Genomic DNA, 121,114 nt, shown 5'->3' on the forward strand with positions numbered 1-121,114 from the left:
ACTTTCTATGGGCCAGTGTTCCCTTTGTCCATCACCTCCCACACTCAGAATGCCCCTGTCCTAGAGGAAGACTTCACCTCTGGTTTGACATGTGACGGCGATGTTTGTTGTAGGCACACAGACTGGAAATGTTAGGGGTTAGTTAGAAGCCTTAACAACCTGTGGGGTTGAAGTGTATTTCGGATGAACCAGAAAGAATCCAATTGTGCTTCCATAAAAAATGAGGGGAACCCATGCCCGTTTTAAATCTCAGGTCGCTTACAAGGGCAGAGTTGACACTTCCTCACTGCCGACTCCAGTGATTTCATGTTTCCCGGGAAGCTTCACTTAGTTAGGGTTCTGCCCGAGAAGCTCCATGCCAGTGTTGCTGGGCACGTCCAACAGGCACAGGAGAGAGCTCAGTGAGAAGTGATAGTTCCCCTCTAACACAGATACTCTGCCTTTGTGCAAGCACCTCCACTCCTGCATCATTTCCCTGAAAACCTACTTCTGTGGAGGAGTAAAAGAGGACATCCCTGGTCTGCATCCTCCCCAAGGCCAAGTGCTGTAGCCCTTCTTCTTATGGTCCACGCTGTGCGGCAGGACAGATGTGCTGTCACTACATGGGGATGACTTTCAGCTGTGTCCCAACCAGACCAGCACCCTGGCAACTCACCCTCAAGACTGAGTAAATATGTTTCTGCCGTTTGTGAGCTGTGGAACTCACCAACTCACATGCCCGTCACCTACTGCCTGTGACGTCACCTGTGGATATGAATGTGACTGCTTTGTACAGCACACAGACGTGTCCCCCTCCCTGCCCAGCCCCTGGACGACGAAATGCTCAGCAAAGAGGTGAGAAGAAAAACATGGTCAAGGTCAACGTTGTCAGCTGGGATCAAACTTCGGGGGGCTCTGATGACAGGGGCATTATTTTCCAGTATATTTAGAGTCGCTATGAGCAGGAAGAGAGTTTCCAGGTGTACCACAATCCCCGGTGCACAGGGAAGCATAATTCCACCAGAAAGCAACCCAGGGGTCATGCCACTTCTTCTAAGAACAGGGGTTCTAGGGAGAGGCTGCCTGTCCTAGCTTAAGGGCCTCAGAAAGGATCTGGCCTGCTCTGAGCCATACAGATAGCTTAGAGGCCATTTGTGCTATTATGTATCTCCTGTCCGGGTTCTGGCAGCTTGGGGGAGCCTGTGCCTCTGCAGGTAGTGTAAGGGTCATTTAGACAATCAGGTATGTCCGGTCCTGGCTGTGGGAGATGTGGAGGCCCAACAGATAACTCAGAGCACCAGGCTCTTTTAGGACCTCCACTCTCTAGCTTACATGAAACAAGGACAGGTTTTTACATCTTTTCCATTGAAAAGACATCCCTGCTTGCTTAATATCCCCAATTTCCCTGGAGATCTGTGGGTGAACTACCTTGGTGCTGCCAGCAGAGTGGGACACTGTCATAGGAGTTGTGACATTGTTACAGGAATTGCGGTGTACCCGGGGGGACAGACACACATCTACACATTTAGATGCTGTACAGTGGAATAGTAAGGGTCACAGAATGTGTTCGGTATACATCATCAGTGTGGACACGGAAGAAGAAGGAAGGAGAAAAAGGAGAAGGAAGGAGGAGGAGGAGCACGGGGATGAAAGGGGGGGGAACGACAACAACAGCAGCAGCAGCAGCAGCAGCAGCAGCAGCAGCAGCAGCAGCAGCAGCAGCAAATATATCTGAGCTCAAACGTCTAAGAAAGGAACATGTAGCTAGGGAGACATGGGTCAGCTGGTAAAATGCTTGCTGAACAAGCATGAGTTCACATCCCCAGAAAGCCTTTTCAGACCTCAGAACAGGGGCTTTAGACCTGGGTCAGAGGTTAAGAGCACTTGCTGCTCTTGCAGAAGACCTGAGTTCAAATTCCTGAACCCATCAGGTGGCCCACAACAGCTCTACCTCTAGGGGTCTGTCACCCTCTGTGGCCATCTGAATGCATGAGTAGACAGACAGACAGACAGACAGACAGACACATATAGATCCACATAAATAAAATAACCAAAATAAAAGTTTAAAGAAAAATCTCAGCACAGCAGTGTGTGTGTGTGTCACAGCCGCATTACGGGGCAGAGACAGGTGGATCCCTGGAACCCAATGACCTAACACGGTAGCCCAGTGGCTGAGCTCCACCTTCACAAGGAGACCAAGATTCATAAAATAAACCAGACATCAGAAGTATCTCTGGCCACAACATGCAGAGGCTCATGTGTGCAACACACACAAAAAGGAATAGGTACACACAAACACACACACACACACAGAGAGAGAGGGGGGGGGCATGTATGTGTGTGTGTGTGTGTGTGTGTGTGTGTGTGTGAGAGAGAGAGAGAAAGAGAGAGAGAGGGGGGGCATGTGTGTGTGTGTGTGAGAGAGAGAGAGAGAAAGAGAGAGAGAGAGAGAGAGAGAGAGAGGAATAAAATTCAACACTGGGAAAACACTATGGAGACTATCCACGCCTGGTAAGGATAGGTACAATATCTCAAGTAGGAGACACTCAAAGCTGGAAGTAATAGGACATTATATAATAATATGATTAAAGAAATAATTCTCTGGGCTCACTGGCACTTTGCACAAAGGGGGAAGTTCTTTTTGGATAATGCAAATTTTAGACAGTAAAGTGATCCAGCAGGGAAGCCCTCATTCACTGTGGAGGAATGCAATTCCACTTGTAGAAAATGGGAGAAGCTGAACACTGACTCCTTTCAATGCTTCTACACAACAGGGCACAGTGAGACAAGTGGCCTGGACTACACCTGGCCCCATGCATTAACGCAGGCGACAACACACCACCTCCACAGGGCATGGGGCCCTTTCTGTCTGAGAAGGGGTGAAACTTCAGGAACGTCAGAAAGAGAATGTGACTCAATGATTCATCCCAACGAGTCTGAAACGATTTCATGTTTATTAAATCAAATGTTGCCAAGTAAAGAACTCCCAGGGTATACATACAGGAAGTCACAGGACATGAGATTTAACTGTACAGGAGACCTGATATATCCCTGATGATCAAGTACTCTACATGCGCAATAAATTTCAAAAAAAAAAAAAAACCCAAAACATTGTCAGGTACTACTATCCATACAAGTGAGGAATTTAATAAACCACGGCGAGTCAAGCTCTATTCGAGTTAAGAATCACCTCTTAATGGGACAGAGACACATTTAACTGGAAGACCTCATAAATGTTGTCTTCAAATAACATTTCTACAGATGCACACCACGTTACTCACATCAATCTCGGGAGGTGTGATGAATTCTACTAATTTACTTTTTTTGGGGGGGGGGACCTGAGGACTGAACCCAGGGCCTTGCGCTTGCTAGGCAAGTGCTCTACCACTGAGCTAAAACCCCAACCCTACTAATTTACTTTTTAACAGCACACTACCTTTGGAGGCTTAAGGTCCGTCCCATAGGCTGCATCACTGAACACATTTAAGAGCAGAGTGTAAAAAACAGACTGCATCTTCTTTAATTGTTTATCTGGACAAGACAAGGATGGCCCACTTGTGTGCCTTCTAGTTTGGGAAAATGATGCTCACGTATGATAATGCGCTATATCAATGCCAACGAGTGCCAACCCTTAATTACGATGCTAACAGGGAAGGCCTGTTGTTTCTACCCCGGGGTTGGAGCTTCCTACAGACGTATTTGTACTGCTGCCACACAAATCCTTGGGTACATTTGGGTTTGAACAGAAAGAGGCATCTTCAGGAACAGGGGGAGAACACGGAAGATCTAGTCGCCAAAACTGCAAACACCACAGGTAGCTTTACCCAGCTTATTTCTTCTCCGCTCATATTGACTTTTGTCCTCCAAAGTATTACGAGAATAACATATCCAGGAGAGACTGTGGGGCAGCAGCAGTCTCTTGCTGGCTCTGTTAAGAAAAGAAAATGTTAAATGGGTGTGAAATAAACAGCACTCAGGGTTGGACTTATTTCCATTTTCTATGTGAAAGGCTCGGTACTTACATGCATCATCAGAAGTTTTACTTCCAAGGTGGCTATGAGATGTCTCAGCTCTTCAGCAATGGAATTTGCCCGAGAATCCCTCAGCACCTCAAATTTCTGAAGCAAAAAGACATGTGCGGAAATCAGCCCTGGTCATCTTGCCTTACAAATGCGAACACCACCATTTAAAAGGGAGCAGATGTAATCAAAGACATATGACTCTGACACGGGCATACACCCTGGACAACATGAAGATCGAAACACCCAACAACGTGACACAGACTTTGCCACTCCTCGACCCACTGCTAAATGTTCAAATCCTGAGGGATTAGCTGTAGGGGTGGCCCAGGCCAAAGGTGCCTGCCTGCCTACCGTGCCCGAGAGCCTGGGATGCCTCTCCCTGCACAGCACAAATGAAAGGCAAGGAAGCCAAATGAAGACAGAGAACATGAGGTGTGAGCCTATTCACTGCCACTCGCCCACTTCTGTGCAAGATGGAATACCTTGTCCTGTACTATGAGCACTGTGCACCAGTGCACCAGGAACCTAAAACTCAACCTTTCCACTCCACGTTCCCTTTAGCACTGAGTGAAATAGCACACACTCCACCTAAACGGTTTTGCTAAATCCTGTGGAGGAATAAAACTTTGCAGGACCTCTTCCATAGTATCAAGATACAGTGACCATAGAAAATGGACCAACACAGAGAGCTTAAAGTTGGAATCGGTGAGCAAGTTTCTAGGCCACTGAGTACTTGAAGACTGATATTTCAGCAGGAACAGACACTGGCGCCTCTCCCTCCCTCTCTTCTCTTCTCTCTTCTCTCTTCTCTCTCTCTCTCTCTCTCTCTCTCTCTCTCTCTCTCTCTCTCTCTCCCTCCCTTTGTGTGTTTGTGTGTGTGTGTGAGTGTGTAAGTGCACACATGTGTGTGCCAAGGGTGGGGATTTGTTTTCAGAGAGAATCACAAGAAAGCAAGGAAGAATTCCGTGAACTCGGGTGTTTGGGATCATCTGAATTACTCTGGATGAACAAAATTCTAAATGAAACATGAACAAGACAATTCACATTGAGTCTGAACAAAAGCAGAAGTCCAGTGTTTAACTGTTTTCTAGAAGAGCTGCAAACCTGAAGAGGGCAGAGGTCAATCAACGCGCCTAGGAAGAACTTACAGAGACGATGATGGAGGGTAATCCTCAAATCACAATCTCTCTGACTTCCACTTACTTTCTCACTGAGTGCTACTACACCCGGGAGCTGTCTTATGGGTGTAATTGGCCATCTGAAGCCATGTTTCAGTCCAACAATGAAGGAAAATATAAGAGGATGGAGTAAGTTAAGTAAGTGCAAACATTCTTGTCACTGTTTTGCTTAAAAACGGATCACGAGGGTCTGGGAAGACAGCTTCAGTGTGTAAAAGTGTTTCTCAAGGGGCAAGAATGCAGCAGTAGGCAAGGAGCCTGCTCCACAAGCATAAAAAGCCAACCTTAGCTCTTCAGCACACATGTTAAACGTCAGGCATGGTGACACACCTACTGATGCAGGATAGGCCGAGCCTTAGGACCCTGTGAACAGCCAGCCTAGGCATAGTGGAGAGATCGGGGTCCAGTGAGTCATCCTGTTACCAAAGGAAATGACGGAGTCCGGCACAGTGGTGCACACCTGCCATCCCAGCAGCACTCAGGAGAGAGGCTGGCAGGCAGGCGGATCTCGGTGATTTTGGATCCAGACTGGCCCACCTAGTGAGTTCCAGGACAGCCAGAGCTATACAGTAAGATCCTGTCTCAAAATTAAAAACAAATAAACAAAAACCTAAAGGAAACAAGGTTAGGATGAACAGTATCCATAAGAGTTGACCTCCGACCTTTACGCACCTATGCAGAGACAGGTACACGTGTGTGCATGTGTGCACATACATACACAAGGGAAGAATGCACTGGGAGGCAAGATGGGATGATCGAAGGAGCGTAAATGCCCTGCCTGTACAATATCAACAGCTGCAGATGAAATTACCAAGGCAGCAAGTCCTGCTTCGAATGTTTCTCCTAACCATGAGGGAATCCTAAAATTACAAACTGACTTTGTACTTAGGTTGACACGGAGCACGAGGAAAATGCTGGAAGGTGTTTGCAGGTCACTTTTCTAAGGTGCTATCCGAAGCACAGAGAGAATACCGGAATAGCCAGTGTCCCCTTGTGTGGGTTGATTTGAAGAATGTTCAACAGACCTCCAAGTATTCTTCACACAGTGACTTAAATTCCTCCATTCTGTTCTTCTGCAGAGTGAGAGATTCATGAATAAACTTCTGTTGCTCCATAAACATATTCTACAAACAAAGACAGTACAAGATGTCAGAACAAAAAAGAAAAAAAAAAAAAGAGAAAAAAAATAAAAAAAAGAAGATGTCAGAACAAGTCAGGGGTAGGGGAAACCTTAGAGAAACAACGCAATGGTGTATTATATTTATGCAAAACAGATGGTGTAATACATGCACCATTTTTTCAATTAAAACAGTGACCACATTTACAACACTAACCTAATAGTAGAAAAATAACCTTCATAATGTGAAGCTCATTCATGTATTGGGAAGTTGTCTACTTAACAGTACTCAACACATAGCTATTAGTTCCTGAAGACTCGAAAACCTACCTATAGGAGGCCTCCAAATCTGCGGACTCTCTTGGGTTTTTAGAACCTACCTTGAGTTGTCCCCATCATACGTCACTCCACCAGGTAGGAACCCACTGCATTTGCACACAGTGCCATGCTAACAGGGTTATATTCTAGAAAACTTACTTCAGATGCTGCCCTGGACCAATACATGAATGCACATCTAAAAGAAACTGTTCAAAGAATTCTGTGAGATGGGGACTTTATCCTCTCCTTCCACTCTGAAGAAACCGAGGCCCGAGTGTAAACTGTTCTTCTGAGTTAGCATAACTACCAAGTAACAGGACCGTGACTGCGATCCAATTGGTGGGATTCCAGAGTCCATGCTCCTGACTTGACCTGGACCGGACAGCATCTCCATCTCCCTCAGTACACCAGCCTCCGCTTCCCCACCTCTGGAAGTCAGAATCTCCAGAAGGCAGCTCCATCCTCCAGCAGGAAGAAAGAACCCCAGAGGCACCACAGACTACAGTACCTGTCCCCAAAACCCCATTCTCACCTCCAGGGAAAAGGTGACTCAGTCACCATCACAGGTCCATCACTGCATGGCAACCTTTTCCCTCTTCTCCTCTGGGGACAGGGCTGGGCTGAACTCCAACCACTGACATCCAAGTCTCCATCTGCCCTGCCACAGCCACAGCCACAGCCACAGCCACAGCCACAGCCACAGCCACAGCCACAGCCACAGCCACAGCCACAGCCACATGGGTCCTCTGCATCCCTGATCCCTGTGTCAGAAGGCTACTTGGGGCCCTCCCACTGTTTGGCATCTGCACCTTGGGGATCCTGAAGGCTCCCCGCTCAGGACACAATCCCATACCTTCCCCTGCACTCTGCAGACGCTACCTGCTCATCCCCAGATGTCCCCACCAACCTGGCTCCTCACCCATCATCACCCTCCTTGTCATCTCTCCACAGGGAAAAGAAACGAGTCAGGGAGGAAGGCCCATCTCTCCTCACCACACCCACCACCCTCCTTGTCTCCCTGAGCTCATGTCCTGCGGCAGGAAACCTCTGCTGCTACCTCTGATGCTGACACAATGGACTCCTTCAAAGCTAAGCCTGATACTCACGCAGAGTTTTTCGGCATGCTTCTTGACTTGGTTTGCATCCGTGGTTAGCTTCTTACTCAAATTTGTAACCTGAAGAGAATAGTCCTGATAAAGTTTCTGCCTGTAAAGGACAACAGTGGACACTGTGTTATCCCTTCTCGAAATGAAGACCACGCATTCAAGGCACGGCTGACTTGTCCTCACTCAAGCTACCGATGGAGGACTGGGAAAGAGCATCTAAAACATTCTGATGCGGAAATGGAAAATGAGGAGGATTATTTCATATCACACTAAGAGTGTGTGTTCTGCCTTGGCCAGGATAGAAGTCACTTCACAACACTCATTGTGTAGGAATTCTCAGGAAGAAGAAACATAGTTTTACTAACATTCCACAAGTATTTGCCTCTGAAGTGCACAACTTCTGCTTTACTTGTTCCTTTTATGGAGATTGGTCCAATGAGGATGCACACCTACGAAAATCACAGAGCTCTGTGGACACCTACCCACTCTTCCTCACTGTCCCAGTGAGGGTTCTGGTACACCTGTATGGTGAATGCTGCTCCTGAAACCTCTGCAACATTGGAGGCGAGAGATTGTCATCTCATTTCACAGCGAAGAGATGATATCATGGACTGCAGGATGTATGTTTTGGGGATCTCAAGGTCAATGCACCCAGCACTTTGACACAATGCACACACCTTCCTTACTGGTACACGGATTCAACTGCCCCGTGTGAAAACAGTGTCAAAACATTCTAATTCATTCTCAGGAAACACAGTTGCTTTCAGTCGCCACAAGAAGCTATCCGGCAAAAAACCAAGATGGTTCTACACCAAACCCAAGGCAAATACACTTGCCGACAAAATTTCTACCTTGTGGGGCCACTGGCTATTCCCCCTTCATCGTGCCCACAAACCAACTGTCAACAGCTCTGGGATCAAAGTGCCAAGACCTTACCTCTGTTCACACTGGGTTTTTAGAATGTCCTTAACTTTGACCTCCATGGCAAGGAAAGATGATGCCATGATCCTCAAGAATCTTTCTCTGTTTTCCTGGAGAACTTTCTGAATCGGCTCTGTAAAAGGAACATGATCTTGTAGGCATTACTGCAAAAGACCCTCACCGGTATTGGAAAGACACTTGTTATCAATAGACGGAAAAGATCTGTCCATGCAGAGGTTATCTGCCTCCTCTCTTTCAGCCAAGAATTTCAGTGGCTCCGATCTTAACGGGAAACTGGGTAGTTGGATTTCAGTGTCCAGATATTACATACAAAACATAACGCAGAGAACTTGACAAAACTTACAAAAAAGGGTATCAAGTCACGGTGTAATTTCTTTACTAGACGGCATTCATAAAGGATGGATTTTATCAATGTACTAAGTGTGCTCCAGTTGGAGGACACATTAGGAGGGGCTGTTGGGCTACTTGGTGCAAAGCACAGATATGGCCCCTGCGCAAAAATCTCTCAAGGCCCAGAGATCAGCGCACAGTGAGATGAAAAATACGGTAAAGATTGTGGGCATTGATGCTTTTGGACCAGTTTGATGAGGTAGACATCCTGAATCATTTAAAGGGAAAACTGACTCATGGAAAAGTCTGTGGTATTGGGGTTGGAACCCAGAGGCTTCAACATACGAGGCAAGTGTCCTCCACCCCACTACATCCCTATCCTGAGTCCTGGAGAGTTTCTACATGTAACTCTCCATCGGAAAATCCCACAGACCTCCCAGCTGGTTCTCAGTTTGTAGTTTTTGTCCAACAGTTCACGAGACTAACCTCTGACAGCGATTTAAAGAAGGATTAGCCCGATCATGCTATAGCCACAGGCTAACAGTACTGACTTCAGTTTTCCACTTCATGTGCTGTCTTTTTGCACGATAAATCGTGGGCAGCTATTTAACGAGGATTGGCCCTCTGCTAGCAACCCCACTCTCCCCAGCAAATAAAAAAGACCTAGACGAGAATACAAACGAGTGAAGTGAAATGTGGTATTAAAAGCAGATGCATCACTTGTGTGATTCAAAAACACATAATTTCTTCCCACTTTTAAATATCTCACAGAGAGTAGGTAAGAATAGTCACACGGCAGGTGCCATGATCTTCATATGGACAATTACCATGAAGTAGAGACTCGACGAACTAATAAATACTATTTTGACACTGAGTGTTTGAGAGCAAGGCAGTAAACACGCTCCTCCTCTCTGCCAGGTGACAACTCCCTCGCCTTGTACTTCTTCGGCTCAATTTTATCAAATTCCGAATGCCTCCTAGAACATACCTTCTAATTCTTGGAACAAATCCTGTTTTTTCTTCCTGAAAAGAAATCACATTAACTCTTTACTTCAACGTATACAAAAGGCCACCTTTGCAGAGTGAGCAGAGGAAGTGGAGTGTGCCACACAGCCTATATAAGGTTCTCGGTTCAAGAGCGGACGTTGACTCTTGTAGATTTCTAGAGAGGTGCAAGTGTACGCGTGTGCCGCCATCAGAGGTAGAAGTGTGTTTGTGTGGGTGGGTGGGTGGGGTGTCCTCCTCTAACCATCTCCACCTTACTCCTGTCAGAAACGTTCTGTGACAGGACTTGTAGTTTGCTGGCGGCATGCGATTTTGATTCTGTAACACACTGAACATCTGATGGACTGCAGGATGAATGCGTTGGGGCCTTTAAGCTCAATGCACCCAGCGCATTCCTGTGACTCACACACCTAACCCTCTCCTGCATTTGTTTCTTTGTTTCTTTGTTTGTTTATCTCTCAATTTATTTTTGTTAGGTTGGCATCAAGAAAGAACTTCTCTGCCACACCTCAGCCCTCAGTTCTGGGGTTCAAAGGTGTTAAGTGGGGTCATGTGTAGCTTTTTCTGTGGGGGGTTGAGGATGTAACCTCAGATTCCTGTGTTTGTACATTGAGCACTCTTTCACTGAACCATCTTTCCAGCCTGACTTTTCTAAATGCATTTTATGAGTGGATGAAAAAATGAAATGTGGTCACCTGTCCTGTTGCCTTTCTGTTCCAGAGGCAATAGTTTCCTCCCTACCGGCAACAGGGACTTCTTTGTTGGCTGTATTAAAGACAAAGAGGAAAACTATTTTCAAAGAGGAAAACTATTTTGAGACAAAGTGTGCTGCTCCCATCACCTACCATGGAAAACAGACTCACTGTGGGGTTTCTAGGACCCATAGCCACCAATGATATCTTACCCTTTTGAAAGAAGCCATGCAGAGGCCCAAACAAACCACATATATACACATACAAGCACAGAGTAAGTGAGTGTGGGAGCGGTGGCACACAGAAGTATGCCTACAAACAAACATACATTGTGTATGTGTGTGTGTGTGTGTGTGTGTGTGCACGCGTGTGTATGTGTGTGTGTATGTGTGTGTGTGTGAGAGAGAGAGAGAGAGACAGAGACAGAGACAGAGAGAGACAGGGAGACAAAGAGACAGGGAGACTGAGGAGAGAGAGAGAGAGAGGGAGGAAAGAGAGCTTGAGGGAGGGAGGGAAGAAGGAAGGGAAGGAGGGAGAATGTGTTAGAGGGGTAGACAGAGGCACACGCACATAAACAGACACACATGAAATTTATTAGGCTTGAGTCTAGATCAGCTGGTGCCGGCACCTGCTGCACACGCCTTCGACATGTGACACATGTGTTCCCAGAGAGGCATACTGCATATTGCCTGGAAAGAACTGTCTTATGAGCCTTGCAGGTTTCATGTGAGGTCGGAATTTCAGGTGGGGGAAGCTTAAGCCACAAGAAGCTTGGGCAACAGTTCATAGCATCTGAAACCTCCCACTATTGCAAGAAAGCAATCTCCATGCACCACACCCACTCGGTGTCCCACCTGCCAAGGGATTTTTAGGATGTCTCCTGGGGGTAGACACATCCCTCGAGCAGCCCCTCTGGTTTGCTTGTGTTTTGTCATGATGTGGTTTTGTTCTGTTTCTTTTTACCTGCAGCGATTGCACCTGGTGGGTTCTGGCTGTCATCTGAAGAGAGATTTGGGACCACACTTGGGTGCCTGCCGACACTGGCAGTGGCCTTCCTTTCACTGCTTGACATGGCTAGAAGCTTCTTGGGTTAGACAGCACTCCTGGAAGTAGAGATGCTGGGCAGAATTGCAAGATGGCAAGGGGAGAAAGGACCAGGACTCCACGGGGTGTGGCTGGGTGCCCTGGCACTTGTGCTGGAGCAAAATGAGGGCAAGAGCATGTCACCAATGTCCTGACCTGCCCCGTTCCTCTATCTGGACCTGGAGCTCCCCAACCCACTTCCTCTCAAGATCAGTACCCTTTCCTGCTTTTGCAACCCCTGTAAAACAGTGCACCTACTGCTGGCATCTGGTTGGGAACTCCAACTCACTGAGGTCCTACTCAGTCCCCGAGGCTATGTCTTACAGCTCACACGTTGTCCCATTTAGCCCTCACAATCCATGCCACCCCATGACTGCCGACGACTGCTCCCTCGCCTTGCCCTCTGTGGCCTTGTGCGGTATCATTTGGAAAGTGAAGCTCCTGGTATGACTCTACCAGTTTGCCTTGGACCTGCCTCTTTGTGATCCCACTGCCCTAGCACATGAGCTAAGGCTCCTCTCTGAACCCTGTCCTAACTGGACTGCCTCTACACCGAGTTCCCCAATAGCAAATCATCCACCCAGGGTACTCTTCTGGCCTTGGAGCCTCCTTAGTCTCAGAGCGTGGCTGGGCATACCTAAGTAGGCACCACCTCCCAGTGCACGTCTCTCAGACTGGTTGGGAAGGCATGTACACCCAGGGTCAAGTGGCTTCAACTAGTACTTGTGGGACTTGGATAGAGATGTTGCCTTTGTTGAAGGGGACCAGACCTGGCCAGTCCCTTCAGACAGGCATTTATGTTGAAGGAGGCAAGGCTCACGGCCGCATATAAGCAGGAACCAGAGGTCCACTGAGGACCCCAAACAGATTCACAGAGCTCATGTGGAAGGTCACTACTTCTGTTTCTCTACTTCGCTGTCACAGCCAACTCTCTTCAAACTTGCCACCCACCTGGACCCCCTTTCATCCACTGCCCTCACTGGTCTATTTTACTTCCAGGTGGGAAATCTTCCAAACTTCTCATCACAGATAGACCTAGTGCCTTCTGCCTCAAGATCACACTATGTTCCACAATGGCCCGAGGCCCCAGGCTGACTGTGTTTTCTCACCATCAGAGACTCAAGACTGACTCTGCTAACACCCTATCACTCATCCAGGTGACCACAATTCAATACATTCCTCTGAGACGCTCCTTCTGCCCACCCCTCAGTTAGAGGCCCCACATTCCAGAATGGGTCTCTGATTACCAGGGACACTACTATGCCTGAGGCTGCCTACAGGTACTCCCAAAGGTGTGAGGCCTGTCCATCAGCCACCCATTCCCAGCTTGGGCCCTGTTGTTGCACATGTGTTTGTGCAGAGTGCCCAGGGTTCCCCATCCACTTCAGACTAACTCTCCTGGACAGATATTGCTCATGGAAGCAGCACAGGAGGATCCAGGTGTGGACCAGTCAGGATCCAAACAAAACAAAACAACCAAAAAGAAACAACAACAAAGGAAACCGAAGAATATGGAAAAAAAAAAAACCCAAACCTGTCAGAAATGTGTAAAGGTGCCTACTCCCTCTCCCGGCGCCATCCCCCTCTCTATGGTCCTGTTGCCCTCATCACACCCCTTCTCATTCTCAGCCTTAGGCCCTCTTGCAGTCCCCAGGAAAGTGAAATAAAGCTTCTGATGTCACCTCACAGGTTTTCCAGGACCCTCACGTTCCGTGATCACACTGTCCCAGGATGATAAGTGCTTCAGTCCGTCCTGGTAACTCTAACCCACTCCTGGAGGCCCACCACGAAATGTCCTCCCAAAACCTATTCCACAGAATGTCACCACCACCACCACCCCCCAAAAAAATAAAAAAAAAAAAACTCATGCCACAATGACAAGGACTTCAATCTGTCCTGGTGCCTCTAACCCACCCCTGGAGGCCCCACATGCAACGTGCCCCTAAAACCCATCCCATGACAACACGGCCTTCACTTTGTCCTGGCGCCTCTAATCCACCACTGGAGCCCCACCATGGAACGTTCCCCCCAAACCCATCCAACGGAACATTCCCCCAAATCCCGTCCCACGACAACAAGGCCTTCAGTCTGTCCTGGTGCCTCTAACCCAGCCCTGGAGGCCCACCACCGAACGTCCCCTGCAAAACCGTCACCCACCTAGGCTCCTCGAGTCCGCAACACAGCCTTCTTCCACTCACACAGGTCGATCTGCCTTCATCTGGACCTCGTCCAGATATAACGACCTCTGATTGGTTGATATGCCACAGGCACATGCGCACTGGCTACCACCACTCTGCGCATGCCTCAAGGGGGTCCAGCTTGCCTCAGCCGCTCTCATTTGCTTTCCTGTTGAGGGATGGCCCGTCGCTTCAGTTCATTGGGACACAGCCGCAGCCTGTTTTGCCTTTGTCCTTATGTTTTATCTCAGATTGGCTGCAACAGAAAGAAGCCTGAATGTGTGTCACAGAGAGGTCCGTTTGAGCTGGAAAGGTGATGGGATATGCATGCCCAAGGGGTGAGGCGATCCTATACGTATGTACGAACAGCATTCTGGAGATGCTCTAGGGCTAGGAAAACCTATCATTCACACAAGTACACTTGGGTGCCGCAGTTGCACATGGCATGACTGGAGGGTTCAGTGTACTTTCCTCTTTAGTTGGCACTGGTGTTGCGGTATGCCCTTGGCTGTATCTCAGAGGCCTCGGGTGTTCAGTCTGGCCCTAAACAGTACACAGTAGTCAGATCTCGGATCCCATGAGCCCCTACCTAAACTGCAGTGTCTGGCTCAGACATCCCAAGCCCTCTTTTTCTCGAACCTCTTCTCTGACCCTCCGGGGTGGGGTGGGGTGGGGGTCCTAGTCCAGTCTCAGACTAAAGGCAGACTCAGGCTTATTACAACACAGGCCCTCTTGGGCAAGTCTCCTTGGGATCCCCACCATCCTCTCCGAAGGGCTGTGGTCCAAGCATTACTCTCTTCTTAACTCAGCTGAGCTGAGGATGCCCTTTCACCCAGTTGTTCACCTAGGTTACCCAAACTTACTACAACACCTCTGAGCCACTGTGCGCATCCCTCCCTTCACAGAGCAGTCACAGCAACTTGGTCCCAGCCTTTCCAAAGACGTGCATCCTTTCCTAGGGTGTGACTGACTCATAGCAGTGGGGTGATGAGAGCAAGACAGTATTGGGAGATTTCTACAGCCAGGGAGGGCATCGTAACATCTACAAAACAGTGGATCCAGGAAAACTCCGAGTCAGTGGGACACATCTCATACAAAGAAAGCATCACACAGGTGAAGCAGTAGAGGAAATTCCACAAAGGTCCCTTAAATCTCTACCTGAACCCTGGTGGCCTGCCTAGGCACTGGCAAAAACCTGCTATCCATTTCTCCTGAAAAATTAAAAACCGGCTAACACAGCAACCAGCAAACACACACCTATGATGGTGTTAGGTCCGAGTTGAACCTCTTCCAGGAGACTTGAATGAGACTCATGGACTCGCGATCGATATAAAAGCAAGAGGAGTTTAATTCCAACATGTTGGGATCCTCCCACTTCAGGGGGGAAGACTAAGACAGCAGACTGTAACAGAGAGTTATAAACCTTGAAAACAATTGGTGCAGAATTCAAACAATGGTAACTAGGCAGGGTACTGTGTGCATTTGGTGGAGTGAAACAACTTTCAGATCTGGATCAGTATACTGTTCAAGACACTCCCGGCCGGCAAGGGGGTGCAGGTAGGGGGCTCAGATCAAAGGCACAGGTAGCTTTGTGTGACAGTTTGGCTTGTACCTGTTCCAGGAACTAAACCAGCTTTTTTTCTTCCTGGAAGAGAGGGGTCCTTGTGCTCAGAGGTTTGTGGTGGGAATTTTCCTACTGCCCCAGATAGGCCCCAACTCTGGCTCTTTCAAATGGCTGACTGAACTCTTTTTTTTTTCTTTTTTCTTTTCTTTCTTTCTTTCTTTCTTTCTTTTTTTTTTTTTTTTCCGGAGCTGGGGACCGAACCCAGGGCCTTGCGCTTGCTAGGCAAGCGCTCTACCACTGAGCCAAATCCCCTACCCCGGCTGACTGAACTCTTAAACCTGCACTCATGCTGCCTCTAGTACGTTGCAGGAGCCTGTGACAGGTAGGACGATGCAGGAATGTTCTTCAGTGGACCAGCGCTTTACTTTTCTACCATGGGAAATATCTGATCACAGAGGACAAAAGCCCTCAGCTTATGAAAATATGGGTCCTCTTTAAATCTCTTATAATGAAACTCACCAAGGAGGGCCTCAGCCCCATCTGCTTCCCCAGCCCAGGCCCCAGCAGCACAACAGCTCTACACTAATCTGTTACAAGGGTAGACAACGCAAGCGACATGCCAGCTCATGGCCTCCCATGCCTCTTCATGCCACTCCCTGCCCCCAGGAGTCCTGAGCTCTCCAGCACCCCAGAAAAAAATGCAGAAGGGAATAATGCATTTTAACCCCTTGGCTCCCTCGTTCCCAGTCCAAGTGGAGAAGACACCCATTAATCTCAGGGCTAACTCGGCCAATCCTTCTAACTCATGACTCAGCCAAGGGGCCATGAATTCCATGCACTTCCTATCGATGTCCACCCCACCGGGGTTGGAGTGCCCCAAAGTCAGATCACTATTTTAACCATTTTTTCTTGTTTTCCCACAGTTCAGGCAGCAGGATGTTTCAGTGGGACATACCTCCAGTTGCCACAGGCTACAGGCCTGAGACAGAGTCTCACTGTTCTTTGGCTCACAAGACTCTACACAGGGCCCTGGTGGCACACTTCCACCACCCTACACGTGTCATGCTCTCTTGGTCTACTTTCCTGAGTGGGGAGGAGAAGAGGTTGGGGCAGCTCCAACAGGAGAGGCTGGTAAGTCTCTTTCTGTCAACCAGGCAGTGCAAGAAAACTGCAAAAAGGTGTGGGCAGGGAGGAGAAGGGTCCTGTCCAGCAAGCTCAAGGGCATGGTGGTGTGCCCACCAGGGCCATGCCTTGCATCTCAGGAAAAAGTTGACTTGTCCTGTGGCAGGGGTACCAAAGTTGACAGCGGAAGTGAATGGCTGGAAACCACAGGGTGGGCCCCTCCCCCAGGCCGGGCATGGATGGCAGCAAGTCACCAAGATAAAGCTCCTGGGTAGATATGAGCAGAGTGTGCCTACTTGCTGCTTAGCTGATTTCCAGCTAAGGGCCACACAACTTCAAAACCTGAATCACAAGAATATTGGCCAGAGTTTTGCTGCTGAAGTTGCAGCTTGAGATTACGTAGCTCAAAAAAACAAAAAACAAAAAACAAAAAACCAAAATACAAACAAAAAAAAAACAACAGAACAAAACACCCCCCCCTAAAAAACACCCCCCCCCAGCTGGCTGAAAACTCAAGAGTTTTCTTGGTTCTTTGTTTGGATCTTCTTTAAATGATTTTTCCCCCTTTGGTCTATCCCTAGGAGCAGAAACAATTGTCAATGGTCCCTCTACGGCACATACTGACTGACGGGCTGCAGCCCATCTCAGATGAAAAACTATACAACCATGTAATTTATCTCAAACCTTACTGGGGATTCATATTGACATCTTCCCATTATCACCTGAGCCTAAAAGAGAATTGGCTGTGGAGGAAACACATTACAGGGGACACTGATGGGTCACCTTGATCCAGAAGTTAATTGTGTTTGGATTGCTTTGCCTTCTAAAAATTATGGTTCTGGGGTTGGGGATTTAGCTCAGTGGTAGAGCGCTTGCCTGGGAAGCGCAAGGCCCTGGGTTCGGTCCCCAGCTCCGAAAAAAAGAACCAAAAAAAAAAAAATATGGTTCTGCTCTGCCTTTACTCTTAAAGGGAACTTTACTTTAATGTTACAACACACATTTGGGAGATTTTAAACTTCTTTCAAATTTTTTAAAAGGTTTACATCATTAGAAAGGTTAAAAAATCAATGGCTTATAATATTAAAACATGAGTATACCTCCCTGTGGAGTAAGAAAGCATGACATCTCAATATTTTGCTTTGAATGGATTTTTATGATACAAATCCACAATTATTTACTACAACAGACTAAAGTTCAGAGTCCTTACATAGATCAGTGGAGTTCTGATGATATCTTATTCACAAGCTCCCTTGGTTGCCTTTATGTACAGACTGACAGATCCTTCTCTCTATGCCTAATTTATATACATCCAGCCTTCTAGATAGAGGAAAGAAGCCCTTCTTTTATGGATCGCAGTCTAGAGAACTAAAAAAATGTTCCTGCTTTCAACCCAAAACTGTTTCCCCAGCTGCTACTACGAAACAAACGTTTCAGTCTATTGCCTTCTCTAAGATGTGGGTTCCAATAAACTTAAAACATTCTTGTAAGCTTCGGAACATCATCTGGGATCCGTATCTCACAGGGGCAAATGACCTACAGATGATCTACTTGTAGAAATTCTATACATCAGCAAGTATAGATTTAGGTCTCTTTTTAAGAAAGGACTCTACAGCACTAACGTTAATTAGACCAGTGCACCTTGGTTAATATGAAACTGACATTTTGCCATCTGGAACTCAACTTACTAAGGCCCATGTAAAATTAACCACCTATCCCATACATGTACCTTTCTTCAAGTGTAATGTATAATATCTGAATTAACAAAAACACAGAATTATGATTCATAAAGTGTGCCAAGATTCTATTCTACTCTATATTGCTCTTGAGAAAACCCCTGGAAGGATGACGTTGTAAATAGCTTTGCTTCTGGTAAAAGTCAACCTAATTAAAGGTCTCTGTTCTTAAACAGTGCCATTTAATGGAGGGAAAATGTAAACTATGTATAGTGGGACATTTTCCAGTAAACACATTGAAAGCTAACAAAAGGGGTGAAAGACATTTTACTACATTTCTTCTTTATTTACCAATCGATATACCTAATGTGTCATTTCAATATGAAATCGGTATAGAAATGAGTAGAGAGATGTAGGCATAAAATTTTTGCAACCTACTTTTAAGAAGGGTTCAACCTCTCCTCTAGCCCACCACCCAGTGAAAGATCCAGAGTTGGGGTCAATCTGAAGCCAATGGGAAAATTCCACCACAAGCCTCCAAGCACAAGGACCTCTCCCTTCCAGGAAAGGTAGAACTAGTTTAGTTCCTGGAACAACTACACGCCAACTATCAGACAAAGCCACCTGTGACTCCCAACCGAACCCCTTGGAAAGCCTGGAAGGGTCCACTGATCACGACGAGTCAGTCTGAAGGCTGCTTTGCCCCACCAATAGTCACTACTATTTAAATTCTGCCCATACTGATTGAAATCTGCCCTTATCAAAGGTATATAACTCCCTGTTAGAGTCTGCTCAGGGTCATTTCCCTCTTGAAGGGGGGAGGGTGGGGAGGGTCACGGGGGAGCGGATGGGTGGGTAGGGCACCCCGACATGCTGGAACAATAAAACTCCTCTGGCCTTGGCACCAGTCACCACCTCCGTGAGTCTCATTCAAGGGGCCCCACTAGAGGTGCAACTCGAACCTCACGCCAGCAGCAGTAGTGGAAGAGAAGAGTCATTGGGATATAGGGGAAGTGGACCTGTTCAGCAATAGTTCTTTGCGGGTGAGCTCCATCATATTTGACAGCTGTTCAGTTCCATAGCAAACACCAAATACTACTCAGTAGCTGCAGACCAGTCCTCGAGGCAGGCAGACAGCAGGCATGAATGGGCAGCTACAGTCCAGGTCTTTGGGCAGGCAGACACCAGGCAGTTGTGCCAACTGCACTGAGGCAAGGCCACAGAAACAGAAAGGTGCTGCAGGAACCTCACAAGCAAGTTTCTCTCTGGCCTCACCACGAGTGGGGAATCAACAACTCTATGTAAGTCGAACTGGTACATGTTTGTTGTTAGTGGAGAATAGCGAGGCTGAGCAAACCAAACCAAGGCTCAGTGATCATCTCCCACTGTCTGCGGGGGTCATATTTGTACTCCAATTTTCATCAAGCGTCCTTTCACATGTTTGCCATATGAATTTATGCTCTCACCTGTGTCTGCTTTAGGACAACATCTTTGCCGTGTTTGCTTTAGCAAGACGTCCTTTCACCTGTGTGCCCCAGCAAAACATCATTTCACATAACTAACTGACCAAAGAATGGAGACAGTTCACACTTCAGGAAGATATATTTTGCCCTCTTTTATTTGGCTTTTATATTTAGTCTTCAATTAATGTAAAAAAAAAAAGGGAAGACCCCAAGTTTGAGACATATTATTTTACACAGACAATATTCCAAAAATATTCTATTCTGGCATCAAGTCACCTCTTGTATGAAAAACCGTCTAAAACCTAAAACTGCCTATGAGTCTTCCTAGTAGTTAGCAATCTCTGAACTAATGTATCTCCTTGATGGATGTGAAGTAATTCCAGGGACTTAGTTCCTAAAGTCTCCGAGTTTTATGCAGTCAATTTGAAAAGGTCACCAAAACCCACCCCCACTCTGGGAAAATGTAGCCTCTTAACTAGGCCTCTCCGAGATCCTATAAACAGGTCACCTAAGTTAGCATGGTGCTTCCTTCCTCGGCCACGGTAAGCCGGTGGAAGAGTTGACGCTTTATTGACTTCAAATGTACTTAACTGTCAATGAGACAGGTAACATGACTGCTGAAAATCACTGGATTTTAGAAAGGAGTTCGGAAGTAAATCGGCTATCATACCTTAAGGATGTGTTAACCTCAGAATAAAGTCAAGAAATGTGTTGCTTTGGGGAAGAGGTCATTTCTCTAGTTTTGATGGGAAGCAAAAGCCAGCAGATCCCTGCAAAGCTAATAAAAAGTAGATTTGACCACGAGGGACCTCCTGAAAATCTGCACTGTAGACATGTAGGAAGAGATCCAGGAAAACAAACAAACAAACAAACAAACAAACAAAGAAAACAGGTGATGTAAATAATCTTCCATCTACATGGGAACCCGGCTGAGACACGAATGCCCCTACATAGTCAACAAATCCCTTTGGCTACCTTTCCTCATGACTTTTCATACAAGCCGTCTTTTCAAATATGGCACGCATATTACAGTCTGGTTATGCAGTCCTCTGGACTTATGGAGTTTGACACCTTTCACTTGTTCAAACATAGAGCAGAGAATCATCATGAGTAGAATTGTGCACACGCGTTAATGCAGAAATGTACCTACGATGTTACCTTTAGAGCTTGTGTTTCCGAGCAAATGGACCAGACACAACACCTGGCTGGCTTGACAGCTTCCGGGACAAGCTTAACCAGGCCCTGGTTTCCACCACACACATTCCTGAGTCCCTACGGAGACAGAACACCTTCCTGGAGGGGGTTATCCTACAAAATCAGAACAGTCTGTACCTACTGACTGCTGAGGGACTGGCATTTTTTGGGAGGGGGGAGGAATGATGATATTTCTATGCCAGTGAACCTGGGCTGGTGGAATAATTCATACCAATGCCCATAGACCTTTGGCGAGATCTCCGGGGTGCACTATGCGACCAACACCCCTACCTCATGGTACTAAAACCCTCCGGTGCATTGGTTTCTCCCCTCCTTGGCTCATAACTGGCTACTGGAGCCTTAGGTGTCCAGGCATCCCTCCTCGTCCAATTTCTAAAGTGGCAGAGAAGTAGCATTGGAAAAGATCACTGCCAAGCAGTTTCAGGTTCAATAGCAAACCGTTCCCAACATAGAGGCTGAAGACTATGATGATACCTCCCCCCTCTACAAAACAAAGGGGGAGATGTGGGGCTGCAGAGACTTGGGGCTTGGGGAGCCAGTCCAGAGCAAGGGTGAGGTCGAGGGAGGCACGTCTCAACCCCGAATGCCTGATCCTGGGACCAGGAGGAGCAGGACTGTCTTCCTCCTTACTCTAGGACCCGTGTTTCCCAGGGGATGTAGCCTGTGCGACCTACCCCCACCTCCGTCACCCTTGAGGCAGTCACACAGCCAAGTGGCCAAGTTGCAGGTTTAACTCCCTCTCTGCCTATATAAGCACGAGTCCGGCACGCACCTTGAATTACTCTCAGTGCCAATGAAGCATCCCCACACCTCAGCCAATGATGTACACTCAGCCAGCATACCCCTACCCACTCCCCAAGGTTTATATAGAGAGCCCTTCTTAGCCCCCGTAAAGGAGAACTGTTTCACTGAAAACCATCTCAGAGAACGCTCTTTGTCCCCGGCATTCGCAGCTGCCGACCAAGTTCCTGCTGAAGCCACCTGGCCCAGTTAGGTAGGCTTCATTCCTCCCAGTGCTGCCCAGTGCATAACACCTGAACACCCCGAGGGCAGAAGCAATCCAGGACGGCAACAGACTGGTCATTTGTGTAGGTGCGTGATGGGCCCTGAAGGCACAAGTCCAAGCTAGTCTGCTCCACCAGGCCTGCATTAAGTGGTGTGAGGGCTTCAGTCATTTCTACTCCAACAAACAGCTTTAAGGCTGTGTGTCTGCTTCCTCCTGCTCCCTTCTTTCCACAGAGTTCCTTTTGTTATTCCTTTTGTATAAGCATACTTGCAGGTAAGCTTTCTGGGACTGGTGAAATGCTTGCACACCCAATCAATCCTAATTCTGCATTCTCCCATGTTTCTCCATTTCTGTTTCACATTTCCACTTAAGACTGAAAACATGACCCTCAGCTAATAAGGAACAGCCAACCACCTCCTGTGCACGAAGAGAAGCCTCTAGGCCGGCCACGTTTTCTGCTACTTCTCCCTCACACACACACCCCTCAAAAGGCCCACCACCACCTCCTCTCTGCCTGCTCTGAGTCCTTGGCTTTCCGTTGCTCTCCGTTCCGTTCCGTTCCGTTCCTTTCCTTTCCTTTTTTTTTTTTTTTTTTTGTGGTTCTTTTTTTCAGAGCTGGGGACCGAACCCAGGGCCTTGTGCTTCCTAGGCAAGCGCTCTACCACTGAGCTAAGTCCCCAGCCCCTCCTTTCCTTTTTTAATGAAAAGAAATTGCTTGCCAAGGTGCATTCAGTTTACTCCTTTGTTCCTGTATGAGATACAAGGATCATTCTACTACAAACAGTGGGCCCCTGTTGCTGTGACTGTGTGGTTCTCTGTCCCACCTGGGCCTGCAAGGTACCTGTGACAATGAGCGTGCAGTCCTTCTTGCATTAGGTAGATCGCTCCAGACACAACCCCTGTTAATGGACAATTTTTCTGAGGCTATGTCCTCAGCTTACTGAGGTCTGGGCAGGTACTTGGCCACAGCCCTTTCACGATTCCTCAGCTGGGCAGGTAACTCTGGGATCAGGAGAATGTGACTGGCCCTGGACCCCGTAGCTGGTACGAGACTTGAGGTGAACAGCAGGGGAAAGCGACCCCGTCCTGTGTCTTACCCACTCCCATTCTGGTCCCTGGCTCTTCTACAGTCCCGTCTTCTTGACCTGCCCCAACAAGCTTCGGATCCTGGCTGACTGGCCACCAGTCCTCTAGTAGCCTAGGCCAGGGCCACCTACCTCCAGTTACCCATCCAGGTGACCGAACATAGCCATACTCCCCTGCAAGCCTCCTTCCCTCCCTTGGGGTGAGCAGCCATACCTAGTTATGCTCTACCTGCCTGGGTGTACATTTCTGGTTGCCTGGAAAGGTTTGAATGAGCAATCTGGGGAGCTTGCCTGTGAGGTGGGCCCGGCAGGCCTGCATTCCTGACATGGTCCCAGCATAACCATGGACACAGGGGTCCTGAGCATGGGGGCCCATCAGGTGTGCATGAGTAGGACCCACAATAAGTGTGGTGCAAGTTGTGTGTCCATGTGAAAGTGACCCGAGGGGCCAGTGTGGGCCCTGCTTTGTTCTGACCCCTGTCGTCCCTGAAAGGTTTGGATCCATCCCAAACACTCTGACCCAACACTGAAACCGCAGCATCGGGCCCTTCAATATCCAGTTTTCCTCCTTGCCATCGTCACCCCACTGCCTTACTCAGAACCTTCCTTCTCAGAGAGGGAGCATACGCAACCAGTCGCTCTCTACTCCAAGAGTGTATCTGACTGGCTGAACAGGGCATATATGTTAGAAGAAGATCTAGCATGTGGGTATTCTTGGGATGGGCCTAGCACATGGCCATGTGAGTGGCAGGCATAGCAGGAATGTATGTCGGAGATGAGCACTGCAGGCTTGTGTGTGAGCCATACCCGAGAGGGGCCTAACAGGTGCGGACACAGGAGGCAGAGCAGATGAACGTGAGGGGAGTCCAGCAGGTGCTCACAAGGGAGGCTGGGCAGCATGCGCTTGCACTCATGAAGCAGGGAGCAACAGTCCCCATGAAGTAGGCCTTATGCAGGCATTCTGAGGCTTCTTGGCTATGACAGTTTAGAGCAGTAGTTCTTCACCTTCCAAATACAGTTCCTCAGGTTGTGGTGACCCCCACTCACCTATAAAGTTATTTTCATTGGTACTTCTAACTGTAATTTTGCTACTGGTATGAATAGTAATGCAAATCTCTCGAGTTTACCAATGGTCTTGGGTGACCTCAAGAAGTGAAAGGGTCCTTTGATCTCCAGAGGGTCACGGCCACTCTCAAAAGGTGCCATCTCCAGGTTGATCTCTCTAGTCCAGTGCAGGCACCGACAGTAATGGTACCCAGTCTCGTCTATCACCCTGCCACCACTGCGTCTCTCTTCCTCAATCTTACGTTCCTACACTCTCTGCAGTGACCCGTAAGACGACAGCTACTGTTCAGACCACTCTTCCCACTCCCTGTGAATGGAATTCTTCTCAAAGTTTCCCCGGTTCCACCACCCACCCTGAGTAAGATGGCCACAAGCCACTTCTTCTGGCTCATGAGTCACACAGCATTTTTAAAGGAGTGTTGGGTCTTAGGCTAGTGAAAGGTTCTTGAGTTCCCCAACCATTCCCCATTCAAACTCCTAGAGCAGGAGGAACCCTCTCGCACAGGCGATTACAAGCCTGAAGCTAGGATACATCAATGTGGTCCTTCTGAGAAATGAAAGATCTTGCTGGGGTTGGGGATTTAGGTCAGTGGTAGAGCGCTTGCCTCGCAAGTGCAAGACCCTGGGCTCAGTCACTGGCTCCAAAAAAGAAAAAAAAAGAAAAAAAAGAAAAAAGAAAAAGAAAGAAAGAAAGAGGGGAGGATGGGGAGGGGAACGCCCATAAAGAAGGGGAGGGGGAGGGGTTAGGGGGATGTTGGCCCAGAACCCGGGAAAGGGAATAACACTCGAAATGTAAATAAGAAATATTTAAGTTAATAAAAAAAAGAAATACTCAATAAAAAAAGAAAGAAAGAAAGAAAGGAAGGAAGAAAGAAAGAAAGGAAGGAAGAAAGAAAGAGAAAGAAAGAAAGATCGATCGAGATCTTGCTGCTGTTCCAGAAGACTCAAGTTCAGGTACCCTCACGTATTTTGAGCAGCTCAAGACCACTTGTTTAACTCAAGCTCCAGGGGAACTGAGCCCCTCCTCTGGCCTTCTTGGGTACCGACATACACTTGGTATATGCTCACCAAGACTCAACAAGTACACACACTTTAAAAAAAAAAAGTTAAAAAACCCCAAATGTACTCAACACAGAGTCTACGCATTCGTCTTAATAGATACAGCACGCAGGGCAAGGGTAAGAGAATGACTCTGGAGTTAGACAAACGCACACACATGCAGGTGGAAGGATCTGAGGAATATTAAACAACTCTCTGAGGAGCACCCTAGAAAATGGTCTTGGTAAACCACCCATCCAAAACCCTGGACCCACAAACGCTTACACAGACACAGGTTGATAGGATGCTTTAAACCAAAGGTAATGGCAGGTATCTTTCAACCCGTGTTGAAGACAGCACTGAAATGAGTCTGGGTGTCTTTGGGAACTGCCACAGCCCCAGCCTAGCACATTAGGATCTGGCTCTGCTGTGGGAATCCTGTTCACAGTTTAGCACATCCGAGCACAGAAACGCCTGAGTTCAGCAAGTCCCAGCAAGTCCCAACTGCAACGGAACTGGGTCTGTGTGACCTCATGTATAAATGAAAGCATGCACAGCAAAACGGGTCCCATCTTTATTCACTTCTTCCTAAAGTAAGGTGACATTCACTTTGGGGAAGTGACAGAGAACCAACCACAAAATCAAATGACATTTGCTTCCAAAATGTAACTGCCGCTGCTACCGGGCAGAATGTATCTCCCTTGCTGTCGTGGGCCTGGACGTCCCACACTTAAGTGTTGCTACTCACAGAACTGCTGGGGGTTCCGTTAATGGTTAACAGTGTCAACTGTAACAAATAAGGGTAAAGGGAAAGGAGCTGCATCCACTACTACTAACTTCTTCTCAGCGTGGCTAATGCTCCCTTCCCTGTGCATCCTACGTGTGAGCTTCAGATGGTTTCTTCAGAGCAGTCATGGAACAGGGACTGAAGGTATGTTTGAACAACGGATACGTCTTGCTCTTGCTGTTTGAAAAATGGAGATTTAGAGGATCTTCATTTCATCTCTGCTAACAGGAAGCCAGCCCGAGGCGCACAGTGTTAAAGACACATGACTTACCGTTTCCACGATAACTCTGTCCTGCACCTTGGCGATTTCCTTCTCCACTTTAGTTTGCTGACTGCCAATGAAGGTTTTGCGGTGTTGACTCAAGTCCTTGGCTTTCTGAAACAAGCAACAACAAAAGAAGGTACTTGATCCTGGAGCCCTGAACTGACTGACACCTCGCCTCATTTAATCTCAAAAGCACCGACATTGCATATCCAAATGATCCCTGTCATGAATCAAAGTAAGAACAGTGGCTACTTCCTGTGCACCTATATGAACTCTCCACAAAAAGTTGCAGTGCCACAGTTGAGCTCAGTACCACTGTGAGACGAGAACAGCCTAAGTCACTTATCTCAGGAAACCGATGGATGAGCAGGTAAACGCCACCCAGAGCAGACATGGAAAGAGGCACAGGAACGTGCTGGAGACCCCCCAAGGTTTCCAGGGGTTAGGAACCATTCGTTCGCTGTGTCCACGGAATGTAATTTTCACAGAGAAGACACAGCATGCAATCACATGCCCTTTTAAGCTAGGAAAAGCTGAAGTGAGCACTCGATCCCCTCTGATCATCTCTCAAAGAACATGTACAGAGGATGTACGTGGAGGATACACAGGAGAAAGAACCATGTCACCTTCTGTCCACCAACCAAAAAATGCCTGTCCAGTCTCTGCCCTATTCCCAGGGCCCAGAGGACCTTAAGGGCATAGGGCGTGGGGTTGGGGATTTAGCTCAATGGTAGAGCGCTTGCCTAGCAAGCGCAAGACCCTGGGTTCGGTCCCCAGCTCTGAAAAAAAGAAAAAAGAAAAAAAAGGGGGGCATAGGGCGTGGACACTAGCTGAAAATGGGTGAGGAAGGAGAGCCTGCTGGACACGTGACTGAGGAGGACTGACAGGGCGACTTTGAGTGGTGAAATCATAGGATTTCCATAGGGAAGACAAGGCACAGGGAACTACCTGGGCCAAGAGCAGACTCAAAGCATGCACAGGGAACAGGAGTCACTTCAGGGGAAGCTGGAGAATGGGGAGGAGGAGGGAAGACAGGACAGAAGCAGCCAGTGGAGCTTTTGGAGGAAGGGTGTTTGCAGAGGACACAGGAAAGAGGGAGAATTAAGAAGGAAGGCCACTGGGAAATATGGAAGGGGTTTCAGGGCCCTGTTTCAGTAGGACAACTAACTCCTCAGAGCTGAGGTCTAGGGAAGTACAGAAGCCTGAGAGAAGCAGCAGAGGGCGATCAGGAGACCAAAGCTCCAGTCAGCAACTCCCATGCTAGCACACTCTCCCACTAAAGGTAAAGGTCATCAGTTTCCTGGGTTAAACAAAACCAAGCCTTTTTCTGACATGTGGGGCAAACATTCCAACGAGAATGGGATCACCAGTTTCAAAGCTAATTACTTTCCCCACAGATTGAGAAAGGGTCATTCTCCCTCCTGCTTTTATAGACACGTGGTGTGACATAAGGATGTGTTCTGTTCTCGAGTGCAATCTACCAGACCTTCAAAAATGTGTCACACATATCTTTGGCGTTTTCAAGCTTGGTTTCATGATCCGCTATAGCCGTCTGTAAAATCTTCATTTGCTTCTGAGTTAAAAACTAAAAAAAGAGGAAATCAATGATAAAGTGTCATACAATTGAGCATCCAACCCAGCTGCTTTCAGCAACTGCTTCCCGGGGTGTTTTGTGGGGTCTACCATTCATGATCAAGGTTGAAGACATGACCTTCGGTACCAAAAACAACCTGACAGGTGTCTGGCCGGTCACAGAGTGACACATTCTGTCACATCCGGGCAAAATTCACATGAACTAACTCCTCATTTTGAAATTAACATGAGATACATCTAATCTGTAGAACTCCCACCTCACCAAAATTAAGGACAAAACGTTCTACTGTGGCCCAGTTTTCATAACGTATTGGGATTCTTTGGTCAAACTCGATGGGCACAAAGATTGGCTTCCAAGCGAACCCATCTTTCCAAAAAGGTTTTTCACTAAACCTTCCTCACCTGTCAGTGACTCCCCACATGGTGACACCCCAAGAACTACATTATCAGCAAGATAAGAATGACAGAGAAGAAGAATAACCACCGTTATCCGCTCCTGTTTTCAAGCAATTGCACATCAAGAAAAAAAATTCAGAAGATGGAACCATTTACTTCTAGGAAACTAAGGCAGGAAAGTTAATGATTTTCCTGAGTTTTCTAAATGAGCAGCCCTCAGGACTTTGGCTATATCCCTGGGAGAATCGGTGGGTTCTAGAGAATATGTTCTTCACTGCCAGACTGGAATCAATCTCCATCTCCATCTCCCTCAGTACACCAGCCTCCGCTTCCCCACCTCTGGAAGTCAGAATCTCCAGAAGGCAGCTCCATCCTCCAGCAGGAAGAAAGAACCCCAGAGGCACCACAGACTCCAGTACCTGTCCCCAAAACCCCATTCTCACCTCCAGGGAAAAGGTGACTCAGTCACCATCACAGGTCCATCACTGCATGGCAACCTTTTCCCTCTTCTCCTCTGGGGACAGGGCTGGGCTGAACTCCAACCACTGACACCCAAGTCTCCATCTGCCCTGCCACAGCCACAGCCACAGCCACAGCCACAGCCACAGCCACAGCCACAGCCACAGCCACATGGGTCCTCTGCATCCCTGATCCCTATGTCAGAAGGCTACTTGGGGCCCTCCCACTGTTTGGCATCTGCACCTTGGGGATCCTGAAGGCTCCCCGCTCAGGACACAATCCCATACCTTCCCCGGCACTCTGCAGACGCTACCTGCTCATCCCCAGATGTCCCCACCAACCTGGCTCCTCACCCATCATCACCCTCCTTGTCATCTCTCCACAGGGAAAAGAAACGAGTCAGGGAGGAAGGCCCATCTCTCCTCACCACACCCACCACCCTCCTTGTCTCCCTGAGCTCATGTCCTGTCCCTTCCCTCCAGACCTGCTGCACGAAACCCTGCCACCAGGGAACCTGCCACAGCAGAGGATGTGTTCCAAGCTGAGAGCACCACTCACGCTGAGGTGTTCTTCTTCATCCTTTGTTCTGTCCACCTCATCCAGCCACTTCTGGTGCAGGGACCCAAACGTTTCACAGTATATGGACTTAAGCTCCTCCCTGTAAAACACAGTACTGATTACAGAGCATGGTCACACAGGGTGCGGGCAAGCCAATGACACACACTCATCATTGGGAAACAGGAGCTCGGAGCAAAAGAGAAAGGGGGAGTAAATTACACTGACTCATGAGAGGTGAAATGTTGACACTCATTCCATAAGAATTTTGTCTTAAGCTTCTACCAGAGACATCATTTCACATGTCTTCCCTCTCAAACAGTGAGGGTGTATTAGCGTATGCTCTCCCAAGGTGGCAATTCTGGCTTAAAATGAGACTCATCTTCCCTTCCCCTTATGGAGTAACCTATACATTCTGAGAGGCTAAGTCCATGTCCTGAAGGCAACGTACCCTATGGGGTTTACAGACAGACAGAGCACACAGAACCCTTTCCCCACGTGGGGCTTACAAAAGAGAGCTCTGGTGATATCTCCTAATAGGGACAGTTTTGTGGACCACAGAGGACTGGCCCTCCTTACTAGAAGTGACCTGTACTGTTATCTGATAGGGGAGGAAAGGCAGTCTTGCCAGTCTTGAGCCTAACACAGCTCAGTTCCATAAAAGAGGGGTTCTCATTGGTTATGAAAAGGACCAGGTCATAGAGAAAAAGGCTGTGCTCTGGAAAACCCATCAGCTATCTGACTCTGGGCACCATCGAGATGGCAGACAGGATGACTTGGCTAGAGTAAAAGCTATACAGATCTCCTTTACCCGTGGTCACAATGTTACCTTGAGTTTTGCTGAGCTTTCAAAATACCCTGGAGGTTTTCATTCAGGCTTCTGAAAGAGGCATTTACATCCTTTTCAAACTGCTTCCTCTTTTCCCTAAGTAACCTGTTAACATCACCTATGCAAGAAGAGAAACGGCACTACCTCACATCACATATCCAGAGGAAGAAGTGCTTTTTCTTCCCAGAGACACCACCTACAGGATAATATGAAAACCTATGCATCTGTTGTCAGGTCTTGCTTTGCTTTTAAAGACGGGGCCTCTTGCAGCCTAGGCTGGCCTCAAACTTGGTATGTAACTGAGGCCATCCTCAAGTTCCTGATCCTGTCTCTACTTCTTAGGTGCTAGGAATACAGGCATGGGGCATCGAGCTCGACTAAAGAATGCCACTTGACAATCAATTTTCTGGACACTTCAAAACCCAAGCAGTTCTTCTGCACCAGAAAGAGCAGCGCTGTCAGACTTCCTTGCTTGTATGAACTGACTCTACATTGCTGGCTAAGAATTGATGATGGCTCTCTAGTAAAGTTGCCTTGGTCCACCGACACAAGTGAATAAAACCTGTCTTGGTTGGAGGGACACGTGGCACACCGACTTTTGTTACCTTGGACGACAGAAAACAAGCTAGTGTGGCATGCAGGAAGTGCACAAGCTATCTCGTTTTTCTGCCTGGTGCTGCCTTGGGAGGTCCCTACCAGGCTCGTAAATGTCTACAGACTAAAGGCGATTTTTACAAGCTCTCCTTTGGCACGGGTTTGTGGAGGAGAGCAACTTTGGAAAGCCAGAAAACTGATTTAATTCAGAACCTGACCAACAGCTGTTGAAATCTCACGTACCACTCCTGCAGCAAGTTAAAGAGCAGAGACTTATCTGCTCACCCATCACCTCTGATGACACTCTTCAGTGATGCAGGAAGCAGGAAGCAGGAAGCTCGAAGCTCTCCCAACAGCTTGGGTAACAGCTACAACATTTCCCCTGCTTACGGCAGCATCTTAAAAGTTAAGGTAAAGGTAACCCCTGAAGGCCAAAGGACAACTTCTTCTTCAGAAACATCCTGTGAGTCACTGAACTGTTCCAGAGTTCTGTTGTCTCTCAGCGACCACATTCTCAACCTGCATAAGTCGGAGGGTTGGAGAGAAACTTCTGGGACTACCAGACCTGCTCAAACCTACCTTTGAAATTCTGCATCCTCTTTGGAACAGGCTCCCTGTGGGAAAAATAACACAGAATCCTTAATTGAGGACAAACATCCGAAGTTTGCATCGAAGGAAAAGGAGAGGCTTGGTGTTTTGTGGAGGCTAAAGCTTATGTGGGATAAAGTCGGATTTTCCTCTCTTTGGGTCATTAATTTTATTCCTTTGTCCTTGTTTTCTTACCGAACCAAAGAGTCCTTTGCAGATACATATGGGTACCTGGCTAAGGGTCACTTCCTGGAGCACAAGTGACTGAAAGCCTACTGTATCCCCAGGAATCCCACCCAAAGCTGGGTTTGGGCGGCTCACAAAAACCACAACCCAGGTGTTCCCTGCCCAACTGCAGGCAGCTGCACAGAAGTTATCTCTTCTCCTCAAGAGGTGATTTTGTGCCTGCTGTGTTCCGGCAGCATAGCGGATTTTATACTAAATGGTTCCCAGAATCCGTTCAAGGGGAAGCAGAGGGTATCATAAAGGTGCGTACCCCCCCCCCCCCGTGTGTCCAGCACTCCAGCCACATTCACTCTCCTCCTTCCTCGAGACCCTCCTGCTAGTCCTCCTCCATCACCCAGACAGTATCTCTTCAACTTTCATGCCAGGTATCATGTGCAACCTCCAGATTCTACCTCTCACCACCTCCCCTTGAGCCCTGCTAACCTTCCCCTCAACTGGGTATTGCCTGCCTCTTCCCAGTCTCCCCTCTGAGTTCGGGTCATATCATTTTCTGGACGTATTTGTAATCCAGGAACCCCAGAGGAGAGAAAACATGTGGCAGTAGTCTCTTTGAGGCTGGCCTATTTCACTTAGCACCACGTCCCCACTTAGACCCATTTTCCGGCACAGGGAACCTTTTGCTTTGTATACCTGCACACAACCACACTGAAACTACCTCATGGGGAAGGCTAGCCCTTTAAGACATCACCTGGCCTCTTTCAAGTCTGATCCTGAGGAAAGGCTGCCCATCTCACTGGTACCAACAGCTGGACTGTCTGCTGCGTTGAGAAGGAAGGAAAAACCGTTGCAAATGAAGCATGCTGTTCTCATCATCCTGCATGGGAAACAGCTCCACTCTCTAGTTGGTTGAGCCCATGTCCAAAACATGGGTTTGGAAGCAGTCTTCCCGGAACTCATGCCCCTCACCCACCCCAGCCCCACAGGTGAAACTCAGCTTGTCCCGAGTCTAGGGACAGCAGATACATGTGTGTACACGCCTTACGAGAAAATTCCCTGTGACCCCCGGGCTTCTTCAGAGGCATGCTGGCCAAGACCAGTGTCTCTGGGAGCCTTGTATCTATGCCATGGGCTGAGAATGTCCGGTGAGGACCAAACCCCAGAGCATGCTTGAGAATCCGAGGTCAGAGTCTGAATCTCAATCGCCCTGCCCTCTGTGCTCCGCACTCCCACCACCGCAGCCTGCCCAGCCGCAATACCATGGAATGGCCTGATTAGCAACAGACTGCCCCCATGTTCCATGTGCCAAGTAGTAGAGCATCCCCAAGGTTGGACCCAGACCCCTAAGCCCTGTATCGGTTATTACCAGGATTGGCTGCAACTGGATTCCTCGAGTCATCTGATGGGAGGGTCTTATCTACCCTCGGGCGCTTGGCACTTTTCTTCATGGCCTTCTGCTCCTTGCTTGACATGGCTGGAGCCTTCCTGGGTCAGATGGGATTCCTGAAATGTTGGTATGCACAGACAGCATAAAGATGCTGAATTTCATGACGCTCAATGAAAACAGGGACCAGGGCTCCAGAGGCTGTGGCCATGTGTGCTGGCACTTGTGCTGGAGCAAAGAGGAGGTGGAAGGGTGACATCAATATCCCGCAAGGTCTAATCACATCCTCTCCCATTTTTTTTCCCCTGGCTGAATGCAGAGCTCTCTACAACCCAGAAGCTCTTTCTCCTGGTTTCCTGTCACCAGGGTAAGACAAGCTGGGCTAGACCCCAAGCCAAGTGATCCAATATTGCTGTCTAGTCACAAACACCAATCTTCCAATGGCCAATGAGGTCACTGGAGCCGTGCCCTGGCAAGCAATGGTCGAGGGTCAGGTGACATTCCTTTTTTTTTTTTTCCCCTGGAGCTGGGGACCGAACCCAGGGCCTTGCGCTCCCTAGGCAAGCGCTCTACCACTGAGCTAAATCCCCAACCCCCTTCAGGTGACATTCCTACCCACTCTCAGTCTAGATGCTTCGGAAGAACGACAGAAACCCAGGCCTCCAGGAAGAGACCCAGAGGATACACTGGAGGCAAATGCAGAGCTTCCCCAGTATACTCATCCAAGATGACACACAGCCTGTGGAGGGCATGAAGTCTCTGTGCTCACAGACAAGGACTACAGAAACCAGGGATGTGAAGGCTGCAGGCAGGCTCGTGTCATCAACAGAAGAAATGTATATGCCTCTTTTCCACCCAGAACGCTGGATAGTGGATGTTGTTAACAGCCTGGTGGTCACTGCCACCTGTGGTGGGTCAGGTCACACCTGAACACCCTGAATTTTAAGTTTATCTCAGACTCCCCCCTCCCCCCTCCCCCCTCCCGCAGAGCTGCATCATTAGTTTCCTTTGTCAGTCAGTAAAACCCTGTGAGACATGGGGCACTGTTTCACCAGACAAAATCTGGGAAGGTTGAGCAGATACAGAAACCCTGGTAAATTCTCGTACAGGAGAATGGGAGGGCTTTTCATCTACTACTCGTACCCGGTTCCTGTCCTGGAACATGTGACCGTGACCCTCCCCACCCCACCCCCAAGTATCTTGACCACTAGTCCCATAGCACAGAACACCTGAGTTCTCCATGCTAATGAGGTATCTAGATGGACTGGCCCCTTCACCAACATTCCTTTCTGCAAAACGTATTCAATCTCTGGTCCACCCTGAGTGAATCACCTGAACCCATTTTCCACGATGAATAAGCAACAAACAGTTTGGACAAGCAAACTGATTGTCTCATCAAGGAACCGCTGTGAGGGGAAGTCCTTTTTTTCTTCTTCCCCCCCCCCCCCCCCGGAGCTGGGGATCGAACTCGGGGCCTTGCACTTGCTAGGCAAGCGCCCTACCACTGAGCTAAATCCCCAACCCCTGTGAGGGGAAGTCTTAGTCATGCCCAGCCCCTGCCTTCTAAGTCTCCTGCAAAAGGCCCCTCTGACCTTTGGACAAGAACACTCGCCCCTGAGCTAAGCCAGAGTTGCCCCTCCCCCTGTCCCTGTCCCTGGGCTCAAAACTGGCTTGTGCAGCCCCCCCCCCTTTCCAAACTCTACCTTATTTATTCCCAGTGGGGACTAGAAGACTGGGAGTTGGGGAATCCCTCTCTCATGAGGTTCAGCCTTCCCCTCCCCCCAGTCTTTCTCACCCGGGCTGGGGCCCCCATCTTAGGCTACATTCCCAGACCTTTGCCTCTCCTTGAGTCTGCCTGAGCAGCGTTCACACACCCCAGCTGCGAGGTGGAATGCAGACCCCCAGAACCCTCCCTCCCTTAGGGAAGGGATGTCAAAACGTGCTTTATGGCCTAGTGACCTCCACACTATCTGTAGGACTGAAACCACACCAGATCCTAGGCCCCCAAGTTGCAGAATGCATCCTCAAGGTAGGTGTCACCTATACTTTGCTTTCCGTGTAGTTAGGCTCCAATTAGTCCAATTGGGCTTCCATGTAGTCATTCTCCACACGGAACTGAGATTAACTCTTTCTACGGAACTTTTCCTTCCCACAATTGCATGGTACTTAAATATGTCTAAAATAAACTTCCCAGGGGTGAGAGTCTAGTAGCTCGAACCAACACAGGCTAACTAAGACATACTGGATCGGATTTCCTTCTTGTCCCTTGCAGTTCATTTCCATGCCTACAGTAGAGCCTGGAGGGACCCTTATAATGGTTCACACTTTTCGGTGGTAAGCTGCAGCCCCCCAGGACCCTTCTGTTTGCACCTGCACCTCACCTCCTGGGCCCAGCTTGGATGTACCATGCCTGAGCCTGATCTCACCCTCCACACTCTGACAGTTTCCACAACAATGGACTTCAAGGAGGCCTCCTCTAGTAACCAGTCACCCACCAGACGGTCCTAATCAAACACCCCCCTCCCGCCAGAAACCTCTTTCACTTTAGAGGACTCTAACGCCTACCCATGCCTGCCTCCAGAATCCTGCTCTCTGATTGTGTGGAACAGCACCTGTGCAGGAGAACGGCCCCAGCATGTGGACCCAGCTGGCACAAGTACATCAGAGAGGCCCATGGCATGCGTGGTATGTGATATGGGCAAGGAACGAGTGCCCAGCAGGTGAACATGAATCGGTCTGGCCGTGTATGAGGCCCCTCGGCGAATTCACGTAGTTGTGGCTAGCCCAACAGGCACACTGTGATAGCCTGTGGTGAGCGCCGAGCACTCATCTTTGGTCCAGGCAGACCGTGCAGAGAGGAATGGGTGGCCTGGGAGCACCATACAGACACACAAGGTAACACTTTGGAGGTCCTCACGCAAGGGATAGATCCAAGAGTCAACACATGCCTGGCTTGGGCCCTGCAGCAGCCATGTGTGGAAGGGCCCGACGGACATCTCAAATATTGACAGACATCCCCATCATAATAGGGCCCAAGGCTGAGCCTCAGTGTATGCAGAGGTCCAGCACTGACCAAAGCGTACACACGGATCAATGGGGATCTTCCGTGTCCCCCCTCCCTCAACACCCATCCCTCACTCTGTTCCTCACACACCTTCAAGGACCAGCAGCAGAGGTCAGGATTCTTTCTAGTCCCTGGCAGAAGTATGCTTTTCAGAAATCACTTCAACCAGGGAACTGACACCTCGAGGTCGTGCTCCATGCCACAGCCAAGCACCGTGGCGCATGGCTGACTCTCTTTGTGGAACCATCAGAGCAGGGACCCACTTGGATTGGGACCCACTTGGATTAGGTGACAGCCTTCTTCCCCTCAGAGGCTTACCTGACCTAGCTAGGTCCCATTTCCCTGAATGGGATGACTTCTGATTCTGTGCAACAGCATGAAGGGATGTATGAGCCTGGTCCAAGGTGCTAGAGGGTGAGACCCATCTGGCAATCAAGCATGTGTGATTTGGGCTTGCAGCTCTACATGACTAAACTGTGGGACTGCAGTAGCAAGGGCTGGAAGGGACTGGAACTATGCCCCTTACCGTGTGCCCTTTTAAATGGACCTGCCTTTCATGGCCTCCACCTGACCACATGTCAGGAGTCAGCTCAGAGTAGAAAAAGGACTCATGGGAAAGCCCCCCACCCCTTTCTCTCTCCACACCACATGCTGTCCTGGCCCACCTCTCTAAGGCCCTGCAGTCCTGACAAAGCTTTCCCAGACCACCCAACTGGGCCTCCTTGCAGTCACAGTCAGAAGTGAAGCTCTGGCTGCTTCGGGCTACCTTGGGTCCCAATACCTCTTCAGAAACTTAGGTGGACAGGATTCACGATGATGCCCCGATACCGTCCTTTCCCAAGAAAGGGGCGGGGGGTCGTGCCTACCTAGGCTTCCCACAAAATAAGCATCTCTGCATCTGGAAAAGCAAGCATGACAACTGAGGGTGTGGAGGACCTGGAGTGGGGCAGGCTGAAAGGGAGGGGAGGGGAGGGGTGGGGCAGGATGTTGAGCTTGCACACTTGTGGGCCTAAAGCAGCTTAAACAGCACTGGTGAACAGGAAACAGTGGCCCTGACAAACCTTTCCAGACTGAACTCTGGGGCCTTTTCAAGTTCCATAAGGAATTCGAGAAGTCACCTCCTGCACTACTGTAGTTAACAAGGTACCCCAGTCACTCAGCAAGGGAAACATGTTTCACAGCAATTCCACAAAATCCCTCTTCCCGTGGAGGGTAGTACAAGCTACTGAGACATCACTTCCGGAAGTATACTACTATGGGGCCTGATACCTAGTAACTGAGCAAGGGAAATAAACACACCTAAAATCCCCCCCAGGGGTTGGGGATTTGGCTCAGTGGCAGAGCGCTTGCCTAGGAAGCGCAAGGCCCTGGGTTCGGTCCCCAGCTCCGGAAAAAAAGAACCAAAAAAAAAAAAAAATCCCCCCAAACCCCTGTTGCCCTTGTTATCTTGTAGCCAGTGAGACATCACATCCAAAATTGTACTACTGTGTGACCCGATGTCTAGAAACTCACCTAGGGAAATACACCTTCTAACAATCCCCCCAAACCTCTCTTGCTCTCCAGGGTAGTCACAGCTAGTGAGAAGTCGCTTGAAGACATGTACTACCGTGGGTCCCGCTATCTTGTCACTCAGCAAGGAAAATAAGCGCCCCCCCCCCCGTCCCCAGCTGCCCTCCAGGGTGGTCACCGCTTGTGAGGCGTCATGTTCCGAAATGCATTGCCACGTGTCTCGGGATGCACAGGCACTGAGCAAGGAAAACAGCCCCAAAGCCGTGCCCAAAATGTGCTCTTAGCCTGGACGGTGGCAAAAGCTTAATAAGGAGACATCCTTTCTGGGAGTGTTCTAGCACAGGACTCAGGAACCCTTGTCTCCCAGCTAGGAAAAACCTCCTCACAGCAGTCTCCCTTAAGGGTGTCACAGCCAGTGAGAAGTCAGCTGCAGCAGTATACCGCTGAGGGTGCCCGATATCTCACCACCCTAGGGACGGACATTCACCCCCTACAATCCCGCCAACCCACTCTGATCCTCTGCAGTGTGCAGGGCTATTGGCCGTCACTTCTCCCAGCTGGGTAAATGCATCTCCTACAATACTCCAAAACCCACTTACACTCGAGAGTGGAAACGACTTTCCGACATCACTTACTCAAGCGTTTAACCTTGAGTTTCAGGGAACCTTGTAGCCCAGCTAGGGTATCACTCCTCCCACAGTTCCCCCGAACTCCTCGTACCGTCGAACCTTCGAGAGTGGGAACGACTGTTGGACACCACTTCCGGGAGGGTGAAACTGGGGTCTCGCGATATCTTGTAGCCCAGCTGGGGAATTACACCTCGCACACTCCCCACAAACCCCTCTTACCCTCGAAGGGGTGGTCGCAGTACTTTGCCACCCCTTAAGGAAGGCTTTTGCACTGGGTCTTGTGATCCCTTTTCGCTCTACTACAGAGATACACCTCGTACAATCCCCAACCCCTCTTACCCTCGAGAGAAGGCTAAACTATCAGAAGTCAACTCCGGAAGGGTTTTACCTCGGCCCTTGTGAAACCCTGTCGCTGGATATACACTTACACCTGCCACAGTCCCCCCAACCCCACCTACCCTGGAGAGTGGGCACGGCTTTTGAACGTCACTTCCGACGGGTTTTACCTTGGGTCTCGCGATACCTGGTGGCTCAGCTATCGAAATGCACCTCCTAAGAGCCCACAAACCCCACTCACCCTCGAGGGTGGGCAGTGTCATTGGAGATCACTTCCGGAAGGGTTCCAGCTGGGGTCTCGCGATATCTTGTTCCTCAGCTAGGGAATTACACCTCCCACAGAATCCCCAACGCCCCCACCCCCACCCCAAGCCTCCAGAGTGTACTGGGTGAGGGGGCCGATGCTTCCCGGAGGGTATTGCCTTATGTCTCAGGGTGCCTTGTCGCTCAGCTAGGGGATTTACACCTCCTACAATCCCACCAAGCCCATCTTTCCCTCGGGGGAGGCCACAGCTAGTGCGAAGTCACTTCCGGAAGTGCTGGGCCACGATGGAAAATGTGTGCACATGCATGAGATTTGCCAATCTGGTCCCAGGCAGAGGCCACCTGGCAGTCACTCATGTGGGACTTGGGGCCGGGGGCTGGGCGTGTGTCAATAAAACCATCGCCGTGTTGAGGTTTTCAAGGGACCTGAAGAACCCACGCCGCTTTCAAAGAGCCCTAGTAGACACCCAGCCTCAGAGAACTTCTGCAGTACCCAGACACCCTAGAAAGATCCACGCAGAAGGTCCCACGTCGTTCCCCAAGCAAACCTCCTGCCCGGTTCACTCCTCCCAGTCCCTGCGACCCTCGCAAGATGTCGTCAGACGGTCCTCTGGGGTCTAGGTCACTCGGTGTGGAATTCGAGCACCAGACATCACCTCAGGGAGGCTACCCCGGTTCCTAATATCTGGTCACTCACCTAGAAGAACACACCTCACCACGGTTGCCCTGCTTCGCCTGGAGGGTGGTCAACGTTGGTTGGCCCTCACTTCTAGAGAGTATTCGACCTTTGCGGAGAAGCATGGGTGCGAATGAGTGCTCCTGCCCAGTCCTTGTATTTAGATAAGCTTGTTGGGGGTTCAGGAATGGCCAGACGAACCATGTGAACACTGATCTCATTTAAGTAAGAACAGTTTATGGAACACACAGCCCGATGCTGGTCAGACCAGGAACATAACTCAGAATTATCTGAACTATGACAACGGATATATTTTTTCCCCGTCAGCTTATAAAGGAAAAGAAAATCTGCAAAACCCACGACGAGTTCATACGCAAGTGTAGGAAGTGCTGCCTGGTGGTCAGCTCTGACTCGAGATATTTTAAACACAACGACTCATGTTGACCTTTGATTTGGTGGGTCTTACGTAAAGCGTCCTGGAATTTCTTAAGATTAGCAGACCTCATACAGAACATTCGGAACATACAGAACAAATCAGGCTGTGTGGCCAGCATGTCCTTGCTCTGAGGCAAGTCACTTCTCCGTGTCAGTGACTGGCAGGCACGTTAAAGCAACAATATGAAGATAGCTGGTACTCATGGAACAAGAGGGGTACAGCTACTCTGCGTGTGGGGGATGAGACCATAACAGGCCCACCAGCAGCCCTGCGTTTGTAAACAGGAAACGGTGCCCTTGAGGCCTGGCAGGACCCGAAACACCCATAGACCTGTTTTGAGTAGGCCCAACTGTGGAAGTGTGGACCTGGATGACTGTCTGCTGTGCCCAAGGACGTCTTCAGACAGGGCCACGTGGAAGATCCCTAGTCCTTCTACAAGCACACGTGCTGTCCTGCCCACCCTTCTCAGTCCCTGCTTCTTCATATCAAAGCTTTCCCACACCACCCTTCCCCTCCTCCTCCACTCCACTGTGGAATTCAGGCTCCCGCTGGACCTTTGCCTCAGGACTCTCCTGGGTCTCAGTACCTAATTGCTCACCTACTGGGACACACATAGCCCACCACAATCCCTGAGACCCCGTTTCTCCTCCTGGGAGGTCCCAGGTCTTCCTCATATCCTCTTGCCCTGTGGAAAACCATGTCTGCCCTGTGTGAGCCTGGCCAATGATGCTGCATCTCGCACCCCTCTGCCATAGCCAGCACGCCCCGTAAATGCGCAAGATTGACTTGAGTTTCGGCTGTCCGTGCAGAAACTGGGATCGCACCTAGGAAGGGCCTAATGTGCCCGGAACACCTCCGCTGCCTGTTTTTCAGTCCCCCCTTAAAGTCTGACTTCACAGAACCTGTTTGTGTTCTGAGACCCCAGGCTTTGTGCACGCATGGATGCTGTGGTGGTGAAGCATGGACGACACAGGCCCACAGCCCTTTTGGGAGGACCAGGCCAGTAGGACCATGAAGTTTTCGTGCCAGACAGCAGGATGCGTGGACCTGTGCAGAATCGCGGGGGCACACAAAGGGCCCTGTGGAAGGGTCCCTTGTCTCTGCAGGGGCAGACGTGCTGTCCCTACACACACGCCCCTTACCAGTCCCTAGCACCTTGACAAAGCTCTCCAAGGATGGCCCTCTGGGCTTTGTCCACTCCAGGGTGGACTTGAGGCCCATGGCATCACCTCATTGGCCCTAATACCTTGTTGCTCAGCTATTCAGGCATCCTTTCAGGACAATCACCTGCGACCCTCCTTTCCCAGGGTTAGTGCTCACATGCAGATGCCGGCCTTTCCTAGGTGACTTCCCAGTTTGTGCATGCCCAACTGAAAGCTCCAAGCCATGCATGAGACTGGATGAAGTGACACCCACCAAACAATCACAGGACTGTAATTTGAGACTTGAAGATGATGTGCGTGCTGGACCGGTGTCTGTGGTCGTGCCTGCACACTGGGCCGCAGTGAGCCCCTCCTGTCTAACCATCGCTCGTGGCTGCTACTCCAGAGGACCCAGGTGTCCGTCCAGTGAGGACTGCAAAAGTACACAAGGGGCAGGGCCCCCTTCCTTTTCGCCTTCAAGAGCTTTGTCTGATCTAAAGGACAACTGAGACTCCTGGCTATCACTGTATTGTTCCCCTCCGGCTCTGACACTTCATGGTCCTACTGTCTTCCCCCAAGGGCTGGGGATCTATGTTGACCACGTTTCACCACCACATCATCTGTGCATGCATGAAGCATGGGGGCTCAGAACACGTGTTCCGTGGAGTCAGGCCTTGGGAGATGCAAGAAACATACAAGAGAGGCAGTTAAATCCAGCCAGCCTCCACCTGACTATTTAGGAAGGAGATTAAGAATTACTGTGAAGGCTCCGGTGCTGTGTGTGTTTGGGGTTTGGGGAATCTACGTGTCTATCAAGATGAGAAATGTTCCATCAGCCCAGCACGGGGTCAATCCACCCCTCCTAGGTAAGTGCCACTTCCCTGTACAGAGGCATTCAAGCCGATATAGGCATGACAAAGCTCAAGGCAGCCCAAATCGCAGTGGAAAAGTCCCGAATTAGCCCTCACGATGAAGAGATGAGCCGAGCATGCTACAAACACAGAGCAGAATACCTCAGAAGGAAATCACCGTCACTTTACAGGCATTGGAAGCATTTTCAGTGAAATCACTCTGACCAAAGTCACTCTGTGTAAGGATCTGTATATATGCCACGAGCAGAGTAGAAAAACCCTGAAGAGGTGTCTGTCCAAACTGGTGTCATCTATTCTGGTGACATCTCACTGGATGAAGGCATGGCTGCCTAGAGTGGCAGGCGTGTCTTGGGACAGCTTAGTGGAACACAATTTCCTCTGTGCCTGCGGAAGGGGGTGGGTGTGCATGTATGCTCGTGTGTGTGTGTGTGTGTGTGTGTGTGTCCATGTATGATTGTGTATGCTTGTGTGTGTGTGTGCGCGCGCGTGCGTGTGAGTGAGTGTGTGAGTGAGTGTGTGAGTGTGTGTGTGTGTGTGTGTGAGTGGTGTGTGTGTGAGTGTGTGTGTGTGTGTGTGTGTGTATACATACTCTTGCATACCTACACGTACGCTCCTGTGTATGTGTGCATGCCTTGTGGGTGGTGGTGGCGGTTTGAATGAGAAATCTTCTGCAGTCTGGGGCATTTGCATTCTTGCTTCCTAGTAGATGGTGCTACTTTGGGTAGGCTTGGGAGGTGTGGCACTGCTGGAGGAAATGTGTCACTGGGGGTGAGGGGGGTGCTTTGAGGTTTCCCAAGCCCCCTGCCATTTGAAGTTGACTCTCTCCGCTTCCTCCTTGAGATGCAGGATGGATTTTTTGATGCCGCTGCCACCTGAACTCCTGTGCTGTTTTCTATCCTGTGGAGGTCTATGGTCCTCCACGTTTCCTGCCGAGTGATCCGGAATGCTTATTTGCGTCAGGAGAAACAGACAAAGTGCCCGCCTTCCTAATTCTGGCAGGGGAAAGGGGAACAAAAGGCGGCCCTCTCAGAGGTGGGCCCTGCTCTCCTTATTTTAGAAGGCAGGAGGACGGAAACTGGGATCTCTTGTCTTGCCTCATCCCAGACCCTCTGTGGTCAAATCTAAGGCTGGGCACCCTGGAACGGCAGTATCACCTTTTGTACTGTTTGCACCCTTACTTACTTTCATGTGTGCAGCTGCAGGGGATGGTGGGAGAAGCAGGTGACAGGGATGTAAGTGAACAGTCAGCCTCCCGGGTGGGTGGATTAGTACTTCCTGATTTCCTCAGAGAACTGGCTACTAGGAGAGAATGTTTTCCCGATGACACTGTGGTTGCCATGACAACGGGGACAAGCCATTCTTTCCTGGTTACAGATAGGTTTGAGAAGGACACTCACAGACTGGAGGGGTGGAGTGACTAGACAGACATGCAAAGCGCGTAGGTAGGTGCCTGCAGCCAACCTGAGTGTGAGAGCTGAGTCTGCGAGTGTACCTTGGGAGCGTCTGTGCTCTTCCCCGGGACAGGGAAGGTTCTCACCACTACTGTTTGAAGAGAAGCCCCAAGGACTGGCTGCTCACTGAGCCCTGTCCCTTTGTCCTCAGGTGACACTTCTTTGCTGCTAGCTTTATCTTTTCAGCCCCTGAGCGCATAGTTCGCCATGTAAACGGACACCTCCCTCTCTGTTTGGCAATGATTGTCACATGTGCTCTTCTTGACAGGATGACCCTGTTTGTGTGACAGCACCTCACCCTGGATAGTTGCGATCCTGCCCGGCCCGGCCCCGTGTTGTCTGAGAGAGAAGCTGGGAGGCATTTAAGGAGGAGGTAAACATGGATGGGCAGACTCAGGGTGCGGGTGGGGGAAACCTGCAGTTCCCTTGGTGTGCCCCTGGAGAATGGTTGAAGCCCAGTGGTGACTTCTTGGCCTGGAGACCTGACACAGGGAGTAAAAAATGCCTCCCAAAGACAGCTAGCTGCCTCTAAACTGGCCACTAGTTGCACTTAGACAGACCAGAGGGAGATAAAAATCAGTGTGGCATCAACACCCAAGGAAGGGGCAGAGTTTGTTCCTTCTGCAGGTATTAGTTAGAGTCTGTGTCTCAGTCTTTACTGTGCTCACCTCACGGTTGGGTGAAGAAGCCTCAGCTGGGTTTTACACGGTGTGTGGCTGGGGCTGCTCTCTGGCCCGCCAGCACATCTGGATCACCCTGTGTATCTCTGCCCCCAGCCTGTGAGCAATATGCGTTGTAGTACACTTCTTGCACCCACCCTCTCGTCAAACTGTCCCCTTGCCTGCCTGTCTTACCACAGGGAGGGAAGCCATTGTTCCCCAACTGGAGAAAATGTGAAAAGAGGGTTTGTGTGCAAGTTCTTGATAGAAGGCCTTTGGTCCCCGGGCCAAGGTGTGTGTTGAGACGGGGATCTCCGGATTCCACCTCCCAAACGTCTCTGCGTGTCCCTGGGGAGGATGGTGTGCCCTTTTCACCAGAAAGGTAGAGGCAGGCGGCAATACTGCTAACGTCTAACCAGGATGCAGGAAACATAAGGACGATTATGTACCCAGGAGCGATAGGCATACACAGAGGGAATACTCACCGGGGAGAGCGTGGACTGATAGGAGCACAGACACATTTCTTTAGGACTGGGTTCCAGAGGCTGGACGCACACCCTGGTTTGTGGGCTTGAACACATGGCTGGTATTCCCAGGCACGTTTTCTAACTGAAGAAGTATATGGGGCTGAGAATGCCCGGCTTGGGAGAAGCAGAAGCACGCCCAAGGCCTTCGCAGGGTAGTAGAAAGCGTGGACTCTATAGGTGTGACTCGGGCGACCGTGGTTTCTAAGGGCACCCTGTGAGCCATGGTGCCTGGATGGTGGAGAGGCACGGTTGGACGGGGTTCGTTTTGCCTAGCTGGAAAGAATGTGCGAGGAAGGGCCAGCAGAAGGCAGCCTAAAAGTAACTGAGGTGTTCGTGGATGCCTCCGTATCCTCAGGACTCCAGGGGGGCTGGATCAGAGGAAACCAACCCTGGGAGATGACACAGCCTCCCAGGAAGAAGGGTCACTGTCCGTGACCCCTAAGTTGAGCTCCGTACCTCCACAGTACACGTTTACCATTGCGCCATGCAGAAGGTGTGCCCTGAGACATTCCTAGACTGCTTTATGTAGAAAGCCACTTTAGGCTTCGTGAACTCTGGTTTGAAGTCGGTAACACTTGGGAGGGAATGCAACAGAAGGGACACTGCCCATTTGTGGAGTGAATTGGGAACGAGAGTGTACCACCAGGTGTTCATGGATACAGAGGTTGGACTGTTCATGGATACAGGGAAGGACTGAGGGGATCACAAGGATATAATTTGTCCTCCCCGCCCCCATATTTCTGTATGGTTGGAAATTCCTACAGATAAGGTCTGGAGTCCCATGATAAGCTCCGTTGGCCCATGCTCACAGAAGGAACAAGGAGTAACAGGATTGCACAAGAAGAGCAGCGTCCTTAGGAAGCTGTTTCAGGAGTCCAGAGTCCACAGTGCTCAGCCTTACTGTGTCTGCTGGTACCCAGGTAATAACCTGGATCACTTGCATCCTGGCCTAAACAGTGAGCAGTGGTGGCATGTGAGCTCACCCTGGTCCTTCCTCTGTGTTGTAGTCCATATCTATCAGCAAGCACAGTGGGCCTCTTTTGAGGAGCAGACAGATGTTGAATTTGTTCCACACAGGCATGTATGACATGCATACTGCTGATAGGAAACACAGTACTGGCTCAAGGCAGAAGTAGTCAGTAACACAGTGGCCAACACCCCCACCACACCACACACACACACACCCCCACACACACACAGCCCACACAACACATGCACTCCAGGATACAAACACACATGTGGAAACGGGCCAGGGAAAAAAACCGTGATGAGATTCCACTGAGATGACCGGGGAGATGGAATTCTGTTGAGAGGCAGAGTATGGGGGAGCACGTCCAGAAAGAGCCATGCTGCAGATGAGAGTGGACACCGTTGTACTTAGGGGTGGGCAAGGTACCATCCAGGCCATCAAGTAGCTGTTTTAACTTCCATTGTGTTTAAGACTTTGTGGATTAAGGTCAGGCCGCAGAGTTTGTGTGCAAGAGAGTTCTGTGGTCTGGGATCTCTTGTTCCAACAGTGCCCGTCACAGGAAGATAGGGATGTGCAGGGTCTCCTGCAGACTTGAGGTTGCAGCATGGGGGTGCACAAATCCAACAGAGGTACCTGCTTACCCTGTTGCTCTCCACCTGACACTGCTGAGTCTGCCGATTAGCAAGCATTTCTCCACAATGAAGCGCTTTCTCTTTGGGGCTCGCCCCAAGTGTGCCCTGTGAACACTCGATGCCACAGTGAGGCCCAGGCTGGAGTTGGGAACGAGAGATCTGAACCAAAAGTCTGGTGGCACAGGGTTTGGTGGGGGGCACTGAGACAGAAGGGGACCAGCAGCTATGACAGAAGCCATCCTTATTTGCAAATCACCACGAGCATTTCCCCAGCCCCATTGCTCTTCAGCCTGGTAACACACTGGCCTGGAAGGTGAGTGCAATAGGTGTTCACAGGCTTCCTGGGGTTGACAGTGCAGGACTACCTCCCTAGGAAAGGAAATAATGAGGCTGGCTCCCTCACCCCCAGGGAATCCCAGGACACTGACTGGGTGGGCAGGAAAGCAGCAAGCCTTGTAAAGACACCCACCTTTCTGAGAGGATGTTCACAACCCCAGCCTCAGATGGAGGATCAAAATCGTTGTGACTGTCTCCCACATATGCTCTGGAACCTTCCATGCCTTCTCCCACACCCTCCCTTCTGTAGAACAGACTTTGTGAGCTCCCTTGATTTCTCTAGCCTTGCCTCACTGAGGTGCTGCTTCCTTGTCCGCTAATAGGTGATGATCTCCTTCCTAATGCAGCTCTGCTTCCCTTTGCCACCTTACAGGACACGCCCACACCATCCTGAGCAACTGAGGAGTCAGTTCAAACTTCTCATCCAGATTCTGGAGGGAGGACAGCACCACAGGGCAGGAGAGCAGAGCCAGAGAGGACCGGCAGGCAGTCAAGGTGCCCAGAACAACCAAAGGAGTCACCCTGTCCTGATCAGCACAGCCCCAGGGTCCAGTCGCCATGGACTCTGCAGAGTATGTGCTCTGTGGCTGGAAGGGTCAGCTGTGGCCCGCAAGGGTGTTGTCCAGACCCAGGACCCCAGCCCATAGTAAGAGGAGAGGGACGCCTTTCCTGGAGGTCCAAATCCTGCCTGTGGGTGAGAAGATGAGAGTGAGGAGCACCGAGGTGAGGCCTCTAACCAAGTCTGAAATCATAAGCATTGCCTCCTTGTCAAGAAAGGAGCCACGGGGCTCACCAGGGCAGAGCAGGGCATACAGAAGAGCCCTCAAGGTGGCACTAGATGTTCTGGGCGAGGGAACCTGCTTGTTTCAAGGAGGAAGACCAGGCGGCCGAAGAACCAGCACAGTGGCTCCAAAGATTCCAAAAGAGCAGGCCAGCTCCAGCTCCAGCCTAGGCCAGCGCCTGTGCCTGCGCCTCCAAGGGCGCAACCAGAAAGGCCAAGGCCCCTCCCAGAGGAGTCCTGGGAAGCGTGGCCGCCCTGGCCCTGTGTTGATGGACTCACAGAGTGTACCTGCAGTGCAAGGGGGGGAAGCCCAGGCCCACACTGCTGTAGGGCCCCCTCGCCTTGTAATGCAAGGGAGAGTGTTAAGAGGCACCAGAGTGTGGCCAAGTAACTCTGAGGCACCTTTGGGAAATGCTGGTGGTGATCCAAGGAAGAGAAAGCCAGTAACATCCAAGCCCAGGTCTTTGAGTGCCCCGGCCTCCAGGGAGGGTACCCGGGCTAAAAACCACCAGCACCACCAACACCACCAACACCAGCAGCAGCAGCAGCAGCAGCAGCAGCAGCAGCAGCAGCAGCAGCAGCAGCAGCAGCAGCAGCAGCAGCAGGCTGCCTCTGGGCCACCGAGGCGCATCTCTGTCTCACCCAAAGCTCTCAAACAACGAGTTCGGTGTCCTGGCCTAGAGATCCGGGCAATAGGAGCCCAAAGGAAGACCGCCCTCCCAGAGAACAAGGACCATCCTGCCCCGGGAACCCCAAAGCCTGACTCAAAGGGGGCATCGGCAGCCTGCATGCCTCCAATCCCAACGCTGCGGAGGTCACTCCGCATAGCTAGCCGAAAAAGGAAGGTCCGTGTGCTGTGCACACAGTGCGGGCTCCCAAAACTGGGACCCCAAGTGCACTCAAAGGTGACTAACACCAGGTTCAAGAGGAGAAGGGCCGGAGTTCCTAAAGATGCTCAAGCCACCAACGTGGCTTCTGCCCAGGGGCCCAGTACCATCGAGCGGGGAACGCTGGTCTGGTTCAAATTTCAGGACCTTCCCTTCTGGCCAGCGGTGGTCAAGAGTGTCAGCACCATTGACAAGATGGCAAGGGTGCTGTTGATCGAGGGCAACATGCAGTTTGAGCGCAGGGGTATCCGCGTCCCTCTCCGCAAGTTGAAGCATCTGGACTGTGGGGAGAAAATATCACTCTTGAGGAGAGCCAGAAGGCTGTACGCCCATGGCATCAACTGGTGCTTCTCAGTGATCGACCACTACAGAGAGGAGCTCGCCTGTGGCTCCTTCCTGGGCTCCTTTATTGACTACTTCACCACCCAAGCCAGTTACCCACTGAGGAGAGCCATCCAGGAGGGTGACCTGCACATCGATTTCCCCAAGGTGAGCTATGCCGACCTGGAAGATTGGGAGGAGGAGACCACCCCAGGTGGGAAGGGGCCCCACAAGAAATTCCTGCCTGACCGCATGAAGGCCGCTTGGGACAGAGCTAACCAGAAGCTCGTGGACTTCATCGTGAAGAGAAAGGGGGCCGACCAGCACCTGATGGACATTGTGAAGGGCAGAAAACCGTCCAAGTGGCTGGACGCTCTCTGGAAATCAAAGAGGGAAGTCCTCTGTATTGAGACCTACCTGGAGGACGAGGACCAGCTGCATCTCGTGGCCAGACATTTGCAAGAAGTAGCCAAGGAAGCAGACAAGGCCCTGCTCTCGCTGGCAAGAGGAGACATAGTGAGGTTTACGATGGAGGTTCTTCTTCCAGAAGCAATCATCTGCTCGATCGCCAACCTGGATGAGCTCAGCTACAAGGAGGCAGAGGAGAAGTACCTGCGTGGCCCACCCGTGCATTACCGTGAGAAAGAGCTATTTGACAAGAACATCTTAAAGGCGGCCAGGAAGAGATCTGCAGCCAGGATTCAGGCTGCCAGGCACCCTCCTGTGCACACTCCTTAGAAGGGAGCTTCCTCCTTTCAGCCTTCACCCCTGAGGCTCCCAAGACAGGAGACAGGAAGCACCTCCAAACAGGAACATCTGGGAGACCCTGTGGTGTGCTATGGCCACTGTCAAAGCTCCTCACAAAGTGTTTCTTTCCCCCTCAAAATAAATATCCATGTTCATGCTTGGCAGTGTTTATGTCTAAGTCGGCTCTGCCAATCCTGTAAGCTTCAGGCCAGGCCTAGCCTTTTGGCTCTCGTTCGACTGTGCCCAAAGCTCACAAGTCCCTTGGGGGCGCCTCTCTGGAAAGTCACCAGCCCTGTGTGGAGTATTGGCTAGCTAGAGCACGGGCTGGAGCCTCTCTGCACGGACCCCACGCACCTAGACAGCACACCAGGTTCCTGATGACCCCGGGTCTCTGACAATCCTCCTCCATACTACCTGTCCTCCTCTCTCTAGGGTGCTGCTATGGATGGGGCTCGGTTCCACTCTTTTCTCCATTACTTTGTCCTTCACTCACTCACACTGAGGGAGAGGAACAGATGTGTGTTTTGAGGCTATGCTTTGAAGGCACAGAAGAACTTGGAAATGTTGTGACCCTGGAACAGCAATGCAAGGAACAAAAGGAAACAAAAATGTAAGAAAACAGTCTATTGAGTTTTAAAAAAAAATCAATCTCTCTCTCTCTCTCTCTCTCCCTCCCTCCTTCCCTCCTTCCCTCCCTCCCTCTCCCTCCCTCTTCCCCTCTCTCTCTCCCTCTCTCTCCCTCTCTCTCCCTCCCTCCCTCTGTCCCTCCCTCCTCCTCCCTCCCCCCTCCTTCCCTCTCTCTCTCTCTCTCTCTCTCTCTCTCTCTCTCTCTCTCCCTGTGTGTGTCCTTTCTCTCTCTCTCTCCCTCTGTTTCTGTTTCGCTCTTGTGTGTATGTCTGTTTTTCTCTCTCTCCCTGTCTCTCTGCATCTCTCTGTGTTCTCTCACCCTCTCTGTGTTTATGTTTGTGTGCATGCACAAGTGTGTGAGAGTCATAGGTCAAGTTCCAGTGTCTTCTTTAGGTATTCTATTTTTTGAGACAGGATCTCTGACTGAACCTCTTTCTCACTGATTGTTCTAGAATGGGTTGCCATTCAGCTCTTTTGATCCTCCTGTCTCTGTTACCCCAGTGCTGACATTAAACATGCCTGTCCGTACACCGTTTTCCCCTTTTGTATGAGTAACTGGGTAATGAACTCGGGTTTTTATCCCATGCAGGAAGCACTTTACATTCTCAGCCATCCTCCACACGCCAGAGACTTCATCCTCTTTAGGAGAAAGTTTTGCGGACCTTGTGGGCTGACTGTCTGCAGCCGTACAGCAGACATTGGTGTCTCTGCTTTTCTCACATTTCTGAGATCAGAGACTTCCACTGTTTGTAGAAAAGGGAGGTGGACTCTCGTTCCTTGGAGTTACTGACACCTGGGGTGTACTGATGAGAAGTAGCCATGACATACCTCCCAGAAGGTTCTGTTTCCTCTTCTTTTGTTCTGTATCCTTGAATTTCCTTGGGGACATGGGACTCCATTCCCCTCCCCAGTAAATTCATTTTCAGTGTTGCTCTGTTTATTTTTTAACCACGATGACCTCTGTATTGGTGGAACTGGTATTGAAGTCACTCACTATCTGTGTACTGGTCTTTAACTGTGGCTTTTCATTTTTCCACAAAATTGTGTGTACCTGCATTTGCTACAAACACGGCTGGGCTATTTAACTGGTTTGTCACAGTGACAGCCAGACTCCAGACCTAGGTGTGGAGAAGAATGTTAGTAAAGGAGACCATTATGGCCCTGAACACTCACGGCCTGCATTCCCCAGGACTGTAGACTGTGCCTCATGACCTTATGACCCTAACCCCAATCCGTGTGTGTGTGTGTGTGTGTGTGTGTGTGTGTGTGTGTGTGTGTATCTGTGTCTGTCTGTCTGTCTGTCTGTCTGCGAAGGTTACTGTCTACCCTGGAGAAAATATATTCCTTTTTGTTCCTACGGACCCTCCTTATTTCTAAAGATTTTCTCCCATCTTGCCAGGGGGGAAACTGGGATTCTTCTAAGCCACATCTGGCTTTCTGGGAATTCTGAGGATTCGAATTCATGTCCTCATAGTCTCCGGGCAAGCATTTTGCCCGCTAAGATATATACATATACATATACATATACCTATATCTATATCTATATCTATATCTATATCTATATCTATATCTATATCATCTATATCATCTATATCTATATCTATATCTATATCTATATCTATATCTATATCTATATCTATATCTATATCTATATATGTATCTATGTATCTATCTATCTATCCCAAGCCCATTTCCCAATCCTTGGATCCTAAAGAGCTCTGTGCAGGAGCATTACTGAACCAAGACAAGAGTTTGGTGGGAAGGCGACTCCCAGATGGGAAGGTAGGGAAACCTAAGGAGAATATGCAAAACTAATCAACTTGCATGCTGGGGTTGACCTGGACGGAATTATTTCCTTTGTTATCCTTGTAAAAGGAAAGACCAATAGTAGGGGTACTGGTCCTGGGTATTCAGAGGACTTTGGGTTTTAAAAAAGTGAAAAGTGTCTGATTTTGCTTATTCCTGTTGGTGATCTCGGTGGTAGTGTGAGACCATGGGCTTTAGGTGACGGTGTAGGGTGCGTGCTGGCTAATAGGAACATAATGTGGGCCACACATGAGCATTTGAAATCTAGTAGATTTTCTGTCAAGTCAAAACTAACTGGTGAAACGAATTTAAGCTGTGAGTTACTGGGGTTGGGGATTTAGCTCAGTGGTAGAGCGCTTGCCTAGGAAGCGCAAGGCCCTGGGTTCGGTCCCCAGCTCCGAAAAAAAGAACCAAAAAAAAAAAAAAAACCTGTGAGTTATTTTACCCATCAAACCCAAGTGTATTGCTTTAACATGCGATCAATACAAAAGGTTATTAATAATTCTTTTTTGTTTGAGTTTTGGCACTAACTTTTTGAAGTTGATAAGTATGTGGTCTGAATAGCACATTTCAACACGGACTTGCCAGGTGTCCATTGCCTTAAAGTCACACTTGGCTTAGTGGCAGCTTCATTGTGCTGCACAGCTTCATGCTATTCTGTGGAACATTTCTACTGTGGATCTGGTTGTAGGAGTAGCTCAGTTGTGACCTCGAGCCTGGTAGAAATTCTGCCTGGCCAGGGTTTCTGCCTCCTTTCCTCTCAATTACCCCCTGGAGTCTGGCTTACATTTACTCACTGCACTGTTGAGTCTTTCTTCTCATTTTAAACTCTGGTGCCTTTGAGGAGTATAAGACAGGTGACAGTGACACGTCCCCTGCTGGGACTAGACAATTAGTGCAGGTCTTTTTCATTGTACATGCTTTTAGGGCTAGAGTCACTCAGTTTCTTCCTCTCTAGCCTGACACAGAAATTCCTTCAGAGACTCTGGATTACCCAGAGGAAGAGGACAAGGATGATGGAATCCTGACAGTCTGTCCAGGGGCCATCTGGAATTATTTCATTGTTCAACAATTAGGGAGGTAAAACATTGTCTTCCTCTGACCTGGACTGTCTGCTACCATTCGATCACATTTCTTATTTCTGAGACATGCTGTGCCAAGGACTTTTCTGTTAGACCAAGGGTGAGGCCCCACTCTGGGCATTAGGGATTTTAGAGCCATTGTGAGGGAAGAGGAAAAGCTGTGAGCATGAGAATGTGAAACAAGAGAAAGTATGAGGTGCTGTCCTTCTACCCACAAGAGTTTTAAGCAGAAAGTGGCCTGGGGAACAAAAGGAGGAGACATGTAGGCTGCGTGTGTAGATTTAGAGTCACTGGGCACGAGGGTTCCATGTTAGAGGCAATTAGGAATAAAGGGTAGGGGACAGACAGGAAGTAGTGTCCGATGCCCTGGAACTGGAGTTGCAGATGATTGTGAGCTGGGCTGCCAGGTAGTTGCTGGAGGTCTCCTGAAATAGGAGCCAGTGCTACTTAAGTGCAGTGCCTTCTCTCCAGGTCCAAAAGGTCTTTATTGTAATGAAGTATATATGTAAACAAAGTTGTACTTTGTTTTTGGGGGAGTGTATAAAAATTTGTTATACATAAAAGAATATCACCAGTAATGAATGCAGACAAGTGAGGACACAATGGGACTGGCTGGAAGATGTCAAGCTCTTTTGGAAAGTGAACAGGTTTAAGTAGCTGGGAGTGACTGCTGTGTGAGTCCACAATGCCACTCCTATTGGAGCGAGGGCCTCAAGGATGGTTTCACAAGGTGGCCCAGGCTGATGTAGAGTCAGGACAATACCACTGTAAGCGATACATTTAATTGGAAGATTTCCACAAACTATACATGACCTTAAAGCCACCACAATTCAGATATAAAACATTAGGCTACAGACTGTGGGAAAGAAGGCACAGCATGAGTCAGTAGCTCCTTCCAGTTTTGGTGTTCCATGGATAAGGACTGGAAAAGGTTAGACCAAGCACCTCCTCTCAATGGACAAAGAAATACTCAAATTGATATTGAATTGTATTGAAAACAAAATGGACTAAAAGGCAGTTGCTACTCTATTTTGGGGTTGAGATGGGAAAAGAATGAGTCCTTGAAGCAAGTGGAGGCAGTGGGGAGGCTCTGGCCAGGGAGGCTCCACCATGGTCCTGTTTCTCCATCTTGACTTTCAGTGGCAGCAGGAAGGTCTGATTCTTCTTCTCATTCTTCCCATTTGTATTTATTTGCCTGGAAATTTTGTCAACTCTCCACTCAACCCTCCTGACTTTCCTCAACGTTTTTCTGCCATTCTCTTTCTTGCTTGGCTTTTTCCTGGCCTTGAAATCGCCTCTTCTCTCTGGCACTTCCTCTCATGCATTTCTTTGGCTCCTCCCCCTTTCCTTTCAATCTGCAGCTCAGCAAACAGCTTCATGGTGTGTTTGTAGACTGCCTGTTTGAACAGCTCGGGATCATCTTCCTCTACACTTGTAGGCTTTCTTTCCTCCTTTAGTTGTCCCTCCTCCCCCTGTTCTTTAACAGTGTGTTCCACATAATCTTTTCCTGCCTGAATTACATCCAGGGCCCTCTTCTTTTATTCCTGATCCTGTAGCAACTGTAAGCTGTGTCCACAGCTTCAAAAGTCTTCTGTGCTGTGTTGGAATCATCTTGGTTTTTGTCAGGATGAACCAAGATAAACAACTGGCGAAACCTCTTTTTTATTTTTTCATCTGTCACTTCTGGATCTATCTGATGAACCTCAAATGGGTTCAGATTAAAGTAATAGGAACCAGGACGAGTCAATTTTTCAATCTGATTTTTGGATGTTAGAACTGAATCTCTATTCTGTATTTGTTTCATCTCACTGTAGCAGATCATAAATGCCTCTTCAGTGCTGCCTCTTCCGCCAGAAGCACCACTCTCTCCCGAAGCTGCCATTTTCCCCAAGTCGTACTCTCTCAGCGAGTTAAGTGTACAGTTCATCAGCACCTGGGGCATTCACTATATGGTGCAAAGAATATCATTTCTCAACTATAGAATGGTTTCCTTTCCCCAGACTGAAGCTCTCTCTCCTCTAGACACTTACTCCCCAATAATCATTTATTCATTCTCTGTTTTCATGATCCAAGGTACTTCTGGGTTGAATCTTCAATTATCCGTCCTTTCATATCTTGCCCCTTACATTGATCATAGTGGCCTCCAAATTGGTGCCTACGCTTTTAGGTGTCAACCTCACTAGGGACTTATTGTAGACATTAAGAAGCAAAGTTTAAGACAAGAGCTGCTCCTTTAGAGGTGGTAACTAGAGCAAGCCTTTAGGTTATGAAGGGAACAGGATATTCACTGACTTGGCTGTCTGTTGTTTAGTTTAAAAGGCTACCAGCATGTAAGTTTTCACATTCCTTAAGTGAACCTCAGGAATGTCTCCAAAATTCTACCACTTGACACACTGGAAAGGTTTTATAGATCTGACTTGCTGAGGCATGTCAATGCATAGAATTGAGGAGAGGGGAAGCCTTACTATTTCCCGATCAGTTAGCTCAAATATAGCTAACAGATCCTGGGAGATCTTGTTTCCCATGGTATGAACATGGAATGCGGACTCCCCAGAGAAGTAACAGAAGACGATCAAAGGCAAATCTTATGCAAAGTGCTAAAAAGGGAAAGGAATAAAAGCAGAAAAACACCTTCCTAGACTCCCTCATTTTAAACTAGGCTAAAGTCACTAAGAAAATAATCCAAGTTCTGTGTGCTTATCAAACACACATAATCTCAGGTACTCTGGAGGCTCAATCAGGAGGATCCCACATTCATTGCCATCAAGCCAAAAGGCATATAACACAGACTAGTGGACAAGATCAACAAGGGTTTGAAGCATAAGGGATCCCACATGATAGTCATGAAGTCCCTTAGGGCTTCTGACACGGACCTGAAGCAGCCACACTACACTGACCTGAAAGACCATTCTTTCTTCCCCAGGCTAGTGAAGTATATGAATAGGGTTTGTGGAGGCCAGAGAGGAGTTCAGTGTGGTAAAACCTAGCCAAGTAATGTTGAGAAAGACCAATTCTGCTGATTCTAAAACAGGCACCATTCAAGGAAATTTCTACATTTAAGTTGTCAGCAATTCAGTGAAAAGTGCTAAGAAAAAAAAATCACTGTATGGTTTAAGCCTGAAGAACCATTTGACTACAAGTATTATGCCCCTGACTGGGACTATGAGTAGATGTGGAGAAACAAGGTCCTTTACAGCATTATTGATGGATACACTCCACTAAGCAGATGGGTCATCTTTTAGTTACTTTGTGTTGAGCCAAAATGAAAAACAACCACCATGAAAACAGACCCTAAATAATACTTTATGATTAGTGAGCTGGGGAAAGATTGAGGAAGAAAGTGTATGTATATAGCACAAGGAATGGTAGAAACATGGGAAGGAGCAGTGAGACAGACTTGGCTGAAAGTAGACAGAAAAGGGAAAAGATATACAACAAACCGAATGATATATGTTATTCTTAGCTTTCAAGAGACTGGGCTACTGAGATCCTACAACCTGGCTAGTCTATGTTCTTTGGGAGAAGAAAAAAGGAAAGAATAAACACACACACACACACACACACACACACACACACACACACACACAGAGAGAGAGAGAGAGAGAGACAGAGAGAGACAGAGAGAGACAGAGAGAGACAGAGACAGAGAGAGAGAGAGAGACAGAGACAAACTGAGACAGGCAGAGACAGAAACAGAGAGACAGAGAGAATTTCTAGAGAAAGTAGAAGTAAAATTGTCTAGGGAAACTAAATGGATAGGTAAGAAAGGGGAGAATTTGCTCAACATACAATATATGTGAGTAAGAAATGGCTAGAGATGTAGCCCAGTGGTAGAGTAGTTGCTTAGCATGTGCAAGACTCTAGGTTCAATCATAAGTACCAAGGGAGAATAAACAAAGACATGAAGGAACAACACAAATCAGAATAATAAAATCACAGAAATGGGGCAATTAATTGAGAAAGCAATTATGGGTGAAACTTAAGGTCCTTAATTTCTTTCAGTAAATAAGATTAAGCTTTAAAGACCTTTAAGTGACTATGGTGGTTTGAATAGGTTTGACCCCCATAGACTCGTGTGTTTGAATGCTTGTCCCATGCCAAGTGATGCTCTTAGGAGGTGTGGCCTTGTTGGAGGAAGTGTGTCACTGTGGGAGTTTTGAAGTCTCATATATGCTCAAAGTATGTTCAGTGTGACAGTCTCCTCTTTGATGACTGCAGATCAAGATGTAGAACTCTCAGTTCCATGCCTGTCTGGATGCTGCCATGTTTCCATCTTTATGATAATGGACTGAACCTTTGAACCTGTAAGCCAGTCCCAATTAAATATTGTCCTTTATAAGAATTGTCTTTGTCATGGTGTATCTTCACAGCTATGAAACCATAATAAAGTGACAAAACACAGCTTATAATACCTCAAAAAAAAAACTGGAAGTCTGGAGAGATGGCTTGGTGGTTAAAAGTACATCATGTTGCTCTTGCAGAAAATTCTAGTTTGATTCCCAGCACCCACAGGACAGTTCACAAACATCTGTTAGTCTAGTTCTGAGGGACCCAAAATGCTCTTCTGGACTCCATAGGCACTGGGCATATAGGCAAACACACATATTTTTAAAGATGAAAACAGATGAATAAATCAGGTGCACATTTAAAATAAAATGGCAAAGAGAGGAAGAGGACTTGAGAGAGGGGACAAATATAAAACTATGCTGTAAATAATATATATCTCCAAAATAAAAAAATAAAGCAAATGAAAGGAACAAACATGAAAATGCTTAATTCAATGAACCCTTCCTGTCCTATTCAGAACCACAATCAGAAAGGGAACAAAATGTACCTAAGAGAGCCAATCCAAAACAAGCAAATCCAAATTGTGTTTTAGTGAAATTATTGAACTTTAAAGGAAAACAAGTCTAGCTATGTGGCCAAAGAGGTTAAGGGTATAATAGAAAGAAAATTAAATTTTCCCTAAGTGTCCAAAAGCAATGTTCTTGGACAATGAAATTTAAAGGGGAAAAAGGCAGTGGGGGATTCATAGCAAAGGATTTAAAATCCAGTCAAACTTCCCTTTAAAGTGTGAATGCATCCAAGCCTCATGGACATACAACGACTTCAGAATGGTGTTGCCATGACACCTTTCCTAGGAACCTGTACAAAAATAAGCTTCAAGTGGACAGAATGACTGAAAGGAAATTGGGAAAGTAAATGTTTCCTTGAATCACGAAGTCCTAGGCTAGTGAGGAAGTTTACAGTACATACCTCAGCGTAGCTCTATACAACACATCCTAGAATGAATAAAGAGTAAGAAAAGGGCAAATGTGCAAACACTATTTACATCATCCTTTCATCACTATGGTGGAAGGTTACCTTTGTTATTATTATTTATTGTTGTAAGTTTTAGGTAAGTTATACTCTAATGCCTATATGTTTGTTAAGTATATAAACTTACTCTGCAGCCCTGAATATAAATTGGAATCATCTCTGTGGGCTATGAGACAGCTTAATCTTTCCAATATGTATGTGGTCCCTAGAACTGATTATTATAGAAGTCTAAAAGAAGTAATGAATGCAGCAGCAAGGAACCTCTGAAGCACTCAGATAGTTCTAGAAATTATATACTCCACATTTTAAAAAACAAAAAAGGTTTTGAAGGACAACCCAGCAAGGGTTTCCTGGGGAAAATGGTTTCAGATCAGGAGGAAAACCACATGAGAAAAAGAAAATAGAAACAAACAAGAAAAAAATATAAAAAGAAACAGCAGATAAGTGAAAACCCAAAGATAACTATGCTAATTTTCTTTGTTTTGTCTATTTTATGCATATGAGTGTTTTGCCTGCATGTATCTATGTTTATTCACATGTGTGCCTGATCCCTGTGGAGGTCAGAGAAACAGAACTGGACCCCATAGAAATGGAGTAATGGTGAGCCACAATGTAGCAGCTGGGAACTAAACTAAAGTCCTCTGCAAAAGTAGTAAATGATCTTAACTATTGAACCATCTCTCCAGCTCCCAACAATGGTTAGTTCAGATGTCTTGGGAGACAACCTGAAGTACCTACTCATACATGAGCCATCTCAGCTAAAAACTACAATGCAATTAATGAAATATATTAATGTGTATATGTGGTATCTGTCTAAAAAATCATCCATTTCATCTAGATTTTCCAATTTTGTGGAGTACAGGTTTTTGAAATAAGACCTAATGATTCTTTGGATTTCCTCAGTGTCTCTTGCTATATGTCCCCTTTCATCTCTGATTTTGTTAATTTGGATACTGTCTCTCTGCTTTTAGTTGAGTTGACTAAGGGTGTGTCTATCTTGTTGATTTTCTCAAAGACCAACTCTTGGTTTCATTGATTCTTCGTATTGTTCCCTTTGTTCCTAATTGACTTCAGCCCTGATTTTTGTTATTTCCTGTCTTCTACTCCTCTTTGGTTTGCTTGCTTCTTTATGAAGGTACTTAGTGGTATGGATTTTCTTCTTAGCACTGCTTTCATTGTGTCCCATAAGTTTGGGTATGTTGTGCCTTCATTTTCATTGAATTCTAAAAGTCTTTAATTTCTTCCCTGACCCAGTGTTCATTGAGTAGAGAGTTGTTCAGTTTCCGTGAGTATGTAGGCTTTCTATTGTTTCTGCTGTTGTTGAAGTCCAGCTTTACTCCATGATAATTTGATAAGATACATGGAGTTATTTCAATTTTCTTGTATCTGTTGAGGCTTGCTTTGTAACCAATCATATGGTCAATTTTGGAGAAGTTTTCATGCATGAAGTACTAAGAATTAGGTATATTCTTTTGTGTTTGGATGAAATGTATGAAATGTTCTACAGATATCTGTTAGGTACATTTGATTTATAACCTCTGTTAGTTTTATTATTTCTCTGTTTAGCTTCTGTCTCAATGGCCTGTCCATTGCTGAGAATGTGGTGTAGAAGACGCCCACTATTAATGTGTGGGGTTTGATGTGTGAATTAAACCTTAGTAAAGTTTCTTTTATGAATGTGGGTGCCATTGCATTGGGGGTATAAATGTTCAGATTTTCTCCTTTTGGTCCACTCTTATCTGATGTTCTTTAAGCTTCTTCAACATTTATTGGCATCTCTTTCTTTAGGTTAGGGAAATTTTCTTCTATGAATCTATCTTCTTGAAGATAGTTTCTGGGCTTTTGAATTGGGTATCTTCTTCTATTCCTAGGTTTGGTCTTCTCATAGAATCCCAAATTTCCTGGATGCTTTGTGTTTTCTAGATAGATGCCACTAACCAAAGTTAACAAGATCATGTGAGCTATGTAAATAATTCTATAACCCCTAAATAGAAGCAATCCTTAAAAGTCTCCCAACCAAAAAAGTCCCAAGGCCAGATGGTTTTAGCATAGAATTCTACCAGACTTTTAAAGAAGAGCTAATACCAAAACTTCTCAAACTACTTCACAAAACAGAAACAGAAGAAATACTTTCAAACTCATTCTATGAGGACACAGTCACCTTGATACCTAAACTATGCAAAGATTCAACAAAGAAAGAAAATTTCAGACCAATCTCCCTCATGAACATTGATACAAAAACACTGATGGGGTTGGGGTTTTAGCTCAGTGGTAGAGCACTTGCCTAGCAAGCGCAAGGCCCAGGGTTCGGTCCCCAGCTCCGAAAAAAAGAAAAAGAAAAAAAAAAGCAAACACTGACAAACCGAATCCAAGAACACAACAAAGATATCATCCACCATGATCAAGTAGGCTTCATGCCAGGGATGCAGGGGTAGGGTGGTTCAATGTATGAAAATTCATCAATGTAATTCACCATATAAACAAACTGGAAAAAAAAACACATGATCATCTCATTGGATTCTGAAAGAACCTTTGACAAAATCCAACACCCCTTCATGTTAAAAGTCTTGGAGAGATCAGGTATACAAGATACATACATAAACATAATAAAGCCATTATAACAACTATCTAATTGCTTTTAATTTTCTTTCCATTTGATTTGATGTTGGCTATGAGCTTGTTGCACATACCTGTAATTGTTATACTTGGGAGGGAGAGGAAGGAGGATTAGGAGTTCAAGACCAATCTTAGCATGGTAAATATGCCTAAAACTGACTGGTTTATGTTATTCTTTGATGTTATTAAGTTGTATATTTTTGTGTTGTATTATTTATTTACAAAAATTATATTGAGGAAAATATATAGAAAGTCAGTTTGAAGACAGTATTCTGAGTAGTTTTACAAGGAAGGAAAGAAATGAAAAATATAAGAAGGAAGTGTGGGTAAGGCTGATCAGTGGTTATGGTTAGCAAGAAGTTTTTGTGTGCTAGATAGCAATACTGTACTGTATATATTTTGATAATAGATGAGGGCTTACTTAACAAGCATGTGGACCTGACTTCAGATCTCCAGCATTTTCAGAACTGAGCACTGGGGTGTGAACCTATAATCCCAGTCCCGGGAAGCAGAAGAAGGGTCCTGGGGAAATGCTGGATAGCCAATCTAGTTCATTGGTGAACTTCGGGTGCAGTGTAAGATCTTGTCTCAAAAAGTAAGACAGAGACTTGCTATCTCTGAGTATCAAAGGGTGGGATCACCCAAGTGAAAACACCAACCTTAAATGGTAACCAGCCTTACAGCTTAGTGTTTATGGTAGCAATTGGAGAGGCTGAATCTGCAGCAGCTGTTGAGTAGGTGTAGGTGTAAGGCAGTGAGTGAAGCAAAGAAACTGAAAGGGCTGAGCAAAGATACATTGGAGCTCATTCCTGCCCATTCTTCAGAGATTTTGCTACACTGTCAAGGTATATAGGCTTTGGAATTTACTTTACCAAGATAAAAAATCAAGTCTGTGGAGGTGGGAACAGGAGAAGATATTGGGAGTCGGGGTGCAATCAAAGAATATTATACACATGTGAAAATGTTATGATGAAGCCTATTGCTTTGCACAATAAATATGTTAACAAAAATCAGGGAGGGAAAGAAACAGAAAAACAAAAAAAAGTCAGGAGGGAAAAGAAACAGACAAAAGAATCTAGTTTAATACATGATCACATGTTTCAAGAAACATTACTAGTGTAAACATTACTAATACAAGACCACATGTTTCACGAAACATTACTAGTGTAAAGCAAAATGCTGCTATTTGTTTTGTTGCTGCTAGAAAACCATGACCCTTACCTAAAAGAAATCATTATTACTACCACCTAAAGGCTTACTTACCATCCTGATTTCCACTGCAGGAAGCATTTCGTGGTCAGTAGGATTACACTTACAACATATCTTTAAAAATGTCTGTGTTCTAATCCCTGGAACTTGTTAGTATATTACTTTACATAGCAGAAAAGTCATTCCTGTTGTAAATAACTTCACAATCTTGAGATGGGAGATTATCTTGGAGAACCCTGGTTACCAAATATGATTGAGTAGACCTTTAAGTGGTGAAGGAGAAGGCAGGAAACTCCATGTCAGGGAAAAGATAAGCATAAAAGTACAGGTGAAGTGGAAACATAAGGGTTCTTAGTAAAGTCAGTTGGATGGTGTTTTGTTGGGGCAAACATGTGAACAGTGTTTCCATGAAGTGAACACAGGTAAAAGACAAAGGCAGACTCAGGAAAGAACTTTTAGGTGAAGCAGACACGGGAGAGATGATGTTCTGCTAAAGCAAGCATGTGAAAGGGCACGTGATAAGGATTCTTTGCTGATGACACACATGTATTGGTCCACCTTAAATTGCATAGTTGAGCTGCATTAGTCAGGACACCATAGAAAGAAATCCACCAAAAAACTTCTGGTGGTGTGCTGCAGTTTTTTGCTGCTTCCTCAGACTTGGTCTGATTGGCAGAATGATGTCAGCTGAAACAGATGCTCGTGCTGAGGAAAGACACGTGGAGCACACATGATGTTTGGAGGGTATAAATAGGACTCACCAGACAGTAAAGGAAGCTGTATTTGACTTGCTTATGGAGCTAGATGTGCAACTCTTGTGGTCTCCTGTCTGTGCTTCCCTGAGAGAGGCACAGCTGAGAATTTCTCCTGGCATCCCTCCTGGCCCCTCCTGACTCGTGCTAAGCCTAAGGCCTGGCTGTTTCTGTTAGGTCATCTCACTGCTGTTGCTAACCCAACTCTTCCAAACGGGACTGTTGAAGTATTTGCTAATGGATCAAGTTGCTGCTATCTACCTGTAAATAAAACTGCTAATTTCCAGACAGCACAGATGGGAGTTACTCCAAAGGACCTTTTTTTTTTTTTTTTTTTTTTTTTGGAGCTGGGGACTGAACCCAGGGCCTTGTGCTTGCTAGGCAAGCACTCTACCACTGAGCTAAATCCCCAACCCCCAAAGGACCTTTCTAAAGAGGTCCATTTCCCTCCCCCCCGCAACCCCTGGCCCCATAATCTTTCTTTCCCACTATCTCTGGTGGGTGGTGGGCTAAAGCACTTAAGAACCATTATTAATAAGATCTGAAAAAATAAACTTACATACAGGTTATAGTGATGATGGTGTGCAGTGAGGAAAATAACCTCCAGAATTGGAACACTAGTCACTGACCCTGCAGTCCTATATTATAGTAGCATAATCGATAATTTTGGTTGTCAATTTGATTTGGTCAGCAATCAATTAAGAACCCAGCTCTGGGTGGTCTGTAGGGTATTTTACTATGGGGAAAGACCTGTAGAGTTGGTAACCCAGAAATAAAGGGTCCGGAAAAAAAATGATGCTGCTTTTGCCTGCCTGTCTACTTGTCTAATGGATTTACTCTTCTGCCACCGCCGCCACTTCAACCATGCTTGGGAACTTGGGAACTCAGCTTTTTTTTGGTCTTCCAAAGCCATTCCAATTCCAGGAATTCCTCAGGCCTTAAGTTTCAGCCTTGTGGACTGAGTAGCTACCAGATTCTCAGTTTTTCCAGTGTGTAAATAGCCACTGTGGCATTATCCAGCATCTGTCAAGTAAGCCAATCTAAAAAATTCTGTTTATAAGGTATATTCATTCTATAACTGTTCTTCCAGAGAACCTTTACCAACACAAGCAGCAACCAGAAACTAATGGAGGATCTATGCAGAGGAGTGATTGTTGACCTGCTTTTTATGCATATGTCGTAGATTAGATTATCAGCCACCTGAGGGAAGTAGCAAATCAACCATCTTTGTGTCTCCCTAGCACCTGGCAATGTACCTTCCATAATACTAGCATTTAATCAAATTCTGAGATTGTGCTTGTCAAGGTGGATGATTGCATTAGAATAAAGGAGCAGTTGAATATGAATGAGAATGTTTTCATTTTCACTAGATTGAGTCTATTATATGCTGCCTTGCAAACTCTTCTATTCCCTTATTATAAAAATTTGACAAGCTAACTAGATTTCTCTCGTGTTCATCTTACATCCTCAACACATTTCATCACATGCTAGAGCTATGGTTATGACCTTTACTTCTCTACACCTTTCAGTTCATGTGTTTGTTTCTCAGTGGGCCCTCTGCGGATGTCCTGGGGCTGTCATTACAAAGTACCACAGGCTCACAGGCTTCATCAGATTTACTTTGTTTTCTGGCATTCTGGAGACAGATTTGGATATAGCAAAACTGACTCCTTCTGAGGCTGTCGAAGGAAGAACATAGCCTAGCCCTCTTCCTTAGCTTGTAGCTAGTTGTCTTCTTATGTTTGTTCATATTATCTGCTCTATATATACGTCCCTGACCCAAATGTCTCCTTTATAGAAGGGCACTGGTCAAATTGGACTAGAGATCACTCTCATGACTTCAACTTGAGCACTTCTGGTAAGACCTTATGTCTAATGGGATTGCATTCTGAGGTACTGGAGTCTAGTATATCTTCCTTTTATCATTTCTGTTGAACATAAGATTTTTTTGACAATATATTCTGATTGAAGTTTTTTCTCCTCTACCTCTCACTTACCCTCACATCAGAATCCATATACTTTCTGTCTCTCATTAGAAAACAAAGAGGCGGGGCTGGGGATTTAGCTCAGTGGTAGAGTGCTTGCCTAGTAAGTGCAAGGCCCTGGGTTCGGTCCCCAGCTCCGAAAAAAAAAAAAAAGAAAAGAAAACAAACAGGCATCTAAAGAAAAACAATAAAATAAAATAAAACAAATTACACTAGGACAAATCAAACAAACAGGGGAAAAGAGACAAAAAAAACCCACAAGAAACACATTCCAATACAGAGACATGCATATTTCTACACACAGGAATGTCCTAAAAGCACAAAACTGGAAGACAAAATACATTCACAAAAGACCTATAAGGTTAAAAATAAATGTCCTGTCAAGACCTTATTATACAAGGAACCTGCAAAGACGCCACTGTGTTTATTTCCTGTTGGCTGTGCACTGCTGAGCATGGGGCCTGGCCTTAAGAGTACTGTGTAGGCTTCATTGGAAAGAACTCATTTTTCGATTGGATGTAGGGTCTAGGTTGGGAATAGGGGCTTGGGTCTACTTCTTTTAGTGCTGGGACATTATGTTCTACAGACCCCATGCAGGGTCTGTGCATGCTACCAAAGCCTCTGTGAGTTTGTATGTGTGCTGGTCCTTCTGTGTTTAGAGGGCCTTGTATCCTTATTGTCCTCCATCTCCTCTTCTGGAGGTTTCTCTGATCTGTGAGAGGAGGGAATTGAAGGAGACATCCTATTTAAATTGGGTGTTTCAAGGTCTCTCACTCTCTGTACCTTGTCCATATGTAAGTCTCTGTATTTGTTCCCATCTACTGCAGGAGGAAGCTTCTCTGATGATGGCTGAACAAGGCACTGATCTATGGGTATAAAAGAATGTCATTAGAAATTATGTTGTTGCTATATTCCTTTAGCAGAACAGTAGCATTTAGCTTTCTTCCACTCCCCTGGTCTATCTGGTCTCCAGTTCTTGGGCATTCAAGCAGTATTGAGGATGGGTTCCATCTTGTGAACACTTGCACATTGGTATTAAAGTTCTATGTAGGCACCAGCTCAACCTTCTTCTTGTTCAACAAGTTATGTAGATGTTTTCTTAAGATATATGGCTTGATTATCAGTTTGTGTAGAGCAACCAAGAGCCTTGGCAATAGCCTGGATTGTTTGGGGTTTCCATGGGGTCTCCTTGGCCAACAACTTGATTAGATATAACCCATTCCTGGCACAGGAAGCATCACTGGGTAGTGAGAGATGTTCAAGTGGGGCTCTATCTCCCCCATTATTTCATTTTTCATTCAGATCATCTTCATATTTGTATATATTTTAGGTAGCTTCTACTGTATTAGTTTTATATATAAACCCTGAAATGTCCCTTAGTTTTTAGCTATATCTCTCTGTATTCCCTTCTTTGCTCCTCTCTTCCCTTGTCATTCCTGTTTGATCTTCCAATCCTTTTCTTTTGTAATTATCAATTCTTCCATCCATGATTATCTATTCTATTTCCCCTTCCTAGAGAGATATATCCTGCTATTCCATTACTCTATACATAACCTCTGTGGTTATATAGATTGTACCTTTGAGCATATCTTTCTTTTTTATTGAATTTTTATTTATTTACATTTGAAATGTTATCCCCTTTCCTGGTTTCCTGCCCTTAAAACCCCTATCCTATCCCCCTCCCCAAGAGCATATCTGTCTTAAAGGGACACAATTCAATCTATAGTGTTTCCCAAATACCTGCTAACTATAATCACTGCGTCAGTAATATAGTAACAGACTGATCACCTTCCACATTGGGGAGCATGTTCAGTTCACAACCAATGAATTTCCTGTCCCCCATTACTGGACTGTTGTTGAAAGAGAAGAGGATCATCACTATATCTCCTCTACATATGCAGGAATTGAACAACCTGGCATTTCTTTTCATGCATAAGTACAAAAGATTTCAATCCTGGGGATTTGAAAAATGAAAATTGTGACACCTGGTTAAAATCACCTAATGGCTATCTGCCTCCAACTTGCTGAAAAGGTCTAAGCTGTGGGCAACTGCTTCCGCACCATGGCTATCTGCCTGTTGCCATGCTCCCCATTATGATGACCATGGGCTAACCCTCTAAACCCAGAAGCAAACCTCCAATTAAACGTTTTCTTTATAAGTTGCCTTGGTCATAGTGTCTCCTCACAGCAACAGAAATGCAAGAAAGGAGAGACACCGCCAGAACCTGAAGGAAACAGACCGGATAAACAGTTCTCTGCACCCAAATCCCGTGGGAGGGAGAGCTAAACCTACAGAGAGGCAGACACGCCTGGGAAACCAGAAGAGACTGCACTCTGCGCACATCCAGACGCCAGAGGAAAACATCAAACACCATCTGGAACCCTGGTGCACAGAGGCTCCCGGAAATAGCGGCGCAGATCTTCTGGGTTGCTGCCGCCGCGGAGAGGACTTAGGCAGTACCCCACGAGCACACTTGAGCCTCGGGACCACAGGTAGGACCAACTTTTCCCCTGCAAGTGACCTGCCTGGTGAACTCAAGACACAGGCCCACAGGAACAGCTGAAGACCTGTAGAGAGGAAAAACTACACGCCCGAAAGCAGAACACTCTGTCCCCATAAGTGGCTGAAAGAAAACAGGAAAACAGGTCTACAGCACTCCTGACACACAGGCTTTATAGGACAGTCTAGCCACTGTCAGAAATAGCAGAACAAAGTAATACTAGAGATAATCTGATGGCGAGAGGCAAGCGCAGGAACCCAAGCAACAGAAACCAGGACTACATGGCATCATCGGAACCCAATTCTCCCTCCAAAACAAACATGGAATATCCAAACACACCAGAAAAGCAAGATCTAGTTTCAAAATCATATTTGATCATGATGCTGGAGGACTTCAAGACAGACGTGAAGAACTCCCTTAGAGAACAAGTAGAAGCCTACAGAGAGGAATCGCAAAAATGCCTGAAAGAATTCCAGGAAAACATAAATAAACAAGTAGAAGCCCATAGAGAGGAGACACAAAAATCCCTGAAAGAATTCCAGGAAAACACAATCAAACAGTTGAAGGAATTAAAAATGGAAATAGAAGCAATCAAGAAAGAACACATGGAAACAACCCTGGACATAGAAAACCAAAAGAAGAGACAAGGAGCTGTAGTTACGAGCTTCACCAACAGAATACAAGAGATGGAAGAGAGAATCTCAGGAGCAGAAGATTCCATAGAAATCATTGACTCAACTGTCAAAGATAATGTAAAGCAGAAAAAGCTACTGGTCCAAAACATACAGGAAATCCAGGACTCAATGAGAAGATCAAACCTAAGGATAATAGGTATAGAAGAGAGTGAAGACTCCCAGCTCAAAGGACCAGTAAATATCTTCAACAAAATCATAGAAGAAAACTTCCCTAACCTAAAAAAAGAGATACCCATAGACATACAAGAAGCCTACAGAACTCCAAATAGATTGGACCAGAAAAGAAACACCTCCCGTCACATAATAGTCAAAACACCAAACGCACAAAATAAAGAAAGAATATTAAAAGCAGTAAGGGAAAAAGGTCAAGTAACATATAAAGGCAGACCTTTCAGAATCACACCAGACTTTTCGCCAGAAACTATGAAGGCCAGAAGATCCTGGACAGATGTCATACAGACCCTAAGAGAACACAAGTGACAGCCCAGGTTACTGTATCCTGCAAAACTCTCAAATAACATAGATGGAGAAACCAAGATATTCCATGACAAAACCAAATTTACACAATATCTTTCTACAAATCCAGCACTACAAAGGATAATAAATGGTCAAGCCCAACATAAGGAGGCAAGCTATACCCTAGAAGAAGCAAGAAACTAATCGTCTTGGCAACAAAACAAAGAGAAGAAAAGCACACAAACATAACCTCACATCCAAATATAAATATAACAGGAAGCAATAATCACTATTACTTAATATCTCTCAACATCAATGGCCTCAACTCCCCAATAAAAAGACATAGATTAACAAACTGGATACGCAACGAGGACCCTGCATTCTGCTGCCTACAGGAAACACACCTCAGAGAGAAAGACAGACACTACCTCAGAGTGAAAGGCTGGAAAACAACTTTCCAAGCAAATGGTCAGAAGAAGCAAGCTGGAGTAGCCATTCTAATATCAAATAAAATCAATTTCCAACTAAAAGTCATCAAAAAAGATAAGGAAGGACACTTCATATTCATCAAAGGAAAAATCCACCAAGATGAACTCTCAATCCTAAATATCTATGCCCCAAATACAAGGGCACCTACATACGTAAAAGAAACCTTACTAAAGCTCAAAGCACACACTGCACCTCACACAATAATAGTGGGAGATTTCAACACCCCACTCTCATCAATGGACAGATCATGGAAACAGAAATTAAACAGTGATGTCGACAGACTAAGAGAAGTCATGAGCCAAATGGACTTAACGGATATTTATAGAACATTCTATCCTAAAGCAAAAGGATATACCTTCTTCTCAGCTCCTCATGGTACTTTCTCCAAAATTGACCATATAATTGGTCAAAAAACGGGCCTCAACAGGTACAGAAAGATAGAAATAATCCCATGCGTGCTATCAGACCACCACGGCCTAAAACTGGTCTTCAATAACAATAAGGGAAGAATGCCCACATATACGTGGAAATTGAACAATGCTCTACTCAATGATAACCTGGTCAAGGAAGAAATAAAGAAAGAAATTAAAAACTTTTTAGAATTTAATGAAAATGAAGGTACAACATACCCAGACTTATGGGACACAATGAAAGCTGTGCTAAGAGGAAAACTCATAGCGCTGAGTGCCTGCAGAAAGAAACAGGAAAGAGCATATGTCAGCATCTTGACAGCACACCTAAAAGCTCTAGAGCAAAAAGAAGCACATACACCCAGGAGGAGTAGAAGGCAGGAAATAACCAAACTCAGAGCGGAAATCAACCAAGTAGAAACAAAAAGGACCATAGAAAGAATCAACAGAACCAAAAGTTGGTTCTTTGAGAAAATCAACAAGATAGATAAATCCTTAGCCAGACTAACGAGAGGACCCAGAGAGTGTGTCCAAATTAACAAAATCAGAAATGAAAAGGGAGACATAACTACAGATTCAGAGGAAATTCAAAAAATCATCAGATCTTACTATAAAAGCCTATATTCAACAAAACTTGAAAATCTACAGGAAATGGACAATTTCCTAGACAAATATCAGGTACCGAAGTTAAATCAGGAACAGATAAACCAGTTAAACAACCCCATAACTCCTAAGGAAATAGAAGCAGTCATTAAAGGTCTCCCAACCAAAAAGAGCCCAGGTCCAGATGGGTTTAGTGCAGAATTCTATCAAACCTTCAGAGAAGACCTCATACCAATATTATCCAAACTATTCCACAAAATTGAAACAGATGGATCACTCCCGAATTCCTTCTATGAAGCCACAATCACTCTTATACCTAAACCACACAAAGACCCAACAAAGAAAGAGAACTTCAGACCAATTTCCCTTATGAATATCGACGCAAAAATACTCAATAAAATTCTGGCAAACCGAATCCAAGAGCACATCAAAACAATCATCCACCATGATCAAGTAGGCTTCATCCCAGGCATGCAGGGATGGTTTAATATACGGAAAGCCATCAACGTGATCCATTATATAAACAAACTGAAAGAACAAAACCACATGATCATTTCATTAGATGCTGAGAAAGCATTTGACAAAATTCAACACCCCTTCATGATAAAAGTCCTGGAAAGAATAGGAATTCAAGGCCCATACCTAAACATAGTAAAAGCCATATACAGCAAACCAGTTGCTAACATTAAACTAAATGGAGAGAAACTTGAAGCAATCCCACTAAAATCAGGGACTAGACAAGGCTGCCCACTCTCTCCCTACTTATTCAATATAGTTCTTGAAGTTCTAGCCAGAGCAATCAGACAACAAAAGGAGGTTAAGGGGATACAGATCGGAAAAGAAGAAGTCAAAATATCACTATTTGCAGATGATATGATAGTTTATTTAAGTGATCCCAAAAGTTCCACCAGAGAACTACTAAAGCTGATAAACAACTTCAGCAAAGTGGCTGGGTATAAAATTAACTCAAATAAATCAGTAGCCTTCCTCTACACAAAAGAGAAACAAGCCGAGAAAGAAATTAGGGAAATGACACCCTTCTTAATAGTCCCAAATAATATAAAATACCTCGGTTTGACTCTAACCACGCAAGTGAAAGATCTTTATGATAAGAACTTCAAGCCTCTGAAGAAAGAAATTGAAGAAGACCTCAGAAGATGGAAAGATCTCCCATGCTCATGGATTGGCAGGATTAATATAGTAAAAATGGCCATTTTACCAAAAGCAATCTACAGATTCAATGCAATCCCCATCAAAATACCAATCCAATTCTTCAAAGAGTTAGACAGAACAATTTGCAAATTCATCTGGAATAACAAAAAACCCAGGATAGCTAAAACTATCCTCAACAATAAAAGGACTTCAGGGGGAATCACTATCCCTGAACTCAAGCAGTATTACAGAGCAATAGTGATAAAAACTGCATGGTATTGGTACAGAGACAGACAGATAGACCAATGGAATAGAATTGAAGACCCAGAAATGAACCCACACACCTATGGTCACTTGAGTTTTGACAAAGGAGCCAAAACCATCCAATGGAAAAAAGATAGCATTTTCAGCAAATGGTGCTGGTTCAACTGGAGGTCAACATGTAGAAGAATGCAGATTGATCCATGCTTATCACCCTGTACAAAGCTTAAGTCCAAGTGGATCAAGGACCTCCACATCAAACCTGATACACTCAAACTAATAGAAGAAAAACTAGGGAAGCATCTGGAACACATGGGCACTGGAAAAATTTTCCTGAACAAAACACCAATGGCTTATGCTCTAAGATCAAGAATCGACAAATGGGATCTCATAAAACTGCAAAGCTTCTGTAAGGCAAAGGACACTGTGGTTAGGACAAATCGGCAACCAACAGATTGGGAAAAGATCTTTACCAATCCTACAACAGATAGAGGCCTTATATCCAAAATATACAAAGAACTCAAGAAGTTAGACCGCAGGGAGACAAATAACCCTATTAAAAAATGGGGTTCAGAGCTAAACAAAGAATTCACAGCTGAGGAATGCCGAATGGCTGAGAAACACCTAAAGAAATGTTCAACATCTTTAGTCATAAGGGAAATGCAAATCAGAACAACCCTGAGATTTCACCTCACACCAGTGAGAATGGCTAAGATCAAAAACTCAGGTGACAGCAGATGCTGGCGAGGATGCAGAGAAAGAGGAACACTCCTCCATTGTTGGTGGGATTGCAGATTGGTACAACCATTCTGGAAATCAGTCTGGAGGTTCCTCAGAAAATTGGACATTGAACTGCCTGAGGATCCAGCTATACCTCTCTTGGGCATATACCCAAAAGATGCCCCAACATATAAAAAAGACACGTGCTCCACTATGTTCATCGCAGCCTTATTTATAATAGCCAGAAGCTGGAAAGAACCCAGATGCCCTTCAACAGAGGAATAGATACAGAAAATGTGGTACATCTACACAATGGAATATTACTCAGCTATCAAAAACAACGGCTTTATGAAATTCGTAGGCAAATGGTTGGAACTGGAAAATATCATCCTGAGTGAGCTAACCCAATCACAGAAAGACATACATGGTACGCACTCACTGATAAGTGGCTATTAGCCCAAATGCTTGAATTACCCTAGATGCCTAGAACAAACGAAACTCAAGACGGATGATCAAAATGTGAATGCTTCACTCCTTCTCTAAAAGGGGAACAAGAATACCCTTGGCAGGGAAGAGAGAGGCAAAGATTAAAACAGAGACTGAAGGAACTCCCATTCAGAGCCTGCCCCACATGTGGCCCATACATATACAGCCATCCAATTAGACAAGATGGATGAAGCAAAGAAGTGCAGACCGACAGGAGCCGGATGTAGATCGCTCCTGAGAGACACAGCCAGAATACAGCAAATACAGAGGCGAATGCCAGCAGCAAACCACTGAACTGAGAATAGGACCCCCGTTGAAGGAATCAGAGAAAGAACTGGAAGAGCTTGAAGGGGCTCGAGACCCCATATGAACAACAATGTCAAGCAACCAGAGCTTCCAGGGACTAAGCCACTACCTAAAGACTATACATGGACTGACCCTGGACTCCAACCTCATAGGTAGCAATGAATATCCTAGTAAGAGCACCAGTGGAAGGGGAAGCCCTGTGTCCTGCTAAGACTGAACCCCCAGTGAACTAGACTGTTGGGGGGAGGGCGGCAATGGGGGGAGGGTTGGGAGGGGAACACCCATAGGGAAGGGGAGGGGGGAGGGGGACGTTTGCCCGGAAACCAAAGAATTATTATTAAGTATTAAATAAATTTAAAAAAACTGAAAAAAAAAGGAATTACCTCAAAAAAAATCACCTAATGGTAACATTTCTGCTTTGCAGCCAACTGGGAATTAAGGAGCTAAGTTTCCAGGGCTGAATAGATGACCAGAGTCCTACAACTATCCTCTAAAAAGAGAAAGTCAGAACTTTAGAAAAATCTCGACAACACAATTCAGTGACTACTAGTTTATATCATTGACTTACTAGAGCTTACTAAAGGGAATTGAGAACTATTGAAAGGTTTGTCTCTTAGTGTACCCCAAAATACTTAGCTGAGCAAAATGACTTGGCCTGGCTGAGCCCAAGACCCAAGGTCAGATTTGGACCTGGTATGCAAGCCAGCTGGCTCTCCCGGCTCTCTCTAACTTGTCTCCTCAGCTCAGCCAACCACTATGAGTGTCCTACTCAGACAGCTCCCATTGGATACCTTCTGTATACCATTATTGAGGGCAAATTGGCATTTTCTAAAAGTAGGAACAGAAAATTAAAGAGCATTTATTGCTATTGCAAAGGACCTGAGTTTCATTCCCCATACCTATATGGTAACTTATAACTGTCCACAACCTCAGTTCTAGAGAATCTGATGCCCAGTCTTCTGGCCTCTGCAGGTACCAGGAATATATGCAATACACATATATACATGCAGGTAGAACACTGAATATTCACATAAATACAAACAAATAATACATTTTGAGTAGGAACAATGTTAGTATTTCGTTCTCAAGCTATGGAGAAGTAGAAATGTAAATTGAAATATTCCACTGAGCTACACTATCCAATTCTAGTGCTTATCTAAATGAAAGCCTGTTTAATATAAAGAGAGACGTGTTAATTAATTCACACAAGCAAGTTTAAAGCATTCTACAATGTGCCAACAGCTAGGTGGAAAGCTGGGAATGTCAATACCTATAGTCATGGCATGCCACAAACTGTTGCCTAGGAGAATGAATGGGAGGATCCACGGAACTATGAAGGTCCGACAAGGCTGGATGCCCCATTCATGGTGTACAGAAGGTTTCCAGTGGAAACCTGTCTGAGTAAGAGTTTCCTGATCCAGGCAATAGTAATGCAGGAGAGGCATTTCCTATGTTATTTTGAGATCTGTCCAAATGCATTTTTGTTCATTTCAAAACTAAGAAATTGTCACCATGCAATGAACATAGTCTTGTATCCTAACCCATGTAAAATGTCCACAGTCTTCCTTGCATGGCATAGTAATCCCTCATGCAACTGGTCACAGTGATAAAACTACTATCTCAACTATGTCAATTCAGAAGTCTCAGATCATTCACTATTATTGCAAACTAGGAGTATACTGCTACTGTACCAACATCCTTGTGCATGCTTCAGCCATAATCCCCTGTACAGCCATTTGAAATCTAGGAACCAGACAGAAAGGATCTTCCACTGTTCCATGAATTTTCATGCTCTCTCAGATTTCAGGAAGAGGGAGTGCCACATTACAAAACGAAGGTGATAAAATATGCAGCATGCTGCTCTTTTGAGAAGGAGAAGCATGGTGGCTATTCTTGGTTCTCAACTTGACTTCATCTGGAATTAACAAAAAACTCCAAATGACTAGGCACACACACCTACGAGCGATTTTGTGGTTAACTGTATCATTTGAAGTGAGAAGATTCACTTCTAATAAAGATCTTTGATGTAGGAAGAGACATCTTTAATCCAGATCTTTTGAGCTGGGAAACCCCACCTATAATCTGGGCCAAGCCTCCTGCTGAAAGCCTATATGAGGACATGGAAGAAGGAAGTGTTCTCTATTTGCTCTCTCTCTCTCTCTCTCTCTCTCTCTCTCTCTCTCTCTCTCTCTCTCTCTCTCTCACTGGCAAGTTCATTCCTTCACTGGAATTAGAGCCTATTTCTTTAGGATTCTGTGTATGCTGAAGACCAGTTGATATATTCAGCCTTGTGAAATGAACAGCTACTGGATTCTTGGAACTTCCACATGCATAGGCAGCCATTATTGGATTAGCAAAACCACAAACTTAAGTCATTCTAATAAATTTCATATATATATATATATGTATATATATATATATTCTATAGGTTCTGTTACTCTAGAGAAACCTGACTAATAGAAGGAGTCATGTTGTGACCTTCATATCAATAGAAATACATTAGTCAAGTATGGGTAAGGGAAGAGATAAGCGTTACATACAGTACAGACAGGAAGGCCAGGGAAACAGCTGTGCTGTTTAGACTCTTCAGGCTGAATTTAGGAAATAGAAATTGAGGAAAAATCTTCAGAATGTATTTTTAAAATGTCTGATTTTACTTTTAACATATAATAAAGTATGTGTGAGAACAGATTTCATCTAGATAGAGAATTGGTATTTATCCTATGTGGTTAAGCAATCCAAAAGGAGGCCAAAGATGCCCTTTTCTAGGGGGATGAGGAAATACATCTTCAGATACTGTTGTTTATGTTGCAGACTTTAATCTGTTTGTGGCTTCACACTCTTACGGAAAGCTAGCATACTGCTGATAGCTGCTTGTGAGCCACATGGTACAGCTGAGTGATTGTGACCAAGGATCTGAGCTGTTCTCACTTTAAGGTAAAGCACGCTGACACTTGCATTTTCATGTCTCATGAAACAGTGGTTAAAATGTCCAATAGATCAGAACATAGATTGTTGAATTGTCTGTCAGAGGAGTTCTTTACTAATCTCCCGTACGCTTTTCATTCTTGGCATGCTGATAGTTAAGATTAACCTTCTCAAGCAACATCTGGGCGACTGGACAACACTGAGAAATTGCTGTCAAATGGGACACCAGTGGGTTGCATAATGGCACCACAGACTCCAAGTTCTCATGCAGTGGCCAAATAACACATTTTCTCTGTTTTTCTTTTTTTCTTTTTTTTGTAACAAACTACTTCTTTATTAAAACCTAGGCCTACAACATGAGAGAGAATACAAACATGGTACTGTAAACCTTTCTAAAATCTGATAATTAGAGAAATCCAAGGTCATATAAGAAAATATATGGATATTTGCTATATATATATGTATATATATTTTATTAAATTGAGTATTTCTTATTTACATTTCAAGTGTTATTCCCTTTCCCGGTTTCTGGGCCAACATCTCCCTCCCCCCTCCCCTTCCTTATGGGTGATCCCCTCCCAACCCTCCCCCCATTGCCGCCCTCCCCCCATAGACTAGTTCACTGGGGGTTCAGTCTTAGCAGGACCCAGGGCTTCCCCTTCCACTGGTGCTCTTACTAGGATATTCATTGCTACATATGAGGTTGAAGCCCAGGGTCTGTCCATGTTTTCTCTGTTTTTCTAAAAAGAAAGAAAGCTTTCATGGTTTTACTGCCTCCATAGAACTGTCATAGTTTGAAGAGATTATTTTCTGACTTAGCTTGTCCGTCTTCTAGAACAGTTTCACTTGGGGATTCTCTTTCTAGATCAGATTTTGGAGGGTTGATAGTTTTATTATGAGCTTTGAAATGTAAACTGATTTCTCAGAAATTTTCATATAATTCTTTAACTCGGTGTTCTATTACATTGTTTAATATGTATCATGTGGCTGCACATTTATATGCATATGTGTGTGCACACGCACGTGTGTGTGTGTGTGTGTGTGTGTGTGTGTACACATATGAAAGAACTTATGTAGAAGTCATAAGAAAGCTTGCTGGAATTGGTTCTCTCCTTTTACCTATTTGTGTCTGTATGGCACCGGCTCAGGAAGGAAAGAAACAGATTTTCCTGGTTTTGTCACTACTAGATCACCTACATCATACAGCTTGAAAGAATTCAGTTGCTCCTGTGTTGCTCCTTGGGTTCAGAGTTTTATTCACTAGCATCACTCCTAAGAACTCCTGCTGTACTGAAGCTCCACCCACCATCCATTTGTTTCATTCTCATCTCTGTTCCCGCCCTTACTTGGCCAGTCCTCTGTGCTTCCATTTAAATGATGTTGAAAGCTTAGTAACTAGTAACCCAAAGAGGTCTCTCAGAATCCACTCTCTTACACATCAATCCTGTCTTCCGTCTGTCTTCCAAACTGAGAGTGATAGTTACTCTTCCTTATCAACGTAACTGAATTTTGAATAATCTAGGTGTGTCTGAGAGTTATTTCCAGAAAGGATTAGCTGCAGACAGAAGACTCACCTTGAAAATGAACCATGTCATTCTATGAGCTGTAGTCCAAGAATGATTTATAAAGAGGAAACAAGAAGTCAGTTGACCAGCAGTGTTCATCTCTATTTCATGACTGAGGATATAATATGACCAGCTTCTTTAGGCCCTCACCTCCATATCATCTCCAACATCATAAACTTAATTTCTGTGAAATGTGAGCCAAAATAAATCCTTCTTCCTTTAAGCGACTCTTTGGCCCAATAACCAAAAAAGCAACAAAGGTATCAAGCACTCAAAAAAAAAAAACCCAATATGGTTGACACATAACTGCTTCAAAGCCTCCCAAACATGTCTCTTGCCTACAGGGTACAAGCCTGAAGTCTTGAAAATGATCACTAAGTCCTCTGTGATCTGGGTTCTCCAAAGCTGTCACCAGAAGCCCTGTTGCTTTCTGATACCATCATTCTGGTTCAAGCCCAAGTCTTAATTAGAACTGTTCCTTGTGTTAGCCATTCAGAGCCCTGCTGAATACCTATTCTGTGATAGGCATTATGTCAGCTGAACGAAAAGGTCAGAGTGCTAGGGTTTCACAGAACAAGAAGGTCTTCCCTATTTAGCAATGTGCATCTTCAGCACCAGAACTAGTAGGTAAGAATGGGTGGGGGTCAAGCAAAGAGCGTTAGGTAATACTACATCAGTGTTTCCTCATAGTCATTGTCATGAGAAGTCACCCTGAACAACGCTTAAGCTAAGCATATCTTCCTTTTTGCTTGCACAGACCCATCACAGTTCCCTATTCATTTTTACATATCCTTTGTCTCTTCTAGGTAGTAGTGTCTCTTTGGAGGAAGCCATAATGTGTGCCAATAGTGGATAGTTTAGGAGTTGGGAAGACTTCGGAGAATGGATAAGTAGAAAGCAGATCATTGCTTCATAACACACTCTGTGCATCTGTATACTGATGTGGCCTGGCAAAGCCATTTAGAACTGCAAACACAGGCCATGTCTCTTCATATACTCACCCCTACTGCCCTGAGAGCCTCACTGTTTTATGACTGGAGCTGAAAATTGCCTTCTATGGTTATCTGACTAATGTCAGTTGTCCCTTTGACAACACAAAAGACTGTGGCTTTGTCCTTGCTTTGGTTTTCTCAGGGCCTGACACTACTGGATTATGATAAGAGCTTATGCAGAAATGCTTGCTGATATAAAAGTGGAACAGGCTATTATCACCCATTACTCTTACATCTCCCACAGTGCTGAGAATTAGAATAAGCATTCAGTAAACATAGAGTAATAGAGTTGAACTTGTTAAATTGTATATATTTCAACTTGACCCCAGTAGAAACAATTTTCAGAAGTAAAGTCTGAGAAGAAAAATTTTGATTATATAGCCATATTCTACTCAGCATCCTGGGAGCCCCACAGACCATTTCTTGTCATAATCCCATGCTTTCTAGAGCTTACAGGAGATTACACAGTGCCACTCAGCCAGACATGGACCATTTAGGCTGGATGACAGGAGAGTTTCTCACTGCTGCTTTCCATAGTTTGCATTGTTCACTGAGGATAATATGTAGTACAGGGGAGGAGTGAGAATGCTGGCCAGTCCCAGAGAAAGTTCATGTAGGAAAAACACTGGACCATCTAGAATGACTACCATAGCAGCTTTAAAAAAGAAGGGAGGGAAAGAAAGTATAACCTTTGTAAGCACTAGATGTTTTCTGAACTCATTCCTTTTAGTATTGATCATTATGAATTATTATTAATAATTATTATTTAATTTATATTATTAATTATATATTAAATATAAAATCTCTGTGTGTGTTCATGTGTCCATGTAAGTACAGGAGCTCATATTTGTGTGGAAGTCAAGATACTATCTAGGGTGTCAAGCCTTACCTTCCACCTTGTTTGAGACAGGGTATCTTGTCTGCCATTTTTTTCTGTAGGTTGGGTGGCCCATGAACTTCCAGAGGTTCTCTTTTCTTCTGCCTCCCCTCTTTCTGTGTGATCACCAGTGTTACAGATTCTAACAAGTCTGGCTTTATGAATGTTGTAGGGATCTGAACTCCCAGGTTTTTTTTCATTCTTGCACAGTAAATGCCCTAAGTCCTAAGCCATTCCTCTAGCCCCTAGGAGCATATTCTATAATCTCCATCCTACAGATGAGGAAACCAAAGTGCCAAGAAATGGACAGAATGGTAGTCATTGAGACAAAATACACAATAACCCAAAAGCAAGTACACTGAGTAATAAGGGATAATCGATGTTCTCAATTCTATATCAACAGCAGTTGTATAAGAATCAAAGGTATTGCTTCCCAAAGTAACCAAGGATGAACACAAATATCCATATGAAACACGAGCCTGATTGCTTTATACACACTGCCCCACTCACAGTCCATACATAGCCACCATGTGTCTTCATTATAGTCATTCTATAGATGGTGAAAATGAGCTTTTAAAGTTGGAGTAGGAAGGCTGGGCTTGGAATAAATGTCCATAAAGTCCTGCACTTTTGTTGGGCTGCAGAAGCTCTAAAGCCTTCCATAACAACTTGGCGAGATTGCATACTTCTGACAGTTCAAGGGCAATCCTAATGCTGCTGTCCCCAGCTCTCTAACTCCTCTCTTGGTCATACCATCAATATTAACCAAGCCAGGCCTTGTTGCTGAAGGCTTTCCCTTGTCTATGTGTTTTAGGATATATCTTTTTTTCACATTTAGAGTGCCCTTCCCCTTAATCTCCTAAAGGACACCTTCAACATATTCTTATACATGACACTTCATGTTTAATCTTCCCCAGCAACCTTGGCATTCTGTTGCTACTATAGTGACAATAATCCCTATTTTTTGTGTGTGAATACTTAGATTGTTTTTATCTGTTCTCTGTGATTGGTTCTTACTTTTCCATGGTTAGTGTCCTTGTCCTATTTATTTTTTATGCCCAATTACAAATAGAAGCTTGTAGAAATGTTTAATAAATGCAATGTTCCTCTATACCTCTAGACTAATTAGTGTTTAACTCTGAGCTTTCAGCATTATATTGACACACCCACATTCCTGCCTATTATTCACAAATTAGCAGTATCATACAGGACATATTGGGCAACAAGTCCCCACAAATGCAAAATGCACAGTTAATGATAACGGTTACTGGGGACAGTTCAATATGCACAAAAGCTGAGAAGTCTGGAATAACAATGCAGTTCTCAAGGGGTTCTGGAAAGCCCTGAGCAGACTTTGTAACCTTTTGAGGCAGGGTCTAGAAAATTATTTCTTCATAGTGAGGCTAAGATACTTTCGCCTTAAAGATTAAAACAGAGGCAGAAGGAACACCCATTCAGAGCCTGCCCCACATGTGGCCCATACTTATACACCCACCAAACTAGATAAGATGGATGAAGCAAAGAAGTGCAGACCGACAGGAGCCGGATGTAGATCGCTCCTGAGAGACACAGCCAGAATACAGCAAACACAGAGGCATATGCCAGCAGCAAACCACTGAACTGAAAATAGGACCCCCGTTGAAGGAATCAGAGAAAGAACTGGAAGAGCTTGAAGGGGCTTGAGACCCCATATGTACAACAATGCCAAGCAACCAGAGCTTCCAGGGACTAAGCCACTACCTAAAGTCTATACATGGACTGACCCTGGACTCTGACCTCATAGGTAGCAATGAATATCCTAGTAAGAGCATCAGTGGAAGGGGAAGCCCTGGTTCCTGCTAAGACTGAACCCCCAGTGAACTAGACTGTTGGGGGGAGGGGGACAATGGGGGGAGGGTTGGGAGGGGAACACCCATAAGGAAGGGGAGGGGGAGGGATTAGGGGGATGTTTGCCCGGAAACCGGGAAAGGGAATAACAATCGAAATGTAAATAAGAAATACTCAAGTTAATAAAGAAAAAAAGGAAAAAAAAAAGATACTTTTGCCTTATGATTTCTCCTTCTTCCTCAAAAGTGTAAAGGAATGTTCTGAATGTTATTCAAATATGAGATCACAGGAGCCTGAAGTCAGAAGTGGCAATGAAAATCCAACTATCTTCTCAGACATCAAAAGGAACCACAAACTTGTAAAAGGGGAGCTAAGGGGGCTTGGGGATTTAGCTCAGTGGTAAAGCGCTTGCCTAGGAAGCGCAAGGCCCTGGGTTCAAGGCCCTGGGTTCAAGGCCCTGGGTTCGGTCCCCAGCTCCGAAAAAAAGAACCAAAAAAAAAGGGGGGGGGGAGCTAAGGGGATGACTCAGATGAGAAAGTGCTTGATAGAGAGCTCTTTTTTCAGTTGACAGACTTTGCCTTAAAGAATAAGGTGGAGAGGGGTCAATGAAGATCCCAAATGTCAGCCTTGGGCTTCCACATGCACTGCCTACACTTGTGTGTCCATAACATATGTGAACACATACACATGCACATCAAACACACACACAGTTGCAAAATTGAAAAAGAATTGTTCTTACTAAAATTCATTTTATATAGAATTTTTAAAATAATATTGTTAATATATTTTAATAATGACATCTTTAAATGAATATTTTTACATTTCTCTACATTTATTTTTACTTCAATGTAGTAAATTTTATACTGTATTAAGACATACTCATGCATACCTATCCAATATAAATAAGACTTCTTCTGGGTTCTCAATAATCTATAAGATTTCAGAAGGGGCTAGTCATGGTGACACATGCCAGTAGGATATTCTGAAGAGGTAGGAGCAGGAAGATCATGAATTTGAGGCTATCCTGGGCTACACTTTTAGGTCTGGCATAGCTGTGAATGCCTTTAGTATCAACATTCTCTAATCCCAGCAGTCAGGAGGCAAAGACAGGCAGATCTTTATGTGTTTGAGTCCAGCTTGGTCTACATTGCAAGTTTTGAGCTAGCCAAGGTTACAAGTGAGACCCAGTCTTAATTTAACAGCAACAAAACAAGAATTCAAATAGGTTATAAAACCAAATGCTTTGAATGTGCTGGTTTTAAGAATTGGTAAGTTAATACTGCTTAATTTGGTGCTCCAAACTGATGTTGGTAGAACCATTTTTTTCTATGGGTGCTCTTATGAAAGTATCTGTCCCAGGGCTCTTCTCCATTCTGGTAGGTACATGGCTTTTTCCTCCCTCCCCTTCCCCTCTCCTCTCCCTTTTCCTCCTTCCATCCCCCCCCCCGTGTGTGTGTGTGTGTGTGTGTGTGTGTGTGTGTGTGTGTGTGTGAACAACCCTTACAAAATTTTCTCTCCTTACAAGGACACCAATCCTATTGAGTTCAGGACCACCTTAATGACCTCAAAGGGACTTGATAACCCTGTTAATAATAGATTTGTGAAGATTATACCCTGAGGTACTAGGGCATTTTTAAGTAAAATCCAACTGAATCCATAACAAAGCTAAAGAACTTATACAGGAAAAAGAAGATGGAGAAAATTAGGGGCTTAAGTTGAGGAATCCAATTTCACACTTCCATCCACGGTAATGAAGAACCAAGAAAATTTCTCAGTGGAAAACCTTACAAATGCTTGTGCTGTGTTTTGCCAGTAAATGTATGAGATTGTTCAGAGATCCAGATCATGCTCTGAAGCTTTTCGGTTAGCTTGAGGCTGGCTGAATAGAATGTGCTATGCTGAGCAGGAACTTCATGTTCTTTGAAGATATCCCCACTCAAAGAACATAGGATAAGAACAATCTATAACTGAAAGTTTAAGAACCAATTCAAATATCTTTGTGTCAGAAGTTTGAAACATCTATGGAAGAGGAAGAAGATGGTCTTTCCAACAGTTTAAAATCATCTATGGCTGTAACTTGCAATGACAAGAAATGTTTCTAGGGAAAATGATTTTACCCTGTAAATTTAGAGAAATAAAAGACAAAGCAAGGCTGAAAACACTACTGGAGTTTCACTGTTGCAGTCATGCTAACCAGTTCAGCAAGGAACCTAACCTGAGACTGTGGGACACTGAGCCCCACACCTCATGGTCTTAAGCAGTAATGAGAAAAAAACACATACATTAGAAGAGTCCTCACTTTAAAGGGAATACCATGTCACCTACCTAATCCAGCATGGCATAGTCAATCACTATGAACTTCAAAACTTAATGCAACACCTATTTATTAATTCCCACTTGCCCCAAGTCAGGAGTGCAGCCTGTTTTAAATGTGGGTTCTGGGCTCACAAACCTGCAGTCAGAGTGTTGCTGGCTAGATTCTGATCTGAAGGCTTGGGGGGAGTCTGCTTCCAGATTCACTTAAAGTATCTGAGTACTCAGTTTCTCCAGGTTGTAGGATTTCAGTCCCCATTTCCTTGCCAACTGTTGCCTGGGAGTAATCCTTCAGTCGTTCCAGGTACCTCTTTCCATTCTCAGTCAGTAATTGTGAGCTGAGTCTTCTCCAAAATCTAACCTCTATGATGTCCTCTTTTGTTCCCACTTACTACTTACCAGGCAACCCAAGATCATCTCCATAGTTTAAGCATATCTGGTAACTTCCATTAAATCTGCCAAATCCCCTTTACCACACAGCCTCACAGGTGTGGCTGAAACAGGCCACGCAGTGTCTCTGGAATGGCCATATTTGAAGACTATATATTCCATTCAGCAGAAGGCTTCTTTCTGCTCTATTTTCAAAAACTCTTACCTTTTTTAAATTGCTTTCTAGCTGCTCTCTATGATTGCAGTGGTTCCCTTAGCAACAGCTGGAGCTGGCAACCTCTTTTCTAGTGCAGACCACTCTAGTGTACTTTTCCACTGAATGTGCTTCCACAGCATATTAAAAGACAGCACCCTTTCTACTTGCTGTGCAAACCCTTCGCTCTTGTTTGCCTATGTGCATTTCCAGCCTGGTGCCTTGCGGTCGCATTCTCTCTTCTCTCTACCACTCTACACTTGCAGGCTAGCTGAGTCTCTGTTTTTATCAATCTCAAAACAGGATTATTCTCTATGACCCCTTAAGTTCTATAAACTGAGTTTTGTGTCATTACTGTTGCTCTCAGTCTAGTCCAATGCCTAGCCCCACCTGTGCTAGTTAGATGTTTGTTGTTGTTGTTGTTGTTGTTGGTGGTGGTGGTGGTGGTGGTGGTGGTGGTGGTGGTGGTGGTGGTGGTTTTGTCAACTTGAAACAAATTAGAGATCATCTGGGAAGAAGGAACAACTGCAAAAATGTCTCCATCAAATTGCCCTGTAGGCAACTCTATGAGGGCATTATATTAATTAGTGTTTGATGTAGGAGGGCCCAATCCACTGTGAGGGGCACAGTGGGCAGGTGGTCCTGGGTTGTAATTAAAAAGCAAGCTGACTGACTGAACATGGGTGAGCCCTAAAGAGTAATCCAATAAGAATGGCTTCTCCATGCTTCTGGTTTAGTTCTGGCCTCCAGGTTCTTTTATTTAGTTCCTGCCCTAATTTTCCTTTAAGCCAAATAAATTCTTTCCTTCCCAAATATGTTTTATCACAGCAACAGAAAGCAAACTAATACACTGCCCTAGGCAGACTCCATGCACTCCAAAGGAGCAGATACCTGCCCCAACAAAGTGCAAAGCAAGCACAAATGTGCAGAGTCCTCTGAAGACCCAGCAGGCAATGAAAGCTAAGCAAGGGCCATTGGACAACTATTCAAATCCTAAAGTCCCCCAAAGGACACAGCCTCTGGTTGCAGAGCCCAGGAAAGGGAGGAGCAATAGGAGAAGCATAGGCATATTCTGGAGACTGCCACCCAACAAGCGTGAGGACCTTCAATAGCAAGTTGATTTTAGGCCCAGCAAAAAACAGGTAGTTGCTGTTGGCTGTGGGTGGGTGGTGGGTGGTGGGTGGTGGGTGGTGGGTGGTGGGTGGTGGGTGGTGGGTGGTGGGTGGTGGGTGGTGGGTGGTGGGTGGTGTGTGGTACCTGAGAGGGCCACGTGGATATGGAGGTCACCTGGAGAGGTGGCTCTGCTACTGTCCCTAGGTACTGTCCAAAGGCAAACTGTGAAAATTCCTGGTGGATATGGTCAGATGCATTTTGGGCCTTCATGGGCAGGGATGTCTCTGTCCTCTCTTGCAGCTTTATTTCACTGCAAGAACCCTCTGAATGGTGGACCCTCTGAAATCAGGACAGCTGAGCTGAACAGATTTGATCTCCACCTCACTCTTTGTCCCCATTTCATCAGAAGCTGGATATCTTAATTGTCACTCAGTATTAGAGGGGCATCCCACACGTGAGTCAGGACATGAGAAACCCAACCTTGGCCAGCACAGCTCTGACCACCAGCCATGCCTAGGAACAGATGTAAGACTAGAATAGTCTGTTGGCTACATGAGCTGGGCCACAAGAACACAACCTCCATTGGACACTTGGGGCACTCAGGTATGGCAGCAAAATGTGGAGAGTCCATGGGTAACATGACATTATGCCCTGTCTTAGTTTGGTTGTGAAGAGACACCATGACCACAGCAACCTTATAAAGGGAAACATTTAATTGGGGTTGGCTTACAGTTTCCAAGGTTTAATCCATTATTGTCATGGCAAGAAACATGGCAACAGGTAGGCAGACAAGACACTGGAGCTTCCCCACTGGGTGGAACTTAAGCATAGGAGACCTTAAGCCCACACCCACAGTGACACAATTCTTCCAACAAGCATTCAAACACATGCATCTATGGGGTGCATATTCAAAGGGCCACACTCTCTGATCATCCCTTTTCTCCTTTCTGCAGACACTTGATATAATATCTTCTCAGCGCCACCAAATCTCCCACCATCCCTTTGTTCTCTGTCCTGACACAACTGGGATCATTCCTTACATCCTGTGTGGCCAGATTCCAACAAAACCATGTGACTAGTTCTCCTTTAGGCACGTTGCTACTCTTCCTCCTGCATTACCTGCTCCCTCCTTGCAAGACACTCTTGCCTCATCTGCAGCTCCTTCCTCAGCTGTTCCTCCTGCCTCACCCACAGCTCCTATCTCATCTACATGTCCTTCCCCAACTGAAGTTCCTGACCTACCTGAAACTCCTACCCCACCTGAAGCCCCTTCCAAAGCTTGCCCATGAGCCTGTGCAGGGAAACTGAATGTATCCTGTGACTCAACTTCAGGGACTGGAGGAAGGAAGATCACACTCCAGGACCCCCTATTATTTGGTATTTGTTGGGGGATCAAACTTTGGTTTAAATTGTCAGCGAATTCAACCAAAGCGACCTTTGCCCCAATCTCCTTTCTGAAGACTTTGCCAAGCACTCGGTACCTGCCCAGGGGCCTGAGGGCAGCCTGCACTGCCTCCTGAAATTCTTCTTCACCACAGTCATCGGGGATGCCCAGGATAAGCAGTGAGCGCTGGGCATTGACACCCATCCACCCACACCAGTCCTGCAGAATCGCCAGTGCCATAGCAGTGAACTTAGGAGGTAACATGACCAGACAGGGGTGTGTCTGATTGCACTAGTCTCTTCCTCAGCCTGGGAGTGAAAAACAAAAACAAAATAAAACAAAACAGAAAGACATGTTAGTGTCAGGCAATCCAGCACCTCTCCCCTATACATACAGCTGGAATCCTGTGGTCCTCTAATGAAACCACTGTAGCAACAAGGGGCCCTTCCTTCTTCTCTAGCATTAATACTGTTGTCTCCCACCAATCCCTCTCATGGATAATAAACAGAGACCCTCAACAATTTCACTTTCTGTTTGGAGATATCACCATTCACCTGGGCTGATGGCATTGCTCTACCAGGCAGCAACTGTTAATGTATGTCTTCCTCCTATAATCATCTGCAATCACCCCTGTAGTCAGGTATCCTTTCCAACAACCCTTTCCACCCCAAGTCCAGAATCCGTCCATAGCCAACTCTCTAAGAGTACTTATCTTCTGGATCAAGATCTGAATACTCTGATTTTTGTTATCATTTCTACAACCTGAGTATGCTCCCCACACACACACACTTTTACCCAGAGTCTCCATAGAGTACCCTATTTAAAAAAAAAAAAGGAGTCTCTCACTCTCCCAGTTCATCAGTATCTTTGTAAGCAGAGCACATCCACCTAGATCTCTAGGTGTCCCCTACCTCCCTTTCTCACAGGTCTTAGACTGAAACCCCTCCTATAATGATGTCATCTCATCCCAACCTATCTGCAGTTATAGGGGTCCTACCCATGCAAAGATCCCAGCTATCCACTCATTTTCTCTAATTTTGATGATACTTCAGTGACAACCAGGAGAGTCAGGCTCCAAAGCTCTGGAACAGATCTCAGAGTGTTCCTAAAGTCCAGGAGCCTTTCAGACCTTTCCAAGCTGGGGCCAAATGAGTGTCTAAGCTAGGGGTAGAGAACTGTAACCATCTTAGTTACCTTGGGTGATGTTTTTCTGAACAGCGCACAGAACTAGATAGAAGAAGGTGTCATTGTTGCCCTAGGGACATGATCTGTGTTGTAAGGGCTTGATGTGGCAAGGGTTGGAGCTGCCAGGAGCAACAAGTACATTTAAATACCTTCCACTTCATAATTGTGGCAAATAATGGGCAAGAGAAAAGACACCAGGTCTCCCATGCCATACAGCACTCACAGCCTGTCCTCTTTAGGACAAATCAACACAACAAAGGGACTGACTGTGCTCCTCATCACAGTCCTTCACACTACATACATAGCCTGCAACCTCCTAGTCAGTCACCAAATCCAAGAAAAGTTCTGGCCTTGAGTCAGACAAAGCTGGGTCACTCTTCACCTTCTTCCTTGGTCCTGATAGCCCAACAATACTAAGGGAAGATCCAAGAATCCAGTAGTTGCTCAGTCAACAGTGCTGGATATCTCAGCTGGTCTTCAGCATATAATGGAATCCTGAAGAAGTAGGCTCTATGCCAGTAAAGGAATAGACTTGCCAGCCAGAGAGACAACAAAGAGATTGAGTTTCTATTTTGTCCTTTAAACAGGCTGCCAACAGAAAGCATGGCCTAGAGATTAAAGGTGCCTCTCCCTACCTCAAAGATATAGATTAGAAGTGGTCTTCCCACTTCAAATTATTTAATTAAAAAAAACAACAACTTGCCTCCTAACAGCACGACTGTCTCTGACTCTCTTGCCTGCGTTTGGATCCCTTTCCCCTAAGGTAGCTGCCTTGTCTAGCCACAAAGCCTAGCCATACTGCAACTTGATATGCCAAGGCAGGTTGATATCCATGGGAGGCCTCTCCTTCTCTGAGAAGAAAAGGGAGGGAGGATGGGGTAAGGGGACATGAGAGGAAGGAACTGGGAAGAGAAGAGGGAGGGGAAGCTGTGATAGAGATGTAATGTAAATTAATTAATAAAAAGAAAAAAGAAGAAAAAATCCCTCTCAGGCATGCCCAGACATTTGAGTTTTAGTTAATTCCAGATGTACTCAAGTTGACAGCCAAGAATAGTCACCACAGACAGTAAGTGCTTTTACCCTCTGAGCTAGCTCCCTAGACTGTAACTGGTCTTTGCTACTTTGTGGGTTGTTCTTTTCCCATCCATTAGTCCCTTCACGTTTTACCTCCTATCACCAGGTAGGAAGAAAGAAGAAGATTAGATATAGATATAGAGATAGAGACATAGAGATATAGATATAGATTTGAATCTAATTCTTGTTTCTTCTTTGAGCACGACTATTAACTGCAACCCCCCCACCTCCTGCAAAGACCACCAACCACCAATCCCACCTCTAAGGCCCCTAGCATTTATATACCCTTTGAAATGTTCCCAGAATTTGAAATGTCACACAATCACAGAAACTAACTACAGCTGGCAAAACCATGCCACTGTTAGAGCATGAGGCAAATCAGTCAGCTGCTATGGACAATCTGAAGCAGCCCTATATCCCATAGTTTTGTGTTTCTTAAAGAAACCAAAATTCCAGAATTCTCACTACTTCAAACCCTTTAGAAAGGTTTTCTAACAGAAAATCAAGTTTATTTACAAATTCTAAAGCTATTCATATTTTATTTTGTTATGCTTCTGGGTTTGGAAAATTGGCTTTTGTCTATTTTATCTAATTTCTTAAATGATTGGTGGAAGCTGCCCATTATATACCCTCTTTCTTCTCTTAATACCTAAATGATCTGTGGTAATATTTTTTTTTCATTTCTGATATCAATGATTACATAGATCACCTTTTCATTATTTAACCTTCCAAGAGTTATAAATATGTTATTTTTGAAGATATATATCACTTACTTATTTTCTCCCCAGTCTGTCTTTCTCTAGTTCATTGATCTCTGCTCTTGTCTCTCATACCTCCTTCCTGGTACTTACTTATTTTGCATTTACTTTGCTATTCTTTTTTTGTAGTCTTGGTAGTGAGATTCTATCTCATAAAATGAAAAAGAGAACTATAAATCAATATGGTTTATGAACTCATACATAAAACATCCTAAAAATTATTTTAGCAATGCGACTTTAAAAATGTTAAAGTATTGCACACCATGACAAGAGTTGCCCAAGGAAATACAAGTCAAGATGTAATTAAATTTATTAACAAATAAGTAAAGGAAGAACTGGTTTATTAACTCAGTAGTTACAACAAATATTTGAGAAAGTCCAACATCCATTACAGATTTTTTTTAAAGAATTATTTTAAACTCCCAGAAAACAAGATGGTAAATTTCTTAACATGACAATGAATATCTGTGACAAACCCTTAAGTCATGTCATGCCTAAGATCACAAAGTGGGTATTTTCTTTCTAAAATCAAGATGTCTACTCTCATACCTCTTGTTCAATATTTTATTGGAGATGATAGCAAGAAAACATAGCAACAAACAAACAAACATCTCTGCATCATGTAGCATCTCTTAAGATTCTCACTTCTTAATATGATCAGATTGACAATTTCTGGACTTTTTATTGTAGATATACAACAGAAAAAGAATAACACCACATTGTTGACTGAAAGCCGCCAAACAGGGTGCAATGTACAAGTCTAGGAAGTACAAACAACTCTGGGAAGACTAAGCAAATCATTGGCTACCTGGCCATATGGGAGGCGGAGAAAGAGATTAGCAGGAGCTGATGAAACTTTGAGGATAATAGATATACTATTGACTTCATTTAAGTGAAGACTTCGTAGTTGCATGCATGTTTATGAAACCTTACTGAATTATGGTGCTTTAATCACAGTTCAATTACCATAGTTTAAACATGCAATTTATTGCATGTCAAATTCCAGCATATATGGTTTTATTTTCAAACACACACACACACACACACACACACACACACACACACACACACACACTGAGAGAGAGAGAGAGAGAGAGAGAGAGAGAGAGAGAGAGAACTGTGTAGTTAGGCAAATGATTTGAGCAGCCACATTACAAAGGTACAGTAATAAGCACTTCAAACATAAAACATATTTAATGTAATTAGTCATCAAGGAAATGATCACAGAAATCACTTCACACCCACTTGAATGGATAAAAATAAAGGCTGGCAACACAAATGTTGATGGGGATGAGGATGAAAATGAACTCTCACACGTTTCTGGTAGGAGTCTCAATTGTGTATCCACTTTGAAAAACATTCTGGCAGTTGCTAATAACACATACAACTACCCTCTGACGTGGAAAATTCTCCCTTCCATATTTTTACTCCAGAAAAAAAATAAAAGCGTATGTTCCCTCAAAAATCATACACAATTATTCATATAGTAAATAACAATCCCAAATGGAAACAGCCCACATGATAAAGTACAATGACAAATGACTCAGCAATGATAGGAAAGGAAATATATTTTCTACAATATAGAGGAATCTCAAAAGTATCAGAGTAAAGAATTCAGACACAGAGTAGTAGAAAACAGTACATATTATATGTTCCATTCATGTACAATAGGAATTACTTAAATAGGCTGGCTATAGTGATAAATTTTAGAATAGTGACTTCCCGTGGAATAGGATGTGTGGAATAGGAATGGGAAATTTCCAGACTTCTCATAATGGTTTGTGTCTGGATAGGGGTTTAGGAAAGGTATCTGTCAAAACTTACCATATAAATTTGCACATTTCACTGAAAGCAAATTTTGCCTCAAAAAATAATAAAAGGACAGCACAAAAGTGGACCTCTAGTTAATGATACACTTGATGAAATACTTAGTAGTGAAGTGTACTAATTACATCTTATTTGAAACACATCAGTAAAATAAAGACAAGCATAGAGTCCAGCACATGCAACATAATGCTATTGTACTAGATTAAAGATTGGTATGTAGGCACCAGCTTTCTAATGTTCAGTATGTTGCAGCGCTTTCATAATAAGATATAGGGAGAAAATAAGAAAGATGTTATCTATCTGACAAGAATAGAAAGTACATTATGTTCATTATTGCTAGAACTTCTTTTCCCTTCTTCCCTGTACTCTAGAACTCCCTCCGTGTGTGTCCATGTCTGTATGTGTCTATATTTGCATGTTTCAGTATATACATGTGTCTGTGTGTGCGCGCGTGCACGTGTGCACGCTCTTGTGGAGGCCAGAGGAGAATAACAGGTGTCATCCATGGCTCTTTTAAGCAGAATCTCTCAGGGGCCCGGAGATCATCACACAGGCTAGTCTGGCTGGCTGTCCAGCTCACTTACCTCCACTTCTCTAGTACTGAGACTACACTCAAGGACTTCATGGACACTTCATTGGTTTTTGACATGGGCACTGAGAAGTGAACTCAGGTCCTCAGGTTTGCAAGACAAGCACTCTACCAGCCAAGCTATCTCTCCAGCACTTGACTTTCTTTTCTTATGCTGGATATGTCAAAATTATAGGTATTTACCTTTGGTGTTGCTTTTGTCCACAGATGCTGACGTTTCACAGACACACACACACACATCCGGTCATTCCTAACATCACCTGGATGGATGCTGGGTGAACTTCTGGTGGTGGCTTGTATTGTTCTTTGGTTATTAGTGCCTCCCTCGGGAAACCAGTCAGTATATTTAAGAAAGAAGTTACTTGTGTCGCCAAGGATGCACAAATGAAAAGCAGTGAAGTTGAGTCCCAAAAGTCATCTTGAACTGACAGGTGCTTACAGCACCTCTGAACAAAGACACTTGTTTTGGGATTTGTGGTATGAACTGCTATTCTGAAATTCGGGTTACTGTTTATTTATTGCTGTGTGGTCCCTAGTACGCATACAGTACTCTTACAGGAACTCTGCGGTGCCTGATGTGTGGCTCTTAAGATAGGCATGAGGGTCTAGCTTTGTTCACAGTTGTATTCTTAGAGTCTGGCACAGAGAGGGCTCATGCATGACTTTATGAAGGGAATTGGATACCTGCACTCCTCTTGAGTGCCCTTCTCCAGCTCAACCATCATTCTGAAGGCCCTGGCCTTGCCAGTTTCTTCATTGTCTCCACCACTAACCATTTTGCCCATTTATTTATTCATTATTCGTTTTACATTTGTTCCAAGCTCATCTCCTAGGATCCTTGAGTTTTACTCCCTAGTCTCATCTAGCCCACCTCCTCTCCTCACCCCGCCCCAGACATGCCCCCTTCTGTCCCACCCCCCTCTCAGGCCAATCGCAGCCAACAGGCCGGGCGGGACCGGGGCCGAGGCGGGGCTTCGATCTCAGTACCCCAGGCGGCGCCCCCGGCTCCGGAAACGCGCTGCTGGGCTACAGGGCTCCGCCAGGCGCAGGCGGCTCCGTGGCGCTTCCTGCCACGCCGGGCCTGCTTACACCGCGCCGCTCTTCTTCTGTGAGGGCACAGAGTCAGGCGCCGTGGGCCGGGTGAGCGTACGGACTGTGGGAGGGATGTGCAGCTCGAGTGATCTTGAGATTGTGCGCGTGAGCAAGGATATGTGGCCGAGAGAGCTTGTGGGGCGGCAGGAGGCTGTGCTGGGAGGCCTGTGTGAGTGCGTGGACCTCGAGAGAATTTACGGGGAAGGGGGCGTTTTGTAGAAAGGCATGTTGCTGGGCCTTGGAGCAAACCAGGGGTCAAAAGGGAAAGGTCTCTAGTGGTGGGTGGGCATGGCGAGGCCCTGAGGCCTTCTCATGCAGGGCTGCGGGCAACAGTCCAAGGCGGGAATCGCGGATGTGTTGAGGCCTGTGTTGCTCTTTGGAGGATGCTAAGGACTGGGAACAGGTCAGGAGCTGGGGATGGACTCACACACACAGCCCCCAGTGACACGGAGGCCTTAGGGCTACCATAAGGGCTGAAGGGACTTTCCCCCTAGTATGGGGGAGGGGTTGGACCTCTGGGGCCCTGAAGAAGGTTCTGGCTTGGGGGTGGGGGAAGGGGATCTACCTTTCCATTTGAGCAGTGACTGCACGGGAGCAGGGAGCAGGGAGCAGGTACCGTTTCTTAGGGCAGAAATTTGGGAGTGCAGAAGGGAATTCTTGCCAGATGAAGAGGCATTCTACCATGGCCCTCCTGGGAACCACATTTTCTGGCACCACTCCATTGCCCCCTTCTAAACTCCTTTGCTGGTTCCTCCAGTCTATATTTGGGTGATTAATTACATGTCTTTTTTACACACATGCATACTCCCACTTGCCTGCTGCCCAAAGCCCATGGTCCTTTTCAGTGTCCCCACCCCCATTCCTGGCTCTCTTCCCAGAGGGCTCACCCTTTGCCAGCTGACACCCTCTAGCCAGCCTTGGACTCAGAGGCAGGCAGCCCTCTCCAGTCTCCTTGGTCAGTGGAACATTTCCTCTTAAACCTCAATCTCTACATTTTCCTTTAGGAGAAAATTTCAGATGGGACTAGTGGAATAGTACCTCTCCTGGGTAGGACTACGTACCTTACCTCTTCTCCCATTGGACTTTGCTATAGAAACAACATTCACAGTGTCTGACACAGTCTGTCCATTGCCCTAAAGTGGTCTTGAATCTGTATTTAGAATGCCATAGAGCAGTGATTTCTAGCCTTCTGTTGATGACAGACACCTTGGAAAAATCGGCTAAATAGTTTTGAGTTCTCTTGTCAGAAGTCTGACAACCAGCATAGCCTCAGAAGGAAGTTCCTGAGTAGGAAAGCTGTCTGATATGAGGTGTGGGGGAACATCCAAATTCTAAACAGGTCCAATGTCTGCATGTTGAAAGAGAGCAGTTCTGTAACAGGTACCCAGACCTGTGGTTCTACCACTAGAATTTTCACTGAATCATTAGCTCGGTTTCTAACAGTGATCCAGCCCTTCTATAACTATCTGAGCCCTTTAGATGGCTCAGGGCAGCTTCATAGCATCTCACCATACTCTCAGTTTAGAATCTTTTATATCCAGATGGTGTACCTCCATGATTCTATACTTAAATTTTATTTTGATTTTTAGAAAGATGTCACTGTGTATTGGAGAAATGGGAACATAAACCTTTCCTCAATTAAACATAACAAACAATATAAAATCCCCTTCTGGTCTACTTTCTGGCTTTTTATAGAATGAAATAAAGAGGGAAACTTCAACAGAGATAGGTGCCCAGGCAAAACTGAGAAAACAGATGCCTTCCCACCCACACATACAGAAAAAAAATGCACACTGACACAAATATTCCAAGAGAAACAGACTTTCCTGGTAAGACAGTCATCCCTTTTGGTCTTTTAGGATTCTACACTTTTGAGTAGTAGCCAGATTTCACAGTACAAGATGGGCCCATGGGCCTCTTGCTCACCTTTTGGTATGCCAGGTTCATTTGGGAACATAAAGAGCAGGTACACCTGTGTTCCCAGGGTCATCTCAGTATATGTACCCTTGACTTACTAAGGCATATCCAGACCTTGGAAGTACCATTTTAATTACACAGCTTGTCTTGCCCTTGATTCTCAGGATTCAACTCAGTATGAGCAGGACAGGTTCCTGGAAGGTACACGTATGAGCTGCTTCTGTTCACCCAACTTATTTCAATCCAACAGGTTAGAAATTCTCCACAGGACTAATCTCTTGGAACTGTTCTAAACGAGATGAGTCATCCCTGTGTGTCATTTTTAGGTAAGTCTGAGTGTTTATAGCCTGTCTGAAGGTGGTAAATCTGCTGTGCTGCTGGAAGGCCCATGTGTGGGGTACAAGATAGTGAAGAAGTATTTGAGTTCTGGAAGTTCATGTATGCTAATGTTGCTGAACTACCTGCCCAGAAACAGTTCTGACAATTTTAGGACAAGATCCCTTTTGAGAGTTTGTAAACTTGAAGCACATTTACTCTGGCACTAAAGGGGACTGAACAGCACTATCTTTGTGATCTGTTGCAGTTTGGTTTTCTGTTGGTATGATAAAACACCCTGAGCAAAATCAAGTAAGGGAGAAATGGGTTTATGTGCTTAACTCTTCGCAGTCATAATCCATCATTGAGGTAAGCCAGGGCAAGAAGCATGGAGGAGCACTGCTTACAGACTTGCTCTCTGGTTCACTGCTTAGCCCTCGTGCTAAAGATGGTCTCCAACATCAACCATCAACTAAGAAAATGTCTCTTCAACATAGCCACAGGACATTTTTATTGAGACCATTCTTCAATTAATGATCCTCTTCTTAGGTGACTCTAGGTTTGTGTCAAGTTGATGATAAAACCTAAACGAGTGCATGTCCTGAAGATATTCCTACTGCACATTCTCATTTCAATACTTGAGGCAATCTAGGTGTTTGAAGCACCCGTAGAAGCTTCTGGAAACTTCCAGATGAGTCTTATTTGAGTGGTATTGCTATCTCTTCCTCCCCTGCTGCCGCAGAAAGATAATGCCCATCTAAGGAAGTACAAAGGACACCAAATTATTTCCTATTTTTATGGTATAGGTTATTTTATGTCTGTTGAATTCAGCTCTCAATTTCTGTTCTTTCAGGGAAAAAATAAAATACTGGGTTTCTTAGTGTTTATTATTCCATGAAGTAAATTCAAATAAGTTGCTCAGTTTGAACTCTATTGTGACTGGATACCATATTTTATTTATATGTTGATGGAGATAGGATGATTCTACAACTAGTATTGCAGGAAACACGTGTGAGAAGTCTCAATAACTATATGTTAATTCATTTAAAAAGTTACATATTGTTCTGAAGCAGGAAGATTTGCTCAACACATGAGCTCTGGTGTTTTAAAATTCATACTTACCCAGTCTTGCAATTGACACGACTGCTGCACATGTATTCTAACAGCAGATGTTTATTAAACAGCTGCAACATATGTGAACTTGGCAAGGCCCAATATGAAATTCACAGTTAACCCTGATGAAGCCTTTGTGCTCTGGGAATGGATACTCTGAGCCTTTGTTTTCCATATAAAGAAAGACCATTGTTTGCCTTAAAAGTTGAAGGTTTGTTTTCCTGCAATGGTCTGGTTCTCTTAGCTTTCTTTCTCAGTTAGCGGTAGTAGTATACTGTGGGAAAATCTTTAGGATTCAGGCTATGCTTTTCTGTCCTAAATGAAAGTGACTTATGTTCAAGATTACATTACAGTCTGTGTCCTTTGGGTGCACTACAATGACTTTCATGTTCTGTATGGAATTGCTTTGACTTTCATTTCCAAAGATCCACTTCACCTGCAATTGGCACTATTGTCATAGCATCCAGCTTCTTTTCTAGGTTAATTCCACCATTTTAAAGTAGAATAATTGTACAACACAGAGGTTAAGTGATCCAATTGTCTTCAGGATCGATGGTAGTTTTATTTTTAACCACAGTGGGATTCATGTGTAGTAACATTTTGAATGATTTTCCTATACTTAGCTAATTGGGCAGAGTTTCCTTTGTGAAAACAGGACCTACTTTTTCCCCTCTTCTTTTCATGAGTACCTTCTAAATTGTCTGTGTATTCAAGGGCTCTGTTACTGTGGGTGGCCATCACGTAGCCAGCAGGACCTAAAGTGCTCTCAAGCCAAATCCCTGGGGTGAACTAGTATAGGAAAGGCCACTCCTATTGCTCAATAGGAAGGATAATTATCAAGTCTTTGGGGATTGTAGTTTCAGTACTTTTAACAGTTAATCATCCCAATTAAGAAAAAACACTTCAGTGGGATTTGTTCCATTAAAGGTGGATGATATGGAAGACCTCTGTGCACACATGCATGCGTGCGTGCGTGTGTGTGTGTGTGTGTGTGTGTGTGTGTGTGTGTGTGCGCGTGCGTGTGTGTAAGAGACAGGAAAATATGCATGTATTTATGTAGTGATGCTCTGAAATGGCATGTTGATGGTATGATGTAAAGGTAGCTTCCAAACATATGTCCATTCCATGAAGCCTACACAGTGGCCACTATCTTTTGGTTCTGGCCTGGATACTGGGGATCGTACATTATTTTATAGAAAACAGTGGTGATAACAACCAGTTCTAATTGTGATAGTGACATGTGACAAGCAACTCCAAGTGTTCATCCCGTGTGCTCCATAAAAGGAAACTTGCTCCATTCAACACACCACCTGCTTACACTAATCAGTTGTTCCACACTACATCATGTCCTATATGGTACCAGTATCTGCTACATACATACATAGGGGTAACCTGTGGAAAGAAGGTCCTATCCTGTTGGATCAGATTTTTTCTGAGAAAAGCAACTTCAAAAGAGAATTTTTCATTAGTTTGGATTAAACTGCCAGGGCTGGAGAATAAAGGTTGTAAGGAAGTGACATTTGAGTTTACGCCAGAATTATTAGAAGGAACCTCCTGCAATAAGAGATAATGTTCTTGGCAGGTCTATGGGCTTTGAGGGCCATAGCCTTGGCATCTTATATCTGCATGAAGGTCGGTGTGTTGGGGTGATTGATAGAAGTAGGCTATACAATTATGTGTAGGCAAGAAAAGGCTTATAATAGACCATCTTTTTCCAGAAGTGTATATGTGATGTGATGTCTCTCTCTCTCCATCTCATTCGGTAAAATCAATGTCAATTGGAAGTGAATTGTTTTAAAAACAAAATCATGTAATAAGTTTATGACCAGTTCATTGTGTTTGTATAGGAAGCCAAAATCAAACTAGGCATTGAATGCCTAGCAAGAAGCATTAAGCCAGAGGAGCCCTGCTTTGTCCACTGAATAACTGGAGATGACCTCACACATTTGGAGAAGAAGCCCTTTTGCTAAACAATTAGCTAAAAATGGGTAGAAGGGCTTTCCAGGACTTTAGAGTCACATTAAACCTTCTATCCATACCTTCAAGAAATCTGTACTTAGACTTTCTGGTCACTCCTCTTCACAGACTGCCTATAGATTACCATTGATCCTTTCTCTTTGTCTATTTTTCCCATATGGGTATGCCAAGAAATACTGGTCATTTTATCTGACCTCAAGAGCCATTCTCCTGCCATTTCCTTGGTCTCAGCCCTGTTCTCTGGCATGCTAAGCATCTGTCTGATCACAGGTTTGCCTACCAAAGTTATCTAAAATTGGCACCTTTTTTGAAACTAGTGAAATTCAGCTTGGTGTCTAAAAATGAATTTAAAAAAAGTAGTCCTTTTCAGATCTTGTCTCTTTCCTTGTGTCTCACAAGCGTTGAATTAGTATATTTATTCTAGCTACTGGTCACTCTCAGCATTTTCCTTCTTTCTATGAAAATGTAACTATATGTGTATATATTTTCTCCTCTCTTATTCCCCTCTTTGAATTTTCAATCAAATATTACCCCTACCTGTTTCTTCTGAAAAAAAAATTGCAATTTTTTTTTCTTTTCTTTTTTTCGGAGCTGGGGACTGAACCCAGGGCCTTGCGCTTGATAGGCAAGCGCTCTACCACTGAGCTAAATCCCCAACCCCAAAAATTTGCAATTTTGTAATCTGCTGAAATGTTATCTTAGTCTGGCCACCTATTGTTTTTTTATGCTGAAACCTTCAAGGTTTTCTCTTGCATTGAGTTCTAGGACCTTGCACTAGAAACTTGAGAACTGTGACCCACCTTGGTCACTCACCCTGCATATACTTTTTCAGTATATTGGTTACAGTATACTATTTTCTGTGTTTTTACTTTTAAAATGTCTGTATCCTTAGCACTGTTTTTAGACAGTACATAGTCTTCTGTTTTTTTTTAAATATTTTATTTATTATATATTATGATTACACTGTCACTATCTTCAGACACACCAGAAGAGGGCATCAGATCCCATTACAGATGGTTGTGAGCCACCATGTGGTTGCTGGGATTTGAACTCAGGACCTCTGGAAGAGCAGTCGGTGCTCTTAACCGCTGAGCCATCTCCACAGCCCATAGTCTTCTGTTTTAATACAATCTAACAGTCTCTACCTTCTGATTTGAAAGTACTCGGTCCATTATATTTACTGTAAGTATTTGTATGATAGAGTTTAAATTTGCCATCCTACTATTTATTTCCATTTGTCCCATATCTTCTTTTCCCCTTTTCTTCTTTTGGAATATTAGCATTCAGCACAGTCTTGGGGAGCTTGATTAAAAACACATGTTCATATGTTTAGCTACTGCTTATTCTTGAAATGCTCACCTAAATTTTCAAAAAAATTGAAATGCAGAAGTTGAAAGTGTCATGTCTCTTTATGTAACTCTAAGTCCTTCCATCTGAATGTTAACTTTGGTATAATTTATGGGTAAGTTGTCTAAATGCCAGCGTTTGTCCAAAATATTCATCTATCCTTCATTTTTGAATGTTCATTTATTCTCCATTTTTGATACATTTTTTTCTGACTACAGAATTCTTGGTTGACAGTCTTTTATTACAATAGTTAATTATTTTCTTTCTTTCCCAACATTTCTTCCCTCCAGCTACTTTTAAGATATTCCTCTTATCATTTTCAGAAATTTATGTTAGCTTTTTTTCTGGTTTTGTTTTAGATAGCTTCTATTGCTATATCTTCATGTTTCCACTATTTCTTGTAGTATCTAATTGTACCCCGTGAAATTTTATTCTTATATATATTTAATCTACAGAAGTTCCATTTGGTTCTTTTCATATCCTATTTTTGCCTTGTATCCCCATTTTTCCTTCAGTAATGGACCATAGTTAAATAATCCATTTTCCTTATCTATAAGTTATATTACTCATTTCTGGATGCTCCTGTTGGCAGCTAATTCTCTTTGCTGTAAGTCACATTTTTTGTATTTCTTGGTAGTTCAATAATTTTTTATTGGAAAGTAGATCTCATAATGATTATATTCTTGAGTGTCTAGACTTTGAGGGTTATGAGTAGTTATTTATAGGTCAGTTTAATGTCCTTGAAACCTATAATTAAAATATTATAAGGCAGATCTTTTGTAGTTTGGGCTTTAAGAATAGGCCATTATTCCTAACCATGTTCCTTCTGTGTTGGCTTCTGAATGTTCTGGGAGAAACATAGGATTGTATGTGAGTTGATCAGACCTTGAACATCTCCTTAACCTCTATGTGTCCTAAGAACTGTTCAGCTTACAGTTCTTAGGCATTTCGCTCAATATTTGCAGTCAGAAAAGATTCAAGGGAAACCTTATGCATCTCTTTTTCACTTCTTTTTCCTACAAGGCACTATGCTTTCTGAAACCTGGTCTTCCAGCCCATCTGGTCTGCCACCCAGAATGCTAGCCTTAGAAGCTTCTGATGAGGTTGCTAAGCTCTGTGTGGTTTCATCCTTCCTACACACTCAATCTGGAGGACATTACCTCCAGGTAGAACACTGAATAGTTAATAGAACTCACCTCATTTATTTATCTGCGGGTCTTGATCCTGTGCTCCCAATGTCCTAGTATTAAAAACTTATTGAGCACAGCTTTGCAACTTGTTTGCAGATATTAAATCTGTTCCTTGTTACTCCATCATGGCCATACATAGGAATTTCCATTCACCCCTTCTAAGATAACATATTTAAGTCTTTCTGGAGTCCCAGGTTTTTTGTAGTCCTTGAGCCAGTACTAAAATGTTTCCTTTTCCCTTAATTGTGAGTTGAATTGAGTTGACATCAGAACATGAACTATGTGGCTCTTTCTTTGAACTCACTGAAGTGGGAGGCCTATAATGCACAGACGTCTGTGGTAAGATCTTACAATAGCTCACAGACTTTGCAATATGGAGGGAAAGGTAACACATTCACACACACTCGCTTGAGATCTTTTCTTTATCATTACAGTATTTAAAGAGCTTTTCTTAGAAGTATTTTTCTCCAGCTGTTTTTCCAACCTTCCATTTTGTTGAAGAACATTCAAGAGGGTTGTTCCTCATGGTATTCACCCAATGACTCAGTGTTATATCAGTGTGTGCTTTTAAAGGCTCTACCACTGGTGTAAGAAGTCCAGGCTCCTGCTCCTTGTGACCTCTCCTCCTTTCAGTTGCCCCATCAGTTTTAGGTATCCAAAAAAAGATACCTCATTTCTGAGTTATTTTCTCTGCTACTCTCTTTAGTGTGCTTCCTCCCTCTGTAGTATGAATATTGACCTCATCCAGGCTTACTTTAAGGGAACCCTATAGTCAACCAGTCTCTTGCAGCTATTCTTCCTGCCAGCAGCTTTCTGTAGCTGTCTTCAACTGTGCCTGGACTAGCATTTGTTTGTCTTATCTTGCCTCCTTCTGGTCTGCCTATATTAATTCTTTTCCAGTCTATTTTCCTACTGTTTCAGATATGTTTTCTCAGGCATACTTATGCGCTGCCTTGTCATTCAGTCAGCCTGAGAGAGAAGACTGCAAGATTTTTAAAGCTAGGAAAATCACTAATGTCATCCCAGGGAACCAAAAAACAGGGCTGTTGTCACTCACAGCTTTTTTCACTTTCCTTAGCTCCGCCTGCTCCCCAAGGTCTTGCCCTTCCCCAAGACGGAACCCCAGGAAACCAGGTCCTGGCAGTCCCTCTTGAGATGCCGGAGGCCCAGGTGAGCTGTGCTTTCCTCTTGCCTTGCTTGAGATTTTGTCACTGCTCCCTGATTTTGGCCTCAGCCTCTGCCTCTTCCCCAGCATGACATGCAACAGGGTATGAACCCTGCCACTGCCTTCCTTCCTGTCCTCTGCTTCTCTCCCACAGGCTGCCAAGGAATGAATCCCCAGTGTGCTTATGATACCCATTGTGTACATAAGAGAGCTGAGTCTGTGTCTTTTGGGAAGACAGTGGGAATCCCAGGGCCAGACAACCTAGCTCTCCTTTTTTGTGACCATGTTTTCTTTCTAGGACTCCATGAGATTGTGGCTAGATCTCCATATTAGCAACATAAACAGATGTGAATACTTCAGGGCCTAATATCTTACCCCTGGCATCACTAGTGCCACCCTACCTCATTACAGATTAGGTAAAAAGACTATCAATATGATTTCTTTCAGGATTTGGTGTCATTTGATATTGTACCGTGGCACCTTACAGAACAGGAGTGGCTGAGTCTAAGTCTGAGTCCGGAGCAGCAGGCACTGGCATATTCCCGGGCTGTGACCTCCATTGGTAAGGATGTCTCCAGAACTTCTCAGACTCACCACCTACTGAAAATGGATTTGCAGATACATGGCCACCCCTTATCACCTCACTTTTCCCTTCCTTATTGAGAACACTCAACAGCAGTTCCCAAACTCCTCATGGCATGGAAAGATCTCCATTCCAGCCTTTCACTTGAAAGAAATTAGAATAGTAGTCCGTTAAATGGCTGAGCATGAAAAGATGCTTGCCGCAGAACCTACTGACCTAATTTCAGTCCCCAGAACCCATAAGGTAGGAGGAGACAATCAATTTCTGCAAGTTGTGGAAGTCAGAGGACAACATGCTTACCCAGGCACACAATAAATAACTGTAAAAATAGAAGTTAGAGCAATCTTGTTATGATAATTTAGAGTACTTTTAAAATTTAATATATTGTATTTAGATTAAGATTATATCACACGGGGTTGGGGATTTAGCTCAGTGGTAGAGCGCTTGCCTAGGAAGCGCAAGGCCCTGGGTTCGGTCCCCAGCTCCGAAAAAAAGAACCAAAAAAAAAAAAAAAGATTATATCACACATTAAATTGATCAGAATAGATGCTACATTTGATTTCAACCAAAAGGTTGAGACAACATATCAGTTTTATCAATATATACACATATATATATATATATGTGTGTGTGTGTATGAATTTATATTATATTATGGCCAGTTGATTAGGGCTCGTTGTTGAGAATTATTTATCTATCACATGTTTGCATGGGGTAGGGAGTTTTTAGAAGGAGGAACTGTTGAGAGTTGTAGAGCTTTGGAAAGAGTATGATGTTCAGTGGGCAATGGGATACATTCATCTGGCCAAGATGCTACCTACCATGTTTCCGGAGCTTCTGCTAAGAGGACCCAGAGCCTGCTTCCTACGTTCCCCAGAAGGAGTTTGCCCTTGAGAAGTACATTTGAATTACATATATGACTTATATAATACAGTAATAGACAGCTCTTCCCCGTTCCTCCATAGTGACATCATCAGTGGCTGCCTTCTTCTTCTTCCTAACAGGAGTTCCTGTTGTGAATCCGGCTTTGGTATCTCACCTGTCACAAGGACAACTTCTGTTGGTATCAGATCCATCCCTCAGCACAGATCACAATAAGCACCCTGGTGAGCATAAAGGAAACAGGAGGAAATTTGGGAGAGGATTAAAGGCAGCTGCTGAGCTCTTAGTTTTGAAATTAGACTCAGGACTCTCTCACCTTTCTCCTGTGTTTGCCTCTGATGGCTTCAAGGTCTTTCCTGGTGCTCAGCAGTTGGGGGGAGAGGGGATTATTTTCCTGGGCCCTCTCTATACCGTTGTGTCTCATTTACACTTTACCATTGTAGAAAGCACCTCTGCGACTTCCCACCAGAAGATGGGTGAAGAAGCCCAGCTGCAAGAGATGGCATCCACGAGTTCCCCGAGGGCCAATGACCCCAGCTCTGAGGTCAAACAGAATGGGGACTCTGGGGGAAGGGGAGGGAGCCCACAAAATCTGCCCGTAGAACACCATTTTGCATGTAAAGAGTGTGGGGACACCTTCCGCCTTAAAGTGCTCCTTGTTCAGCACCAGAGGGTTCACAGTGAGGAGAAGGGCTGGGAGTGTGGCGATTGCAGGAAGGTCTTCAGGGGGGTGTCAGAATTTAATGAGCACAGGAAGAGCCACGCAGCTGTGGCCACTCAGCCCCGGCCTGGCCCCAGTTGGGCTCTGGAAGATGCCTTGGAAAAGAGGGAGCAAATGGAGAGGGAGGCGAAGCCCTTTGAGTGTGAGGAGTGCGGGAAAAGGTTTAAGAAGAACGCAGGCCTTAGTCAGCACCTGAGGGTGCACAGCAGAGAGAAGCCCTTTGATTGTGAGGAGTGTGGGCAGTCCTTCAAAGCCAACACCCACCTCTTTCGACATCAGAAGCTTCACACTTCGGAAAAGCCCTTTGCGTGCAAGGCGTGCAGCAGGGATTTCCTGGACCGCCAGGAACTTCTCAAGCACCAGCGGATGCACACGGGCCACCTGCCCTTCGACTGCGATGACTGCGGCAAGTCCTTCCGTGGTGTCAACGGCCTGGCAGAACACCAGCGCATCCACAGCGGCGCCAAACCCTACGGGTGTCCTCACTGCGGCAAGCTGTTCCGGAGGAGCTCAGAGCTCACCAAGCACCGGAGGATCCACACCGGTGAGAAGCCCTATGAGTGCAACCAGTGCGGCAAGGCCTTCCGCCAGAGCTCCAGCCTTCTAGAGCACACGCGCATCCACAGTGGTGAGCGGCCTTATGCGTGCGGCGACTGCAGCAAGGCTTTCCGAGGGCCTTCTGACCTCATCAAGCACAGGCGCATCCATAGCGGACTGAAACCCTATGAGTGCGACAAGTGTGGCAAGGCCTTCAGGAGGAGCTCAGGCCTGAGCCGCCACCGTCGGATCCACAGTGGGGCTAAACGCTGCGAGTGCAGTGAGTGTGGTCGAGTGTTCAAGAGGCGCTCAGCACTGCAGAAACACCAGCCCTCCCATCACGAGTAAACACTGCCGTGGGTCCCATAGCACGTGTCTGCAGAGGCTATGGCTCAGTCAAAGGAGATGAACAGTTTTGTAGCGCTTATCTACTTTATTGTGTGAGAGGTTGAAATGATTTATACTGCCACCAGCAATTTATAAATATCACTGATTCCCAGTACACCTATTGAGAATAACTTTTACCATTTGAACATATATTGGCTAGTTTTCCTGGCAGAAGGTATCATCAAGGTATTTCAGTCTTTACATCCAGAATGAGAAGAAAAGTCTGCTAATGGGGGTCTTGTATGGAGCTGGGAGGTCCTTTCCAAGCTCTGTCTCTAAGAGAAATGTAGCATTGTTCAATGGCATCAATATGAAAGGAAAATTGCCCCAAGATTTTGGCGTACTTGAATTTATAAAATTTTAGGGATGTAAATATAATGCTCAAATGCCATAATATTTAATTTATTAATTTAGCAATGCATATGCATTGTAAATCACATTTATGAAATAATATATTAATTTAGAAAATACTCCTTTTTCACTATCCTCCCTTTGTTTCTAAGTCTTGATGTGCATTTTTGACCTCACCAGCATGGGAACCTGTTTGAGTGATCTAAGCTATGGTAGCACTGTGACAATCCCTGGGTGAGGCTTTCACCAGAAGTCTCCTCCCAAGCCATAACAACATAATATTAGTACCATTCTTTGCGTGTTTTTGAATTATCACTCTACCTACAACATCACTATTTAAAGTGGTGATTTTTTCAGACATCACTCCTGGGTCATACTCCTAGTAAAACTTACTGGGCCGAAGATAAACTTTTTTTTTGCCTCATTTTGCTAAGACAATTCAGTCCAGTAATCCCTATGAATACCCAAAACAAACTTTGTCCTCACACAGTATCATTTTGTTCAAAAGACAGTAAGAGCACTCCTGAATGAAAGGGACATCTTCAGGACATAAAGGTAAAATGACACCTCTTCCTTGGAAGATCCTTACAGCACTTCCTCCGTTTGCAGCTTTGAAGTGGGGAGTAGTCACAATCCCTACCTCCTAAGGTTCTCCTAAGGAGTGTGCCTTTCCTACAAGGATGCTGCCTGCAAGGAGGTGTATGTACTCGGTTAAAGTCACTTGTTGGTGTCACACAGCTCATTAGCACCAGAAACTGGGGTGGACCCCTCAGGCCTCCTGACTGCTAGTCTTATCTTTTATGCATAGTATTTCTGTTTTCTTGCATGCAAATTATTCGTTCATCTCCTTTGACTAGTTATCAAGTTACCTTGGAAATACTGACTTTATATAGTAGTTCTTTCTATATCAATTGTGATTTTATTTTCTAATTTTTATTGCTTCTTTTTTTGTACCTTATTACATTTTTGTTGTGCAAGTTTTAGGTTTTTTTACGTATCCTTGAATTCTTTTTTGTCTGTTAACCTGTGATTTTAATTGCTTCAGTACTTAGATATGATAACCTTTTCTTGGAGAATTTATTTACAGAAGAAAAGTTAAATTGCCCGCCCATCAAGAAAGTGACCATACAAGGCGGGCAGGTTGGATGAGAGTGGGCCAGAGAGGCAGGCCCAAGCCACATCTAAGATGCAGACTCTCTGTGGGCAGCACTTGACTATACAACCTGGCCACTATGTCTGCCATACATTGCTCAGAGCGCTCTGTGATTGCTCATCAGTACAGCCCCAGCTACCAGCAGCAGGGCTCAGCTTCCCTAGACCAACAGAATGGTCCCAGTGTGGCAGCAGCTAGCCATCCTTCAAGCTCTCAGGAGCCTTGACTATTTTGGATTCAGTGACTGAGCAGCAGCTCCATGTAAGAAACATTTCAGACACAGAAGACTGACCTGACTGGTACTGTTATGTAACCTTCATTCTCCTCCAAACAAGTGACTCTGAAATGAGAATGATCAACTTTGTGGCTTCTGCTTTGGGCAACTAGATTGAGAAACTTGCCCATGTGTTCTGGCATCACTTCCTACTGTCACATCTAAGAAGGATGACATATAGGCCTGGAGAGAAATGGAGCTTTGTTCTTCCAGTAGCCTGCCTGCCATGCCACAAAAGCTGGTTGCACCAGGTCTGGTCTAGGACTTGGAGAAGCCATGCCCAAGAGGGCAATAAAACAAGATCAGAGAACAGGAAGCCACCTGACAGTTCATGTGGCACAGAAATTGAAACTGATCACACTGCAGTTGGGCCATTGCTTCCGGCAAGCCCCCTCAGAAGAAACAGCAGCTGAAGAAGGTGGCCACATCGGGGCTGTGGCCTGAGTTTCCAGTTGTGCCCTGAGGGATATTACAGGACCAGAAACTGTACCCTTCTGGCCCCCTAGTGAGGAGTGTTGGACTTTCTTTGGGGCACAGCCTGAAAGGGCTTCCAGCCCCATCCTGGGAAGCAAGATCTAACTGACAATGACCTCTATGATCTTGGTTAAAAGGGCCCCTCTAAAGCCCCAGGCCACCACAGTGGCCCTGTAGGCCTTCTCTATGCTGGAGAGAAGCCAACAACAGTTGCTATATAGCAACTCCTGTTGCTCTGTGGGCTCAGTTCTGGTGGTTTCTTGTGAGCCAGTCTGAACCCACTTCTTTCTCTAATTACTTTTCTCATTGTGAGCTGTTAGGACCTGCTTTGTACAGCTATTATTGGGTAAGAAATGTTGACATCCACAAGGGGGCAAATCTTGGCACCTTTACCTTGAAAGAATGCCATTTCTTGCTCAGTCACTCATCATTTGTCAAGGTTGACAAAAGATATTATTGAAGTCTAGAGTAACACTAACTTGGCAGGTAGCAGAGAGTAGTCACTGCCCAGCTAGGGCAGGACGTCTCTTCCTACCCCTTCCTACCCTCTTCTACTCTTTTCTAGTTTGGATTCTGTAATTTTTTTCTCTTGAACAAATCCTTTTTCAGAGTTAACACTAAAAATTGGTGTCTTTTCCATGATTGTTGTCAGATCAGCTTTTAAACGGTGTTGGCAGCGAAATCCCTACTCTCTCCAAATGCAGTCAGTGTTGTGGCTTTAACGTGTGGCCCATAGTTTGATCCTTTGCCTTGGGTAATGTAGGGGTGGATTTCCTTGGATCCTCTAGGTGTATGGTCTATGTCCAATGCAAACATTTCTTGCAGTGTGTGCTTGTCTATGCATTTGTGTATCTACCTCATTGTACTTTTCTTTCTAACCACATACATTCTTCTTGCAAGGGAGTGGAGAGCAGCTGGATTACATAAAATTCTGGCTCTCTATAGAGATCCATCCCTTTACCATATTAAGAAAGAAGTCCTCTGTGACTTTTATTCAAGTTTTTGAATACTTGCTGAAGTTTTTAAAAAGCAAATGTTTACCATTTTGCTGCTTATTATGATTAACTATATCAATTGGTTGTATCATGCCTACTCTTGGATTAATAGAATAATCCCACCAGATCACCAGAAAGACGTGTGAGCATCTTTCTCCCATGATACTGCATTCTATGTGCTTGATTTTGTGCTTGAAGTGGCATGACACCCGCCCTGCCTGTAGTTCTAGGCTGTGGCCTTGTTGTGTGCCACGTGACTTGCCACCTCACTTCTGGACCACATTAATTAAACCAACCCCAGACACCTGACCCAAAGGCAGCAACCAGCAGTCAGACCTAATTAGAGAAGGTAGACTTGGCCTTTTAGGACTGTGAAATGCAAAAGAGGAAACTGATGTCTGGTTGGTATTGGAGGCATGGAGGGATGCACAAGGTATTTCAAGGAGTTGCCCATGGAAGTAGAACCAAGGAGATCTACATGTTCTGCCCAGAGCTGCGTGGGCCCCACCATAACAGGCTTGGCTGTATCTTCCTGGATTGCTGGCAGCTGTCTTCATCAGTCTATGTGTGTCCCCAGCATAGACACCCCCTGCCATGCCGTTAGCCAACTTGAATGGGTCTGTACTTTTTTGAAATTTGTCAAGAGCCAATTGCATTTGACAGTTGGGCTGCTTCCTGAGAAGATTTGTATTGCTGGCTTTCCTCCCATTCTACCCATCCAAAATTCCTGGCCTAAATCCAGTTGATTGACATGAACACCTGTTTAAATGTGGTACTGTACTCTGTTCACTAAGATGGGTGTAAACCTATGCCTTTTAGTTTCTGGGTTTAACCCATGATCTTCTTTATGAGTGTAGTTCCTTTTCTGAACAGCATTTGACTCATAACATGAGCTCATTGTAGCCCATTCTATTCTGTTTTGGAAGTGTTTTACTATTTCCAGCAAACCCGCTAGATTAGGGGATTGATGACACCTCTATTCCTAGTGTACTTGCATTCTGTAGTTCACATTACATTGGTTTGAGTACTTAGTTTCAAAAATAGAAATGGTATATTTGAACATGATCCTCAGTGCTACTTGTGTATCTCTGAGAATAGTAGTTACATCCTGCCCCAGTTTGTATTGTTTTAGAGGCATTCTTGTTCTTCCCCAGTCTAATTCTCTTGTCTGTTTTATGGCACTCACTATAATTAGCCTTGCACTAGAGTTGTTTGTGGTTTTGACTTCTCCTCCCCTTTTTTCAGCCTTCCCCAACCTATTAGATTGTGAGCTCTTAGAAGACAGGGGTGGCCCTTCATGTCTAATCCCCTACCAAATCTAGCACAGTGCCTTGCATCTAGTAGATTTCAATAAATATATGTTAAATAGCCTAGGTCTTCCTTGACTCATTTTATCTGTGCTTCGTTTATCAACTCCTCCCATTGTCTTCACCATGGGATAGTTCCACATAGAAAATTGCCCTTCTGGTACTGAGCTCAGCTGCCAGCTTGATCTCTGCTAAGATTGGTGGTCTTTGCACTTACTGGACACCTGGAGGGGACAGGCAGCACTATGGTAGGGGGAGAGGGAGGTTTACCTGTAGCCAAGAAACTGTTTTCTCCATCTCTGATTGGCTCCCCACCTCTGAATCTGAGATGGAAGTCAAAGTCCAGATTTTGACTTGTCAGTTCGAGTCTGAGAATGAGGTGGCAAATGGCTTTGGGTACTTGAGAGTATGCCTACCTCTTAAGTCTGAGAAGAGACAGCAGTGGGAAGTCCTGTTGGCAGCCAGTGGCACCCTCTCTCTGATAAACGTTGCCTCAAAAATGAGATCGGATACAAATGTCTCAAATGCAAAGCCAGCTGCCCAGTTGGGGGAAGACAAACTCGAGGATGGGAGACCCAGTGGAAAACAATACTTTAGAAAAGAAGCATGACTCCCTAAGAAGTTGTTTCCTTAGATTCTTGCAAGGACTCAGGGATGCCTAATCATCTTTCCTCTAGGATCCCATCAGCACAGCCAGTGACTCTTAGTAAATTTACGTGAGCCTGGCATAACAGCTACCTGATTCTCTGCTTCCCAGTGCCTCTGCACTAAACCCAGCTTAGCTATTTCTGCTCGCAAGCCAGTTGTGAGAAATGAAACTGTCATTTTTGGGTTTGTGTATTACTAATAATTCCATCTATTTTTCCCTTAAGTGTTTACAAGCATGATTCTAGCAAGCTTAAGTGTGTATAAGTATGTCTAGCAACCCTGGACATGCAGTTGGGGAGGGAGGGAGTACACAGCCTAGAACTCTCTCTGTCTCTCTTTTTGTCCCCCCTCATCTTCCTCCCTCTCTCCCTCTCCTAGTGCCCCTTCCTTGATGAACCTAGTAGCTTCTCCATCTCCGACTTCTCCAGAGCAAAACAGAAGGCATCAGATGTAGCAAGGATATATGTTGTGGCTTTGTCTTTAGTGGAAGAGTCAAATACCCAAATATCTTGGAGATACCATGAGAAGTCTCAGCAGTTTCTGGTTGTCATTTTATGGGCTGGTGTAAACACTGTTCTCTTCCTTCTGTCCCAGGTTTCCATCACCTAGTCTACCTTGGCCTTCTTGGAGCTGGAGGCCCACCAAGCAAAGACAACTGGCTCATAGACAAAGTGGCTTCTGCTTTACTGTATAGTGTATTTTAGCTTCCTTTCCTCAGTGTCTCCTGGTCCATTTTCCTGAAGACTCTGAATCTGTGTCTCAGTCTATCCACCCCACATTTCCAGGTATACACTGGAAATGCATTTCCTTAAAATGCAAAGCCTCTAGTGTTGCATACATGTAATCTCAGCAGTCAAGAGGCAGAAGGATCTCAAGTTCAGGCTAGCCTGAACTCTAGAACAAGACCCTGTCTGAAAAACGAAGTACTAGTCACACAATAACATGAATCCAGACTTTTGAGGCAATATGTACCAGAACTATCCCCTGATTTCCTTGTTTCTCATCTTTTTTCTGACCTGTATTCAATATACATTTATTGGGTGCCTGCTTTGTGCAGATGCATATGGCAAGGTTCCTGCAAGAGAGATGAGGTTTTCTGTAGACAAAGTATTATAAGACACAAGTGTTCACTTAACCTTTAGAATTTATTATATACTTTAGTGGTGTACTGGGTGGTTTTGTGTGTCAACTTGACACAAGCTAGAGTCATGAGAAAGAAAGGAGCCTTGGTTGAGGAAATGCCCCCAAGAGATCCAGCTGTAAGACATTTTCTCAATTAGTGATCAATGCGGGGAGGGGCTCAGACCATTGTGGGTGGTGCCACCCTTGGGCTGGTGGTCCTAGATTCTAGGAAAAAGCAGGTTGGAGCAAGCCAGAGTTCAAGCCAGTAAGTGGCACTCCTCTGCATCAACTCCTGCCCTGCATGAGTTCCTGTCCTGACTTCTGCAATGATGGACTATGATCTGGAAGTATAAGACAAATAAACCCTTTCCTCCCAACTTGCTTTTTGGTTGTGATGTTTCATCAGAGCAATAGAACCCCTGATTAAGTCAAGTGGGTACAATTTACACTTCACCTAAAGAGCTTCCGGTCCACCCCTGCCCTGTTCCTACTCCTGTCAGTTTAACTTCATTGGCATCCCTGCTTCTGCCTCTACCTGTCCCAGGCAAAACTTCTCTGAACCAAAATAAAATCAGTTGTCAGGTGTAGAAATCCTGGTCCACAAACAAGTCTCATGACATTTGTTCACTGACCAGTGGGCCATCCTGGGCTCCAAGGAAATGGTACTAAAATGTCCTAACTCCACCATTTCCAAAGGCAGGCACTGGGCTCAGCTACATCCTGTATGGGAGATCTGCTTCTACTTCTCTGTCCATCACTGCCTTCTGTCCCACCCATGCCAATTCCACCGGGACTTCTAAGTTCTTTCTGTATTGTGTCAGTTCTGCAGAAGCATGACCTCCTGTTTCTGGGTCCACAGTCTAGAGGCTTCTGACAATTCCTCCTACTGTACTATATTGTCATCTTAACTGTAGACTATCCCTACCCAGAAGTCTCCGTCACCTCAGCCCTACCTCTCATATCACCATCACTGTTCTGTACCCAACTGAAAGAGGCCCTTTGTGTCACCAAATCATAGACATGCCTGTTATAAGTGGCCTGTCCCCAGGAGCCACCTCCAAACAGGGTAAGGTAGATCAGCCTGACCTAGAACTTGACCGTAGGCTGTGCTTATATAGCAGGAGGGAAAGCAGATGTCTTTGGAGTGCACAAAGGATCAAAACTATCCCTCCTCCACTGAAGGGTAAGTCCTGAGTTGTTGGAATAAGGTGTCTGGGACAGGGTATGCAGCCTCTGCCTGGTGTCCCCACAGAGTGAAGCCATAGAGACGGTGGATAGATTATCCACTGGGTAAGGGAGGGCCTAACTGAGCTGGGCCGGCCTCAACTCTTGGGAACAGTGACCACAGAGCCCATGGCAGTGCCCATGGAATGGTTCAGTACATAGTTAGGGTAAGTTTTCCCACCTCAATTAACTCAATCTAGAAACTCCCTCACAAACATGCCAGGGGCTAGCCTAACATAGCTAATCCCTTATAGAGATGACCAGAGGCTTGTCTCCTACACAATTCTAGATCCTGCCAAGTTGACAATTTTAATCACCACACTAAGTATCCCAGGGGTAGAACTGGATAAAGGTGAGTAGATAAGGTAGAAGGCTGCTAACCTGCTTGGAATTGGCAAGCGTTGTCAGGTTCTTGATTGAGGAGTGAACCTTCCATTGACTCAGAAGATTCCTGCTGTGCTTTGAAAATACTGTTTTACATTTATTTACTTTTTTAGCATGAGTGCACATTGCTGTGGAAGAGTAAGTGGCAACATACACACATGGGGAGGCCAGAGAACAATTTTCAAGAGGTGATTCTCTCCTTCCATCATGTAGGTCCAGAAATAAAACTGTTCAGCAGCTTGGCCCAAGGCTCCCAACAGGAGCCTCTTGAACCATGAACCAAAATAAGCTTTTCTTTGTAAACCTTAGTAACTAGCCCTAATAATTCTGTAATAGCAATAGAAAATGGGCTTTAGACCTCAAAGGCGGGGAGTAGTAGGGTTTGGTGGATGAGTAGAAGGGGTTGAATGGTGAAGATTAGGATCTATTGACTTGAATCAAAAGAAGTGCCATAACACCAAACTCACTTTGGAAGAGTTTGATAATTTATTCAAAACTAAGTGGCCAAGGCCAAAGCCCAAATTTCACCATCAAAGAACAAATGTAACATTTAATAATTGTTAAGGGGCTGGGGATTTAGCTCAGTGGTAGAGCACTTACCTAGGAAGCGCAAGGCCCTGAGTTCGGTCCCCAGCTCCGAAAAAAAGAACCAAAAAAAAAAATAATTGTTAAATTCTAAAATTCATTGTCATATCCCGAGTTTCAGAAGTGTCTCAGTCCTGTCAACCATGGTTGGCCCTTGGCATCCCTGGGCTGCACTCTTGCCCACTTCCCACCTGCTGCTGCTGGTTTTGAGACAGCTAACTTTTCAAAAGAAAAGTTTTACAACATGTTTGCCAGAAGAAAATTTGTGCCTAGCATTAACAATGTAGTCTTGCGCTGGCTACTGTTTTATCATCTTAATACAAGCTATAGTCATCTAAAAAAATGGAACCTCAGTTATGAAAATACCCCTACTAGATTGGCCTGTAGGCAATCCTGTGAGGCTTTTTCTTGATTAATGATGTGAGAGGACCCAGCCCATTGTGGGAAGTGTCACTTTTAGGTAGTGGTACTGGATGTTGTGTTTGAAATTCTGGCTAAGCTAGTCATGAGGCAGTAAGCAGCATTCTTCCATAACTTCTGCTTCAGATGCTGTCTTCAGAGTCTTGCCTGTTTGAGTTTCTGCCTTGATTGCCTTCAGTGGTGTTCTATTACCTCAAGGTGCCAAGGAAATAAATCCTTTCATCCCCAGGTTCTTTTGGTGTTTTATCATAGTCATATAAACCCTTAGTCAAGTCCATCTTTATGGAAAACAGCTGGTATTTGTGGTGGTTTCTTCAATGGTGGTTTTCCTGAAGCATTTTGGATAGCCTGGTTTGAAGTTGCTTTAATTTAACATAAAAATCTGCTTGAAAGCCTTTTTCTCTGTTTATTAATTTCTTCATTTTCATATTCTTTAATTATTTTGGGATCAGAGATGTTTTATGCAAGACATAATAATGGTACATAAGTTTGTACATTTTCCTGCTAGGCATTGTGCTTGCTTTCTTACAAGATGAGAATTCCCCAGGGTACCTTTTCTGAACTAATGGCCTAAATGGAATTAAGCAACTAAATAATTCCATTCCTAAAGTTCCTTTATTTAACCCCATAAATGCCAGTATGCCAAACTATTGAGTAACACAATTACTGTCTTGTATTATTATGAGAAATTCACAAACATTCTTTTACAATTCACTTTCATTTGCAAGTAAGCCATGAATATACTCATATTAAAGTATTAAAGAAATATAAGTAAAATGAAGCCCCTCTTAGCCATTCTTTGGCCCCTCCTGCTTTATCCCCTTCTGACAGCACCTGTCCTGACATTTTTGTACATGTGTATATGAATATACACACTGGAGAATTGAACACACTATCTGTTCATTCTGCAATGGACATCTTCATCTAACTAAGAATGTTAGAAGAAAAATCTTCAGTGCAGCTTGGCATTCCACAACATGAGTTGTTGAGCTTCGTTGACCCTTTTCATAATCATTCAGACATTTCCAGGGTTTCTTCTCATGGAAACAGTGCTTTCACAGGCTCAGTCCAGACACTTGCATGCAGCAGGTCAGAACTATAAGGACAGGTGCTGAGTTTGGTAGAGGCAAGCAAACTGGCTTCAACAAAGGCTTGCACTATTGTAGTGGAAAGGAAAATGTGGGCTTGGTTTTATTTTTGTGGTGCTGGGGTGAGATCTAGAGCTTTATGTGTCGTGTATGAATGCTCTACCACTAAGGTACAGCTTTGGGAAAATTGAAGATTGAGTTGGTGAAGGCAGCTCCAGTCCATGCAGTTTTTCAGAGATCCCAGTTCCTTGCATTCCATGTCTCTTCTAAACTGTGTGATATTCAGTTTATTTCCCCAATCCACTGTAGACTTGGCCTCCTGTAACCTACAGTAAAGATAACAAGGTGGCAAAATGCTATTAGAAAATTTATAGAGCACTCTCTCCCTCTTGATGTCTGAGATGGCCTGATGACCATAGAGTGCTAATACACAGGGCCCCACTCAGCTAGAGAGCACTGCCTTTACCACAAGTCACACTTTAACATAGACATGTCCATGTTCTGGCTTTTTCAAGTCCAAGGGGAAGAAGGGAACCTATCCAGAGCAAGCACACTTCTTCCAAGCACGGCAAGCACAAGTTAAACACACCTAAACTACTCACACGTTTTAAAATATATTACATTCTTATTTATTTTGTGTGCATGTGGTGGGTGTCGGGGGCTACAACTGCCATAGTACATATGTGGAGGTCAAAGGACAAGTGGGAATCAGTTCCCTCCCTCCAACATATGGGGCCCAGGGATTGAACTCAGGTTTTCAGTCCCAGTAGGTAGCAGGCACCTTTACCTGCCCTTGAACTCTTATTTCTAAGATACCCACGTATGTCATAGAAGAGTAAAGCAAGAGCAGTCTGCACCAGAGAAGCAGCTCTCAGACAGAGAGGAGGCAATTAACAGATGTCAAGAGGCGATGCTGTGTTCACAAGTTATAGCCTGTGCATTTCAGCAAAGTATGAAAGTGGGTGAAGAAAAACCCCTTTGACCTTAAAATCAAAATGGACCCCCCCACACACACACACTACTATTTCCTGGAGCAGGAAACAAATTACTTGTTTTTAAGAAGTTTCCAATCAGGAATGTGATAGAAGCACATACACTTCTGTCTTTTTTGATGTTTTGTTTCCAAACAATTTTCTTTGAATCAGAATCACTTATGTTTCACAAGCTCTTCCTTGCATTAGTGACCAGAAATGAGGTGGAACTCCCTAGCTCCTTCCTGAAAGAGCTAAGTAGGATCTTACTATAGGTTGAAAAGAGTTCCACCCTAACTGAGGGATTGTGAAAAATGAACCAAAATTGGTTTTATTGACTGTCAATGGATTGTAGTACGGCATATCCAGAGACTATTGAAGACAACTTAAGATGCTTAATTTAAAAAATCTTTATACTTTTAGTCCTAACTATTGTGGATGGAGCTGCAGTGACCATGGCTGAACAAGTATCTGTGGACTAGGAGGTTGAGTCCTTTGGGCATATGTATGCTGAGAATGGTTTAGCTGGGTCAAATGATGGATTTATTTATCTTTAGCTTTTGAGACTTCTCTATACTGATTTCTATAGTAGCAGTCCCAATTGTTAATCCGACCAACAGTGAATGAGGGTTCCCTTTTCCCCACATCCCTGAAGCATTTGTTGTTGGTTATTGTTGACTTAGATTCTTTCAGACCCTACTTTAATAAGGTTTCTTAAGTGCTTCAACCCAGAGGTAGTGGAAACGAAAGGTTAATAGGAAACAGGGGAAGTGGGCCTGTTGAGAAATAATTATTTCAGCAATTCCAATCTTCGTTGTCAGTAGTCCAGTCTTCTAGCAAAATACCAACATGAATCAGCAGCTGCAGTCCAGTTCACTTGGCAATCACCAGTCATGAATCAGCAACGGCAATTTCATCCAGAAGAAACCACAAATTGGGCCTAATACATGGAGGTGTCAAGAAGCACTAGAATATCACAGGTCTTTGGTGAGTTACTGTCTATGAAGTCACAACAAGCAAAGATCAGTAACACAATGCAAGGTAAACCAAGGCCAGAGCATCAGCAGCAAAGACTATTGAGGCCAGGTGGAGCAAGGTGAACCAATGCCTGACCATCCTCCCACTGTCTGTGGGGTCATATTTATATTCTTTCTAAATATCATGTGTCCTCTTCACCTGTGTCTGCTTCAGCAAAACATCATATTTCATAATTGAGTTTCTAAAGAAAGCAGAAATTTCCACTTCAAGTTATGTTTTTACTTTTGCCATTCTTGAAGGGGTAAGGTAAAAACTCAAGTGATTTTTTTAATTTGCATTTGTCTAATTGCTAGGGATGATGAACATTTTTTTCTTCTTTTCTTTTCTTTTTTTTTTTTTTTTTCGGAGCTGGGGACCGAACCCAGGGCCTTGCGCTTACTAGGCAAGCGCTCTTCCACTGTGCCAAATCCCCAACCCGATGATGAACATTTTTAAAAGATATTTCTTAGCCATCCTTTTTATTCTTTTGAGAACTCTGTTCAAATCTGAGACCCATGTTTTGAATGGGCCATTTGTTTATTTTGCTGTTTTGTTTTTTCTTTTTGGATATTATATCTCTATGAGATATATAGTTAGCAAATACTCTGTCACAGACTGGGCTTCCTCTTTACCTGGTTAATTGTTTCTTTAGCAAAAACTTTTCAGTTTTATGAAATCCCAATTGTCCATGATCAGCCTTAATTCTTAGGCAAATAGAGTCCTCTTCAGAAAGCCCTTTCTTATATCATGTAGGGTCTTGCCTATATTTTCTTCTATCAATTACAGTTTTATGAAATTCAGATTTCATGTTTAGGTCTTTGATCCATTTGGTGTTAATTTTTGTTCAAGGTGATAGATACATTTCTAAATTCATTCTTCTGCATGTGGCCATCCCATTTTATATGAGAGTTATTAGAATGACTTACAATCTGTGGCCCAGCTGGGCCAGCTAGTCCAATAATGACTGACTATTAAGGGAAAGTCCAAGAATCCAGTAGTTGCTCAGTCTGTGAAGCTAGATGTCTCAGCCGGTCTTCAGTACACTCTGTATTCCCAAACTAGGCTCTAAGTGGCAGGGAAGGAATGGACTTCTTAGTGAGGTGTAAACAAACAGGCAAAGAGCAAAAGCTTCTTTCTTCCATTTCCTTATATAGACTTCCAGCAGAAGGTGTGGCCCAGATTATAAGTGGGTTTTCCAAGCTCAAATCATCCAGATAAAAGTGTCTTCTCACCTCAAAGATCCAGATTAAAAATAAATCTTTCCACTTCAAACTAAGCAAAAATCCCTCACATGCCTGCCCTCCATTTTTGAGTTTTAGTTAATTCTAGATGTAGTCAACTTGACAACCAAGATTAGACCTCATACTCAATCTCACTGGATACATCTACAAAGCAGCTCCTGTACCAAAAGTACACTCATAAAGCTTCACCAATATAACTGCCCAAACATGACAAGGACAAGACCAATACACATGCCAAAGTGGACAGGTGAAAGTCCATGGGGCCTCAACTCTACGCAAAGAATTACAGGTAATTACAGAATACTAAGAACAAAAGAAAGAGTGTACCCAAAGGAAGGGAACACCAATTGATTATCCAACACCAAATGGCTATCATTGAAAATATAAATATTAGTAATATTGTATGGACTGAGGTTATATTTATGATTATATGCATATGCATGTATCATCAATTAAAGAGTCCATGAGTTTGAAAAAGCACACAGAAGATTATATGGTAGACTTAGAAGGGAGGTAAGGGAAGGAAGAAATGATATAATTATTTTAAAGTCCAAAAAAAGAAAAAAGAAAAAGGAAAGGCATCTTAAAACAGATAACTCTGAGTTAGGTATAGTGGGACATACCTGTAATCTTGGCACTTGTGAGACTGAGACAGGCGGTTCATGAGTTCAATTCTTAAGACCTACACATGGAAGAAGAGAATCAAATCCCTCAAGTTATAGGATATAGTCTGACCCACAGATGCATGCTAACACACACACACACAGAGAGAGAGAGAGAGGGGGGGTGAGAGAGAAAAACAGAAAGACAGAGACAGAGAGATAGACAAAGTAAATTTTTAAATCATGCTGGAATTTTTTATTGTATTGAAGCAAAACAAATATATTTCATACTTGTGTTTCTGAGAGCTTATTGTTTAACTAGGCAACTTTTATAACCTAAAGCAGAGTTTTTTAATTTTTATATCATTTTGTAGTGCCAGGTTTTCTATGGAATTTTCACATATATAGTTTAAGTTGACCTCCTCTCCACTTCCTCCTTTTCCCTGCCTCTCCCCATCTCCACTTAAACCGTGGTTCTCAACCTGTGGGTCCCCACCTATTTGGAGGTCACATATCAGATATCCTGTATGTCAGATATTTACATTATAACTCATAACAGTAGCAAAATTTCAGGTATGAAGTAACAACAAAATAATTTTGTGGTGAGAGTCACCACAACACAAGGAATTATATTAAAGGGTCACAGCATTAGAAAGGTTGAGAACCACTGGCTTAAACCTTTCCACTCCCAATATTTACTCTCCCTCTAGTTTAATACTGCATCTGTTCTCTACCTTCCTGTCTTGTACTTTCTTCATATCAGAATTTTACTATATTTAAAAATGTATTTATTTATGTTTTATACACATGACTGTTTGCTTGAATGTGTGTAAGTGCAGTGCCAGATTCAGAGTCCAGAAGAGTCTGAATTCCTACAACCATAGTACGCCACCATGCAGGTGCTGAGAATTAAACCTGGGTCCTTTAGAAAAGCAACCGGACCGTTAACTGATGAACTAAGTATCTCTCCAATATCAGTATTTTATTCTATTTAATATACCATGATATATTATGTTTTGAGTCTTAAGTGTACTTGTAGGGAGTCATTTTTCTATTGAATTCATTACATTGAGAGGCTGTGGGATTTTTAGGTGGTAAGGACTAACTGTGGGAAGTTTTCACTGAAGATAATAAGCCTTTGAAAATTGTGGCCTGCTCTTGGTTACTGTCACTGTCGCTCAGCTTCTTGCTCCGTGATGATTTGAACAGCATCAGCAACATGCATCTGTCATGAATGCAGCTGCTCTGCTCTGCTGTCTGTGACCTGATAGACTGAAACCCTCTGAAGCTATGAGCCAAAACAAATACCTCCTGCCTTAAGTTGTTTCTTTTCAGTAACTAACACATAAGTCAAAACTTTTTATATTTTGTGTTGCTCTTTGGAGCGGAACATTTCTTTTTTTTTTCTTTTTTCTTTTCTTTTTCTTTTTTCCGGAGCTGGGGACCGAACCCAGGGCCTTGCGCTTGCTAGGCAAGCGCTCTACCACTTAGCCAAATCCCCAACCCCAACATTTCTTTAACATATAAAATTTGTTTCTCCAGTGTTGTTTGGAAGATAAGGGTGTAAACACATCTCAGTAATTTAAAGATACTTTCTTTAGATCTTTATAAGCTAGTATATCCCAATAATTAAAGTTCTTCTGTTCCGGTATTTCTACTGTGTTTTTCTTCATTCTTCCACATTGATCCGAATTATCTTAAGGACCTCAGTCAAGGATTAGCAATGTCAAGTGAATAGATATTCTTCATTTATCTGTCAAGATACTGTATTTACATTCTTCACCAATAGCAAAATGACTTACGTTAATAATTGTTAATGTTCCTCTATCATTGCTTTCTATAAGAAAAGTATGTTCGGGCATGGTACAGGCTTCTTGTAATGTCCCCATAGGGATGATTAATGTTTTTGTGCTGTTGTTAATAAGTAAGGTTAGTCTACACAGTGCTTTTAGTATGTTTGCTTATTCTAATTTCAGTACTAGAATTATAGTGGCCTAGTAATGTGGCTTTGAATATTTGTCAGAGTTTGCAATGCAAAGAGGAGATTATATTAAGTAAGAATTACTTGTTCTTTTTAGATTTAGAAAAGTTTAGCCATAAAACTGCTCACACTTAATGTAGTATTGAAAGATATATCTTAAAAAAGAAAGATACATCTTTAACTGTCTTTACATTTCTTCTCTTTACTACCTTCTTGATCAACTCATATTTCCCTAGAAAGCTATCTACTTGACCTAGATTTTAACATCTATCAACATACACAAAATTACATGCAATGTTCTCTTATGTGTTAGAAAAATTGCCTCAGTTTCTAAAATTTTATACTCTCTTGTTTCTTTCCTTTTTACGATGACATCAAATTTATTGAGCTCCTAAAATTTAGGAGAATGAATCCCACAGTTTCACTCAGAATTTTTTTTCTGTTTCTTTAAGTCTCAGTTTGTAGCCCAAGATGGCCTTGAACTCAAAATTTTCCTACCTCAATGTCTT

The 121,114-nt window shown here is 44.9% G+C and overlaps 4 protein-coding genes and 3 pseudogenes across 17 annotated transcripts; 3 read left to right on the top strand and 4 right to left on the bottom strand.

Moving 5' to 3' along the window:
* Positions 1-2,914: 2,914 nt before the first annotated feature.
* Xlr3a (X-linked lymphocyte-regulated 3A) lies at positions 2,915-13,992 on the bottom strand. Its single transcript, NM_001408898.1, has 9 exons — positions 13,930-13,992; positions 11,653-11,792; positions 10,693-10,762; positions 9,981-10,015; positions 8,657-8,774; positions 7,721-7,820; positions 6,205-6,303; positions 4,002-4,097; positions 2,915-3,907 (listed from the first exon to the last, which is right to left on the bottom strand). The coding sequence occupies exons 2-9, from the start codon at positions 11,759-11,761 to the stop codon at positions 3,851-3,853; spliced, it is 684 nt and encodes a 227-aa protein (NP_001395827.1). The 5' UTR covers positions 11,762-11,792; positions 13,930-13,992; the 3' UTR covers positions 2,915-3,850.
* Positions 13,993-25,739: 11,747 nt separating this feature from the next.
* Xlr5c (X-linked lymphocyte-regulated 5C) lies at positions 25,740-43,057 on the bottom strand. Of its 8 annotated transcripts, none has more exons than NM_001414853.1 (9): positions 42,924-43,057; positions 32,796-32,932; positions 32,181-32,250; positions 31,238-31,272; positions 30,065-30,182; positions 29,239-29,338; positions 27,719-27,817; positions 26,239-26,343; positions 25,740-26,144 (listed from the first exon to the last, which is right to left on the bottom strand). In NM_001414853.1, exons 2-9 carry the CDS (start codon positions 32,899-32,901, stop codon positions 26,070-26,072), a joined length of 708 nt encoding a protein of 235 aa, NP_001401782.1. In that variant the 5' UTR covers positions 32,902-32,932; positions 42,924-43,057; the 3' UTR covers positions 25,740-26,069. The 8 variants fall into 8 exon arrangements, with proteins under 8 accessions (NP_001401782.1, XP_087454966.1, XP_087454967.1 ...); XM_087598840.1 differs by having other exon boundaries at positions 25,741-26,144; positions 32,181-32,247; positions 42,924-43,027; XM_087598841.1 differs by lacking the exon at positions 42,924-43,057 and adding an exon at positions 38,355-38,475 and having other exon boundaries at positions 25,741-26,144; positions 32,181-32,247.
* Positions 43,058-43,110: 53 nt separating this feature from the next.
* Pwwp4 (PWWP domain containing 4) lies at positions 43,111-49,216 on the top strand. 2 transcript variants are annotated; one of them, XM_087600811.1, is made up of 3 exons: positions 43,111-43,343; positions 43,461-43,565; positions 46,690-49,216. In XM_087600811.1, exon 3 carries the CDS (start codon positions 46,875-46,877, stop codon positions 49,041-49,043), a length of 2,169 nt encoding a protein of 722 aa, XP_087456937.1. In that variant the 5' UTR covers positions 43,111-43,343; positions 43,461-43,565; positions 46,690-46,874; the 3' UTR covers positions 49,044-49,216. The 2 variants fall into 2 exon arrangements, with proteins under 2 accessions (XP_087456937.1, NP_001395829.1); NM_001408900.1 differs by having other exon boundaries at positions 43,134-43,183.
* Positions 49,217-53,593: 4,377 nt separating this feature from the next.
* On the bottom strand, positions 53,594-55,678 carry LOC134484225 (dnaJ homolog subfamily C member 8-like; annotated as a pseudogene). The gene has a single exon (XR_015646877.1). The product of XR_015646877.1 is annotated as a dnaJ homolog subfamily C member 8-like (transcript).
* On the top strand, positions 55,102-55,737 carry LOC147998406 (nucleoside diphosphate kinase B pseudogene; annotated as a pseudogene).
* A 36,795-nt stretch (positions 55,738-92,532) lies between these two features.
* Positions 92,533-109,385, top strand: Zfp275 (zinc finger protein 275). Of its 5 annotated transcripts, XM_087599236.1 has the most exons (7): positions 92,533-92,682; positions 94,802-94,877; positions 101,572-101,663; positions 102,106-102,220; positions 103,246-103,347; positions 103,567-103,667; positions 104,124-109,385. In XM_087599236.1, exons 2-7 carry the CDS (start codon positions 94,850-94,852, stop codon positions 104,727-104,729), a joined length of 1,044 nt encoding a protein of 347 aa, XP_087455362.1. In that variant the 5' UTR covers positions 92,533-92,682; positions 94,802-94,849; the 3' UTR covers positions 104,730-109,385. The 5 variants fall into 5 exon arrangements, with proteins under 5 accessions (XP_087455362.1, XP_087455360.1, XP_087455363.1 ...); NM_001106343.1 differs by having other exon boundaries at positions 92,567-92,682; positions 103,567-109,270; XM_087599234.1 differs by lacking the exon at positions 101,572-101,663 and having other exon boundaries at positions 103,567-109,385.
* Positions 102,675-102,826, bottom strand: LOC120099540 (U2 spliceosomal RNA; annotated as a pseudogene).
* Positions 109,386-121,114: the final 11,729 nt, after the last annotated feature.

The sequence above is a fragment of the Rattus norvegicus genome, chromosome X, assembly GCF_021556685.1.
Source record: "Rattus norvegicus strain SHRSP/BbbUtx chromosome X, alternate assembly SHRSP_T2T, whole genome shotgun sequence".
Lineage (NCBI taxonomy): Eukaryota > Metazoa > Chordata > Mammalia > Rodentia > Muridae > Rattus > Rattus norvegicus.

Excerpts from the sequence above, each read along its gene's own strand:
- Xlr3a (NM_001408898.1), bottom strand. The coding sequence starts at position 11,761 with ATGTCAAGCAGTGAAAGGAAGGCCACTGCCAGTGTCGGCAGGCACCCA. Across the intron at positions 10,016-10,692 it reads ACAGAAAGGCAACAGGACAG|GAAGAAAAAACAGGATTTGT; the intron begins GTGACCACATTT and ends ATTTCTTTTCAG. Across the intron at positions 3,908-4,001 it reads TAAAACTTCTGATGATGCAT|AGCCAGCAAGAGACTGCTGC; the intron begins GTAAGTACCGAG and ends TTTTCTTAACAG.
- Xlr5c (NM_001414853.1), bottom strand. The coding sequence starts at position 32,901 with ATGTCAAGCAAGGAGCAGAAGGCCATGAAGAAAAGTGCCAAGCGCCCG. Across the intron at positions 29,339-30,064 it reads AAAGCTCAGCAAAACTCAAG|GGAGGAGCTTAAGTCCATAT; the intron begins GTAACATTGTGA and ends TGTGTTTTACAG. Across the intron at positions 26,344-27,718 it reads TGTGTGACACATTTTTGAAG|AAAGCCAAGGACTTGAGTCA; the intron begins GTCTGGTAGATT and ends TGCTTGTTTCAG.
- Pwwp4 (XM_087600811.1), top strand. The coding sequence starts at position 46,875 with ATGGACTCTGCAGAGTATGTGCTCTGTGGCTGGAAGGGTCAGCTGTGG.
- Zfp275 (NM_001106343.1), top strand. The coding sequence starts at position 94,850 with ATGAGTCATCCCTGTGTGTCATTTTTAG. Across the intron at positions 94,878-101,571 it reads TCCCTGTGTGTCATTTTTAG|CTCCGCCTGCTCCCCAAGGT; the intron begins GTAAGTCTGAGT and ends CACTTTCCTTAG. Across the intron at positions 103,348-103,566 it reads AGATCACAATAAGCACCCTG|AAAGCACCTCTGCGACTTCC; the intron begins GTGAGCATAAAG and ends TTACCATTGTAG.